Here is a 144,179-nt window from a genome sequence, read left to right as displayed (position 1 = left end):
TCCTTGTTTTAGCAAAGTCTTTAGACATGTTATTTTGAGCTCTTTAGTAGTCATTTAATGAGACACTGTAGTCTCTGGTCTCCAATTTCTGTTGCAAGAACTTTTTCTAGATCTTAATCATGTGTTCTGAGATTTTCTATGCCAGTATCTGAGAAAGAGGGTAGGGAAAAAAGTGTTGCTATCGTCATGCTGGAAAAAAAAAAAAAAAAAGAAAAGTTTTGGAGCAGATATTCCAAATTTGCCACTGTATCAAGAATGTGCATCCTGACATCCCTGTGAGGAAAAAAAATAACTGCATTGGCCAAGTTGTAAGCTTTTTCAAAATCTCAGTCTGCCCATACCCAGAAGAGACTTGTCACAGTTTAACAATTGTTTGGGAACCTAAACAATTCTATGTGCATTGAGCATTGGTGCTATGACCAATAAACACATTAACCATCCAACTGATAGTCTGACAGTTCTCCCTACCCCCACAAATAAAAGTAAGTCAGAATCTGTGCTGAAGTAAATTTTAACATTTTTAACATCTCCATTGACTTGAGGAGAGCTAGGGCAGTTTATAGAGAAGTTGTTCAGGGAATATTAAGGGGCATTTCTGGCACAGCTGTAAAATACAGCAAACATTTGGAAATGGCACTGTACAGCACATTCATCACCAGCTTTGTGTTGGCAGGTAAGAATACTCTAAAATAGTGAGTCCCAACAGACAGCCCCCACACCACTCCTAGCCTCCCATACCTACCAAAATTATTAACCCTGGATATCAAACTATAGTTCTTCCTACAGCAACTAAGGATTGTTATTTTTCTAGGAAATAAAATCTCAGATGAAGGTGCAACTTGATAGCATTGTCACAATGGAGCATAAACTAGACATCTCTTTCATATGCCCAAAAAGGATTTTTTTTTTTTTATTGGAAAATAACACCAGCTATATGCTGCCGATAATATGCCATCTTGTTAATGATCCATCCCATCTTACCTAAAATTGTGTTAGAAAATAAAAGAACAGCTGGATTAAAAAAAAAAAACAAAACAAACAAAAAACAGGCATATTCTAAAAGCCCTACAAAGATACTGTTATTCACCATTGTGTTGTTAGTCTTATGAGGAGCGGCTGAGGGAACTGGGATTATTTACTGTGGAGAAAAGGAGGCTGAGGGGAGACCTTATTGCTCTCTACAACTACCTGAAAGGAGGCTGGAGCGAGGTGGGGGTCGGTCTCTTCTCCCCAGTAACAAGTGACAGGACGAGAGGAAGCGGCCTCAAGTTCTGCCAGGGGAGGTTTAGGTTGGATATTAGGAAAAACTTCTTCACTGAAAGGGTAGTCAAGCACTGGCACAGGCTGCCCAGGGAAGTGGTTGAGTCTCCATCCCTGGAGGTATTTAAAAGATGGGTAGATGTGGTGCTTAGGGACATGGTTTAGTGGTGGACTTGGCAGTGTTGGGTTAACGGTTGGACTTGATCTTAAAAGTCTTTTCCAACCTAAGTGTCCTGGTTTCAGCTGGGATAGAGTTAATTTTCTTCTTAGTAGCTGGTATAGTGCTGTGTTTTGGATTTAGGATGAGAATAATGTTGATGATAACACACTGATATTTTGGTTCTTGCTAAGTAGTGCTAAGTAGTGCTAAGTTGTTGCTAAGTAGTTGCTAAATAGTGGTTACACTAGTCAAGGACTTTTCAGCTTCCCATGCTCTGCCAGGTGCACAAGAAGCTGGGAGAGGGCACAGCCAGGACAGCTGGCCCAGACTGGCCAAGGGGCTATGCCATACCGTATGGCGTCATGCCCGGTATATAAAGCTGGGGGAAGAAGAAGGAAGGGGGGACGTTCAGAGTGATGGCATTTGTCTTCCCAAGTAACCGTTACGTGTGATGGAGCCCTGCTTCCCTGGGGATGGCTGAACACCTGCCTGCCGATGGGAAGTAGTGAATGAATTCCTTGCTTTGCTTTGCTTGTGTGCACGGCTTTTGCTTTGCCTATTTAACTGTTCTATTTTATTTTTCTTCAATTATTAAACTGTTCTTATCTCAACCCATGAGTTTTCTCCCTTTTACCCTTCTGATTCTCTCCCCCATCCCACGGGGGGGCAGTGAGCGAGCGGCTGTGTGGTGCTTAGTTGCTAGCTGGGGTTAAACCACGACACTAAGCGATTCTATGATTCTACGATTCTAACTAGCTATGTTAGAAGAGGAGCTCAACAGGCAGTGCAGTATCCAGTAATGTGAGCAGGAGATCAATACATGGTATTGTGCACTGGCCCAGGCTGAGCAACAGCCCTGCCTTAAGGCTGTGCAAGGGGAAGGTAAGCCTGAATTCAACCTCAAGCTGACTGACACAAGTAACTCATGAGATGAAGGAGACTGGACCTTTGTCTCTGATCGGGGCAGAAGGAAGAACCTTCCCCCTTCCTCTGAAGTGCCCCTACATAATAGAAACAATGCACTGGGGTTGGAGAACGAAGAGCATGTGAGTAATGGACAGGATCCAGGAAAAGCTGACCAAGCAAAGTTGATCCAACCACCCAACCGCATTAGAACCAGTGCCACCATAAAAGCACGTAAAGTATTAGTAAATGGAGATTCCTTACTGAGAGGCACCAAAGCACACATTTGCCGTCCAGACAATTTCTCTAAAGAAATTTGCTGCCTACCAGGAGCTTGCATTCATGACATGACTGAGAGGCTGCCGAGCCTGGTGAACCCTACAGATTATCATCCGCTCCTACTATTCCACGTAGGGTCCAATGATACTGCGATGAGGCAACTTAGAACCATCAAAAGAGACTATACGCCCCTCAGAGAAACATTAAAAGGATCAGGAGCACGGGTGGTGTTTTCCTCTATCCTCCCAGTCAGAGGAAGTTCAGGAAGGAGGAGACAAACTGAACAGGTGAAAGCCTGGCTGCATGGCTGGTGCCATACTCAAGGTTTTGGCTTCTATGATCATGGATCTACCTTTGAGAAGCCAGGTCTGTTGGGAGCTGATGGGATTCACCTGACCAAGTGAGGCAAGAGGGTCTTCACCAACAAGCTGACAAGGCTCAGCAGGGGAAGGGGATGGAGTTTTGAGCAACAGAGAAGAGCCAGGGGCTGCTGATGTATTAGGAACCAACAAGGAAACACCTGTGAAATGCCTCAAAGGAATTAGGGTGTGTTCCTCTAAAAAGGTGACAAGGCTGATAGCACAACTGAAGTGTCTCTATACCAATGCATGCAGCAGGGGTAACAAACAGGAGGAGCTAGAAGACACTGTGCAGCTGCTAATCTATGATCTAATTGCTATCACAGAAACTTGGTGGGACAAATCACACAACTGGAGCACTGCAATCAATGGCTATAAACTGTTCAGAAGGGACAGGCAAGGAAGGAGGGGCAGGGGGGTTGCCCTCTATGGAAAAAAAATGGATTGACTGCACAGAGCTGTCTTTGAAAAACAGTGATGAACAGGTTGAGACAATATGGGTGAAAATTAGGGGCCAAGCCAACAAAGGAAACCTCATGGTTGGTGTTTACTACAGGACCCCCGATCAAGGGGAGCCTGTAGAGGAAGCCTTCTTACTTCAACTACAGGAAGCATCACACTCACAGGCACTGATCCTGCTGGGGGACTTCAGTCTCCCTGACATCTGTTAGAAACAGCACAGCAAGCTGTAAGAAGTCCAATACACTCTTGGAGTGCATCAAGAATAATTTCTTAATCCAGGTGATAGACAGCTCAGCCAGAGGAGAAACATTACTAGACCTGTTGCTCACCAACACAGATGAACTAATTAGAGAGGTCAAGATTGGTGGCAGCCTGGACTGCAGTGATCATGCCCTGGTGTGATTCACAATTTTGAGGGATATGGGCCAGGTGAAGAGTAGAGTCAGGACCCTGAATTTAAGGAGAGCAAAAGTTCAGTTCTTTAAGGAATTAGTACATGGGACCCCCTGGGAAAATGCCCTCAGGGATAAGGGAGCAGAACAGAGCTGGCAGCTCTTTAAGGACATTTTTCTAAAACAGCAAGAGCTCTTGATTCCCATGTGCAGGAAATTGGGCAAGGAATGCAGGAGACCAGCATGGCTGAGTGAGGATCTCCTGGTCAACTGAAGTGTAAGAAGGAAATGCAAAGGCAATGGAACCAGGATCATGTGTCCTGGGAAGAATATAAGGACGCTGCTTGACTATGTAGGGATGGTATCAGGAAAAAAAACTAAGGCACAGGTGGAGCTGAATTTGGCAAGGGATGCAAAGAATAATAAGAAGGGCTCCTACAAGTACATTGGTCAGAAAAGGAAGACTAAAGAAAATGTAGGCACCCCCCTGATAAATAAGACAGGAGAACTAGTGACAACCTACATGGAGAAGGCTGAGGTACTCAACAATTTTTTTGCATCAGTTTTCACTGGCAATCCATCTTCCCACATCTCTCAAGCCCCTGAACCTCAAAGCAGGGACTGGGGGAATGAAGTCCCTCCCATTGTAGGAGAATCATAGAATCATAGAATCATTTAGGTTGGAAAAAACCTTTAAGATCATCAAGTCCAACCATTAACCTAGCACTGTGTTGTGGTTTAACCCCAGCCAGCAACTATGCACCACACAGCCGCTTACTCACTCCCCCCCGGTGGGATGGGGGAGAGAATCAGAAGAGTAAAAGTGAGAAAACTCATGGATTGAGATAAAGACAGTTTAGTAGGTAAAGCAAAAGCTGTGCGCACAAGCAAAGCAAAGCAAGGAATTCATTCACTACTTCCCATCGGCAGGCAGGTGTTCAGCCATCCTCAGGAAAGCAGGGCTCCATCACACGTAACGGTTACTTGGGAAGACAAACGCCATCACGCCCAATGTCCCCCCCCTTCCTTCTTCTTCCCCCAGCTTATATACTGGGCATGATGTCATATGGCATGGAATAGCCCTTTGGCCAGTCTGGGTCAGCTGTCCTAGCTATGCTCCCTCCCAGCTTCTTGTGCACCTGGCAGAGCACGAGAAGCTGAAAAGTCCTTAACTAGTGTAAATGCTCAGCAAGAACCAAAACATCAGTGTGTTATCAACATTATTCTCATCCTAAATCCCAAACACAGCACTCTACCAGCTACTAAGAAGAAAGCTAACTCTATCCCAGCTGAAACCAGGACACACTGCCAAGTCCACCACTAAACCACGTCCTCAAACACCACATCTACCCGTCTTTTGAATACCTCCAGGGATGGAGACTCAACCACTTCCCTGGGCAGCCTGTTCCAGTGCCTGACTACCCTTTCGGTGAAGAAGTTTTTCCCAATATCCAACCTAAACCTCCCCTGGCGCAGCTTGAGGCCGTTTCCTCTTGTCCTATCGCTTGCTACTTTGGAGAAGAGAGCAACCCCCACCTTGCTCCAACCTCCTTTCAGGTAGTTGTAGAGAGCAATAAGGTCTCCCCTCAGCCTCCTCTTCTCCAGGCTAAACAACCTCAGCTCCCTCAGCTGCTCCTCATAAGACTTGTGCTCCAGACCCTTCACCAACTTCATTGCCCTTCTTTGGACACACTCCAGCACCTCAATGTCCTTCTTATAGTGAAGAGCCCAAAACTGAACATAGGATGTGAGGTGCGGCCTCACCAGTGCTGAGTACAGGGGGACGATCGCTTCCCTAGTCCTGCTGGCCATGCTATTTCTGATACAAGCCAGGATGCCATTGGCCTTCTTGGCCACCTGACCACACTGCTGGCTCATATTCAGGCGGCTGTTGACCAGCACTCCCAGGTCCTTTTCCATCAAGCAGCTTTCCATCCACTCTTCCCCAAGCCTGTAGCGTTGCCTGGGGTTGTTGTGACCCAAGTGCAGGAGCCGGCACTGAGCCTTGTTGAATCTCATACAGTTGGCCTCAGCCCATCGATCCAGCCTGTCCAGGTAGGGCCTTCCTACCCTCCAGCAGATCGACACTTCCATCCAGTTTGGTGTCATCTGCAAAGTTGCTGAGGGTGCACTCAATCCCCTCGTCCAGATCATTGATAAAGATATTAAACAGGACCGGCCCCAATACTGAGCCCTGGGGAACACCACTTGTCACTGGCCACCAACTGAAGATCAGGTTCGAGACCATCTGAGGAACCTGAACATACACAAGGCCATGGGACCTGATGAGATGAATCCCAGGGTCCTGAGGGAGTTGGCTGAGGTAGTTGCCAAGCCATTCTCAATCATATTTTAAAAGTCATGGCAGTCAGGCAAATTCCCAGTGACTGGAAAAAGGGAAACATTGCACACATTTTTAAAAAGGGTAAAAAGGAGGACCCTGGGAACTACCAACCAGGCAGCCTCCCCTCTCCTGAGGGGAACAGAAGGCCCAATATGCAAACCGGACCCACTTCTTAGGGAAGTCTGCTGCCTCCCTGGGGCCCAGGCTAAAGATATGAAGAGAAAGCTTCCTACCCTGGTACGGCCCTCAGATTACTACCCATTCTTGATTTTTCAGGTAGGCAGTGAGGAAGTTGCAACAAGAAGTCCAAGGGCAATCAAGAGAGACTTCAGGGCCTTGGGATGACTGGTTCAGGGATCAGGAGCACAAATAGTGTTCTCCTCTATCCTTCCAGTTGCAGGGAATGATGAGGGAAGACACAGGAAGAGCCAGCAGATCAATACGTGGTTCCGAGCCTGGTGTCACCGACAAGATTTGGGGTTTTTTGATTGTGGGTCGGTTTACAAGTCACCAGGCCTGCTGACGACAGACGAGGTACGCCTGTCTCGAAGGGGGAAAAGGATCCTTGCACAGGAGTTAGCAGGGCTCATTGGAAGAGCTTTAAACTAGATTGGAAGGGGGAAAGGGGTAAAACCAGGATTGCTAGAGATAAGCCTGGGGGCAGCACACCAGTATTTGAGGGACGGTGTGCTAGTGAGGTCCTTTGGTCTGCCGTCTCAGTGGAGGTAGGGGATGGAGAGCCATGCACCAGTAAAGCCGCAAGGGCTATGGATGTGTTGGAAACCACGGAAGCGCCTGAGAATGGTCACGTAGAAACTAGGGCTTCTCCCCCCAAAAAGGTGGCAGGATCAATAGCCCAACTGAAGTGCATCTACGCCAATGCACGCAGCATGGGCAACAAACAGGAGGAGCTGGAAGCCATTGTGCAGCAGGAAAACTATGACATAGTTGCCATCACGGAAACATGGTGGGATGACTCGCACAACTGGAGTGCTGCAATGGATGGCTCTAAGCTCTTCAGAAGGGATAGGCAAGGAAGGAGAGGCAGTGGGGTAGCATTGAGGAGCGGCTGAGGGAACTGGGGTTGTTTAGTTTGGAGAAGAGGAGGCTGAGGGGAGACCTTATTGCTCTGTACAACTACCTGAAAGGAGGCTGTAGTGAGGTAGGTGGGGATTGGTCTCTTCTCCCAAGTAGCAAGCGATAGGATGAGAGGAAATGGCCTCAAGTTGCACCAGGGGAGGTTTAGATTGGATATTCGGAAAATTATTTAGATTGGATATTAGGAAAATTGGGTATTATTGGATATTTGGAAAAATTGGATATTGGATATTAGGATTCACTGAAAGGGTAGTCAGGCACTGGAACAGGCTGCCCAGGGAAGTGGTTGAGTCCCCATCCCTGGAGGTATTTAAAAGACGGGTAGATGTGGTGCTTAGGGACATGGTTTAGTGGTGGACTTGGAAGTGTTGGGTTAACGGTTGGACATGATGATCTTAAAGGTTTTTTCCAACCTAAATGATTCTATGATTCTATGACTCTATGATTCTTGTGTCCTGGTTCTTTTGTTTCCATGATAATTTATCCTTTTCCTTAAAAATATAAACAGATGTGATGCTGATGATTTTGATCAGGTTACAGTGAGGAAGAAAATTAAAAATTTGTTATTTTCTGTCTCTTACAGAAGATGAACTTGACTTTAGAGTAAGGTGAGGGGAATTAAAAATGGAATCATTCATTTACTCCCCCTCTATTCATATTCTGCATTTTCTTTTTATGAGCTTGTTCATCATCAAATATTTCTGGCAGATGTGATCGTTTAAGAGATCAAGACTAGGATTTAAGCATGCATGGTCCACAAAAATAGATCATCATACAGATGTGACTTTGTCTCCATATTTTACATATTAATAATGGGGGAGTCTGTGTTTTCTCTTAGCAGGCATAAATCTTTTGTGCTTTGTAGGCCTGATTTAGAGGATGTTGCCTGAAACTCAAAGTTCGAGGAGCTGCGTGCTAGTGAGATTCCTCAGGCTGCTCCATGAGGCAACGGGCACAATGAACCACACTTGAAGTGTTTTTACACAAATGCACGCAGCCTGAGGAACAAGCAAGAGGAGCTAGATGCCTTGGCCCAGTCCCTGAGATATGACATCATAGTTATACGCAAAACCTGGTGGGATGAGTCCTGTGACTGGTGTGCCATGATGGATGGTTACAGGCTCTTCAGGAGGGACAGGCAGGGCAGGCGAGGTGGGGGGGGTGGCAGCGTATGTAGTGGAGGGGCTGGAATGCATGGAGCTAGCAGTTGGCGATGGCACAGCTGAGATCCTCTGGGTAAGGATTAAGGGACAGACAAATAAAGCGGATGTCGTTGTGGGAGTCTACTATAGGCCACCCAGCCAGGATGACGACACGGATGAGTTATTCTTTAAGGAACTAAGGGATGCTTCCAAGTCATCTGCCCTTGCCCTTATGGGGGACTTCAACTTGCCAGATGTCAACTGGGAATACCACACAGCTGGTACAAGCAGGTCCAGAAGATTCTTAAAGCATCTGGATGATACCTTCTTGGTCCAAGTACTAAGAGAACCGACCAGGAAAGGTGCCTTCCTCGACTTGCTGCTTATTAACAGAGAGGGTCTTGTGGGTGACGTGGCGATTGGTGGCTGCCTTGGCCACAGCGACCACGAAGCAGTGAAGTTTAAAATCTGTGGTAACAGGAGGAAAACTGCCAGCAGGACCTCAACTCTGGATATGAGGAGAGCTGACTTCAGGCTGCTCAGGGAACTACTTAGTAAGGTCCTGTAGGAAAAAGCTTTTGAAGGTGCTGGGGTCCATCAGTGCTGGTCACTTTTTAAGTACCACCTCCTAAGAGCACAGGAACAGGCAATTCCAGAATGTCGGAAGTCAAGCAGGCGAGGTAGAAGGCCGGCTTGGCTGAGTAGGGATCTTATGCTAGAACTAAGACAAAAAAAGAAAATGTATGAGCAGTGGAAGCAAGGTCAGGCGACATGGGAGGACTACAGGGACACCATTCGCCACTGTAGGGAGGAAATACGCATGGCCAAAGCTCAACTGGAGCTGAAGCTGGCCAGTACTGTGAAGGACAATAAAAAGGGCTTTTTTAAATATGTTAATAGCAAAAGGCAGGCGAGAAATAACATTGGCCCATTACTTGATGAGCATGGTCACCTCATAAACAGGGACATAGACAAAGACGTTTAATGCTTTCTTCGCCTTGGTCTTAAACACCGATGATGGGCTCTGGGACCCCCAGAGCCCTGGGCTAGAGAACCATGACTGCGAGAACGACAAACTCCCAACCAACCCCGAACTTGTGCGGGATTTGCTGCTCCAGCTGGATCCTTATAAGTCAATGGGGCCCGATGGGATTCATCCGAGGGTACTGAAAGAGCTGGCTGATGTCATAGCGAGACCTCTCTCAATGATTTTTCAATGCCCTTGGGAATCTGGGGAGGTCCCAGTTGACTGGAAGCTGGCAAACGTTGTCCCAATCTTCAAGAAGGGCAACAGGGATGACCCTGGTAACTACAGGCCTGTCAGTCTCACCTCTGTGCCTGGCAAAATTATGGAGAAGATTATTCTGGGAGTTACTGAAAAACACCTGAAAGACAATGCAGTCATTGGCCCCAGCCAGCACGGGTTCACGAGGGGAAAGTCCTGCTTGACCAACTTGATTTCCTTCTATGACAAGGTTACCCACCTAGTTGACCAAGGGAAGCCAGTCGATGTAATCTTTTTGGACTTCAGTAAAGCCTTCGATACTGTCTCTCGCAGTATCCTCCTGGACAAAATGTCCAGCATACAGCTGGATAAACACATAATGCAATGGGCGTGCAATTGGCTGACGGGTTGGGCTCAAAGGGTTATAGTAAATGGGGTTACATCGGGCTGGCGACCAGTCACTAGCGGGATTCTGCAGGGATCCATCTTGGGGCCAGTGCTCTTCAATACCTTCATAAACGACTTGGATGCAGGACTGGATGGTTTGTTATCAAAGTTTGCTGATGACACAAAATTAGGAGGAGCCGTTGACACTCTTGAGGGCAGAGAGGCCCTGCAGAGAGATCTGGACAAATCAGAGAGCTGCGCAATCACCAACCGTATGAAGTTTAACAAGGGCAAGTGCCGGATTTTGCACCTGGGACAGGGCAACCCTGGATGTACATACAGACTGGGGAATGAGAGGCTGGAGAGCAGCCCCGCGGAGAGGGATCTGGGGGTTCTGGTCGACGGCAAGTTGAACATGAGCCAACAGTGTGCCCTGGCAGCCAGGAGGGCCAACCGTGTCCTGGGGTGCATCAAGCACTGTATGGCCAGCCGGTCGAGGGAGGGGATTGTCCCGCTCTACTCTGCACTGGTGCGGCCTCACCTTGAGCTCTGTGTGCAGTTTTGGGCCCCACAGTACAAAAAGGGTACAAAGCTACTAGAGAGTGTCCAGAGGAGAGCCACGAAGATGGTGAAGGGTTTAGAGGGGAAGCCGGACGAGGAGCAGCTGAAGTCACTTGGTCTGTTCAGCCTGGAGAAGAGGGGACTGAGGGGAGACCTCGTTGCGGTCTACAGCTTCCTCACAAGGGAAGGAGGAGGGGCAGGCGCTGATCTCTTCTCCCTGATGACCAATGATAGGACCCAAGGGAACGGCAGGAAGATCTGCCGGGGGAGGTTTAGGCTGGACATTAGGAAAAGGTTCTTCACCCAGAGGGTGGTGGAGCACTGGAACAGCCTCCCCCGGGAGGCAGTCATGGTGCCAAGCCTGACAACATTCAAGAAGCATTTGGACAATGCCCTCAGACATATGGTGTGAATTTTGGGGTTGTCCTATGCAGGGACAGGAGTTGGACTCGATGATCCTTGTGGGTCCCTTCCAACTCAGGACATTCTATCATTCTATCATTCTATGATTCTATGATTCTATGACGTCATATGGTATGGCCTATCCCTTTGGTCAGTTGGGGTCAGCTGTCCCGGCTGTGCCCCCTCCCAACTTCTTGTGCACCCCCAGCCTGCTCGCTGGTGGGGTGGGGTGAGAAGCAGAAAAGGCCTTGACGCTGTGTAAGCACTGCTCAGCAATAACGAAAACATTCCTGTATTATCAACACTGTTTTCAGCACAAATCCAAAACATATCCCCATGCTAGCTACTATAAAGAAAATTAACTCTATCATCCCAGCCAAAATCAGCACACTGTTCAAAGATTAAAGTTTCACACTGTTCTTCTATATCCAGTGACAGGCTGCTGCTTCTAATATTGGGAGCTCATTGCTCCCAATTACTTTTTGTTTGTCTTTTTTTTCCTTTTTTAAAGTTAAATAACCCCTGGTCCTGCTGAATGTGTCCATGATCTGTATGTTCTGCTGCCAGTAGTTCCCAGGGATTGTGCTTGGCCCAGAAGAGAGAGACCAAGAATGTCTCTAGCAGTGGCACTGGATGACTTCTTTGCAAAGCTCATCCAGCTGTTGTCAGAAAAAGGAAGGTCATTGAAAAGTAAGGGCATGAAGGAGGGAGGGTGATAAGGAGGATGCCCTGAAACATGAGCTACGGTCTCTGTAACTTCTCTGCTCGTGGCTATGGATTGCTTCCCAAGGGCAGGTATAAGCCTAGCCCCTTAAAGCAATTTTCCTTCTCAACACCTCCCCGAATGCCCACCTCTACACCAGCATGCACATAGTCTCTGACAAAGACCTGTCTTACTCATACTGCTCTGCAGAAATGAACAGATAGGAGAGGAATGACTGATGGGAACAAGGTGTATCAGATCCCACTGCCCTGGTGGGGTCTTGGTCACTGAAGCGCAGTACGGGTTCCCTCAGCAGCATCCTGCCTAGGATGAGTCCCTCTGCTGAGCACCCACAGCTCTCCCCCAGAAAGGGCAGTGGTATTGGCACTTCAATCTCTGTATGGATGACCCAGTAAAGAGGCTTTTGACCAGGGAGGAGTCCTCTGAACTTCCCACTGTATAATTGTCCAAAGAAGATAAGCAGGAGAAAGCAGGGTGCTTTGAGCAGTTTAATAAAGTCAATGGCACCATATTAATTGTATTAATGGTACTCATGTTGACCTAATTTAGCATGTCATTGCAGATGCATGGAAGTTCCTTGCCAATCAACACAATTTGCATACATATTTTTACACAAAATGGAAGGTAGTTGAATAACTCAAAACAATAGGTTTCTGTAAATAAATCCTGGTCCACTGTCCTCCCCCATCTCCCTCCATTAAACATAACTTTTCAAACTACACAAGAGTGTCCTTTGAGAGACATCTTTGCAAATCCTGTCCCACTGTCATTCCTAAAACAGGGGATAATTTCCACCTGAAAGATCCTTACATGAGAAAATACAGGCTAGGCACTGCTTCTGACCTAGGAAAAGCATGGGCAGTTCAGCGCACTTTTGTCCTGGTTTAATCACAGCCAGCAACTAAGCACCACACAGCCACTTGCTCACCCCCCCACCCCCACCGGGCATTTGCCACCATCCATGAGTCAGTACAGAGATAGAGCACTGGCCACTTTTCTCCTTCAGCAATATCCAAAGCCAGCTGGATGGCTTTCACCTCTGCAAACTGACTCGATTCACCTTCTCCTTCAGCAGTTTCTGCGACTTGTCGTATAGGGCTCCACACAGCAGCCTTCCACCTCCGATGCTTCCCCACAAGGCGACAGGACCCATCAGTGAACAGGGCATATTGCTTCTCATTTTCTGGTAGTTTATTATACGGTGGGGCCTCCTCAGCATGCGTCACCTCCTCCTCTGGCGATAATCCAAAATCTTTGCCTTCTGGCCAGTCCATGATCACTTCCAAGATTCCTGGGCAACTGGGGTTTCGTATCCGAGCTCATTGCAACCCACTTACTCCACGTAGCATCAGTTGCATGATGTGTACAGGGGACCCTCCCTTTGAACATCCAGGCCAGCACCAGCAGTCGGGGTGCCAGGAGGAGCTGTGCTTCAGTACCAACCACTTCCAAAGCAGCTCGAACCCCTTCATATGCTGCCAATAGCTCTTTTTCAGTTGGAGTATAGCCAGCCTCGGATCCTCTGTATCCCTGAGTCCAAAACCCTAAAGGTCGACCTCGAGTCTCCCCTGGTGCTTTCTGCCAGAGGCTCCAGGTAGGGCCGTTCTCCCCAGCTGCGGTGTAGAGCACATTCTTTACATCTTGTCCTGCTCGGAGTGGCCCAAGGGCTACTGCACGAACTGTCTCCCGTTTAATTTGTTCAAAGGCTTGCTGCTGCTCGGGGCCCCATTTGAAATCATTCTTCTTCCGGGTCATTGATAGAGAGGGCTTAGCATCAGACTGTAATTTGGAATATGCATTCTCCAAGAACCCACAGTGCCCAAGGAAGCTTGTGTTTCCTTTTTGCTGGTTGGTGGGGACACGGCTGTTATTTTGTTGATCACATCCGTTGGGATCTGACGACGTCCATCTTGCCATTTTATTCCTAAGAACTGGATCTCCTGTGCAGGTCCCTTGACCTTACTTGGTTTTATGGCAAAGCCGGCCTCCAGAAGGATTTGGACTATTTGCTTCCCTTTCTCAAAAACCTCTTCTGCTGTGTTGCCCCACACGATGACGTCATCAATGTATTGCAGGTGTTCCGGAGCCCCACCCTGTTCCAGTGCAGCCTGGATCAGTCCATGGCAAATGGTGGGGCTGTGTTTCCGCCCCTGGGGCAGTCGATTCCAGGTGTACTGGATGCCCCTCCAAGTGAAAGCAAACTGTGGCCTGCACTCTGCTGCCAAAGGGATTGAGAAAAATGCATTAGCGATATCGATTGTGGCACACCACTTGGCTGCCTTTGACTCCAATTCGTATTTGTCCTGGTTTCAGCTGGGATAGAGTTAATTTTCATCTTGGTAGCCGGTATGGGGCTGTGTTTTGGGTTTAGGATGAGAACAATGTCGAGGATACACTGACGTTTTGTTCTTGCTAAGTAGTTGCTAAGTGGCGCTCACAGTGGTAAAGGACTTTTCAACTGCCCATGCTCTGCCGGGTGCACAAGAAGCTGGGAGGGGGCACAGCCAGGACAGCTGACCCAGATTGGCCCAAGGGCTATTCCATACCATATGACATCATGCTCAGTATATAAGCTGGGGGAAGAAGAAGGAAGGGGGGGACATTGGGCATGATGGCGTTTGTCTTCCCAAGTAACCGTTACGCGTGATGGAGCCCTGCTTTCCTGGGGATGGCTGAGCACCTGCCTGCCCATGGGAAGTAGTGAATGAATTCCTTGTTCTGTTTTGTTTGCGTGCACGGTTTTTGGTTTGCCTATTTAACTGTTCTAATTTATTTTACTTCAATTATTAAACTGTTCTTATCTCAACCCACCGAGTTTTCTCCCTTTTACCCTTCTGATTCTCTCCCCCACCCCACCGGGGGGCAGTGAGCGAGCGGCTGCGTGGTGCTGAGTTGATGGCTGGGGTTAAACCACGACAGTCCTTTTTGGCGCCCAACGTGGGGCTCGAAGGGTTCGAGATAACAACAGATTTAATTGGAATGCGCTAGATCGAATTTATAGCTGTTATTGCTGTTTAGCTGTTAATCGGCAGGCTTCTGTGCTTGCCATGGGGCTTGCTTGCCTTACTGTATGTTAGAGTCATCTTACTGTGTTGTGCCTGGGAACATTTTGATAACAGCAATGGCCACGTACCCGGGCTGGCAGATGGCCAGGGCATCGCTGTTTTTCTGTGCTGCTTTACTGGACAGGCTGGAACTCCAGTGTCAACTCGAGTCGAAGGGACTGTGACCTGTGGACGAGTTCCTGCGGGAGCACGACACCCCAAAGTGTCTGTGGACGTGGATAATCCCGTGTCAGAGCAGCCCATGGAAATTAAGAGTGGAGCAGAGATCCACCTGCAGCCCATGGAGGACCCCATGCTGGAGCAGGTGGATGCCCGAAGGAGGCTGTGACCCCATGGGAAGCCTGTGCTAGAGCAGGCTCCTGGAAGGACCTGTGGACCCGTGGAGAGAAGAGCCCACGCTGGAGCAGGTTTGCTGGCAGGACTTGTGACCCTGTGGGGGACCCACGCTGGAGCAGTTAGTGAAGAACTGCAGCCCGTGGGAAGGACTCACATTAGAGAAGTTCATGGACTGTGCTGTCGGAGGGACCCCACGCCGGAGCAGGGGCAAGGGGAGGACTCCATTGCAGTGTTAAACCCTATAACCTGGCCCAAAGGGGCCAGGGGTGGAGACTGTAATGGAAATACCTTTAAATTGTTGTGACCCGGGATTTGAGTTGCATGTTATGGGAATTACTATAGCAGGAACCCCTTGTTGCTAGCCAGGCTAGGAGTAAGGGGAGGAGTTCATTGCAATGTTAAACCTGGCCCAAAGGGGCCAGGGGTGGAGATTGTGATGGAAATACCTTTAAATTGTTGTAACCCATGATCTGAGTTGCATGTTATAGGAACTACCATAGCAGGAACCACCTGAACCAATGGAGGAGAAGCCTTACAAGAAGCAGTGCAAGTGCAGCAGTGACCCGACCTGAGCTGGCTTTGGTGCCCAGTAACTCCACACAGCACACCACCTCTCCTGTCCTGAGTGACCACTATCACAGATGGAGCCCAAAGCCATGGACTAAATGAGCTCAATGGACATTTTTGGGACAACAGGGGTGGTGGTTAAAAAGGATGTATTGGATAATGTGGGACCTGAGCGTGATGTAAATGGTATGGAATAAGGGGTGGATACTGTCCTGGTTTCAGCTGGGATAGAGTTAATTTTCATCTTGGTAGCCGGTATGGGGCTGTGTTTTGGGTTTAGGATGAGAACAATGTCGAGGATACACTGACGTTTTGTTCTTGCTAAGTAGTTGCTAAGTGGCGCTCACAGTGGTAAAGGACTTTTCAACTGCCCATGCTCTGCCGGGTGCACAAGAAGCTGGGAGGGGGCACAGCCAGGACAGCTGACCCAGATTGGCCCAAGGGCTATTCCATACCATATGACATCATGCTCAGTATATATAAGCTGGGGGAAGAAGAAGGAAGGGGGGGACATTGGGCATGATGGCGTTTGTCTTCCCAAGTAACCATTACGCGTGATGGAGCCCTGCTTTCCTGGGGATGGCTGAACACCTGCCTGCTGATGGGAAGTAGTGAATGAATTCCTTGTTCTGTTTTGTTTGCGTGCACGGTTTTTGGTTTGCCTATTTAACTGTTGTAATTTATTTTACTTCAATTATTAAACTGTTCTTATCTCAACCCACCGAGTTTTCTCCCTTTTACCCTTCTGATTCTCTCCCCCACCCCACCGGGGGGGAGTGAGCGAGCGGCTGCGTGGTGCTGAGTTGATGGCTGGGGTTAAACCACGACAGTATTGAAGTTCTAGCATGTCTGGTACAGCAGCAGTCAGCAGCGGTTCACATCGTTCAGGCCCCGATAGTCTACTGTTAGTCTCCACTCTCCATTAGACTTCCGCACTGGCCATATGGGACTGTTAAAAGGTGAGGGAGTCTTGCTGATCACTCCTTGGCTCTGCAGTCGACGAATCAACTTATGGATGGGAATCAGGGAGTCTCTGTTGGTGCGATATTGCTGCCGGTGCACTGTTGTGGTAGCGATTGGCACCTGCTGTTCTTCGACCCTCAGCAACCCCACAATAGACGGGTCCTTTGAGAGACCAACCAGGGTAGACAGCTGTTTAATTTCCTCCGTCTCCAAGGCAGCTATGCCAAAAACCCACCGGTACCCTCTTGGGTCCTTGAAATACCCTCTCCTGAGGTGGTCTATGCCAAGGATGCACGGGGCCTCTGGGCCACTCACAATGGGGTGCTTCTGCCACTCCTTCCCAGTTAGGCTCACTTCAGCCTCCAACACAGTCAGCTGTTGGGATCCCCCTGTCACTCCAGAAATATGGATGGGTTCTGCCCCTTCATAGCTTGATGGCATGAGGGTACACTGTGCATCAGTGTCCACTAGAGCTTTATACTCCTGTGGGTCTGATGTGCCAGGCCATCGAATCCACACAGTCCAGTACACCCGGTTGTCCCTTTCCTCCACCTGGCTGGAGGCAGGGCCCCTCTAGTCCTGGTCATAGCATTCGTTACTTGCTTCTTGTAGATATGAGTCAGGAGTCCCTTCATTAAGATCGAAAGTAGGATCAGCCCTTCTACTCTGTCTGGGGAACTGCTCACTGGAAACTGGAGCAGCAATTTTCCTGGAAGAATCCCCTTGTGTGATTGTTTTACCTTGCAACTCACATACCCATGGCTCCAGGGCTGAGGTCAGTTTTTCCATCCCACTTCCTCATGTCCTCTTCGTGGTCACGCAGGTAAAACCACAGGGCGGCCCGTGGTGTGTATCCACTATATCCTCTCTCTTGACGCTTACTCCTAATAATAGCTGAGATACTGGTCCATACAGGTGAGGAGTAGGGCATATCCTCTTTGAGTTGCTGGAACTCCTGGGACAGGTTTTCCACAGCTGAGATGCAGGCCCATAGGGAGGAAGAGACTTTCTTCGTATTGCCAGAGTTGACGAACCAATTCATCCACCGTCTGTTCCTCTCCATCTTTCCAGGTCATTACTACCAGTGAGTTTGCATGCCACATGGGTTGTGTGCACCAAACTTCATCTGGATCTTTGGATAACTGCTCGTTGTCCAGGTCATTATGAATCACCTCCAGCATGGCTAATTCCCTCAGGTACTGGATACCTCTCTCCATGGTGGTCCACTTGCCTGGGTGACATATAACATCTTCCTTGAAGGGCTACCTTTCCTTCACGCCTGACAGGAGTCGCCTCCAGAGGCTGAGGGCTTTTGCCCCTTTTCCAATCACTTTGTCAATGCCCCCTTCCCTAGAAAGGGATCCCAGCTGCTTGGCTTCCCTACCCTCTAATTCCAGGCTACTGGCCCCATTATCCCAGCATCGGAGCAGCCAGGTGACGATGTGCTCGCCTGGACGACAACTAAAATCTTTTCACATATCTTGCAGCTCACTCAGGGACAGGGCTCGGGTGGTTACCATCTCATTTGTGGGTTCTGCCTCTTCCTCCTCCTGTTCTCTTGATGGCCCTGGTTCATCATCAGCCCTTACTAAACGAGCTGATTTTCTTGTGTATTTTTTCTTCTGTATAGGGGCGACTGATACTGGCACGGGTTGGTTCTCTGGCGTAGCCACAGCGCCTGTCGTTTTGTCGTCCGATCCAAAGACCTTCTCTTCCCCTTGAGGGTTCTGAATAGTGTTTAATAGGGCTCGGTAGGCATGGGCCAGGCCCCAGCACATTGCGGTGATTTGTGTCTCCCTAGAATTGCCAGGGTGACAGCATACTTTTTCCAAATGTTCTACTAATTTTTCAGGATTCTGCACTTGTTCAGGGGTGAAGTTCCAAAATACTGGAGGGGCCCACCGTCCTAGGCATTTGCCCATGCTCTCCCACACACCCTGCCACTCATAACTATCCAGCCTTGGGGCAGATCTCTGGATGATATTCTTAAATTGCTTATTAACCTTAGACAAAACAATATCCCCAAGAACTAGCAATAGATATATCTTAACTACCCAAGGATGTTCAAGATATACAGAAAAGTTGTTGTAATGAAGGAGGAAACATCATAGAAGGTGGCAGCGAAGGTGCCATTCTGTATTCCCTCCATAAAAAACCTCTCAGAGGAAGAGGTATAATTGCTAATTGTCTCCATGAGGTGGTACCCGAAGTACAGTAATGGCTTCACTACAGAACCCAAATGCCAGATAATGCTCAAGGTCAGTGTTTTAATAACAAATCTCCCAGGCAAAACGTCACCAATCACTGCAGAGCACAGCAAACTGCAAAACCCAACAGCAATCTTTAACAGCAAAAACAAGAGCATGGTGCAGATCAAGTAGACTAATACCGAGAACAGATGAATCAATATTGTGACCAGCAACTGTTAACAGATACAAATTCCTTAATACACTCTGGTTAATCTGTTATTATCTCAAACCCTTTGTGCCCTACGTTGGGCGCCAAAAAGGACTGTTGTGGTTTAACCCCAGCCAGCAACTAAGCACCACACGGCCGCTCGCTCACTCCCCCCCAGTGGGATGGGGGAGAGAATCGGAAGAGTAAAAGTGAGAAAACTCGTGGGTTGAGATAAGAACAGTTTAATAATTGAAATAAAATAAAGTAAAATAATAGTAATAGTAGTAGTAGTAGTAGAAATAATAATAATAATAATAATAATAATAATAATAATAATAATAATAATAAAAAAATACAAAGCAAGTGATACACTCTACAATTGCTCACCACCTGCAGACCGATGCCCAGCCCATCCCCGAGCAGCGATCGCTGCTCCCTGGCCAACTCCCCCAGCTTATATACTGAGCATGACGCCATACGGTATGGCATAGCCCCTTGGCCAGTCTGGGTCAGCTGTCCTGGCTGTGCCCCCTCCCAGCTGCTTGTGCACCCGGCAGAGCAGGGGAAGCTGAAAAGTCCTTGACTGGTGTAAGCACTGCTTAGCAACTACTTAGCAACAACTTAGCTCTACTTAGCACTACTTAGCAACAACTAAAACATCAGTGTATCATCAACATTATTCTCATCCTAAATCCAAAACACAGCACTATACCAGCTACTAAGAAGAAAATTAACTCTGTCCCAGCTGAAACCAGGACACCCACAACTGCTGGGGCTCTGCATTGCCTAGTCACTTAATGGTCTCAACTATCTCTCTCTCTCTCTGACCCTCGGCAGCTCCAAAATCAGAAATGTCCAGTAATTTCTCCGACACCAAAGATGCCAGGACAGAAAACTTTTGCTGGTCCTCACCTTCCCTTGGCAGCCCTTTCACAGCCCCACAAACACTGGGGCTCTGCACTTCCCTAGCCACTTAACTGTCCCAAAACACTCTCTCTCTCCCTCTGATTCTCAGCAGAGCCAAGCTTAGAAATCGGAAACGCCCAGCGATTTCTCCCACACCAAAGGTGCCAGGAATGAAAGCTGTTGCTGGTCCTCATCTTACCTTGGCAGCCCTTTCAAAGACCTACAAAAACTGGGGCTCTGCCCTTGCCTAGACACTTAATGGTCTCAGCACTCTCTCTCTCTCTTGGCAGTGTACGGCTCTGAAATCAGAACTCTGCAGCGATTTCTCCCACACCGAAAGTGCCAGGCCTGAAACCTGTTGCTAGTCCTCATCTTCCCTTGGTAGCCCTATCACAGCCCCACAAACACTGGGGCTCTGCGCTTGCTAAGGCACAAAACTGTCTCAACACTCTCTCTCTCCCTCTGACTCTTGACAGTGTCCTACTCTGAAATCAGAACTCTCCAGAGATTTCTCCCACACCAAAGGTGCCAGGCCTGAAAGCTGTTCCTGTTCCTCACCTTCCCATGGCAGACCTTTCACAGCCTTGCAAACACTGGGGTTCTGCGCTTGCTAAGGCACCAAACCCTCCCAACAGACTCTCTGTCACTGTCAGAGCCTGGCTCTGAAATCAGAACTGTGTGTGACTAAGATTCGCAAATCCTCTCAGTGTGGATTAAGGTGGGCCAACACTCAACATCCATACACAAACACCAGCTTTAATAGAAAGCTCCTATAGAGACAAATACCGAGTACATATATTTGATACCCAATATCGAGTACAAATATTCGATACCCACCTGCTCTCTTGATACCTGCGAATATAGATACAAGCTCCTGAGTACTCCCCTTTACCAAACAAAAAGCAAATCTTTGTGAATAGTTAAGCCACTTGTAAGATAAGAAGCTCCTGAATACTCCCCTTTAGACAGCTAGGCCTTGGGAGAGCAGATATGCGGAGCCATGAGGATAAGAAAGTTGCAAGATGACCATTAGACCAGAACAAACCGACCTTGAAGGACACAGTATACGTGATCCCGGAACTGAGTTTGCGCAGAAGTAAAGGTCAGTCAGCGAACACAGTGAAGAAGACTATGAGCCTTCATCTGAAGACCCCCAAAGACCACCTGAAGACCACCACGGAAGATGATTGCGCATGCGGATCGGACATTTGCATATGTTAATAAGTTCCAGGAAATCTCATGTTTATGTAGACGACTTCTCGGAAATCCTATGAATATGTATATTTTCATAGTATATAATTACCGAAAGTCTATCAAGCCTTCGGAGCACTTATGGTGGAATTATCCCCAGTGCTGCCCGGCACTGCAATAAAGAATGCCTGCTTTCTAAAACTCCAAAATTAAGTTTTAGACAGTGAATTAGTTTGCCGCTTTCCGGTAACAACTAAATGAATCTATTCAAGAGCTCACAATTCCAGCAGCTACTGCTATAGCCTCAAAATCACATTTGGCTATTAGCCCTCTTAGGACAAAGACTTGGCATTTTTTTATTCATTCTTCAAACATTCATATGTCCTTTTCAAAGGAGAAATGTTTCAGACCTAATCCACTTTGTGTCTGTGTCCTGGTTTCAGCTGGGATAGAGTTAATTTTCTTCCTAGTAGCTGGCATAGTGCTGTGTTTTGGATTTAGGATGAGAATAATGTTGATAACACACTGATGTTTTAGTTGTTGCTAAGTTGTTACTAAGTAGTGGTTACACTGGTCAAGGACTTTTCAGCTTCCCATGCTCTGCCCGGTGCACAAGCAGCTGGGAGGGGGCACAGCCAGGACAGCTGGCCCAGCCTGGCCAAAGGGCTATGCCATACCATATGACATCATGCCCAGTATATAAACTGGGGGAAGAAGGAGGAAGGGGGGGACGTTCGGAGTGATGGCGTTTGTCTTCCCAAGTAACCGTTACGCGTGATGGAGCCCTGCTTTCCTGGGGATGGCTGAGCACCTGCCTGCCCATGGGAAGGAGTGAATGAATTCCTTGCTTTGCTTGTGCGCACGGCTTCTGCTTTACCTATTAAACTGTCTTTATCTCAACCCATGAGTTTTCTCACGCTTACTCTTCTGATTCTCTCCCCATCCCACCGGGGAGGGGGCAGTGAGCGAGCGGCTGTGTGGTGCTTAGTTGCTGGCTGGGGTTAAACCACGACAATCTGCCACATAGGATACTGGAGTTCAGCACAATCATCTTGACTGGAAGAGAGGTTTATAGCCCTGTTTCGCTAAGTTTTACAACTATTCTAGACATTGTTATTGCTTTTCTTAATAAGCAGGCTGAGGAACTCCTCTATGATTGAACACACAATAACAAACAGCATGTTCACAGGACATGCCCCACTTGAAATACAATGCAATTTTTAACAGTGGTTTGGCTTGGGCAGAGACATATTTGTAGGTTTATATATCCTTTACAGCTAGATATTGAGAAGTACATTAGCACCCAAAACGTGATGTACTTGGAATCTAGGTCTCTGAATCCAAAGTTGCAGCCTGGAATTCCCAAAGGCATGGTTGCTCTGCAGCTCTTGGGAAGGGGGCACCTAAACTCCATCCACACCACAACATTTTGATCTTAAAATTCCAGATGTCTCTGAAGGTTCCTCTTTGGCATGTGCACCAAAATGAGTCATTTTCAGCTGGACTCAAAGAGCTCTGGGCTGGTTAATTTGACCTGGAGTAACAACATTTCCTTTACCTACTTTCCTGAAAGAGGCCAACAAAACAGGCACTTTTGAAACATGCTCAAACTTAAACTAACAGAATCAGATTACTCACTGTAGGGCTCTAGAAGACTTTGTCACGGTAACCCAGGATAGTTCACTTCCCCCCATCTGCATATACCCCTGCACGTGGTGGCCAGCTGCGGATCTCGGATCTCTGAATTTGGACAGCAGGACCTGCATTACATCAGCAAGTTCACTAATGAGCAAAACAAGACATTGCATATGTATGATATGTTAATCAGCACAAGTTTTATTATCCACCCCTGCGGTGCTTTCCCTTGAGCCTCACTCAGAGCAGAGCTCCGCTCCGTCGGGTTTCCCCATTTTTACTAGCGTCGGTGCCTGGGTCTCCCTCCGTAGTAACGCCACGCTTTCAGTAAAGCCAAAGCTTTCACTTGCTGAGTGTCGTGCCTCGTCCCTGAGGGATCCGCACCTGCTTTTCATGTGTTACACTCATAGATAATGTCAGATTGCTTTCCGGTAACACTCTCACAGTTATATCTACCCCAGGTATCCGGCTTTATGGAAAGTCAAGGTAGGCCGTGCAGTACTTGACTACAATTTAACAACTTTAACTACTTAATCACCTTAGGAAAAGTGAAAGTGAGAGAGAGAAGGAAAAGGGAATCACCAGTCCTGGATCCAGCGTTGGTCCTGCCAACAACAGGGGTATTTGGTGGGGAAAAAGGAGAAGAGCGAGGAGGAGCAGTGAAGGTTCTTATAGAGTTGTTGATTCTGCGCAGGGTGCTCGGTGATACTTCCACAAATCAAGCACGCACCGTCATACAAGCTACAGCACATTTATCAGGCTACATGATTAGTATAGACCTGCCTAAATTTACACTTATTGGTTAGTGATTAACATTTCATACACTATTGGTTTACTGTATTTAAATTAGCCTCGCTTGGTATGTAAATTCCATCTTTCCATCATTTATCAGCAGTCCTGGTCAACCGGGGAGGTCCCAGATGACTGGAAGTTAGCAAATATGATGCCCCTCTACAAGAAGAGTCGGAAGGAGGATCTGGGGAACTACAGGCCTGTCAGCCTGACCTCGGTGCTAGGGAAGGTCATGGAGCAGATCATCTTGAGTGCCATCACGCGGCACGTGCGGGAAAACCGGGGGATCAGGCTCAGCCAGCATGGGTTTATGAAAGGGAGTTCCTGCTTGACCAACCTGGTCTCCTTCTATGACAAGGTGACCCGCTTAGTGGATGAGGGGAAGGCTGTGGATGTTGTCTACTTGGACTTTAGTAAGGCCTTTGACACCATTTCCCACAGCATTCTCCTGGAGAAGCTGGCTGCTCACGGCTTGGATGTGTGTACTCTGCGCTGGGTTAAAAACTGGCTGGACGGCCGAGCCCAGAGAGTGGTGGTGAATGGAGTCAAATCCAGTTGGCGGCTGGTCACGAGTGGTGTTCCCCAGGGCTCAGTGTTGGGACCGATCCTGTTCAACATTGTCATTGATGATCTGGATGAGGGGATCGAGTGCACCCTCAGTAAGTTTGCAGATGACACCAAGTTGGGTGGAAGTGTTGATCTGCTGGAGGGTAGGAAGGCCCTACAGAGGGATCTGGACAGGCTGGATCGATGGGCCAGGGCCAACTGCATGAGATTCAACAAGGCTCAGTGCCGAGTCCTGCACTTCGGTCACAACAACCCCAGGCAATGCCACAGGCTGGGGGAAGAGTGGCTGGAGAGCTGCCTGGTGGAAAAGGACCTGGGGGTATTGGTTGACAGCTGGCTGAACATGAGCCAGCCATGTGCTCAGGTGGCCAAGAAGGCCAATGGCATCCTGGCTCGTATCAGAAACAGTGTGGCCAGCAGGACCAGGGAGGTGACAGTGCCCCTGTACTGGGCACTGGTGAGGCTGCACCTCAAGTCCTGTGTTCAGTTTTGGGCCCCTCACTACAAGAAGGACATCGAGGTACTAGAGTGTGTCCAAAGAAGGGCAATGAAGTTGGTGAAGGGTCTGGAGCACAAGTCTTATGAGGAGCGGCTGAGGGAGCTGGGGCTGTTTGGTCTGGAGAAGAGGAGGCTGAGGGGAGACCTTATTGCTCTCTACAGCTACCTGAAAGGACGCTGTAGCGAGGTGGGGGTCGGTCTCTTCTCCCAAGTAACAAGTGATAGGACGAGAGGAAACGGCCTCAAGCTGCGCCAGGGGAGGTTTAGGTTGGATATTAGGAAAAACTTCTTCACCGCAAGGGCTGTCAGGCACTGGCACAGGCTGCCCAGGGCAGTGGTTGAGTCTCCATCCCTGGAGGTATTTAAAAGACGGGTAGATGTGGTGTTTGAGGACATGGTTTAGTGATGGACTTGGCAGTGCTAGGTTAACGGTTGGACTCGATGATCTTGAGGGTCTTTTCCAACCTTAACGATTCTATGATTCTATGATTCTAAATTAGCACACTTACTCCTTTCAGATGGAGGGGGCAAATCTTTTCGGTCCTGCATTGAGTCGGTGGTCATGATCTCCCCTCGATGCATTTACCTTTCACCCAGTTTCTGCTTCTCTGGCCACCGTCCAGTCTTTGGTGCCAAGATGTTCCCTTTTATCGGCTTGTTAGCTCTTCTTCAAGGCTAGAGCCGACAGTTTTCCACAGTTCATTACCTTTTAGCTCCCTCCCAGATTCCTTTCCCAAGGCGCAAGTGGTTAGTACTACTAACCACCAAGAGAAATAATACCAGGACTGTCCCCCATGCAGTAGGGGTGGGGGGGAATAAGGTGCTTCAGAGACCACGGGGAATGGGGCCCAGGCAAGGTCCTGTCTCCACAGGGCTCCCTCCCTCACCCTCACTCCAGGGTACTGTCTGGTCCCGGGTCCTAGCGACCGTCGCTCTGCATTGTGGTTTTAGCACCCAGGCTGCTTGAGACATCTTGTTGTTTTGCACTAGCAGTTCTCTACACTAGGCCTGAAAGCTGTTGCTGGTCCTCACCTTCCCTTAGCAGCCCTTTCACAGCCCCTGGGCTGTGCACTGGGCTCTGCACTTGCCTAGCCTCTTAATGGTCTCAACACTCTCTCTCGGCAGTGCACGACTCTGAAATCAGAACTCTCCAGCGATTTTTGCCACACCAAAAGTGCCAGGCCTGAAAGCTGTTGCTTGTCCTCATCTTCCCTTGGCAGTCCTTTCACAGCCCCACAAACACTGGGGCTCTGCGCTTGCCTAGTCATTTAATGGTCTCAACTTACTCTCTCTCTCTGATTGTCAGCAGAGTTCAGCTCCGAAATTAGAAACATCCAGCTTGCCTAGCTACTTAACTGCCCAAAAACTCACACTTTCGCTTTTTAGAGCCCAGCTCTGAAATCGGAAATGTCCACCGATTTCTCCCACACCAAAGGTGCCAGGCCTGGAAGGTGTTGCTGCTCCTTACCTTCCCTTGGCAGCCCAACAAACACTGGGGCTCTGCTCTTGCATAGCCACAAAACTGTCTCAACAATCTCTCTCTCTCTCTGACTCTCTGCAAAGCCCAGCTCCGAAACTGGGGCTCTGCCCTTGCCTCGCCACCTTATGCTGCAACACCCTCTCTCTCTCTCATGGCAGAGCCCAGCTCCGAAATCGGAAACATCCAACAATTTCTCCCACACCAAATGTGCCAAATGGCCATGAAGTTTGTGAGGTTTCTCTGATACTGATCCACTGAAGTGTTAACTTACTCTAGCGAGAGGCTTTCTGGCTGAATTTCCCTTGATGTAACATATGGATGCTGCACATCTTTCCAGTTCATTGACTGATTCCTTTCTTAAGGGCTTCCTGCTTGTCTGTCAAGTGTTATAAAATACCCTTCATACAGGTTTGGAGCTGGCATAATGCAAAAACCCCTGTGCTTGCTGCCTAGCATTCAATTCTAAAAAAAAAAATTTTTAAGACCGTGCATGACTCCAGACACTCAATTTCTAAGAGAACTGCTGCAGTTCTGGCCAATTCTGATGTCTTGAAAGTTTTGTGTTGTGATGTTCTGTAGAGACTGGGAGGAAAAACTTGCAAGGAACAGCAATTCATTTCTGGTTTCTCCATCACCAAAACATTTCTAGTTCAGTTCACTAAGACAATCTCCCACATCATGCTGAACAAAAGGAGGCAAATCCAGTTATATAGCTCTTTTCATTTAAAAGAAAATGTAGCTTTCACAACTAATTTTTAAGGTGCGTTTTTACTGTGGTAGAATAAGAACACCCTGCGGGAAGCAATCGATCAATCAACCTCAGCTGATACGAGCAAAGGAACACTGTTCCAGGCTCTGACAGGTGGATTATTTAGCATGATTTTTGTATGTATTTCAAGGTAATACTGCTTGGTTAGTGTTAACAGTAGGAAATCAGCATGGTCTTTTTTTATTATCCTGAGTATTGGTTTTGTAAGGAAGTTCATCTGCAGGAAAGCATACGGTGAGATATTACTGATTCTTTACCTGATTAACTGAATTAATGAACAGATTTTTTTTTTTTTTCATTTAACTGCTCCTCCTTTCTCACCTTCATCTCATTGCTAAAATAAGTCACTATTTGAGCCCCAGCATGTTGGAGCACTGTGAAGATAAGGTTCAGCAACAGTGTGCCCCCAGCTACTGGGAACGTTAATATTATTATTATTCTCCTGAGCAAAGCAGGCTCAAGTATTAGGTATTCGGCATGAGGGACATTTTTTTTCCTCTCAGAGTCTGCTAAACCAACAGTCAAATAAGCAACAAAAGGAGCAAAGCTCCCTATACACACTCACAAAACCACACACATACTTTCTAAACTCAAATCTCTCCTGCATCATTGTTCGTTGCATGGGATTTTCCACTCAATGAGACAAGAACTTAAATTAGTCAGCAGTTAGTCTCCTACTCGAGGTACCTCAGACTTACACTCTATTGCCTAGAAACAGAGTTAGGCACGTAAAAATAAGTGATGTGACTACTTCCTCCACCTTCCCATGCTGTATTAAGTTTAGAGGAAAGTTTCATTGCGAAACCCAGCACACGAGACTGGTTCCTCTGACGTTTAGTCACAGGAATTCTGTGTATTGTTTGTGCATGGAAAATGTTGGAGGGGAAAATCATTTTGGTTTTGGTCCATTCTTCAGTATATAAAGAACATCGTGCCCCATCTTTCTGCCAAAAAGCAGCATGCACTGGCACTCTGATGCCAGCCAGCGTGGGAAAATCTGTGCATGTTCACTGGGGCCTGGTTTCAAGGTAAGAGAGCAGCCCAAGAAATTCACACCTTCACAGGCTTGAGTTTTGAAGCTCAAAGGGAACAAGAATTTTCTAACACATGGATATGATTAGGAACACGTCTGCCTTTGTAGCAGTTTTCCTGGTTTACATTGGTCACTAGGGAGAACCAATTCAACTTGAACAGGTATAAAGACACTTGATACTTTCGTCGTCTTTCCAAGAACAATCTAGAGCAGTCCCCTAAGTCAAAGTCCAGTCCTGTGTGAACACTAACAACCATGTGTCAGCTCAGAAAGGACTGCAGAACATCTTTACAAATCACTTTGCCACAGGCCAAAACCAGTTCCACACTCTACACTAAAACTCAGAAACCACTTTATTAAAAAAATTTCTAAAGACTATGATAAATACAATATGCCATGGGGAGAGGGTAAAAGATAGCAAGGGAATTGTTAGAGTCTTATGTCTCTGAAATAAGATGGCATTTATTAGGCGATAACAACCATGTAATGCTAAGAACCGGTGTTTTCAGTAACAATAAATTTTTACTATCTCAAAACACAGTCAACATAAGTGTCAGGTGGAGAACTAAGAACAGAACCCAGGAGACAATTCCTAAGGCTGACTCTCCATTGCTAAGCATCTGAATGTGATTATACAGCATCACTGTGGGAGCAGCACTGCTCTTTCACATCATTTACAGGACACCAGTAGGCCCAAGTGCACAAAGCAAATCAGAATCCTGTTCTGTTGCCCCAACCACAAAACATTCCATACCTCTAGATAATAACCTATCCATACAAGTGGAATAGTCTCTGATTCCTTTCACATTCTTAATTGGTATTTAATATGTAACCAGATTATTCCCTGGAAAGCATCAGCGAGAAAAATACATATTTTTTTGTAGTTGCACTCTTAGTTTCTTGGAAAACCTACTGCTTGCAGTATACTTGGGTCTGGAGAACAATCAACAGCACAACACATCATTTCTTCTCTGTAAAATACCTTTACAGTGTAATAAACAACCCATTTCTTTTTATTCTGCTTTCACCCAAATACTTTGTCATTTCTCGTTTTAGTTATTTACTAATTTCTGCTACAGTGAAAGATGCCAGAAATAAGTCTCTGCTCTTTTGAACTTTAGTTCATCAGAATGGAAAAAATAGTTGGGGAACTTTTGCCATAGCCAGCTTTACAAACAGGTACTCAAGGAGGCTCGAACAACGTGTAACGAATTAGGAGCAAGTTCTTCAATTCCTGCTCCATCACCTTCTTCATGTAAGACTATTCCTTGCATGGACATTGAAGAGCTTCTGAGACTAATTCAATAATTTGTCCTGGCTATTTCTAACTCACTTTCTAATCTATATGATGTTAAAAACAGACATAGAGAACCTTGCAAATCATGCATTCTGATTCATATTTTGTTACATGATTGCTGATCAGGTATCATCTAGAAATTCTCACTAAAAGCTCAAATTTCTGCTAAATGAGCCTAAGGCAATTTTGCTACTATCCTCCTACATTAAAAATGAACATTGAGTCACAAAAAAAAAAAGGATTTTAAGAATATAAATATTTTCATTTATGATTTTTCATTCCCTGCCCCCATTGAGTAACCGTGAATATTTTAACAAACACTAAGCAAAGCTAGGTTTGATCAAAAGTTCAGCCACATAGGCATCTGGGGTTTTTGCTCTCTCCAGTGTTAAGATGGAGAATTTTTGCTGGCAGCTTTATATCTGGGCGCAAAAGGTTTGATTTAAACCCACTTTTAGGGAAGTGGGGGAAGTCTAATCGGAAATAATTTCTTTCCTTCTTCTGGACACTAGGGTGCTCCTTTGTAATGTAACTATTTGAGAGTTTCCTCTTTGAAAACGTCCAAGGCACAGAAACAGCCTCTGTGCTTTGCCATCAGGAGGGTTGCAGATGCATGGAAAGGGATTTAGGATGCTTCTGATCTTCCAGTGAGCAGGGGCGGTCATCTACAAGCTGATGTTCCACCATCACAGCTGTCTGTGGCTGCCCTCAAAGTTACTCCAAGGCCTCATTCCTCACCTGCCTCATCTCCAGGGGTCTGGAGGGCAATAAACAGCACAAATGCATCTTTCCTTCCCCTACAGGCTTAGGCCATATAATAGGAAAGACATTTCTACTTCACGTACGAGTCTTCCAGGGGCTGACTCTGAGCATAAATAAAATGTACAGTATTGATGAATTAAAGTCCTTAATATGTAAAAACATTTTGCTTTGCAAATCTAATTACCATTCCTGCCTGTTGGTGTTTAAGTTAAGTTTTAAAATGGCAGGCACTTGGGAGGGTTTGTTTGGGGTTTTGGGCTTTGTGTTGTTTCTTTGTTTTTCATGAGATGTTAATTTGTGGTAATTGTGTTATGTAGTTGTAAGAGGCTGGCTCAGAGGAAGGGAATTATTGGTGTGTGTATTTTAGTAATAACAATTAGAGAGCCAGGAAAGAAAAAAAAAAAAAAGAAAAGAGAGACAGCAGAAAGAACATATTACTAAAATGCTCATGTACTTCGGAAGAAAGCTACAGCTTGTTGCTTTAAAGGAATAAAAATCTGTCATCTCTCAAACACCTATGACTACTGGCATGCCATTGAGATACAGACTGTATACATTTCTACAGACAGAATTAATTTGAGGCAATTAATGGAAAGAAAAGAAGAAATGGGCAGCGATTTTTGTTGTAGTACTACGAGCATGGAAGCTATTAACTCCTTTTGTGATTTGAGGTTCTTAAGAGAAAGATCCGTCAGGAGACAAAAAATAAAGCACAGTTCTTGTTTGTTGGCATTATAGCAATACCTTGATATTTTAATTAGGTATAGCAATACCTTGATATCTTAATTAGGAACACAGCATGCTCTGATCAGGCCTGAACTAAGGCAGTTCCAACCCCATGTTGCTTAAGACATAACAGCGGATGGGTAAAGGAGCAAAGAGCTGCATCAGGAGAAGGGAATGAGTTTAGCCCAGGCAAAAGAAGACGTGGCTCACCATCTGCCTGGCCAAAATCATCAGCTAAGGAGGTAGGCTGGCAGAGCAACAGGTTGGCTTGGAAAAGGTTAAAGTAGTGGCTACAGTGATCTTGCATAGGTATGATGATTGTCTCATCATCTGTAGATGACAAATGTCTCTTCCTCTGGAACATCCTGTGCTGGCCACTATATGACAGGCTCTGCTCTGAAATTAGACAAAGTATTGATTTATATTGACATGGCAGTTTCTGTCCCTAAGAGAAAGGGCCCAGTAACCTCAGCAGACAAGTTTCTGGAACTCCAGCTATTAACTTTGACTTCAGGGGACTTTGGATCTCATCTCTGCCCATGCTGGTGCTGCCATCAGAAAACTGCTCCCTGTAACACACTGCCAAAAGCACTCACTGTTGCGACATTTCTTTTAAAGCTGCTGACTTCTGCTGTCACCAGCTTGGGCTCCTTCCATTTCAAGGAAATCTCAGCCAAGACGCGGTGTCAGCAAATAATGGGTAAATGCATGTCTATGAAAAGACCAATACATCGCTAGCATCATATATCCTTTCCCTAAACAATTTTCTCTCACCTTGCTAGCAAACAATTGCTGCCTGGAGATGGCAGTAAGTGACATGAGCTTTGCATTTGCAGTCCCAAAGTACCACAGGATCCTTGTAGATGAGAGTGTCCATATATGAAATGTAACTTACTGTTATGCTCTGAGCTGCTTAGAAGATTACTTGGACAAAAGCTGCTGTTTGAGCACAGAAGGGAGGTGGAGGCTTAGCAGAGATGGCAGAATTATATACAAAGTCACATTGCAAGAGAAATCTAGCACGGCCATGCAAGATGCCCTAAGCTTGGACAATCAGCCAATACAAGGGGACAAATAAAACTCACAGTGACTTCCAGCGCCCCTGGAATAAGAGAACGTTTCTGAATAAAGACAGAACTTCTTCCCCAGGATTTTTCAGAGCCACGCTTCTCTAAAGTAGTCAAGGAATTTGCTGTACTGTGTGCTTCGGATGGAAAAGCAAGCTTGCAGCCATGTAGTGAATGCTGAGGCACAAGACCAGACCTAAATCTAGCTCAGATTTAGGAAAGATAATGCAGCACACTGGTTATATTTCTGTCGCAGTGATGTTATATGGATTGCAATCAGGACTGTTGTACCAAGAGCTGGATATGCCACACTGGATGCATAGTCAGAGCCCTGGCCCTAAGGAGAGTCCTGCTTTGCCAGACAAAAGTTGGAAGGAGAAAAGGAGATGCTTTGGGGAGAAAAATCAAGTCAGTAGCATGAAGGCAGATGTTTCAGTGCATTGAATCTCATTGCTTCTCACATGTGGGCAGGCAGCAGATAGATAAAAACCTGAATGAAGTATTTAAACAAGACAGTCCAAGATAGGTATGATTTAGACACACCTTCAATTCCCCCAAACTATTTTACATATTAAAGATTATTAAAGCAGAGAAAAGTGGCATAAACTCTCACTAGAGGGAAGCAGCAGTAACATCAAGGGAAAGGACTCAGCTAGACACAGGAGGTAAACAAGAAAGAAGCAGGAGGGATGAAAACTGAAGTAGGCACTCATCTCTGGATAGATTTGTTTCAGCAGCAGGTAAAAATCAATCTTCCTGAGGCTCCAAATAGCACTGTCCTCTGTATGTGGTTAGGCTTGATCAGATCATCCAGGTAATAAATCAAACCAGAAAATTCTTCATGAGTTACATAGAAATAAACATTTAACAGCTTCTCTATGTAATTAGGCAGCCTTCAGACCTGCAGCTGTACACAAAATCCAGTGACCCAAATCTTCATCTGTTATGAATTAACAAAGTACCCTTAACTTGAATGAAGCTGCCTTGATTTATGCAAAAGCATGGATCTTGTTTACCCAGCGTTAGCCTATGCTTCAGTGATTTAGGAACATGATGAAAAAGTCCTTATGAATCCCAAGATGGAAAATTTTGGATACTTCTAATACTTGGACATCTCACTATTAAAGTGAGTATGAAATCAACAGGCAGACCTATCTTGTTTGAAAATTTCAGCCCTTTTTGCCCAACACTTTTTTTAACCCACAGTTTGAGTGCTCACTTTGAGTTCTCCAAACGACTTCGATAATTTTCATCTTTACTTCATTTATCTAATACATATAGCACTTCCCATTAATATGTGACCCCTAGCTTTAAACATCGTTGTACTTGCAAATGAGGCTGTTCAGGAAAAGTAAATCATCGGTACTGAACACATACTGCTGTCTTCGAAGTCTCAGACCACATGTAGCAGTATCCTCCAAGGTCCCTATTCTCAATGCAGCTGATTGATTGTCTTCAATGTACGAGCAGCTGCAGCCCAACAGCAACTATGCTGGGTTGATTTTTTTCTCTTCTTTGCTTTTTAAATACTCAGAACTTTTCAATTTATGTTCAGCTCAGCTGTGCTATAAGCTTTGGGCTCTCCAAATCTTAAAAGACAGAGGAATGAGCCTACTTCCAGCTTCAAGTTTAATAGACATTTAATATCACTTGCCTTTGGGGGGGGTTTCTTTCTTACCCAAGCAGACGCTAAGCCCTTACTAAACCCTGAGTCATGATTTCTCAAAGCAATACTTTTCACTAATTTCTGAAAAGGTGAATAACTAATCATGTCAAAGCCTATAGCACCTCAGAGAAGTTATTCCACTCCTGGTCTCAGACACAGGTTGCCTGCACGGTCTGGCACTAAGCCAAGCAGATTAATGATGTCACTTTGTTAAATGGCATTGGACACAGAAGCAATGGGATGCTGGGCCTTTGTATGACATGTAATGAAAAGACAATGCTGGCCAAAAGCCAGGATTTAAGGTCCTGATTTTAACAGAGCTAGAAAATAAGAAAGGGCCAGAGGCTTAGAAACAGCTGAGCAGCTGCATATTGCCTGGAGCCCTCCCTTGGGGACCCTCTCATGCTAACAAGTATAATTTATAATGCAGAAAGCATAAGATCTTGTTTGTGTTGAGTGCTATCTAGACAGAGTAGATACAACCCCTACTCCAGAAGGAATACAGTCCAAGCAACCAAGAGAAGGGAGAGAAAAACAGTTTCCTCTACTTCCTTATCCCTACAGATAGGGAAGATAAGCTTAGAAATAGACTTGCCAAAGATCACCAAAGAAGGTTGCAGTAGAAACAAGGACCACGTCCAGGACTCTTGTTCATTCCGCTGCCTGAACTCAGACACCTGCCTTTCTCTGCAGATCTTAACTGTAGAAAAACATGTTGGGTGGGATCCTACAAGACATTTAGTCCTCTCTCAATAGAGAATGAAAGCTAAGTAAAAAACTGTGACAGACCTTTGCCTAATCTGTTCTTAAAAACTTTCAGTGATGGATACTCATAACCTGTACAGGCAGTCTTTCACCTGTCTTCAGGGATGCAAAGTTTGAGATGAAACAACTCCCCCTCTCCCAGCCTCACACATCATGTTTTCTAGGCTTGTATCGTTCTCACTGCTTTCTCCTGAACTCTTTCTGATCAGTCCAAAACTTTTGAAATGGACATGTGCAACACCAGCCTATGTCTTGCCAAAGCTAAGTACAAAGATTGCTTCATAAAACTTAGATGTGACAGTAAACCTGCCTTGTCCATCTTCACCTGATAACATACATCAGCTGTACTTTGTTCAGTGACCCTCCTGACGTTGGTCTGTTAGTGGTCTCTGGGTGTAGGAGTTCTTCGCTGCGATGCATTTATTTTTCTCTGAGGATTTTAGGGCAAAACCCCTACTGTCTGGCACTTCCTTCTGCTTCCCTCCACTCCAGAAAGATGTCCTCTAGCAAGGGTATTACTCATAGATGAGCTGATACTTTGAGTAGAGTATTAATAACTGAAGCTATTAATATAAATTTATTTCCATTGTGCATTTAAGAGCTTGGAACAAGCCACCAGTATGGAGAGGTCATATGTATCAGTAGAAACAAAACCCTGGGCAGGTTTCATCTCTCTTCCCTCCCCTGAATCATTTAGACTCATTTTCCAATTGATCGAGTGAAACAGAGTTGCCTCATCCTAAGATAGGCATCTAAAATAGGTCTGCTGAATCATGGTCTTTAAGGGTCTTTAGTAACTCAAGCTTTCCTTTATTCATTTAGACTTCACTTTCTCCCAACATCCTTTGTTACTCAGGGAAGGACTGCTACCTGCAAGTAGCACTGGTGCCAAGAAAACTGTGGCGAAATGGAAGCTGAGCATTTACAAATCGCCTCTTGTTTTTGCAGTTTGCAAGGTTCTCAAAATCAATTTGAATGCTCATCTCCTCCCCCGTCCCCCCTTGCGATTTCCTCTCATGGGGTCTTTTGTTCTAAAAGAAAGACTGCAAATGATACAGTAGCTGGAACTGTCATAAAGTAAGAATGAGTACACTTTCCCAAACTATTTGCCAAATCTACACAAATAGCACATTGCTGTTAGCTGTTTTTATATTATTCCTTCAAGTAGTAATGGCTATCCAAGAAGAAAGCAGAGAGTCCAAAGCTGTTAGAACACTGATCAGGGCTACCAACAAGTCCAGCTCTGCATTTGATGCTCTCCTGGGGGAATCTGAACATCACTTTTAAATTTGCCTCCAGTCAGGAAACACATGAATCCAACAAACAAACTTTCGCTCTCAAAGTTACTGCCCAGGAGGAGGAGCTGGTGGAGTCTGGCCTGCAAGAACAGGCACATGGTTCAGCTGCTTCCCTGTGGCTACAGAAACTGCTTTCCCTCGGCTTTAAAATCCCTATCTGTGTTCTGCTCTCCCTCCCTTTCACTTCAGGACACCATCTTTGTATTCATCTGTTCATCATCAGTGACTTGGGACACTTTTAAAAAAAATGTGGTTGAAAGAACCATGTGAAAAATCAACCTCACCTCAATGGCACATTCTGCTCAAGGCATTTCATACTTAAACCCCCATCCCCAGGTTAGCTGTGCTGCCTGCCCCAGTACTTTGTCCCACAATGCAGATTACATGGTCAGTGTATCTGTCTCTCCTTGTTATTTAATTCATGCTCAGTTTGCCTGGCAGGCAATTCTCTTTTTATATCACCAGAATTACTTGTTAGCCTATAAACAGGAGCTTATTAGCTGGCTTCCACTTTCTGATCTCTGCAGGAACTGGTAGTTTGCATGGAAAAAAAAAATATTTAAAACACCACTTGTCACCAGATTAAGTGCTCTTTCTTTCTGAGCAATACGGGAATGGCAGGGGATTACGGTAATGGCAAGGGTACTGCCTGCTACATCAGCAGAGCAGTAAAGTTACTGCTGCTCCTTGACAGTGTGGAGCTGAGCACTGCAACCGGAGAGGGATCCCTTGAGGGATGCTGGAGTCAAGCTCCTCACAAGCATTGGGAAACAGGGAATCAGCGCAACTGGGAGCCGTCAAAATACTGGTGGGGAAATAAAGGGAGAAAAACAGTGGATTTTCAGGCATGGAGTCCCATCCCTGCATGAAGAGAGGAGCCTGCCGTGTTGTGCTGTGAATCTCCTTTCCAGATGCTCAGAGAAGCTGTGCTGCCTTCTAAAGACTAAAGAGGTGAGCGTGGATTGGGGCAGGCACGAGGGTCTAGTATATGCTCTTCCCCAAACCACCTCTCTCTGCAGGTTGAGTATTATCTGGCTGTTTTTGAGCATTAATGTCTCTGTCAGTCCTTTTTGTTTCATCTCCTTGACTTACTGGCAAGTTTTGCTTCATGTGCTTAAAAATCAAGTTTGATAATTTCTTAATTTTCTAGTCTGCCGTCAACCCTATAATGACCGCAGTTATAATGGTTAGAGATGCTGGATGCTACAGTCACTTTTCATTGATGTGCTTAGTAAAATTTGTCTTTTTCTTTCTTGGAATTATTCTTCAATTTGTTCCCTCTTTCAGCAAAGAAAATACAAAAATCCAATTTCATTTCAGTGCACGGAAGGCAAATTCCCACAGTGCAATACCTTTTCATCTCCCGTCCCCCATCCTCCCTGCTTGTAAACTGGGAATTTCAAGGGTTCGGAGTTTTAAATGCCTTTGCCTGCAGGAAAATTCAGTTTTGAGATTCAGCTATGTGACAGTTGTTGCTGCTCAGTGTTTGCATAAAGTGCGATCTGAGGAACTCATCTGAAAGACCTAATATTAGGACACTTACAGTGCCTTCCCTTATCTCAAATTTAACAGGAGTAGTCTTAGTGGTGGGTTTTCACATGTCTGATCAATATTTTGGATGGGAACATTATATCCACATGTAAGCGTTGTGAAAGGCTTTTCAGCCCACACTTGTAGCTTTCCCCTTCGTGTCCCCCGCGTCTCAGTTCCCAGGCTTATCCTCACTTTTCCATCTGATGTACCTTTTCTCCATATTTAGTCAGCTAAGGCTGAGCTTGGTTTCCAGATATTCTGAAACGTTGTGTCACTCAGTAGGAAACTTGTTCCTTGCAACATCTTCTGCTTGGCAGGAATTGCTTTTCCCCATAGATCTCTAAAATGGGCAGTTTAGCTGGACTAATGAGCAGTTCAGTTGGTAAAGGAGTCACTTAATAAAGAAATCTCAGACTAAATTCTGGGCTTATAAATCTACTTCACAGTTTGTAGTCCTGAATTGTGTCCCACAGGTTTCTATCTCTCCTAGAACTGGTCTCTGCATGTGAACTGATAATTAGGATTGATTGCTTTCCCTGAAGGAGAATAGACTGCTGCCGAGAACGTGGCAAGAAAATTCAGGCAACGAAATCCACGTTGGTCTCTTTGTTGTTGTTAAACAATACTGGGCTGAAAAAGGTTGGTTCCACTGACTGGAGCCAGCCTGAGGAAGGCTCCCTAAAATAGCCTCCTGCTCTATTCTTATATGGGAACCATAGCAGTAATGAACGTCGCTTCTGGGAATCATTGTCTGTGTCTTTGTCTCCTTCAGGGGAGTGATGATCTGCAAAGAGCACAACAGCATCATTGACAAAGCAAACTTCATGCTTCCCTTCAGAGCAAGCCAGAAGCTGATGTAAATGAACTTTAATTCGCAGTCCAGAAACTCAAGTGACAACTGCTCTGCAGCATGGAGAAGCCTTGATTGACACTTCAGACCCTGAAGATGGGTGGTGGCAGGTATCTCAAATGACATTATTGAGCAGACACAGCAGCAGCCTCCACCCTGTCAGGTTTCTAAGCCAGTTGTAAGGCAGAATTAGGACTAACACAAGGTAATTAAAAGCATCAGTGATTTCCTCTTGGGAGAAACCTAAATTTGAGACCCTTTGGAATATTTATGTTACTTAAATATTGAATCTTCCCAAAAAGGCAGAAATTATTTTTAACCTGCAATTCCAATATTTCTCATAATGAAATCCTGGAAAGTAGGATAAATAGCCTCTGTTTTGTGTAGCCTCACTTCTGCACCCCAAGAAAAATGCAAAAGGAGTTAAATTTGTCTTGGAAATAGTGGCTATTGACTGTGCTAAAATGGTAAAAACTTAGGGAGAAAGGTAGATTTTCTAATATGTTTCTGGATCCTTCTCACTGTTCCTGGTGCTGTACTTCTAAGACATTCTTAAAAACTCTTTTCCCCAGCAAAGCCAGGCAAATGTTGCCTGTAGAACCTTCCAAGAACTGATCTTATCACTCTTCCCACCTGAAAAGGGAATGAACTACAACAGCCTCGCATGAACTTTATCAGCCACTCACCATGGCTTTCCTCCCTGGAAACTCCTCCGACTGCTCCAACTGCACTCACTCTGTGGGGCCTGTGAACATTTCAAAGGCCATTTTACTTGGTGTTATCCTAGGGGGGTTGATTGTTTTTGGGGTTTTGGGTAATATTCTGGTTATCCTCTCTGTAGCCTGCCACAGGCATCTTCAGAGTGTTACGCACTATTATATAATTAACCTGGCTGTAGCTGACCTCCTCTTGACTTCCACTGTCCTGCCCTTCTCAGCTACTATGGAGATTTTGGGGTACTGGGCCTTTGGGAGAATCTTCTGCAACATCTGGGCAGCTGTTGATGTCCTTTGCTGCACTGCTTCCATTATGAGCCTCTGTATCATCTCGATAGACAGATACATCGGGGTGAGCTACCCATTGAGATACCCAACTATAGTGACAAAGAAGAGAGGCCTCCTGGCATTACTGTGCGTTTGGGCATTGTCTCTGGTGATATCAATTGGACCTCTTTTCGGCTGGAAGGAACCAGCACCAGAAGATGAGACCATCTGTCAAATCACCGAGGAACCTGGCTACGTGTTGTTCTCTGCTCTAGGCTCCTTCTACCTCCCCCTGACTATTATCTTGGTGATGTATTGCCGAGTGTATGTAGTGGCCAAAAGGGAAAACAAAGGTCTGACATCTGGTCTGAAGACAGAGAGATCTCGTTCTGAAGAAGTGACCCTACGGATCCATCGTAAAAATGCTCCTGAAGCGAGTGGATCGGCATCCAACCCCAAGAGCAAGCATCATTTCTCCGTGCGTCTCCTCAAGTTCTCCAGGGAAAAGAAAGCTGCCAAGACCCTGGGAATAGTTGTGGGATGCTTCGTTCTCTGCTGGCTTCCATTTTTTGTAGTAATGCCTCTTGGTAAGTAAAGCAAAACCCTCTACCTTTTACAACACCTTCCCTGGAGGGAGGGCCATGTTTGTGCCTGTGTACAACAATGCTGACCAGAAAACCTCTGAGAGAATAATTTTCTATCGGAAAGCTGTCAAAATCAAAACATTCACCATCACAAAGCAGTGAGCATAAGAAATGATAGTCTCGAATGAAACAAATCATCTCTGGTTCAAAGAGAAGCATAAAATTCTGAAAATAATGGAAAGGACTTAGTACTCTCTTTCCATACAGAAAATACTCTTTCAGAACTAGGACTGTTATTTGTGACCAACTATGCTATAGGAATAATACCTTTGGGGGGGGGGGGTGTGTTTATATCTATGTTTGCAACCAGTTCTTCAGGTGATATAAATACGTAAAAGGTCAAGATAGAAATGCATTCAGGGTCAAAGCAGCTGTTTACAGACTTGGGGCCAGATCTCTTGGAGTGCTCAGCACCTAGTAATTCCCACTATAAGGAAAAAAATCAGCTTCCTATCAGGAAGTTCACACTATGAGATACCACACTCCAAATGAAATGAATGTATTTTTTAATTTATCATAAGACCAGTCAGAAGACAGCAATGAGGATCCTTCAAACTAATTTTATACTTCTCTGACTTGCATCTATTGTGGAAACCCACCGAGACCACTGCCCAAACACTGGCTTCAACCGTCACACTGAATATGAATATTTATTCACCAGTTGTAATTCTAAAGGGGAGCAAAGTCAGGGATTTGTTCTGCTTTGCTATCACTGAAATATAAAGAAGTAATTAGAATTTTAATTAAAACCTGCTCAGTCAGCTTTGATGTGATTTCAGGGTTTAAAAGCAGAATACTAATTTCATACCTATATCTGAGTGTGATGTATGTGGCACATCACACTGAAGTTTGCTCTGCAACAGCTGTACTAAATATTGGTTTTTGAAACACGGAACCTTAAATCTGCGAGTTACTCAATTTCAGTAGCTTTTCTTATGGAAAGGGCTTATGCTGAGTAAGAAAAATAAAGTAAGATTGTGTGGAATTTTTAGCTAGTACCAGAACAATATGTACAATTAAGAAAAAGAAATATCAGCCTTACCTAAGCATGCAAAGAAAGATTTGGGGATTTTCTTTTAATTTTTTTTAAAACCTTATAAAAAACTGTTGTTTTTCAATTAACCTCTGGTGGATTTACCAAGATTACCAGATTGCTTTACAAAAACCTGTCACTAATGCTGCCATGTGAAAAAGCCAAAACTACAGAATCTTTTCTATTGGTCAATACTGGGAAGTGCCGGAGTAAGAGCTGTAGATATTTCATGAGGAGGAGCCCTGAGAGGCCTGGCTCGTGCTGTCCAGGATGTCAGCATGTTGGAATGCTGGTTGCCAAGATGTCTGAAACATACCCAAAAAGGGTTTGCAAGAACGCATTAAACACACTTCTTTTCGTCTGCAAATGTGGTTGCCCACACAGAGCTGTTGTTAATTAATTTGCTTAATATTTAAGAAATTTGCTGGACTCAAGAGTGTCTTTGCATCTTTCTTTGATCCCTTATAAGGAAACTTTCTTGAGGTTAGTTTCCCTATCTTGGTGGGGTTACTATGTTATTTTTAAAGCGTATAATAAGTCTTTCAAAACCTATTTGCTACTTTTGTTTAAAGTCAAAAAAATATTAAAGAGACAAGTGGCACAAAACCCCACAACTTCAAAGAAACCAAGGCAACACATCTGGAGGCAGACTGTCCCACTCAGAGCCAGAGACTCACCCAGAGATGATTGCATATGGCATCCTACACGTATACAATGCAGAACGCTTTCCAAAAGCGTTCCATTGTCCGGTAACCATTGTCAGACCTATTCTGCAGGCAGGTGAAGGCAGGCGTAGGGAGGCAAAGTGATCCAGCCAGGATCACGCAGCAGGTTAGTGGCAGAGGTCAGACATTTCGGCTATACAAAGCACTCTTGTCGAAACCAATGGCAGTTGTGGAGTTTGCAACACAATTGGCTGGGCAACAAGAACTTTGGTCGGTCTATAAATGGTCCCATCAGCCATCGGCTGCTGCAGGTCACTTCAGTCATTTGTAGGAGTTGCAGCCTTTTAGAAGCAGACCCTCAATGAAGGTTGCCCATGAGACAGACGTTCTTAAATTGTGCTACACAAGCCACTTCAGATAGCTGGCAAGTGCTTGCCACTCTATGCAGCAGAAGTTCCCAAAACTTAAGTTTATTTTACTGTGAACTACAGCATCTTCAAGATCGCCATGTCTATTAACATCAATTCTACCAGTCAAGAACCAATGTGAAACAAGAAACAACAGGCTTGTTAAAGTGTATAACAAATGGGGATAGAAACTTTCAGGCTGTAGGTATGGGAAGGGCAAGAGTGATAGAAGAATATCAAGAGGGGGATAAAGGCATGAAACCCATATCAGTAGATGTTGCTGCAAATAACTGGAGAAACAGTTTGAGTATCACTGCCATAAGACAATATCTTAATTGAAATCAGTGTGTAAAGTTGCCAGTTACTATTTGTGTAAGTAATGTCTTTCTTACCTCCTTAGATTCATTAGTTTCATTCCAGACAAAGGCTTTCAGTCCAATAGTCCAATACACCTTCTTCTCACTTGGCTTTGACTTTTGTGGAGTAAGCCAGGGAATGATAATCCTGTTGCATGAAAAGAACTGAGGTTAAGAGTTGTTTTTTTGCTGAATGCTGGAGTGCACACCCACCCTTCACAAAACCTCTGTAAAATAAAAGAGTGTCAAAACAACTGATTTCCCCTGGAAGAAGGCAGGTTTTCATTTCTGCAGGCACTTCCTCTCCCTCTTTAGAGGTGACCCAGTGGATCCACTCCTAGTCTTAAAGCTTTCCTGTAAAAGCTTCTTTGAACTCACCATATCTTCACATATTGTTTAACAAAACCTTCCAAGTCGAAGCTCAAGTGTGTCCCAACAAGATCCACAGTCTTTGTATTCCCCTAATTAAATCTCAGTTCCTCTATAGACACGTAGCCTTCCTAGTGCAATGAAAGGTCCTTTTCCGTGATAGTTTAGGGAAGGCTTAGACCAACTGAAATGCAGAGTAAAAGGTAGCGATAGGCACCTAAACAGGAGTTTAAACAGAGCCAGCAAAAGCTGTGAGGTCCTTTGCCTAGGTCCATTAACCTCTATATATGACAGCCGTTCTCAGTGAGTTCAAATTCTGTCTCTGCTCCACAGCAGTGGAAGTCTGATAGTGTAAAGTGCTTTTTATTCTGCTGATCTTCCTTTGAATTGCTATTACACAAAATAAGCTGTAAACCCACTGCTGAATTAACTTTATTGGGGGAATTCTGCACAGACTCTTCCTATAAATGTCATTGCCTAAGAGCAATCATGTCCAACACTGTAGCCCTAGTATTAGGTTGTAAAGAAAGACTGATGTCCATGTACATCTACAGCTCTCTTCAATTGCTTCCCAAGCAGAAGATTTTCAGATATGTCCATGAAACTTTCCTCATTCTACACTAGGCATCCACCTTCCTATAAGGATAAGTATACAAGAGATATATTCAACAGAAGGAAATGTTAATCTTCTGAATAGATTACTCGCCTGTTTAGGAGCTCTACATACTTTCACTGGCTGCCACTTGTTTAATGCAGGCTGATGTTTGCTCCAAGCAGACTATGAGAGCATCCTGCCCCATCCAAGTAGTCTATTATTCAGCCCTTCAGGGAAGGTAGCTGGAAAGGATGTTTCCCTGTCCACTTTAGGGCTATTGCTCTCACATAGCATCTTCTACACCTGTTGCATCCTTTTCTTAACCTCTTATTTCTTTTTCTGCAACACTTAATCACCATATTCCCAACTGCTAGCCACTTAGGAATCCCTTGAGCGTCCCCATTTAACATCCCCTCATGTTAATTTACGTGGTGAGAATAGCTTTAAAAGCTTTTTAGTGCTGACCTTCACACTTTGGTTACCCCATGCTTGGCTCCTTTCTCAAAACATAACTGCATTAAAGCACTCCATTGAAATAGCTAGGAGGAGCGCAAGCCAGGTGTCATGAACAGGGATTATGCCCCATGCACTCCTTTACATGAACAAGAATACACTGCTTTACTGAAGGGAATTAAGATCTATGATCTAGCTAGGAGGACTAGCAGGTGATAGAGCTGCATTTTTGTTTCATACACTAGTCAAAACCTTCTTATCATCAAGTTTCTTTTTTCCAAGTAACCTATAAAGTGACTCCCTGCTTCTCTGCTCAAAGTTCTTTAAGATCTTGTTTAACACGTTGCTAAAGTTCTTTAAGATCCTGGAGCAAAAAAGATGCCCTAAAGTAAGCAATATTGCTTTTCAAATTGGAGCAACCATATTCTCTCAGGCACCAGCAAATAGAGACTACTTGAAGCTGAACTAGAAACTTGAGAACAGGCTCCTAGAGAAACTTGAACGTCAAGGAGCAGCAAGAGCAGGGCTACTCCAGGAGGGAGAACAACCCAGGAACAGAGGGTGACAACAGCGCAGGTAGGACCCGTGCCCTCCACAAAAGCGTACAGTCACCGTACCTCAGCAGAAGCAGGCAGAGGTGGCATCTATGACAGGTTCAGCTGACACCACAGGTCCAGTAAACACCACACAAACACAAAATAACAAAACAGAGCGAGCAAAGAACAAGCTGGAGCTTGCCTACATCACTCAAAGAGGGGTAAGGAGAACAGCCTGACCTTACATGCAGCTCCTAGGGCAGAGGGCTTGTGAGTAGAGGCCAAAGATGAGGCTCATCTGGGCAATTAAGGCTTGTTGGGCCCTGGCACTCTGCAATAATAGCCTGTCGCAACAGCATGTTTCTTCCATTTCTGTTTTTTGTTTTCCTCTTGCAATTGCTAGAAAGGGATATAGACAGACATAGAAAGAAATACTCAGAGCTAGAAGAGTCCAGAAATTCAGTGCATGCCTGTAGTGATGGCACCAGTTTTCAAGGTGATGTTGAGGATGATGTCATAACTGACAGAGAAGACCTTTTCCTGTAGCTGGAAGACACTTATGGGTTGCTCTGGGAATTTTTCACGTTTATTTTCAACAACATAGATGACAGTGCTTGGAGGTTGTTTGGAGGTGAAACATGCACAGAACTGATGGAAAAAAGAAAAAGGGTTGGGATATTACAAAAATGGTCCTAAATTGGGATTGATGGTTCGTCTTAACAAACCCTCACAAGCAAACTCACAAAGTTTTGTTTGTTGTCCACTCTCTGTGGCAAGCTATCTTAAATCTATCTGGTTGTAGCTGTTGTGTTCAGTAGCAGAAAGAAGAAAAAAGGGCAAGTCTGAGCCAGGATGTCACAGGGGAAAAAAACAATACAGACTACTAAGCTGGGCAAGGGAGAGGAAGACTTTTAGCATTTGTCAATCATTCTCATGATGAAGAGAGCAGAAAAGAGGATACGCTGGAGGGTATTTATATTTGCAGTAGAGTAGTAAATTAGTCTTGTGAACTGACACAAACGCTGTCAAGGGAATCCTCTAATCCTGTCTATGTGCCCATCTGCAGCTCATTTCTAATTACTATTTTGTGGCAGTTTTTTAACTGGAATCAAAGAGAAAGACTCCCTACTTTCACTAGAGGTAAACCAGAAAAATAAAGTGCATTTTTCTATCTCTGCCATTGATGCAATGTCTCAGGAGGTCACAAGGTAAGGAGTAGGAACACGCACCAACATCTGGAGGTTGGTGGATTTATCCCTGTGTTTTCCTGCGAGGTTTGCATTTGTCGTATATACCATCACTTGTTATATGTTTTAATAAGGTGGCTGACTTAACTATAGCACCTTGCTTGGGCTCCAGAGGCATGAGTTCATACCTAGTCCACTCAGCTGTAAATGGGAAACTTATTTTTGGAAGTCAAAGGTGGCCAGATATGACAGAAAAACTGTGGTTGTTTGTATGCTGTCAGATACAGAAGTTCATTTACCTTAATCACGTTGCTAAGGCATGATTGACGGGTCTTTCTCTGTGTTGCAGTGCTGGGACGACACAAAGCTTTTGTTTTGTCTATTAGGGTACAGTATTTCCCAAAGGCTGTTCTTCAAGGGCCCATCTGATGTTTGGTACCACTGAAAAACATGTCAGGTATAGCTTTATGGCCTCTTACTCTTTTCAAGATCATCTGAGTCTCAATTCAGTGTTTTCCTGCCAGAACATGTTCAGATCAACTCCCATGGTTTCTGGATAAGCCATCCTGCGTCCTGCCCACTTACTGTCAAAGTAACCGGGCTTTGGACCATGTTCCTTTGTCATTGTGAACCAGAATATGACAGAGTTGGGTCAGGGAAGTAAAGCCAGGGTCTCTGCTTCGCCCATATCTTATCACAGCAGGAGTTCAAATACCTGCTACTGCCTAGAAGTTTGTACTCTGCAATTCACTCTGTTCCATGCCTACTGACTCCTGCAGACAGCAGTGTTTTAATGAGCAAAATCTGGGAACATCATTTCAGGGTAACACACAGGCTGCAACCGGTGTGAGATTCTGAGAACCGCTTAAATCTGTTTTTTAGGGACTTTTTGGGGCACAAAAAGGCAGTGCTTGTGATTCATCCATCCCCCCTAGTTTAAGGAGCCGTATAATGGGAACTGCCACGGTGTGAGATTCAGCAGTGAGCTGAGATCCCTCAGTAACAAGCTAACTGTAGGTGCTGAACAGAAAGTCACCATTTTCCTGTAGAATCGAAATAATTTTGATTGATGAAACTGAAGCAATGGATAGTATTGTTTTATCCTGTTATAGAGAAGGTGTTTATATGTTGGGAGGGTAAATAAGTTTGCCGGTGGGGAAAATAAGAAAGAGAGAGCAAAAGTTTTCCTGGGGAGAACTGTGTAGAATTGCACCAACATTCCAGGGAATCACAGTGGAAAATATGGGACTACAATACACTATCCTGGCATTTCTCCATACAGAAGGTAAATAGCTTCATTTCTTTTTATGAATCACCTCTTTTCTTCTTTAGAATTGGATAGATGGTCTCATAGTAGTAAATAGAAGCACGGGATCCTCCTGTACCTCCCACCTCTTTACTTGGAGGGCACAGAGTAAGGCAAGCAGCCCGTGCACTCCCTTGACATTGTCATGGCTGGGTCGTTCAGATATTCAGAGAAGCAAGGATCTGAATCCCCTTTCTTTTCGTTGTTCAGCTGATAATAACACAATAAAATAAATTTAATAAAAGCTGTGACAACCTAACCCTCAATACAGTTTTCATATCAGAAAATGCTGAACTCCAGCCATGGAGGAAATATTCAGAGCTAGATTCCCCACATTAGCATTTCAGTGTGCTCCCTCAGCGACAAAAAGAAAAAAAGAAGTAAAGGGGAAAACAAACAAACAAATAAACAGAATAAAGCCCCAGCTCATTCTCTGGAGCACAGGTCAGGGAGAAGAAGGGTGTTTACACTCCTTGAGTCACGAAGCACAAGTGTGTGTGTGTGTTAAGCCATTGAATGGGGAGAAAATAAGCCGTGAAGATAAACAGCCAAGATATTTCCTTGGCAAGTTTTGGTTTTTTTTTTTGCTAATCACAAGGGGCGTTTTTCATAAACACAGACTGGAAAGGCTTTGTTGGTCTAGGTTGATAACTCAGCTACACTGAAGCCAATGGCAAAGCTCCTGCTGACATCCCTGTAGCCAGCATTTCTCCACTGTTACAGAGTCCTGAAACGTTGTGTCCTACTGACTCATAACCCAGCAAAGCAGCGGAAGGAATTGGCGATATTAATAGCCATTTAAACTGAAAACAAGGGAGAGAAAGTGGACTTAGTGGTGTTATGTTTCATGATTCACGTCTACGGCTCTCCTGCATGCACTGCCTGTCAGAGAAGGCTTGTCCTTGTCTTCCAAATGTTCCTACTTTGTGTAGTCACCACTGTCAAGTCCCTGGAGTAAATGAACCAGGAATGTAATTTTTCACTCACTCTCAGACATCGTGGTGCAATTTAGGATTTGTTAGTGATTGAAAGGCAATGAGTGATTCTCCCACCCCACCCAGCAAATGTCAGGATTTGTCTTCAATTTCGATACGTGAGGGATAGATACTCAGCTTTTGCTGAAGAATATAATTCCTGTATTGCTAACCCCAAGGATTCCAAAATCACGACCGACAACCACGTAGTGACAAACTCGTGAGACAGGCTGAGACAGACTCATCTTTTCAAACTACTCTCCGAACCACCTGCTTGTTTTTTTTAATTTTTAAAGGAAAGCTAAGTTTTTGCTGCAAGTGCATGACTCTGAGAGCAAGGGCTTCGGATGAATATCAAATATCTTAAAAATGTGAGCAACAAGATCCAGAATCATTCCACTGCAGTAACAGCATGGGAGCTGGAATTTCAACAACAACAAAATTGATTTGTAAAACAATGTGATTATTTGGGTTTACATGGGTAACAAAACCTCAGTTTACCTTCCCATGTTTTTTTATCGGCTTTCTAAATCTGCAACTGCCCACAGTGAATCTGGAAATAGTTGCTTGCTGAGATGTTTGCTCTTTGCCAGAAATATCATCCATCGTAAGTGGGTACAATATGAAACAGAGCATAAATTAGGTCTGAAAAAATGCAAATAATCAGAGCACCGTTCCCAGACTGACCCATTCCTGTTGCCTGTCCTTTCCACCTCTCACCTGTGCCCAAACACCCACACCCTCCTGAATTCTTTTGTGAAGAGAAACAAACTCTCACTCTTTCTACAGCTGTTTATTATGGGTCAGGGATATCTAGGCACAAAGTCACTCTTATTTCCCCCCTGAATCAGCCACAATATTCCATGCCCTGGGACAGGCACAAGTGTAAATGTACAAGACTTGCTAGATGCAGGCTTTTACCCTTCCTCATGTCTACAAACCACTGTTCTGTATTTGTTATGTTAATTTGATTGTACAAAACCCAGAAGGGTTTCTGACCATTCAAGGGGTTTTTGATCCCATTTTTTGTTCCCACAGAAAATACTTTCCATAAGGGAGCAGCAGGGTGAGACGTGCTGGGAGAGCATATATGTACAGAGCGCAGCTGTTGCATGTCTGCAGCAATACATATATATATAAATATACTTTCCAAGAGGTGGTTTGTGTTTGACCCGAGATGCAGTATAAAGTGCCAGTCTTATGGAATAAAGTTCAGTGCTAACATTGAGCTTGGGAACACAAGATGTAACACATTTATCAACGTTTGTAGAGCAGACTGCCTCGTGAGAGATCTAGGGTGCCCTGGTACACAGTTAATCTGTGTGGGGACATCAGTGCTCCTCTGTGCTTTATCCTCTGGGTCTTTAGGGCAATTGCTTTGGAATAGCTGCTGCCCTCTAGCTTGACCCCTTTAGGGCAGATCCCAGGACCTGAGTTTTAAGCTTTGCCTTCCTGTAAACCAGACCACTATCCCCATTCCCAGTTCGCTGTGATTCCAGAGGCGTGTTTCCTATACGTCAGAGGCAAGAGATGCTAGGATTTTTGTTTGACTTCTGTGCAAGGTTTAAAATAGGTACTTCTCCTGATTCCCTAGGACACTTCAAGCCTTGATAACATAACACTAACAAATACTCTTTGGTTCTGTGCTCACAAGGTTCACAGGCACTGCTGTCATCTCCTGAGCGGAATCTGGAGCTGCTGACTCTAGGTACTGCAGGCAGCTTCTCATTGCAAGCTCTGAATACAAGGGCATGACTATTTTGCAGGTTATTGCTGGTCTCTCATCACATGCGGGTGCAGACCTGATCTCACCCACGCACTAACGTAGCCACACACCCCTGCGTGCCTTTTCCTGTGCTCTGCCTCAGTCACCGGATTTGTGCCATACAGCATTAAAGGGGGAAAATAGTAGTGAATCCAAACAGAGCTGCAAGATTTAGTAGCAGAGATGGATTTTAACACCACTATGGGACAAAAATGTATAGGATCTTATTCCCATAGTGCTGACGAAGACGATACAGAGTAAACAAATAACCCAAGTTTCTATAGTCTGGCAGCTTCTAAATCCCTCTTTGCTGTCCATCAGTGAAACGACGCATGACATCAGTACTGGTTTTTAAACAACCTATAATCAAGCAGCTCTGTAACTTCTGACAAATGACAAAGTCAAATTACATCTTTGTGACTGAATTGGCACTTACTCACCAGGAGGTACATGGAAAACTTCTCTCTCAGATCTGAAGAAACTTCTAGTCGACAAACAGGCAAATAAATGGTGAGGGAGGGGAATGAAATCCTGACATTTTCAGGGGTGAGTGATGGAATACTTAATGGCAAAGGATCTCAGGAGGCTAATAGTACATTTTATTTAATTTTCATATAATAGGCAATTGAATTGTGCTACTGACACTTGAGAGTCCTCAACCTTTTGAAAATAAAGCAAATTCAAGCATCATTTAGTCAATCTACAATTCAAAGGCATTAAAAGATCAGTTGAAGTTTTCTTTACTGTTCCTCCAGCACAGACTGCAGGGAGATAATGTATGATGAAGCCTCTAAACTGTAATCAGTTTTGCCACTATTTATCATTTTATTCCTGACAGTGTACCAGGGAAGACATTAAGGCCTGTGAATTGCATAGAGAATTAGTTTTAAGAAAGAGAACTTTTCACTTCTCAGCTGCTGCTCACTATCCAACTCTATTGGAGGATACCTGGATGGCAGCGCTTTATTTATCTATGATTACACCTAGCCTAGAGTGAGAGAATTGGAAAAGCTTGCTCTGGAGAATTAGGTGCTATAATAATTCTGCTTTCTCAGTCCTGACTGCTAGTAGGCAAGTGTCCAAACCCAAGTGGACACTAATTGGCAGCTGCCAAGTGGTCAAGGATTGAATGGACACGGACACTGAACTGCTCACCCCAGTTTCACCAAGTTTCTTTTGTTTTGCCTACTGCTACATAGGAAACAGTCTTATACCATAAAGCCTAAAGAAGAGACATTTCACCACTCTGCTTGGTTGTTTAATCTCATGGTTAATTACAGTCATTGTTTAAAAAAAACCAAAACACAAAGCCTATGTTTTATTCTTACTTTGAACTCATCTGACTTGAGCTGCCAGCCACTGCCCAGTTCGATGTTTCAGCACACTGAACAACACACTTTATCACCAGGCTTAGCAGCACTGTTTGAAAATGACTCCCACTTCCTACCAGATACATCAACCACTGATATTAATCATCACAGCAATGTCACTGAATATTAAAGGCCTGGAAGAAAAGAATACATTCTTAGTATTCTGATTCCTCAAGGACTTGGAGAATACAATATTTTTCCCCTTTTGCCAGATACTCAGGTAGCCAACAGAAAATATTAGGTAAAGTTTCTGAACTACAGAGGTAACCAGGTGTCTGCAATAGAAGGGCATTTCTTTCTGTGGCCCTTGGAATAGGACATCACACTTCTACAGAGGCACTAAGCAAATGCTAATGTGTCAAGAGTACCTCACAGCAGTCCTGCATCATACAGAAGGATTTTGCTCATTTTACAGAGAAGATGCATGAGGTGAAATATTTTTTGCACCCTACACAGTATTTCAGTGGCTCAAGGTTTAGACCTGCTGATCTTGAGATATATTGCTCTGGAAGTTGTCAGCATAAGAAGAGGGTCCAAATTATTTCTACTTTGATTTTACACCTAGCTCTGTTACATATTGGGTCCATTGACTACCAATTCTAGCCTCAGCCCTTTCAAGATGCTACTGACAATATTTCTTCCTATTGAAATTAGTACTGTTTCATTCACAGGACAACACACAGTTATAATGAAGCCTGGAGACAGAGCTTTAGCTGGTCTAAACTTACGAAACATCACTGACTAGCACAACCAAGTGCACAGCAGAGAAAAACTACTGTCCCAAACCCCAGGTTGTATCCACCACTGGAAAGAAAGAGTTAAAGACAGTGTGTGATGGGGTCTACAGACAGCAAAGCTTGTATGTCGTTAAAGCTACTTTGTTTTCTTTTCACTGTGTGTTGTTCCAAGGCAACAAGTCTCTACACTGATGAACCAAAAAAGGTTACGTTAATAAATTAGCATGCAGATCCCCACCCCAAAAAAAGAGCAAGAGACAGACTCTGACACTGGCTATTTTCTATTTTTATCAGCCTTTGGCAAGGCATTAGCATTCCATTTAAAGTGAGACAGAAGTTGCAGCAAACAGGAATTGTTATTGTTTACCCATTTTTACACTCAGCCTCACACAGCTGATTCCCTAAACTGAGATTTGTTTCACCTTTTGTCTTAACACAAAATGGGAAAGCAGTAGATATGCTGCAATTAAATGAAGAAATAAAGAAAAAAATAAGCATGATTTGGGCATTTAGAAGCCTTTCGTTATTTTTCATCTGCCAATGACTCCAGCCAGAAAATTCTTTGAGAAGGTTATTTAGTTGTTTTTCACCAAAGGAAAGCAGCATTAATTTGCTGAGAAAAATTCTAGGTTGTGGGTATGCCTGCTCACTCATGCTTAACTGCAAAACAGCATTTGCTTTCTCTAGCACAACATTTTTGGTCTTAAAAAGTAGTTGATGTTGAAACTGATAGTGAAACTGCTCTGTCTAGCTAGCTTGGAGCAACACAGAAGCAGACACGGCGGCAGCAAGGCTCGTGCTTGATGCCTAGGTTGTAACTGGGGTTAGCATCAGAGGTTCAGCGGCTCCCATACAAAGACCAAGCTCCTGTGGCATGTTCCGCACTGCCTTTGGGTATTCTGACTCAGTCTCACTTCTCTGCTGCTCCAACACACACCAGATGGGCTGGGTCTTAGGGGACCTCTCCCAGGTCAGAGATAACTGGAAGGCTTTGGACCCCACCACATCTCCTATTTCTTCCCGGACAGCAGCGTGTCCTCTGGGCGCATCAGCTCCTGTCAGAGGGTAGGAGCTGGTACCACGGCAAGAAGACAATGCTTTGCATTTCATGCTGGAGACCATGTTCAGCAGAATGAGCAAGTCCTTAATCACATTTGTCTCTCTGGTTCAGACGATATTTTGATACATTCTCACACAGGCAAAAACACCCTGAGAATTCCTTTCTGGCTTCTGCCGCTTGAAAGCATTTGCTGCACTTGCTGTAGCTTTGTTTGACAAAGATGGGAAGAAAAAGATTCAAACCGAACTTCAGCAGCTCTCCGAATTAAATTAGAACACTCTCTGATGGCATTATTAGCTTTTCCTAAGTCAGGGGAGGTCCAACGAACAGATCGATCCCTGTAAAGCTTAGGAGCTGATTACAGACGTAGTTAAACTGCAGAGGATGACAAATGTATCGATGCCTAAATCTTGCACAGTAGTTCTTTCAACACATACATGCTTACGATTTTTCAGGGGGGAAGCAGGAAGACAAGCATTTGTCAGTACCAGAAGTCCTGTTTCTTATAAACTTGACTATAAAGTCCAAAATGAGACAATTATGTTTTCTGGGAAATTATTTTTCTTCCTGTGCCCAAACTAATTACGGACACTGGTATGATAGAACCACTTTTTTTTTTTTTTCTCTTTCTTTTAAAGGAGGCAAGAAACAGCCTTTCCTCTTGACAACATATGGCAAATATTTTTCCTCTTTCTCTGATTCTAGATTCATTTTGCAAAACTGGTCTTAGAAGTGCTGTTGTCACTTATTCCCACCCCGGCATCACACTGAATTTAGTTTTCTGGTTCATTCACATTCAGACAATATTGTTTTTATTTCTAAGCAAAGAGAAGTACCAAATAAGAGAATTACAGGATCTTGTTACAATGGCCACTTTCTAATGTCATTCAAGAAAAGCAACAAATTTCTAAACAATTCTCCGTAAGCAGCAGTGTTGACTCTTTGATATCTTAAATATGTCTCTGTAGCTTTATAATAACATCTCTCCATGAGTAAATCTCTTAAGCATTCACTGGCATCCTATTTAAATCATTTAAAGTTAAAAACTTGCTTATACAAGCAGTAAGGAGCTCAAGTAAGGAGCTCAAGTTGTAGTTAAACAAAAACCCAAAAGTTTGGCATTAGGGAAAATGTTCCCAAGATTTTTAAATCAGCAGATAACTCATAATTAAATCCTATGTATCATATATCATAATCAATTTTTTAAAAAGGATATTAGTAATGCTATTTAATTTTCAATTCACATGGTCACTTGTAGTTGACTGTTGTTGTGCCAAGACAGTGCGGACTAATGAATGCACAGTTTATGGCTCTGTCACTGATATGCTGAATAAGCTGTGTCAAACAATTTCTAATTTTTTGAACATTATCCTGTCTTCTATGGAATAAAAAGCCCCACAGTACTTTCCTTACTAAGGAGCCATCTAAGTTCTTGCTGTTTTAATCATCTCTGGGCATGTATATATCAGTTTCCAGGAGTGGCTCCTGTGTTCACTGACATAAAAAGGAACCTTTCCTTAACTTCTCTGAATTTTAGATGCATTCTATGAGACTGAAAAATGTGGAAAGTTAGATTTTCTAAAGGTTTCAAGGGAAAATGAGTACCCAATACTTTATTATTTTTAAGACTTCTAGCTGGAATGCAGTCAACTCAGTAATCCTATTTTTCTCCTACTCTGACTTCTGAAGTGGTGTCATTTTCTTGCCATTTGAAGTCCTTTTTGATGACCTCCTAGATATGACTGTTATTTGGCTAACTAATCTTGAATTAGAAGTCCCGGAGGAAGTATTTTTCTCTATCACTTGATACCAGTCCTCTTGCTTCCCTCTCTAGCTGTAAATGGGTAAACAAAGCTTGGATAATAAAGTAGATGTCTTGAATCGATCTCTGATAGAACATCCACGTAATGGCACAACACCGTACCTTCTGAAAGACTTGTCCCCGCAGGAACTGGGCTTCAAGTCATAAATTTTCCAAGACAGAACAGAATCTTATTTATTATTTCCAGTGTTTAAGTTTCTTTGGTTACCTGCAATTTCTCACTGCCTCTGCCTTAACGCTCTGTGTATTTTCCATTTTAGGTTCTTTCTTTCCTGCAATCAAACCCCCGGACACACTTTTTAAAATAACATTTTGGCTTGGATATTTAAACAGCTGCATCAACCCCATAATCTATCCGTGCTCAAGTCAAGAGTTTAAGAAAGCGTTCCAAAACGTCCTGAGAGCACAGTGCCTCCCAAGGAAGCAAGCAGCAAAGAAGCAATCCCCAAGTTTCAACCTCAACCATCCCACTAGCCAAAGCATGGAGAGCGGCAAAGGTGTGGTCCGTATCCCTGTTGGCTCGGGAGAAACCTTCTATAAGATTTCCAAGTCGGATGGGGTCTGCGAATGGAAGATATTCTCTGCTGTGCAAAGCATGCCTGCAAAAAATGCAGTTTCTAAAGACTGTACTGCTGCCAAAGCAAAAAGTAAAGGTTTCCTTCAGGAATGCTGCTGTGCAGGCACTTCAGGGAACCTTGTCCATGAAAATTGTAAAGTGCCAACCATTAAAATACACACCATGTCCCTCAGTGAAAACGGGGAGGACGTCTAGAGGACTGAATGTGCCAAACTCCTGGCTCTGCTAATGGGATGTTGCTCCTTTTATTGGGAAGTAGAAGTAGATGCTACAACAGTTGAAAGGATCCAGGTGAAACAAATAGCATACTGTAAAACAGGGCCAAAGCTTTTGAGGAGTGATGTCTTTGAGTGCTGGTAGCCTGAACGAAGCCCCTTAAAGACAGTGAATGGCTTCAGTGGACCGTGAGCCACGGTCTTCTGAGAGACTTACCTCTGCAAGTCATTTGCCTGACATTTAAAGGCTTTATTTTTCACTGTATTCCCCTATTTCAAAGTTCCTACTGCTCTGATTTATGTGCGACGGGGGAAAAAGAGCGAACTACAAAGACCCCATGCTGATTTTGGCATGGATACTTTCAGACAGCTCCACATTTAGAGCCATTTTGTGATTCTGTCCGTCCCCCGTCCCCCCCCCCCCCCCCAAGCTAAACCTCAATTCAACAGCCAGGAGAGCTGAGGTTGGGAAGCTCAGGTCTTGCAACAGTGTTTACAGGTCTCTGCTTACTTTTCATTAAGGGACTGTGGACAAGAACGTTTTGCTACTGCGTCTTGCTTCTTTTGTTCATGTCCAGGTCCTGCCTTGGTGAGGTCCTGCATGCCTTGTTGAAGAGAATGGGCAGCTCTTTGGACTTGCATCTTCAGCTGGGCAGCCTCATTGGTCCTCAGGCCTGAGCTGCACCAGGTGGGGATTTGGTCTTCTGTAATGCCCACAAGGCTGCTTGTCCTCAGCCTGTCTGGAAAAGCAGTCACTTCAGCTCACAGGGCATAGCAAAAACATGATCTTGGCTCTTGCCCTGCTTGGAGTCACTCTAAGTTTCCCTTTGTGCTGTGGATTTCAGTAAACTCCATTGCCAAGGGAAACTTGATCCAAGTGGCTGCACTCCACCTAGCTTCAGAGACCAACCAGAACTTTTCTTTTTTGTACAACCAACCTCCTAAATCTCCAAACAAAACCACATGAAAAATTGCATGCATCCTAGGTTTGTTTGGAAGGTCTCTGCGCTTTGATGCGAGTCTAATAAAATTCAAAATTAGGTAAGTCATCATCAAATAAGGCTCAAAGAGGTTACTTTCACTCATCCATTTGTTTTCCTTGTTCTGAGTCCAGCAGGGACCTGCTTAAAACCTCAATAACTCCTTGCTCAGGAGCTTGCTAGTCAGATCAGTGCCACAGTCACTGGAAAAGCTACAGACATTTTGCTGTCTCCCTGCCCAATGTTACGGTACATTCCTTTTCTGACTCCTTCAATACCAAGTGCTCTAAGTTCTCTATGAGATCTGGGTACGCCAAAGTCAGGAACTTTACCCTCGTTCTGAGCAGTGGGAGTTAAGCACGTTAAATGACTTAAGGACATACATCCCCATGAGAAAGGGCCGTCCTTTGGGAATTTGGGAGAAAAGCATTTGGAAGCATGTTATATTTTAATATAGCTAATCCAAATAAATAAATAAATGACCTGTTCAGCATCTGGAAGAAATAGTGGGAGGAATTCTCTGTACAGTATTAGAAATAAGCAGCTCTTGACATAACTCCTCCTGAGCCTGCCAAGTAAGAATGCAGCTTCTTGAAACAACACATAAGCCTTTACTCATGTCTCAGTGTCAGCTCCTGTGGTGAATATCTACTGGCTTGAAAAGGGAAAGGGCTTAAAATAAGGTTAGCTTTTGCAGGATAGGGCCTTGAAAGGACACCTTGATATTATTGACAGGGAATCATTGTTTATTCACGTCTCATTCAGTATTAAGCCCCCAATGTCAAGAGAATTTCAGTCTTCTGTGTCTTTTATTTGTGCATGAATGAGATTTCCTTCCTCCTGCAAACACATATTTGCAGCTAGAACATTATCGGACAATTTGCGAAAGTAAAATCTGATCCTTGGAGTTCTTGCAATACTGTTGTTTTGCACACTCCTGGAAGCAGAAAGCAACCCCAGAGTGTAAATGAACTTCACATCTATACACGGCCAGGATGCTAATCAAGCGCTGCCACTGTAAATAAACGTTGAGCTCAAAGTGAAAGAGAGTGGATGGACCTAAGCCTGTGTTTTGTGTAGACAGTTCACAGGGGCAGAAGAAGGCAGCTAATTTTCCCCCTACATTTGGCCCTGTTCTCAATGCATTAAAATTATTTCATAATATCAGTACACCTAAGAAACCTATTACAGAGTGCCCGTTTACAGATCTCACTCATCTTGCAGGATCAAAAGTAAAATCCGTAAACGTAAGAATCATGTCTTTGGGCAGATTCACTAGTATTTACTCAGACACCACCAGCCTGATGAAGCTATGTCAGAGAACAAGAAAGGTGTAAAAGACCTGGCAAAGTTGGCATCTTTTTTCTGGTGTAATAACCAAGAACAGTTCAGGTCCCACATGTGCTCATAAACTTTCCTTGCAGCACTTGCTGCCTCAGAGATACATCTTATAGGTGTTTTGAGGTGTTAATAAGTCACATCAAGCAGAGGCTTGCTCCCAGCCTTCAAATAAATGAGTATGCAGTGAGTGATAGGGAAAATGAAGCTAACAGTTCTCAACCCAGCCTGCGGTGGTCCTGAAGACATTGACAAGACACTTGAATTTGGAAGCACAGTATTTTTGAGGCCATTAAGCTTTTGTTGTGTTTAGTGGGCTACCTCTTATACTTGGAAAATGAAATATCTGGCTTAGCTGATTCGCTGAAGCAAATAGTTCTTTGTTCTCCCACATGAATGCTCCATAAGAAAGATACAGAATGTCCCAAACAGGTTAAAATTAGAGAAAAATTCAAATCAAATCCCTGGACCCAAACCCTTATTTATTTCCAAAAGCGTGCACTCACAGACAGCAAATCTGTATCATTATCCCATTTTTAGTTTAAATAAGAAACCCACCCCACCCCTTAAATCTTTTCTTAGTGTTTTTCAATAAAGTCTAGAATTTGAAACTAGAAGTGTTGAAATACCATGAAAAAAATATTCTCATGGTATTTCAAGCCAAGACCAGAAGCAGAAAAGCTGGAAATCTCATAAGAAAGTCACATGAGACTTGTGGCTGAGGTTTTCAGTCTCACGGGGTTCAAATACGTGGGACGTTTATTTGAACAAAACCTGAACTTTGAAACATTTTGAAAAATACCCATTAAATTGAGCAAGACTAGCAAGGTTTAAAATCTTCACTGCACATACTTGCTGCCCAACCCTAGCTGTATACTTATTTTATAACTTGAACCAATAAGGTCATTTGTGCCATCTCTCCTTTGGAGCTGGGAGATTTACACAGGGTCTCTCCAGTAATTTTAGATTTCTTGAGGTTTCATGGTGTCAGGCAAGGGGTTGCTGTGGAGCTACACATAGGCTGACACAAATGGATTAGTCATTTAATTCCAGAGCAGTTCTGAAGTAGCAATATAATATGAATCTGTAAGATGAGGATAAATAAGTCACCGTGCTGGTGGCAATGTCTGGATAGACGGGCATGGAGAGTCACCTTTGTGGCACAGGACTCTTGCTTGTGAGAGACAGAGGTCAGAACAATGAAGTCCTGGTCTCATTGTCATCCTTTTTTTCTGTCATCAAACAGATGATAAAGGACCTCTCTCTGTCCAGTGCCTCTGAAAAGCACTCAGACCTCAGCATCAGGCAAGCCTGGTCCCAGCCACACCTCTGCTGCTGTCACATTTGCCAGCAAAAACAAACACATAATTTGTTTGGCTCCCTCAGAGAATTTCTGCGTGAAAACTGCCCTGTTCCCTTGTTGCGAGCAGGGTCATAGGCACTTGTCATCTTGATGGACATTTGGACTGACAAGTCTCAAAAACCATAGAAGGAGCTCTAGGAAGAAAAAAAAAAAGAGAAAAAAGGGAAAAAAAAAAAAAAAACAAACAAAAAAGAGTGTAGATTTAAGCAGACCATATTTTTCTGTTATTTAAAGTGAACTTGGCACTGGTAAAAGAGCTGCAGCCACAGAGGCTGAATGTATCTGTCTACCTAAAAAGCACTAGCAGAACATGAGATTTCCCAGTGGCTTGCCGTCTATCATCACATGTAAAATCTTTCTACAGTCAGGACTCTGTCGTGTGAAATACTGTAGGAGCACAGAACAGAGAGCAGAAGGCGGTCAGATGGGAAGTAAGAACACAGTGGAGTGCCATGATTTTCCCCTCAAAGCCACATCCACTGGACCACGCTGACCTGTCGATTGATGTGTCCTGACTGAAATCTTTGAGGGACGTGTCTGACATGCCACCGTCCTCTCTGTTCAGTATTTTCTGTTGAGAGCGACAGCCAAGATTTCCATCTTGAGTGGAGCACATAGTCTCTGCTGCAAAGACTTGAGAGCTGGAGCATCGTATAGATGACTTTTAATTTACGCAGGTTGAGGCTAAGCAGATCAGCAATCTCTCTTCCTCACAGGGCAGAGAAAGTTCAGTATTCCAGTTTCCACAGTTAATGTTCATTCAGATTTACTGTCTTATGTTTTTGAGTCTTCATGTACTCTGTAAGATTATTCAAATCCCAAATACTTAAGTTCTGCCCACTATCCAAATAAGTGTCTCCTAATTTTTTTTTTAAATTTGCTCTGCCAAGTCCAAGGATAAATTATGTATTGTGTAAAAGAATATTTTCCTTTGCCAGGCTTTAATGTCTTCAAAATCCATGGCATTGAAAAGAGGAAAGATTAAGCTAGGAATACTTCTTGATTTTCTACTCATCAGAGTCAGTAAATGGATTTCACAAAGCTTCTTCAGTCTTACTTGCAAAATTTCCCTGCCCGACTTTTTCAATTTTCTGAAACGTAACAATGACAGACTGGAATATCGTATACCAATTGAAGTCAGTTAAAAAAGATCTTATTGCTTTACTGAAGTGGAAGTTGCTTAGTTCTAGGTATGCCTGTTGGCCTCGTGTTAAGTAATGCTCATGTTTGAATGGGTTTTTATTAGGAACTCCATTTTAAGATAAAGCTACTGAGGCACAGAGTGAGTCAGTGGTTCGCTCAAGGAAGATTTCAGCTGTCCCATTTTGAAGCCATGCTTGGTAATAAACTCTGTATCCTACTCAGAGATACCTTTGTCCTCTTTCCTGTCTTAATATTGTTTGGATAAGGAAGACAACGCTGAAAACCCACTCAACAGGACAGGCTGTTGACACCAAATATTTCTGGATGATTGCTTCCAACAACAGAGCCAAAGAGAAAAGTCAGTCGGTCTTCAGGATGTTGTCCTAAGCTCAAGGCATATCTGGGACCTGCACCACGCAGTGTCATCGTTTGCCAGAAGGAAAAGTTATCTAATAGCTCATGAAAGAACTGTTATAATGAGGCAGCTTTGTGTATCTGCTCTCTATCTGCTTGCTGCATTCCTTATACCTGCTTCCAGTCACCCTTCTGCACAGAGCCTTTAAGACTCACTAGCATATCAGCCTTTAGGTTGTTTCCCAGAAGCCCAAGAGTCAACTAGCACTTTCTGTGAACGAATCTATCTAATATTTATTCCGTTTCTTGTCCAATTATAATGAGACTCACAGGGAGAAGGTTAGACTGTCTGGATAGACTAATCCTGTCTTTTCCTATCACTGCACATAAGTAAACTAAACCTTCTCCATCTGTAAAAGATGCTAATCCATAAGCATAATCAAGTACTTTTTGAAGGTATTCCCAAGCAGGTTGTTTAATATATGACAGTATTATGAAAATCCAAAATGCTACAAGATAGCTTGTGGTGCATTAAAATAAAGATCTTCTACCCAGCTTGATAAATGCAATTGAATCACTTGTTTCCCAGGAGGAGATTAAGCATTTGTATTAGGGATTTGAGTAAAATGTCATGCCTTCTATGCAGAGCATGCTGCATATTTCTCATACTGACAGAGAAGGAGAAAAATAGCAAGCGTGAGCTAAGGGGAAATGAATTGCTAAAGAGGAGAGCTATGTATTCCAAGCAACTATCACGTAAGAAATAACACATCTTTTAGTTCCACAACATGCTCAAAGATCTAGTTAATGCAGATTACTGTCTGTTATACCAAGCTCAAACCCAGGCTGAGAAATATCCTCTCCTTTAGCATCACGATAACTTTAAGATCTTTATCAGAGTCAAAAATGTCCAGGTGTTAATACTGAAAAGCAAAAATTATTTTCCAGTACTCATTGTCTCGGACTGAATGACAAGACCTTCTGGTATTGATCCAAATTTCTTCTATGATTTGCAAAAACTAGGTCCTTGTAAACCATTTTCTGAAGTAAAAAAACACAAACCCAGCCAGCATTTCAGCAGTTTTCCACTTAAAAAGCAATTCCACTCAGCTCACGATCACAGCATCGTTGTTTCATGATACAAAACCTTTGCTGAATATCGCTGAATACTCAGCTCTACTTACTGACGTTACTACTGTGGGAATTGTATGCAAGCTGGTTTGGGCTTTTTTTGCTTTGCCAGTCTTTGGTTGCAAAAATGTTTTCTTTTTCTTCTGTCTGCCGCAGCATTTTGCCTGCATGTTGTACAAGTTTGGCTGCCAGTGGTTTTTAAAGATGTTTCTTGAAATGGGCACTGCATTTTCTGAACATGGTATTCTGATGCCATTAAATTTTCTATGTGCTGTTTTTAAAGGCCTATTGGTTATCATGAGACATTTTTGAACAGTCATGCTGGTCGTTTTCTTGAACAAAACTGAATGTATATGAAATATTGCTAGGTGAACAAATAAATTATTGGGGGAAATGTGCACTTTGTGACATGTGAGCTACAAGTCTCTTTGCTTGTTTGTTTTTTTTCCCCCAGAAGTATTTATACAAATGTGACCACTCTCTTACAATAAACATTTCAGGCAGAGGATCAGGTACAGATTCCTACTAATAGTGCTGAGCTCAGTGGGTTTTAGTGGGAGTAAGGTACAAGGAGAATGAAGGAATCAAACTTGTGTTTCTACTGTAAAAAGTTAAAGTTAAGTTCTTAAAAAATTTTGAAAGGAGATTGAAAAGTTCATTTGGGCCCCAGATCCTTACCATGCTTATTCACTTTGCTTACAGTAAAACATCATGTCCCAGATGAAATCCAGCCCATTTTGCTGTATTCCTTATAAACAAACACTAAGAGAACAATCCCTGTCAACCCAAGAATGTAAATCCTCTTTGGGAAAGACAGTGCTGAATTATTATTTTCCATGATTTATAAAGGGAGAACTGAGACACAGAGAAGGAAAGACAGATTTCCGAAACAGCTGATACACTAGGAACCTAGAAAGCCCTGGCTGTAGCTGTGACTGGTGAAACCCTTGAAAGACTCATCCTAGGTCTCAGAGAAGCTCTGGAGAAAAACTGTAATTGAAAAAAAAACCAGTTGCCCTTCTGCTTCTTTTACAGGTCTGTTCTTCCTCTGGCTTACAATGTGCATTTACCCTGTATTACTTGGTATTGCAGTAGAGCCTGGGAGCTTCAGCTAAGGACCAAGATTTGGTCCTTAACTGACACAGACCTTGCTCTAAGGAATACCCTTCTCAACTTACAGACGGACATGAAAAATGTTGCAACTATAAGTAATAACTTACAGTGTCAGAATGCCTTTGTGATCACTAGATTTACTGTCAGATAAAAGAAGTAGAGTTATTTTTAATCAATGGTAGGAAAGCTGTGCAGGAAATGCGCATTTTTGCTTGGCTTTATAAAATAAATCCTGTTAAGATTACGTAGGACTACATCAGTCTGTCTTAGTAATGTGGCTATAGGTCCTTCCTCTCATACAGCACACACTCCCTTGCTGTGAACCTGCCAGGTGAGGAGAGGAAGGAGTTACATTTTCTGACATATTGGATGAGGATTTAATTTTCCTAACCGGGTCATGATTCTCTGACCTTAGGCAAGTCAATACATTTACACTGTGGCTAAACTCACCTCTGCGCAATCAATGTGATATATCCCAACTGTCCCAGGAATGTGAAGCCTCATAAAATACCATCAATGATTTTGAAAAGCTGACATATGACAAGACAAAAATAAATCCTGTTGGTGCATTTGTTTCATTTCATTACAAGTACATGAATTTGGCAAATTCTGCCTGTGCTTTTTCTGGGATAAACTTCCTACCCCCTTCCAGCTTCTCAGATGTCTTTGCTAGTTTCTCAGCAGCTTCTGTCCACTCAGTCTCTTCAATAAACTGCCCCCACCATATCCTTTTTTTTGTAATGTCAAAGGTTCCTACCAGAGTTTCTGCTGGTCTGCTAATGGCACTGTGAAGAAGAGCCACAAGGTTGCTATTTTTGCCTGTCTTAAATGTGAAAGCAAAAGGTACAGCTTTCACTCATACCCTGACCATGGGCTGGCATAGCTAAGTACTCCACTGCCACGAAGATCTGCTCAGGGCCATTTCTGAGGCTACTAGGGATTATTTCCCTGACTTGAGCCATCAGGGTGAAATAACACATGCAGGATGCTCCAGGAGGTCCTTGATTTCCTCCAAAATTACATAATCAAGAGAAAAAGCAACATTTCCATTTTCCCTACATCAGTTCCACACATTAATTTCAACAATAATGTCTGTGTTCAGCATTACAAATAAGGTTTAAACAAATAAAGTAAAACAATTCTGTTTCCTATGAGATCCACCAACAAATCCCAGGACAGCTCTGGATTTTCTTACGACTACAAGATATAGTGTTATAGATGCCACAGTAGTTAAAATACCCTATTAAATACTATTCGTGCAGTGCACTTCAGTCAAGTATCTTCAAGTGCTTTTAGAAGCATTTCTTAATTAAGCCTTTCCAATATGGAAACTGCATATACGTATCCCCTTAAAGGTTCTCAAGCTGTTTCATAAACTTTAACTTAATGTAACTTTAAACTAGCTATATGAAAAGGCAAAGTCATCCTCCACTCTGGTGTGAAAGGAAACAGCTAGTTTAGTATCTACATTAGCATCACACTACAGCTTTGATAAGGAAACAGCTATTTCCTTCACCAGTGAGAACTTCAAGGGAAATGCAAGTGGCAGAATATTACTGACTAAATATGACTTTGGCCAAAGCAACACAGTCAACACAACTGCATTTTTCTGTCTGAATGCAGTATTTGGTAACTCATGGACGGGTGATGTTAAGGGGGCTGCTTCATCTCCTAGAGAAATTCTGCTAACGCTCTCAAGAGCTATTGAGGTTTTTTCATAAAGATTCAGGCCCTGTGAGAAATTTTATGACAGTTTTAATCATGGTCCCCTGCAGGATAAAAACCTTAGTGCTGCGGCTTTTGTTTTGTTAATCTAGCTGCAGGCTAAGGTCAAAGCAGTCAGGAGCTTTATTGAGGTTCAACCACTTTTACAATGGTAAGTGACACTCTGCCGGCAATTACAGGAGAAGCGAGAGCCAGAAAACATCCAGTTTTTCTTTCAGCTTGTTATTGGCCTAATGTTACCATAGTTGTTACAGTAAACTTCTGCTGTTCATTAAAGTGGTAAAGGAGCCAAGAAGGTATTTGTTTAAATCCACTAGTTCACATAATGCAATTACGGGCCGCTGATCTTTATCAGAAAGCTGCAGAATTGACTGAATGACTTTGGGGAAATGGCTTTTTTCTGTCCAATATCAAGCTTAACGCCATTCTCCAGATTTGGCCTGGGTGCGCAGTTGACCTTATCTTTTGTATGAAGCAAATAGATTTGGAGCAGCTATATGGACAGGCTACCAGTGATCCGTCACTGCTGGCTTAGTTAATCACTGTAATGATTAGCTCCATAAGGGCCGGATTTCCAGACGTAATTAGAAGTGGTCCTGTTAATAAAATAGTCTATCTCCCAAAGCAAGGAGAACCTGCACAAAGTGTATCAGAGAGATGAGTAAGAAATTCTGCATAAACATTTCTAAGAGTTTAACTGAAGTCATGGCTTGGGCTTGTACACAACAGAAGAGATGTAACAAATAAGGAGTGGGATTGAATTTCAGCTGAGGATCATACCCAAACACACTTCCACACCAGAGCACATCTTTTAGCTTTTACAGTTCGTTATAATTCAAGTGCTCTGTTTTGTTTTCAAGAAAACACAGTACATGATGGATAGAAGCTTTCTGGGTATGTTTTCTTTTTCTTTTGCATTTTCTTCCTGACATATTTTGGCAGAAAAGAGGGGGAAAAAAAAGAAACAAACCAAAAACAGAAAAAAATGAATGCCTCCCATATCCAAAAAAATGAAGGGCTTATCCTGTTTCCCCTCAACCCAATTAAAAATATATATTGAAGCAAATCCAGCATTCCTTACCCATCCTGAGCAGTCAGTCGCCAGGGAATCCCAATAGCTCCGGCAGGACAGCTCACCGGTGGGTTACCTTTGGCTCCTTAACCTAGAGCAGAAGTATGCCAGGTTAATGCAAACCAACTCTCACAAAAGCGATTACCAGCACATTAGTATCACAGACTGAAAGTTGTTCATTCACTCTCCTAAGCACTCCCTGCAGGTAAAGGAGTAGCAATACTAGTTTTTAGAAGGATGAGCAAGAAATACTTGAGATCCAAGAGTACTGAGAGTCAAACTGACAGTCTTCACATGTCTCCCCCCGCACTATGAGGGGAAAAAGCCCTTTCGTGTAATACTGAGTTGAGGATTACTTATCTGTTACTTCTCAGTATAAACTCACCCCTTTCTTCATATGGGGTGTAACACCACCTTCTAGACAAAGCCCTGAGATCTTCACTTCACTGGGACTCCACTGGATGTAAAACTGAGCACAATTTGATCTAACAATTAGCACAAGCAAATGACTCTCCAGGCCTCCATGTTTTATTCCCCACTTGGCTGATGTGCCACACAGAAATAAAGGCCTGTGATGTTACTGGTAGAGGCAAGAGAGCATTTAAGTTCCCTTTGCACAGTAATATGTTGGGATATCAGTTAAGTTCCCATCCATAGATCTGCCGACTAAAGGGAGCACACCTCCTTTTCAGCCTGGGTATTCAGACTAACACGGTTGCTTTGCACCTCCAGAGAGAAGAAAACTATACCATTTCATTGGTACAGCGGACGGACAGAAACCAACTCAGTATCACATTATCATATGTGTATATATACGTATTTGTGTGTATATGTGTGCACATGCAGACCCTGTCTAACCTTAGCCCAGAGCCCAGAGCACCCTATTCAACATCTGTAGGCATTTTCACAGTTGAGATGATTGATTGAAAAAAAATGGAGGAGGGAAATATAGTCTGCAAGAAGTAGAAATCTATCATCAGCTCATCTAAAGATTTTTTTTAGAAACCTGAGCTCTGTATGAGATTTATTTTCAAAAAAAAAAACCTACCCTGAACTTGTTGACCAAGAGTAAGAGCACACACTTGATTTTGCAGATTCCTAACTTGTTTCTTCACTCCTTCATGTATCTATTGAAAAGGGAAGAAAGTGTTAGAGGGCTTCATTAAATAGCTCATTTGTTGCTTGTTTCCTCACTATGGACAGCCATACACTCACACTTGCACAATTCTGCATTTTTCCCTCCCTCACCCCAACACACACCTGATTTTCCTTTCAGCAGCTGATCCCTACTGATGGAGCTGGCCAAGGCTGTGGAAAACAGGGCTTTTTGCAGCTGCATCCTGCTTCCTTACTGAGTGACAAGTCCTCTACTGACTAATGCTGAGGAGACAGCATTTACACATTTCTTTTTTCCTCATCAGTCACACATGCTTAAGCTCACAGAAAACAGGATTTGCCAGGAGACCATCTAGGCCTAAGCAGGCTTAGTTATATACAACATATATAGTATTATTCCTAACCTATACGGTGGAAAAGGGAGTTGACAGCTGGGACGTAACAACTCATGCTGATGAATGCTGAATTCAGCTCCTGTCCAGTTTTCATGTTAACATACCCAGGAGCAATAACTTAGAGGACTGAAGTGTATATGAACACAGTAACACATTCTCTGGCTTATGCAATATTTCCCTCCCCTCAAGTATCTCTCAAATACTCCTGAGTTTTTAACCATAACATATCAGCTCCTCAGGGGTGAAAACCGGAGAAATTCCTCTTGCACTCAATGAAATCCATGGCAGTATTTCAGCCCAGCTAAAGCTCTGCTATACTAGAGGTTTTTGTTTTACTGGTTGGGGTTTTTTTAACCATTAAATAGTATTTTTTATTAAAATTCACAACTGCGATTGTTTGGTGTTGACATAAAGCTGAAGAGCTGCTGCTCGTTCCTTTACTGGTCTTTTTTTTCTCATTATAGCTGCTGAGATGGAGGCAGCTGGCAGCAAATGAAGCCTTCATGGCAAGTTAGTTTTTTGCTAACACTACCTACCGTCAGTTGTGATGCTTCTTTATCACCAAGTTGCTGCTGGAAATCACACTGAGCTGCTTCGAGATGAAACATTCACTATTTATTAGTGAACCAAGTAACAGTATAGATGTTTATTGGCCCCATGCCTCTTAAACCAAATATCCCATATGTTGGCAGCTCCCATGATTTATCCTTGAGAGAGACTGTGCTATCTGAACTCCAGCTCAGGGACTCCAAAATGCTACTTCAGTTTCAGGAATGTTCTGCATTTCCCTTGAGAGTCATAAAAATCTCAAACTAATGGTGCTATATCCGGAGATGTAGTGGAGGAGGGGGCATGCAGGAAGAGTATTACCAGGCAGCCTTAGGTTTTAAAAGCATTTCTTTCCTTGAGCACTTGTAAAAGGGATGACGAGCCAAATCTGTTGATTACAGGCAGTATTGTTAAACCCAGGCGTCACTAAGCACCCCCCAAAAGTAAAAGACACCAAATCCCCCCTAACATTTTATTTATTTAGTTTTAATCCTAAGAATTAGAGAAAATCAGCTATTTTGGAAATGGGAAGAACCTTTTTCAGTGGCTTTTATAGCCTGAGGATTCCCAGTCTGGCAATATCCCACAGCTGAACTCCAAAGGGATAATGTAAAGGTGATCTCATGGAGAGGTGCTTCCCCTTCTGAAAACTGGCATTTCTGAAAGACATGTTCTGGCATTCAGGGAGAAGACAGCCAACACTACAAAGAGCAACCTTTTCCCAAAACACACATAACCCCTGCAGCTTTTTTTTGTATTCAAGCTTTTAAGTCCTCACACCCATTGTGGATTTAACATATTGTGGATTTTTTACAGAAACCAGCCTTTTCATCACATATTACGTTATCCAGTGTGTCAACTGACCTCTAAGAAATAAGGTTTTCTCAAAAATCCTGAGAGAGATCCATTTCAGAGATGGATGGGGTTTATTTGGTTTGGGGATATTATTATTATTATTATTATTATTATTATTATTATTATTATTATTATTATTATTATTATTCCATTGGCCTTACATTTTTCTACACTCTTAGAAAACTGATTCTCTTTTCCAGTGTCAATATTCCTCATTCAGAATCCCGTCACAGCATAATCGCAGGGAAAAAGATCTCTTCAGTCTGTTTTTCTTAGTACTTAGTTCAGGTACTACTGCATGGTGGCGTATACTGAGACAGTTGCGTTTAATCACCAGACTCTGTGTGTTTCTGCCATTCTGCCTGTCTTTCCTCCACTCCAGACTCAACCCTATTACTTACCTACTTCAAGAAAGGCATTTTGTTGTTACCGAGTATCACAAAACATGGAGGCAACAAACTAAAATTGCTGTTGGCTTTAACTCGCTGCTGCTCCCGTTAATGAAAATAATATTTAGAGCAGGTTCGGCAAAACAAGCAGCTTGTTTGCTCTCAGGATGTTAAAACAGAAAAGGCTTTGCAGGGAAACTTCGAATAACCAGCCCAGGAGGAATTTCGTTGCAAGGTTAACAGAGAACTTGTGTCAGGCAGTTCAAATGGGATAAATTCATGTCCCCAAAAAAAGCCTGTGCATTCCCATCTACTGTCTGAATAGTTATATGAGAATTTATAAAGTGCATGGTGAATCTGAAAAGCCAAAAACGTGCCAATGCAAAGAAAAAGGAACATGTACTTATTTATGAGCACTGAGTCCAGACCCATAAATTGCCTCCTCTTTTTGCCAAAAGAATAGGTTCCATGTGGTTGTTAGCAAGCTATTTTAAGACACTTTTATGCCTTTCACAATGTTGTTATATCCAAAGAACATTTGATTGGGAATTCAGTTGTCTAATTCTGAATGCATGACACATACCCAAAAAGAGGCAGTTAAATTAAATTACAAGGCTTGGTTGGGTGGTTGTTTCATTTGTAAAATGCCTGGAGTGTCTGCTGGCTTCACCGGGAAATATCTGAATATAAATCTCATCTCAAGCTATATTTACATATGGATCTGGGCATATTGAAAGGCTCCAGAGGACTCATAAGAATCATACGCCCCCTTCCTGGTGCTGCAAAAGGATCATGCCTAAACACTCCAGAACCCAGTGTTCACATCACTGGGGACATTTGTTTTGCTGGAAGCTATGTATAAAAATACAATTCAGTATCTATCGAAGCAGGTGGCAAACAGCAAATTGGCCAATAAACACCCGTTGTGTCCGCAGTAGCTGTTCTGGGCATGGTCTGTACAGCCTTGCCATCTTGTGGTCTACTCAGGTCTGCAAGTTTGAGAGGAAAGTTGGGGTAAGAAGAGGATCTGACAGCACAGCTGGAAAGAGAAAGTGATGCTACACTAACCCATGAAGATGGAAAAAAAGTAAGGGGAGACAGGGAATTGCCCCCAATCTGTTTGTCCACCCATTTTACACCAGTATATTGCTCCACTATCTGCACTGAGGCAACGGATTTACACTGGCTGTTCAGAGCCATGAACTTTGCCGCCAGATTTTATTTCTGATCCCACTGGCAGTAATGGCAATGTACCGGGAGGAAAAAATCTACCTTGCAACTGCTTGAGGCATGTATAGGCTAATATAGGCATGTATAGGCTCATCCTGAATAAGAACATGCGATGGGCGACTCTGCAAAGGTGTTGCAGCAGGCTAGGGAGATGCCGGAGCCAGCCAGGCAGATGTCCGTAGGGAGGTAGGTTTGGAGAATGCCAGCCTCAGAAACATCAGCAGAAAATGCTTGCGAATAACTGAGAAGACCAAGGAAATGTTAAGATTGACATGGCAAAATTAACCCTTCACATGAAACTTTTTGATCACCATAGCGAGCTATGTAGCATTCTTACCCTTTTTTTATACAGCCAAGGTTCCCCAGTTCCTTTTGGGTAAATTTTGCTTACTCCAACAGAGGAAACCCTGCTTCTAAGGTTTTTTGGGGAAGAGCAGGTTGTGAGCAACTTGTCAGTGGGGTACAGGTTCAGCTGCTGTAGACGGGTTAATTCTAGAGATGTGAGAGCTGGTAAAGCAATACGCAGCTGGAGGAGTTATGCTGCTTTGCAGTTGCTGATCTTCTGCCTTCTTCTCCCATGAACTCTGAGAGCTTTAGAAACATGTTAGCCTAATTGGTGTCATTAATCTAACTAGAATCATATCATCCTAATTTGTATTGAGGTTAATTTTTGTTTAGGAAAAAAATGGCTAGACCTGTGTTTAATGTAGCTATGTATGCCTTTCAAACCAGCTATTTTATGCTAAATGATGAATTAGAGGTATAATTTCCTTTCAGGTTTTGAAAATTAACATCTAATTATTCTTAACCTAAGGGATATTAGCACTTCTTATGAAAGCAAGTAACACTAATCTAAATTTAGAAGAGAGAACTTCTCAGTAAATGGCAAGGCTGGAATTATTCAAAGACAAAAGAATCAAGCCACAGAAAAAAAATTAACACTTAAAAAAAATGAGAAGTCATTTTTTAAGGCAACCAAAGAAAAAGAAATCTGCCTCTTTCAGATCTGCATTGGTAATATTATCCAACAGCTTCCAACCCTGCAGCTTGAGAATAAGCAGCATGATATAGAAATGGGATTTCTGTTCTCTTTGGGACCACTAAGATCTCTTTGAAGAAAGTGAGACTATTTTTCTCTTTTTGCTTCATTTAGAAAAGTTGGGGTCTGGGGAAAAAAAAAAAAACAGAAATTGGTTGCATTTTTTTATTTTTATTAGTGAGAGAAAATCACCATCAATACATTACTAAGCAACATGACAAATTCTCCATCTCTAAAAGACTTTTAATAAGTCTAAATGAGTGTCTAAAGAACGTGATAGTTCAGCCTCAAACTCTTGGGCCTGATCTTGGAACAAATCAAGGAATTAACCAAAGAATCATCGTTTAAAAAAAGACTTAATATTTAGGAATCTAAACATCTTTGACAACTACAAAACTGCAAATGCTTGTCTTCTTTCTAAGCGCACAAAGGCACAGATCATTTTTCTGGCAGAAATTTCATTATTTCAGACTTTCTCTTCTAATGAGAAGAAGCATTTTATTTTTCTCTTTATTCTTAAACCACAGATTGTTACAGAGGGAACCACAGCAACCAGAAATAGGACTGGATGTAGCCTGACAACTCATTACTTGTACCTAATGAATTAAATCTCTTTGGAGAAGGAAGGCAGTACGAGAAGAGCACTTTCCTGGTAGGATCTCCTTATGCCTTCAGACCGGCACTTCTGTCCTCACTGTCTCTATTGAAGGTTCCCCAGTGAAATGTCCTTGGTCTCTACCACATTAGCTCATTAACTCTCATGTTCAAGCCAGAAAGGAAGCGCTTGCCTTCCTCCCTCTGGGCTTTAGATTATTTTCTCTGCAAGTCATTCTTGCATCCTTCCATCGTGAGTGCTTGTCACTGGGAACATTTTCATGCAACACAAAGGCAGTGGGTGAATAATTTCTGGCCCAGATCTATGACTATGGCATCTGCAATTTGCCTTATTTCTAAATTGAACTCATAGGGCAGGCCTGATGCCAAGAGGTTTGTCTCAAAATAGGAGTTTCCACTCTCCCCTGATATTGGGTAGCAAACTGCACTTCCAAACTGGGAGACGTGCTAATATTATCTTCTCAGATGTTCCTGAGCTTTCTCCTAAGCTCTTTTGGTGCTCAAATGAAGTGGGTTTAGTGTCAGTGTAAGTTTTGGCAGCCCTGAAGCCTGAAATAATCTCAACACAAAACAGAGGGTGGCCAGGGTAACCAACGTGTTTCCAACTCTTTCCCTTTGGTGACCACCATACGTATGTCGGCCAGGGGGATCAGGCAGCAGGGAGGCCGTCTGGGCTCTCAGAAGAACCTCGTTCAAGCAATGACTTTGACACAGATCTTTGTGTGAGAGTTTGGGCACATTCCTCATTCCTGCTTTCTTGATAAACTGGCAGCAATTCCTCCTCCACCCCCGGACTCCTCCTCACCTCTGCTACAGCTTGGAGATGATGACTTTCCCTGTGGAAGTGAGGTCTTGGTGGACCCCAGGGCTTTTTTGAACTGTTTTTGCACCCTGCTGTAGCATCCTTAAGAACCAGGGTGTGAGGAAAGATGTTTTAAAGTCAGTCTAATCTTCCCATGTACGCTTCAGGTCCAATTTTTCTGTGAGCAGTAGTGCTGAAGAAGGTAGTTTGTCTTTTCAGCACAGCCACGCTAACGGAAAGGATAATTACAGAAGTTTATCTTTTCCCTCCACGCAATATTATTCAAAAGGGCAACATATTTGCCTAGAAACAGTGCAGTAGGTGGGAGGGAAAACTTCCAGCAAACACTATGCACTTCAATAGCATCTTTCATCAGAGAACGTGAAAGGGCTTTATAAACTTTATTGGGGAGACTTTTTTCCTAAGTATTTTGCATTGGCCAAAGCTCTTCTCCCACTGAAGGCAACATACAATTCCTGCTGTCCTTCCCTGGGGCAACCCCGGGGAGCTAGGCAGCTTTTGAGATGCTGTCTAAGCCTTATTAAAGGTATTTAATGTCCATTTCTTCAGCTGTAAAATTAGAAAATGTGACTTTGCCCTGAATCATACAATGGGTCAGCGAGGGATTTAGTGTGTTGAACCCAGGAGGTCTTTATATTCACGCTTCTGGAAAATATAGGTTCAGATGTACTCAGACAGAAGAGAGAAAATTTCATAGAATCATAGAATCATAGAATCGTCAAGGTTGGAAAAGACCCTTAAGATCATCGAGTCCAACCGTCAACCTACCATCACTGCCAAGTCCATCTATACCATGTCTTCGAGCACCGTATCTATCCGTTCTTTAAATACCTCCAGGGATGGAGACTCAACCACTGCCCTGGGCAGCCTGTTCCAGTGCCTGACCACCCTTTTGGTGAAGAAGTTTTTCCCAGTATCCAACCTAAACCTCCCCTGGCGCAGCTTGAGGCCGTTTCCTCTCATCCTATCACTTGTTACTTGGGAGAAGAGACCGACCCCCACCTCGCTACAGCCTCCTTTCAGGCAGTTGTAGAGAGCCATAAGGTCTCCCCTCAGCCTCCTCTTCTCCAAACTAAACAACCCCAGCTCCCTCAGCCGCTCCTCACCAGCCTTGTGCTCCAGACCCTTCACCAGCTTCGTTGCCCTTCTCTGGCCATCCAGCACCTCCAGCACCTCCATGTCCTTCTTGTAATCAGGGGACCAAACCTGAACGCAGCACTCGAGGTGCGGCCTCACCAGTGCCCAGTACAGGGGCACTGTCACCTCCCTGGTCCTGCTGGCCACACTATTCCTGATACAGGCCAGGATGCCATTGGCCTTCTTGGCCACCTGAGCACACTGCTGGCTCATGTTCAGGTGGCTGTCAACCAACACCCCCAGGTCCTCTTCAGCCAGGCAGCTCTCCAGCCACTCCTCCCCCAGCCTGTGGCGTTGCCTGGGGTTGTTGTGACCCACGTGCAGGACCCGGCACTGAGCCTTGTTGAATCTCATGCAGTTGGCCCTGGCCCATCAGTCCAGCCTGTAAATTTAAAATTTAAAATGTAATCCAGTTCTCCTCATGTTCCTCCCCAGCTGCGAATTGTGTGGCTGGGGTTATGTCCATCGCTCCTTTCTGCATGTCTTTTTGTCACTGGTTACCGGAGCACTGCAGACAGCACCTGGGCTGGGGTCTGGGATTAGAACTGTGGATTTTCCTCTGGGAGGCAAAGTAGGATTTCAAACCTCAGGCTTCATCAATTCCCATTGCAGTCAATGAGCTGGTACCATGCCTATAGCCAAGCACATGCCAACATACTCTGCTAAATTATGGCCTAAAACTGTCTTATAGGCACTTAGATTTGAGTGTGAGTATTAGTGAGCACTGCTAGACCCATTACAACACCAGACAGGCACAGCTTTTCAAAGAGGATTTAAAAGAAAAGTTGCAGGGTTTTGGATTACCTCCCCTCTGTTGCTGTGGCTTGTTCATAACATGAGTATTTAAAAAATAAACTTATTATAAATAAAAAGAACCATTTAACATCCAAGTGACAAGTTACAGTGAAACCCAAAGTGTATAAATGCCAGGGGCTTTTTTTCAGTTTATAAAACCTTGTTTCTAAGTTTATATAAAACATCTTGCTGGTTTTGTTGGGGTTTTTTTAATACTAAAAGAACTCTAGGACCCAATCCAAAGACCACTGAAGTGGATGGAAATATTCTCATTGATTTAAGTGAGTTTGGATCAGCCTGTTTTTAATATGGGATGGCTGCACTGGGAGAGATTTCTCTAGCCCAGATGGGGGACTCTTGCCCTCTGGTGGCTGTTGCTTATCTAGAAATAAACTACCAGGAAAAACTGATTTAGAGCTGGATTAGAAAATAAAAAACACCAGCCAGTCTCACTGTGCTGGGAAGGGTGAAGTCTGCAGTAACAGAGAATGAATGTTTGTTAACACTAGAGTAGCCCACAAGAGCAAAAAGGACAAAAACTGTTTTCTATTTTTTTTCCTCTCTGATGTTTCCAGATTTTGATCTGTTCAGCTGCACGAAGGGGGATTGAAGAAGGATTTTTCAGAGCTGTGCTAATGAGTTCTCCGTTGTTCACCAGATCAAAAGGCATTGCCCAATAAAACTCAGCACCATCCACATGCGCGCATTTAATAAAGACTGATTACCAGTAAACCACAAAGATGGTTGCCCAAAAGACCGTAGGGCCCCCATTGCAGCTGGGTGCCTCCCACTGCAGCCCTAGGATTTGGTCAGAGATGCTCTGAGGGTTTGCTAGGCCTTGTCAGGGTTAAGGGAACTCTGCTCTACTCCGTGATTTTTTTTTAGGTTGGTGAAAGGCAGCGCAGTTCGGTCGCGAAGGACACGGTCTTTGTTGTTGAAATCAACACTAGACTGTCAGAAGAGAAAGGAAAATGAATCTGAGCTGAAAAATTTTGAGCCCAAGGGGGTTTTTTGCTTCTGAGAATGTGATTTATTGCTCTGGCACAAGAATAAACCTAACCATATTTAGTTTAATAATATAGTTTCTATGTGACGGCGTTTATTGGGACAACTCCAAGCTGCTTATAAAGGTGGTCAGAATTGTATTTCTGTTTTACAGAAGGTAAACTGAGGCACGAAGCCAGCCCCAAAACCAGAAGCAGACATCAGCATGGCACCAATTTCAAGCATCTTCGTTGCAGGCATCCCCCACTGAGTTGGAAGAGTAGAGACTCTTGCTACTCAGTACTGGGAAGGAAGCACTCTTAGACTTATTGTAGCTTGTCCAGGGGGAGAAACCTTTCCCCCTTGCCCGATCTGTGGGGGAAAAGGCTTTAAATCACAGTTGAACATTCAGAATCACAAAGCGGCACTGGGGTTGTATTTGAGCTCTAAGTAGCACCTTTGGGGCTGTTTTCCTTATTCTTTCTATTGAGGCAACAAGATGCTGGCTAAGTTGTTTGTACAATAATGTGAATGTCAAAATATATTCTTTCCACTCTGACAAATGGAACCTAAAGTGGTCCTACGGGCACTTTAAAATCAGTGCGTGTAAAGCAGTGCAGAATAAAGAAATGGTCCAAAGCCAGATGCGTGGCTGCAGTGTGGGGTGAACTGAAAAGCATCTCCTGCAAGAACTACCAGAGGCACCTTTGCCATGGCACATTGTTTTCCCTCTTGATTTTGTAGCCACAGCCTGGCACGTTTCTAAAAGCACCTACACTGATGCTAATAATAGCTCACCTCCCATTTGGATCCAGTCCTCAGGAAGGCACAATGTTCCCTCTGTATCAACTACTGCTTCATCTTCTGACCCGCGGGGCTGCCACGCTGCGAGGAACACGTACTCCCTTGCCTGGCTGAGTCATTGCTGTCCACTAAAGCAGGTAATGTTCTGGGCACTAATGTGGAGATGAGTGAAATCTGGAGGAGCGAAAGTGATGATTTTAGCAGGGAAAAGATCCATAATTTTTCATAGGGATGTCTCTCTCTCTGTCTGCATTGTCTAATTGAAAAAACAAACTGTTCAGAATTATTTTGAGCTGATTTGTTCTAGCTGAAGTTCCCAGCACAATTGTTTAGCCAGAGCTGGAGAGAGGGAGGGAGGGAAGAGATGCTATAAGCCAGAATCTGATCTTAATTACCAGCCTATCAAGCTCATTCTAACTCTTTCCATGCCAAGGATGATTTGTATGTCCTAACCTCTGCTCCAAACCCAGTATGGATATGCAGGAACGTTGTGAAAACAGTAAGAGTCACAACAATAAAACTAGGATCAAAATCTGATATGACTTCAGAGTAGCTCTGCTAAAATAAAATAGAAAGATTTATACAGATTAAATAGATCTGAATATATCCCTTTTGGGACAAAGCTTGTTACAATACAAAATCTTTCACATCTAAGCAGTTGGTCAAATCCATAGATCACACAGTCTGTGCTGGTGCAATCTAGTGATGGTAAGCAAATGCCTTAATGACATCCCAAGGACCGGAGAATCTGTTACTGGTACTGTATTTACATTTAAAGAAGGGAAGATAAGCCTGCTTTGGGCTTGTCAGCAAGGGTGCTTCCTGAACTATTGATTCTAGCACTTTGGGGAGCAGTGAAGTGATACATCATGTCTTGCGAACACAAGAATCAATCTAGAGTCAAACCTGTGCTTTCTCTGAAGACACCTGATGGAGGTGGGATAGGCTTCTCCAGTAAGGGTCAGGCCCCCCAAGGCTGAACCCTGAGCACAGGGTCAACGTTACCAAGCCACAAGTGTCAGAGCACTGCACTGGGAAGGGGCAGGTCAGAATAAAGTTTATGCTTATAATTAATTTTATAGGACAGTTTCCAGCACAGGTGTTTTTATAGTCCCAGAATGCAGCCTCGGCATGGTGTCTCCTAGAAAACACTGATGGTCTGTTATCTATACCTACTACCTTCACTGAATGGTAAAGAGACTCAGTATTTCTGCAATATCATTCATGCTAACCTGAATTACCCCACTGAGATCCATGGTTGCCCTGTAGTGGCTAGGGCATGGCCTATTGCATTATCTGCAAATTAATAGAGCTGGACCTTTAATTTGTGTGTTGATCCAGGTGTCTCTGAGCTCAAACCCTGCTCCAGACCTATGCCTGAGCAATAAGATGACAAGGAAGCTAGCAAGGCAGTCCTCCAGGGACAGCACTCCTGACCTCAGGAGGCTGTGCACTGCTAGAGGATGATAATGATAGCACAACGCTGGTAGCATATGCTGCTTTCAAGCACAGGGAACCGACTTGTGCTGAGACCAGGCAGATAATTCAATATTTACACAGGATTTCAACAGTAAAAGAACGTTGTTTTACCTTAAAAGCTTTTGGAGGATGAGATCCAAGATGGCACAGCAGGGCCATGGAACAGCTCCAAATTCTATTTCTTTGTGGTGAACTTGTCAAAACGAGGTGTTGACTCTGTAAATTGCTCAGTGAGCAGATGTTGCCCCATTCAAAATGCCAAAGCTCCCAGTAGCCCTCCAACCTCAGGCTGTCGAGTGTGCCTTTGACCTTGTGGTTCAGTGAGGCTCCAGGAGACGAGGCTAAGGAGCCAGGATTAGGCTGAGGAGTCAGCCCTCAATGTTGTAGCAGCCACTTTACCTGTACTGTGCAGCCCAGTGCTGGGCTGGGATCAGCAGATTAACTCATCTCCTGGTTCTGCCACAGTGTTCCTGCATAACTCGGGATGACTCACGTCAGCTCTCTGGGCCTCTGTTCTCCAGCTTTAAAATGGAGAGCATCCTAAGCAATAACACACCTCCTTTATCCATCTTTCGTATTAATGCTCTGCACAGTCGTGTTTGCCTCAGACAATGCAGAGCCCCAATTTTGGCTGAATGCTCCTCTACTACCACTGTGTCATAGTCACAATAGCATGAATTTATAATAACCAAGTTATGGTTCTTTTCCTACACATACTGCAGGAGCCCCTTTCTTTATTCCAATTTTTGAAGCCAGAGGCAGTTACACAAAATCTGCGTTAGAAAATGATGTATGACAGACCTTTGAAATCTGCCATTAAGCTGCTATTGTTCTTGCAAATGTGTTTACAGACTTAAAGAGACAAAAACTACTGAAGGATTTTAATCAGCAGCCAAAACCACGGGAAGCAACGCAGCAGCCAGGAAACCCCATCTCTTTACCTGCCTCTGCAAGGGAGAGGGTTGGTGATGTCCGGGGCAAAGCACCTTGCCTTTGTGTTTGCCATTCCTATGGGTACTCCAAGTGCAAGTTCCTCATGGCAGGGACTCTTTCTTAATCTAGACTTCATGCTGGGCAAATGGGACAGTGGCTCTCATCCTAAATTGCCATCATAAGAGTAACTAAGCCCAGCACCCTCTTTCTCTCTGAGAAGCTGAACAGGTACGTTGCAGCCTCCCTCCTCTCCATGCTGCTTGGCTCATCAGCTGTGTTTGTCCCCTGGCTTTTCTTTCCCCATCCCTCTCCACTTGAATTTTAATCAGAAGCAGCAGCTGAACAGAAGGTGCCATTTCCATAGCTACGGAAGAGGCATCGACAGCGAGAGGTGATGGAGAGGCTTTTACCCAGATGCAGTCATCATTAACATTCACCATAATAACCTCGCCTGCAAGCACAGCCCTACTATGGCAATAAGACGCTTGGGCTGTAAATCCTTGGCCAGGCTCGTCTTTCATCACAGAGAACAATACCTTTTGGGGTCACATTTCTAATCTGCCAATTAATCATTTTTATACGTGGCAATGTTTACATATAAGCAGAGACCACTTTAAACCACATACGGCTACGCCAGTGGTTACCTTGGCTTAGGCACGGGTGGACAATAATTGCCCTTTCTAAGGTATTACGCATACACACATGCACACAGATGTACACAGCATCTACCATCTGTGTCTTGCTCCTCCCATTGGACTGGTTTATGCCTCTTGAAACAACCCTGTTTAATGAAGACAGTCTCTCTGTATTTCTGGCTGTCCCACTGAGTTATTTTGGGATGCTGGGTAGGACCTTTCCACTCCATTGTCACTGTTTAACTTGTGTTTTGCATGTCTTAAACCTTCTTTCTGTCCTCCTCAAAAGCCTAAACCAGAAATACTCCCTCCCTCCAGGATCTTCACAAAACCAGTACATTGTTCAGGGGGGAAAAAACCTTGTCACGCCATGGGTTTTCTCTGTGGAGCGTGACTCAGGCCCATTATGGTTTGTATTTCATTTCAGGTACAAAACTTAGTCTGTGGGTGAACCAAGACACTATGCAGGGTGTATGGCATCTTTGGGGAATATATGACAAGGGGACCGGCTCTGGCATTAGGTTGGAAGTCTCTCTGCAGGACTGGCTTGTGCCTGTTACAGTGGAAACCTCCCCTGCAGAGCTCCAGCCTTGTCCATTTAGAGATTTCTACCCAAGCTTCCCACACAGCAGCGCAGGGTGAGGAACCGGATGAATAAAATTGAATTTGAACGTGATGGAGGGAATGCAAGTAGGAGAAAATAAACCCTTGACTAATTTATGAGGCACGTTTATAGCTATTATTTATAGATCTCCATGGGGGATTCACATTGTTCTCTACCATCTGACATTATTTGGCAGTTTAGTGGTGCCTGCAAAAAAAATACCCAAAACCCCAAAAAAACCCTCCTCTGATACCACATTTTTGATTAATAATCTTTAAAGCTCAGGGTGTCAGCAAGTCCTCAGAAAGACTGTCCCTGCTCTCCTCTAATAACTTATGGCTTAAAGGTACAAGGACTTGATTAAAACTCTCATCACAGTAAATCAATGGTAGCTCAGGGAAAAAAGAGGTCCTTCCCCCCCCCCCCCCCCCCCCCTTTTCAGATAAAGTTTACTCACTTGTGCTTTTCTGGCATTTGATTTTGCATGCATGCAAAAATACTAAATCAAAGCCATCAGGAAAGCGCTCACTGGGGGTGTCTAGTTCTGTCCATGGCAAGCTGAAAATATGCTTTTTTATGCATGTGTCTTCAACGTTATTTTTGGAGAGATTAATGAATTCAGGTGCAGTAAAAATAGTCTACTGCAAACAAACAAATTCCTCCTTAGCATTCTGGAAGGATAAAAAATGTCATCTGCATGAGCACAACCTCAGTGATACCCATGAGCGAGGCAAAGCAATTGTACCATTGCTGTGGCTGTTTGGGGCAGTGGATGTCTTCAATGACCTTGCCTGTTAGGAGCTGTTAATCCTAACATTTGCCTCAGCTGAGGCAGGAGACACATCTGGAGATGAGCAGAAGAAACCTTCCAGCCCCAGTTATGTCTCTACGTGGGCACAATATGTGGATCTAATTATAGGACTGAGGTTCACAGGAGGCTGGAAAATTAATGCTGATTCCTCCAAGCCTCCATGCTAGCAGAGTCAGGAAGGGCTCATTTCCATGCCTACCCTGATATCCTATGAAAGGGAGAGTTTTTTCCCTGTGTATCTTAAAATATAAAATCTCAGGAGACTTCAAACTGACTGCTAAGCCCTGGTCACAGTGGAGCCCCCTTAGCCTCTGCACGGCCTTTCCTGCACTCAGCAGTGCGGCTGCTGCAAGCTTGTTAGAGGAAAGGCCAAAATACAACTGGCTTTAAGCAAAAATGTGGGATGGTAGTTCATTACAGAATTGGCCCAGAGCCCGGGAAATCTTGGTCCTATCACCAGACAAGCTTTAGAGAGGGTAGGAGAGCAAAGGGGAGCAAACCACAGGGTCTTCTGTAGAGCTTCGGTCAATCTTCAGATAATTTGGGTCTCAGCCTTGAAATGTCCAGCTGGCCTGAGTCTTCTGGGACTTCACGTTTCTCTCTGACCAAGAGGTAATATGAAATGGCCCGGAAAGGAAGGCCACATTAAATCTCATGATGTGCCTGCTCTTTAAAGTATCACACAAAGCAAGCCATTCGTGGGAATTGTCCAGCATTTGGAGCCAGAAGCCTGAGCGTAGCTGATGAGCTGTGACATTTGAATGTCATCTAGTCCCAGTCCAACCCCCAATTGCTGTTTGACTTGGCAACAGACTTCCCCTCCCTATCCCAGAAATGCAACGCTCCACCAAGGTGACATCCGCCTCCAAGCCTCTCTACCTCTCCCATGCTACATTCGTCTTTGCCCTATAGGAGAAAAAAGCTGCAAAGAGATGCATAAATAAACCAGGACATTTTCCTACTTAGTTGATGTCATTAAGGGAGAGAGGTGCAGCAGTTTTCATCATACGTTGACTGACTTGTAACAGAAATGAAGAATCTGTAGAAGAAGCCTGTGGGGTGACTCTGATGGCACTCGCAGGAAATCACTAGTAAAACTATAGCTTTTCTGCAGAATTGTGTGCATGAATTAAAAAATGCAATGAAAACCAGATTATTCCCTATTACACTTACAGCCAATTTTGATTTAAAAAAAAAAAAAAAAAAAAGAGATTATTTCAGTTGTGTATGAACCACCTATCTACTCTAGAACAAAGTAAAATATGACAGGTTTTGGTATTGAAAAGCATAATAGATATATAAATGCCAAGGCTTTGTGTACTTTGAATTTAAGTAGGTCCATATCGGTTGTGGAGTAAGTAATCTTATTAGGAGGGAGAACTAGCCTCATGAAACGAATAGAAATGCAGCTTAAACACGTGTATCTGGTGCCCTCCGGTGGAAAGGAGCCACTTCGGAGGACAGGCACAAAGAGCCGGTGGGTTTAATGAGCAGAAAAGTCTCTGGGGTAAGGATTACTTTTTGGACTTAGAATAAGACTAAGAATGAGAGAAACTAGAGCTCAGTTAGCAATTTAACTAATCATTTTCCGAAAAAAACCCTACTATGTGATTTTGGGGGCTAACAACTGAGATAGTTCTACATATTATTTGAGTAGTTGTAATAATCACACCCCATTCCCGTATCACCTAACCGTTCGTTAACAACAGTTTGTATTGGAACACTGTGCTCTGCTTGCTCCTATTTCAGGGACTGGCAGAGGACGAGATGTGGCTGTTGCACAAATGAAATTGAAATTTCAGTGTGTGAGCTTAAGTAAAGTTTCTGAACACTTGGCTCTGAAATCTGAATGAAACAAAGCAGAAAAAAAGGGTAGTAATCATCATGTTTGGGCATTGAAATTCAGAAAGCAGAACAAGCTACCATCTGACAAAACTGTCTAGGTAACACTGATCTGTGACCTACTTTATTTATTCTTGCATTTGTGATACTTTTTAATCTTAGGAATGTTTTGCATGACAGACATTAAATATAAATGCCCTCAATTGTTGTATGGGGTCTGGCTTGCATGGATTTCTTATCATCCTCTACATTCCAATCCTAACAATTCGACACTATTGGTTAAACGTGATTACTCTTGTACTCACAGTTTACATGGGAAAAACGAGCAATTTAAGACATTTTTGACCAATAAGCATTACTACTTTTAAAGTGCACTTAGCAGAAGCAAATATTGGCCTTATTTGCAACTTAAAAAAAAGGACTGCTGCAAAAAGAGGTTCTTCATTTTCTGTATGCACTTACATATACCGGCAACAGGAATCCACATCCATAGCCGAAACCTGCAGAATGCAGGCTCGTCGGGTCAGATCTTCCCGCAGTTTTAGATGGTGTTATGAATCCTCTCTAGTAATGTAGTCTTTCATCAGTTGAGGCTAGCTGGACAGTAACTCAGATGAATAGCAAAGGGTCAGCGAGGGGAAGGCATCACAGCCTTCATCAGCACACATTAGCTGGCTAAGCTTATAAATATTCAGCGTGATGTTGGTTGCGGATCCATTGCTCTCATCAGTCCACGAGACACGCTGCATCTCGGCAGCAGGACGTGGCGGGATGTGGGGTGGAAGACAGCCAGAGCCGTGCGTGTGGCTCAGCAGCTGAGCCACCCCGTTTCAAACAGTGCTACCACCCCAGAGACAGTCCCACACGGGATTTTTCCTCTACTGTGGGAAGGCATAACAAGAAGCACTGGCGAGAAATGAAAGGCAGGCCAATTCGAATCAGAAGCAGGGGAAAAAATTAACGAGGAAGATGATTAATCCATGGAATAAATAACCAAGGGATTTTCTGCCATTTGAGGCTTCGCAAGTCAGCACTGAAAGACTCACTATAACGCATCTGCCAAGTTGTATTGGTTAATAGCTGAAGAAAACGCTTGTGGAAAGAACAACACGCTCAAGTACATAGTGGTAAATCCACAGTGAGAGTGCCAAGGCTCTAAGTCAGTCACAACTTACCGGAGTCAGGAGAGGGCAACTTCTCTGGCCTGTGTTATATGGGAGAAAAAATAGATAATCTCTTCTTATTGTAGAGCAGTCAGCTGGCAAAGTTTGCAGTTTTACAAGAAGAAAGAGGAATAGGAGGAGCAGTAGCAAAGAGGGAAATGATTCTCCTGAAGATATTAGCCAGCAGCTAGCTCTTGGAAAGAGATGGTGGCACAGCTATAATGCTGAACAGAATTAGTTTTTATTATTTGCAAGAAAGAAAATGATTTGGTTTTCTCTGAGTGGGGTTTTTTTTTAAGGGAAAACTTTTCCTGCTACTGGTAAAAACAACACAGAGAAAAAAATCTGCATATTTTCCAGGTTAGAGAGGAAGAATCATTAGGGGGTTTCTGTAGTTCTATTTTTTACTATTTTCTCAATGAGAAATGAGTGGAACAACTAATATGATAAACCAAATAATTGTTCATTCTTTCCCTCTTCTCCCCCCCTCCACCAGTAGCTTCTTAAGCAGGGAACGGCTGCACTAAGCCAAAAGCCAAAAAATTTGTTAACCACAGAAGAGGGGAAGGAAATGGCAGGGAAGAAACAGAACCAGTTCAGAGGAAGGAAACCCCCACCATTTCTTCAAATCTACCTTACCTCTGCTCTTGGACACCATATCTCCGTGAAGAAAAGCCAAAATCTGTTTAAAAAAAAGAATGTTTGGGTTTGGTTTTTTTTTTCCCTGTAACTGAATTGATAGATGAAGTTTATGGCTTGCTCTGTATTTTATTATAGGACGGTGTCTTGTTTGGCTTAAACTATAACAGAATACACTCAGTTGATTCATATCTTTTTAACATTGAAATACTATCCAATATATTCTTATAATAGAGAGGATATATGTGTATGTCATCTCTCTGTCACAGTAATCATAAGCCCTGTGCATGGTCTACATTTATTACATCCTACATCCTTCTTAAGATGATCCATGTGCCTCAAGGGAGTTTGTCATTTCCATTTCTGCATGTCCTGCTGCCACCTAATGGCGGTGAGCTCAACCTCCACCTTTTGTGCTAAAAAAGGGGAGAAAACCGGTTCTGAAGCTTCCATCCGCGTAGAGCAAGCAGCTAAAAGTACTCAATGCTTTAACTTTTAGAGTCATAAAAATTTGGGGAAATTTAAGTTAATTAAACTTAGTATTAATTAATAGGATTTTTGTCCTGCACAAGCTATCTAGAGTCATATATATTACCTTAGTTAGGGGCGTGATACCATGTTTCCAGCCCATGTGAAGGTGTTGGTCCTGGTAACCCACACTAAGGGTTACCCAACAGTGGGTTTTTTTGAAGTGCAAAGCAACTAGGTCCATATTGCCGAGGGACCCAGGCACTCAGACACCCTCAAATGACTGCGGTGGAAGGTATGAAGCTGCAGAAACACTGGTTTTAACCTGCAGGAAATGCAAACCGGTGCAAATTAACTTTGCTGCAAAACCGGCTGGGTTGGAGAGAGGTACATATATATGCTTCTATATGTGTATACAGAATATGCATATAGCTGCAGATATGAGTCCTAGGTCACAGAAGCCTTGCCTTTGAAAATCCTGTGCGAGGTCTCGACACATGCTGAAGCAGGACAGCTGAGACGGAAGGACTTGTGACAATTATTGCTCCCAGCACCCTGCCACTAAGGAATAAATCATGCCATGTTGTCCTCAGCCCTGACAACCTACCTCTCCTCAGGAGCTGACAGCTAGTGTTCCAGGTCACTGAGTCAAATTCATTGTCTGCTTTCTTTCTTCTCCTTTTAACCACTAATTCTGTATCAATGTTAAGATCAGATTAGATCTATATTGGGTCTTACGTGCGTGGCCACAGACCAGTCAATGGGAGGCCTGCAGAGAACCAAATCAGTGCATCCGTAACAAGGCATGAGCTGGGCCTCATTGCTGCTAGCATATGGAATTACCTGGATTAACGGGTTGACAAATACAGCTATTCTTGTGCTCTTCTGTAGCAGCAAACCAGCACTGCCCCACTGACCTGAATATCTTCCTGAGATTTCTCCCTCGCTTGGTTCCTCGGTACACGTCAGGTTTAGATCTGGCTGTTGATGACTTCTTCCTGACCTCAAAAACTTCCGTACGCTTCAGTTGATATTTTTTGGCCCGTTCCAACATGGACCAGGTTCACTGAGCCCCTGGAATTGATTTCCTGGGGAAGAAGTTTCTTTCTTTCCAATTTAGACGCCAGAGGAAGAAATAATGATAGAATAAAAACAAATGGAGGCTCTGCAGATGTGTATTAACTAAACACCAGTGCTTTAGGCTGAATGTGTCTTTCACTGGGATATTACTGTTGGGACAAGCTAATAAATCTTACACACAACTACCCACCAACCCTGTTCTATGGGATTTGATTGCATATACGCTAATAGCTAATTTAAGCTGCCAACAGCCAAATAACTGCACATCATTGGTGAAAGAGCCAGGATCCCCACATTAAGCAGAAGTCTGTTTATTAGTGGATGACCATTGTCCCTTCTCAACAGATAAAAAGGAAACTCCCTTAAAACCTCCCACTGGATAGGGGTGCTGGGTTTAAAGCTGTGTGGAGAAAGCTAATTGCATTTCACAGAGTGCTTCAACATTTGGTTTTGTTCAGATGAGGAACAAGAGCGAAACATCATTGCAAAGCCAGTTGCAAACTCCAGCTGTGCTCGGATTTGGGGGAAGACCACCGAGAGGGTTCATCTGGTGGATGTAGGGATGCAGCAACCAACAGTCCGAGTGGCTGACAGCGATGCTGGCTCTTTCTGAGCCCTTCCCACGGTCCGGTGCAATCTCACCCACAGCATCTCTGCGACACAGTAAAACCCAACCACCACCACTGAAAGTTTCACTGGCGTTTTTCCAGCCAGCTCTAACACTCCCCATTCAGTTATCTGTGTGTGGCTTCTACTTATGGCTGTACTTTCTCTCCCCTCCTCCATCGCTGTTACGAGGGTCCAAGTAGAAACACATTGGAGGGCTATGCCAATAGTTTTAGCTTCTTTTGCTCGCATTTCATCAGTGATCTCTGCAATGCGGAGCCAGGAGTTTTCAGGCAAATCTCTCTGCTTTGCCAAATATTGCCTTAAACAGACAACTGCCCTGAGAAGGGGCTTGCTTTTCTCTAAGGAAATGACACTGTGGACCATTGATTCCTCTTTACCATCACCATCTTCCAAGGAACCACGGCTACTGTACATCTCACTCCTGCACAGGACTACCATCAGCCCACATTAGCACCGATTGCGGGGCTCAGTCAGTTTTTCTCTGTTGAAGGCACCAGCCAAGGTACCCAGTTACACAGAACACGTATCGCCTTGAGACACAGATGCACCTAGTGAAACAACAACATTTTGTCTTTATTAGGAGTTCCCATGGTAATATAACACAGAGTTCTTAAGGAATAAAACACAAGACTTGGGGATGGGGTGGGGTTTTTTGCCATTGAGACAATGGTCAAATATCAGTACTTCTTTTTGTCTACACACATGATCAGCTTTAGCACTTACAGCTCCTCCACTCATGGTTCACAATCACAAATCCAAGGGTTAAATCCAGCTAGTATTAAATCCTACTTTTTTTTTATTTTTAGAGCTTCAAGTCACTGCGGTTAATTAATTAATTAAGTCATCGTCTTTTTTTTTCTTTAAGCATTTACATATGACATTCATTAAACAGACACAAAGCGGACGAGCTCTCACAGGAAAAAACATGCTTACATAGCCTGCAAAAATCTTTTTTTGTGATTTTTTTTTCCTTTTGAAGAACAAATTAAAACTAAAAAGTCATCATGAGTCAGTGAAGGAAAAAAAAAAAGGAAGACTTAAGTGAATACTGAAGAGCCGCAAGTGTTTCGTAGAATTGAAACGGATCTGCAATTCTTTTTTTTTTTCTCCCCAACTCGTTCAAATTGTTTTTAACATATAGGTGAAAAAAAATGAAAATAGCTGCAATATATATTAAGTTCACGGATTACTTAACAAACAAAGTGCAAACTCTTTTATGCAAAACTAAAAGACTCGAGAGTTAAACCTAAATGCAAAATGCGTGGATGAATATGGCAATGTTTTTCTTAACTTTTGTGTTCAAAGAGGCCTAAAGGAATTAGGTGCTGAAGCTGGGAGGGTTTGGGTACCTACATAGCTTCCAGATCCTTTGCAAATCCCAGCATTGTTGATACTTCATAACAACAGATTTGGTATTTGTTTCTTAAAAGCCTTCATATATATAGTTTTTTCCCTAAAAGAACCTGTAAACACCATTTAAGAAAATACTCACAAATATGGAAAAACAACGTCAATGTACGTGGCAACGTACAAATAGAAGAGAAAGCAGAAGATGCAGCCAAGTGCCAGGGCATACAGATAGTGGAGGTAATGCTGTGTTAACTGCGGGTAGAAAAGCTCTCTGTGCTAAGAGACAGGCCAAGTCCTTGGGACCGCCAAGCCCTCCAGCTAAGTGTAAGTGGGAATCTAATGGTGCAGATTTATCCTCCATGTCCTGAAGATAATGAGCCTCTAATACTAGGGCTAAAAGACCTTCAATCCCAGAAGATACATAAATGCCCAGATCCCGCTGACTGCCACAGAAGCTGGGGCTCCTAAATTCATTCAAGGACCACGCATGGCCTCCGGTTTCTCAAATCTGAGGCAGCAGGCATCTGAGGAAGGGTGGGGAACCAACAGGCTTTCTCAGGAACATTTGCACAAAGGCAGATTCCTGAAGGAATGAGTGACTGTGAAATTCGCGCCGTGTACGAGAGATTCTCAGCTGCTGTTGACCCATTGAGCTGCTCTGAGGCTCCCAGTTACAACAGCTGGGCATCTGGACTCGAACTGGAATTGCCACAGGTGCTCAGGCACACACTCAACTGACTGGCCTTTCGATGAGAGCTAAAGATAAGCTCTCATAAAGCTTTAAATAACCACTCATTGATGGCCAGGAAGGGGGAACGTGGCTGCTACAGAAATCTTTCAAGCAACATGTTGCTCTTTGCCCATGGCCCCTTGCTTATCGGTTTCCACCTCCAGGAACACAAGAAAAACTAACTACTAAAAACTTCTCAAGATACTCTGTCCCAGCTCCTCAGCTGGTATCCAGCCCCTTTGTCTGCACCAGCTCAAGACCTAGCACACTGAAGTGAAGATCATAGCTTATGAACCTGCTCTGCGACCTCCTATTGCAGCTAAGTGGCAAGCGTTGGCTGGAATGATGCAACGCAGGAACACCTGAAGTATCAGGGTGGCAGTGGCAGTGACTCTGGCGGGAGCCTGTAACTTGAATGAGGTTCGGGAAGGAAGAACAGGGAGATCCCCAGTTCTCAGATAAGGCTTCGTAAACACAATGATACAAACATATTAAAAACACACACACAAACATAAAAAAAAAGTTTCCTCAAGGACCTAATTTGCAGCAAAATCCAGAAGGAAAAAAAAAAAACCAAAACAAACCCAAACAAACAGAACCAAAGTCCCCAATGATTCTAGCTCACCCGATGGCTGGGTGCGATGCGCTTTGTCAATTCCTAGTGCTGGGTCCTGTTTCTCTCTCTTGGCAGCAGACAACTATTCAGTGACCTCAAAGGCGGTGGTGGGGAATGGTTACAGACAGGCTGGGATTCTGTCCCTCCATGCTTGCCTAGCTTTTCTGCTGGAACACAGAACCCTACAGAATATCCAGTTTCAAACCCTTGAACTACTCTTCTGCTCGACATTTAAAAAAAAAAAAAGCGCTATTTTTTACATTTATTATTTATTTATTCCTTTTTTGTGTGTGTCTTAAAGGCAGCTCCAGGGAAATTCACTTTGTCCTTCCTTTATTAAAAGAAAGATGCTGAATGGGACAGAGGCCACATATCTCAAACACCCTCTTTACATTTACTTTTGCATGTCAGAGGTGTCAAAACAGGGTTTATTTCTTTAAATGTGTAGGGGCTGAGGGGGGAAGTGAGAGGGGTTGGTGAAGATGAGGAGGGAATCTGAGGGGACTGAAAGAGGTGCCTTACTTCAGCCCCCCCTCACTGGTTGCCCGCAGTAACTGTCACAGGCTCTAAAAGAATCGAAAAGGGTCTCCAGGTGCCCCTGTCCCCTGGTCCGCTAGGCGGGCACAGAAGGGGTCGGTCCTTAGCCCAAGCTGGTGATGTTGGCACGTCCGCCGGGCGGTGCCACAATGCGCTGAGTCGTGCGGCGTGGGATGTTGTCATCGATCTGTGCCCCTGTGGGAGAGAGAAGCAATGTCAGGTCCCCTGGGCCAGCGAGAGTTTGAGAAGAGCGAGCTGTGGGACAAGGGAGTTGGGAGAGCACAGCTGCATTGAAACCCATCAACTCCTTTTAAGCCAGGCTCCAACTGTGTGCACCAAAATGCATCACCTTCGGAGGAAAAGCCCTTACTGGCCTCCTATGCCTTAATTCTGCTGAAATCTGTTCTGCATTAATATCTCCGCACAAAACAGCTGAGCCACCCAGCCCTGCACAGGTAAGAGCTGGCTAAATGGTTTTCCCTTAGCGAGCCTTTTCACTCCTTTTTATAGTTTTCCCTTATTGCACTGAAACAGCACACTGAGAAATCAAATCTGCCACATACCAGATCCACAGCTGGTCTCAGCTGGCAATGCTCCACCATCTGCCCTCTTCAGACACCCGGCTGAGGACCAAGCCCAGAACGCAATGGAGTACTCATCATTCATGCCACGGCATGAAAATAAACAGGACTTTATGATAGCTCCTATACTGCTCTTCCTCCTTTCTAAAAGGATAACCTCCAAGCTAAAAACACATCACAGTCTTTCTCATTGCCTTCCAATTTCAGCAGAATTAATTCAGAGTATGGGAGCGTAAACAAGCCGTAATTTCAAAGCAATTTAGCCCCGTAGAAGTATGTACCAGACAAGCTGAATCCAGACTGGTGCAGGTTCCTCACGGGTGGGGCCTGCTGTTTGGCAGGAGACGTCTTAGCTGAAGATGCTGGTGTGACGGTCTTCGGTGTCACTGACACTTCGCAGACGGGTCCGTCGTAGAGGCCTCGAGGCACGCCCCGCAGCTCAGCCAGCTGCAAAACACAGAAGCAGGCAGCCTTCAGGGTCAAAACAGCCTTCAAAACAGAACTAAACAGCCCGCCAGATGTTGCTAAGCCAAAGACACACATTTCAAGATTTGTCTTTGGTAAGAGGATTTGAAAGCGTACATCATCTCCTCAGTGCTGATCCTCGGGTGGCAGCTGCTCCCTGAAGCAGCATGGATAAAATGAAACACGCTCTGCACTGCTGTGGCTCCAGTTAGTTGCTACCTGGTGTGAGCAGGCTACAGAAGACAGCCAGTCTGTCCCCTGCACCGCAGGGTCTGTCCTTTAATGATCTCAACCTACCTGCTGTTGTATTAAAGGCTCCCGACAACTCTCAAATGAAACTTATTACTCATCCCCAAAAAGCAAAGCAACACTGAGACAAGAGGCAGGTCTGCAAAAAGAGGAGCCAGGCTAGCTTCACATCGCCGCCTTGGGAGCTTTAGATTGGGTCAAACGCAATTATTCCAGTTGAGATGCTGCCCAATTGGATTCATAGGTCAGACACGTATTTCTGTGGGAGACCAGACCACCACAGAAACCAAACAGAAGCACTCTGCGGTGCTAAATTATTTGAGGTTGTAATTTTGATAACTTGCAATTTCTTCAAAAGAACAATTAAGGAAAGATCATTTGCAAGGAATGTGAAGATTACCTATGGTCAGCAGAACTAACACAGCTCTGGTTTTGTCCAGGAGAGGGCAACACTTCAAATATCAAAATACTTTTCTCCTCAGAAATCTGACTTCATCTAGAAATAAACTTCTTAAATCCTCAGCAGCTAAGTTGCAGCTGAGTTCAGTGTCATCTTCTCTGTCAGTTTTTACCAACTAAAGGCATATCAAAAGGCAGTTTCTGTTTTGAATGGGTGTATTTTACAAAAACACTTTTCCAACAAATTTAGCCTCTTAAAAATAGAAAATTCTCACTTTTAAAGAGTCAGTAGGCTGTGCCTGTGACTCACCAGTCACCAGACAAGAGCATCTGATCAGATCTGACAGAAGGGAAAGCAGCATAATGTATCTATAACAATAAACTAGAATTCCAAATTGTTGCTGAAAAGTTTGATATATGAATGCCATCAATAACTTGGTACTTCTGTGACAGGAGAAGCCTGCCAGGTTATTTGCAGATTGACTCCTGTCCAAACCGGACAGTTCCTGGACACACGGTCTGTCTAGGTGTCCCAAGACAGAGAAGAATTAAAGAGCAGAAAAATAAAATTTGCAGAAAATCCAAGCTCAAGCCAAAGCATAGTCCTGTAATGACTCAAGTGAATAGCAAAAATGAAAGAGGAATGAGATAAATATGGCTCCTATCCAGGGAACATTTTCTGTTGCAGAAGTGTGTGTCTGCAAGCCAGGGGATAGCATCTGTTTTCCACCCACTTTAACTCAGGAGTTCCAGTGAGAGAACAAATGTGCATCCAACCATTTACACTCACCCTGCTCCTTGCTTTGATGCGCTTGTAAACAAAGTCAGGGAATGGTTTCCTGGGGATATACCGTCCAGATCCCTCGGTGACATGGAGGTTCCCATCCTCCAGCACGATCTTCCCCTGGCTGATAACCACCAGGGGAGACCCACGGCACTCCATGCCTTCAAAGATATTGTACTCCAGAGACTAGAACAAACAACAAGACAACATGAGGCAAACATTCATCCCGGCAGAGCGTGCTGTGCTTTAATTAGCAATCACCAGTCATGCTAATTGCCAAAATTTTAAGGACAGATGGAAGCAAACTCAACAGCATTTACCTGAGTTGTCTATGCTGCTGTTTAATACAAAGGCTGGTCTTTATTATCTGTCTAAATTTATTAAGGATTTACTCATGCAAAATTTTCATTGCAACAAGATTCTTAAAGAGGAAATACAGTTTCAAATGGGAATATCTCAAAGCCTAGCTGTTTACATACGTTTAGGCTCCTATCTCTTCTGAATTGTGGGGGATTTAGGAGCCAAATAAAGTTTTATCTGAGTTTCATACTAAAAATAATGGTAATTTTGAAAAGCTGTATTTTAAACTAGTGTTGATGGGTCAGGGACCAGGACAATCTTGTTTTACTCTAATGGGATTGCTCATCCTTAATTAACAGGATTGGAAACATTACCCCACGGAAAAAAAGACAAGTTTTAAAGGAATCGCTGGTAAATGTCCCACCCATGAAGCATCCTGGAATGAGATGCACTACAACCATGTTATTTGGGGACTGTTACTCTAGTGACCATCTCTGAGACAAATCCAGGTCTTTTTTACTGAGTTAATAACAGAGTTTGCTCTTGAAGTGTGTTATAAGTATGGGTAGGCTTGACTGAAGATTTACAATTAGCTAGAATGGCGGTTAAACCGACACTGAACCGGGTCCACCCTGAAAAAAAGTTGTGGTGGCAAAGGAGGAGGCTCGGTTAGAAGCTTATGAATTAGGCTGGTTCCAAGAACAACACTATCTCCCGCTCTAGCTCCTAATGTTTCCTTGCCAGACAGTGGCAAGAGCAGTGTGAATTCTTGGAAAATATCCGTATGTTGCTCTAGCTTTTAAAAAAGTAATAATCATCTGATGCCACATAATCACTACATCTCCCTGTGTCACAGCAACTGCTCTGCCTGATTTTCAAAGGGGCTTTTGTTTTATACTTGACCAAACTAGGATGCCTTGAGCCTAAAGGTATCCCTCGCATCCATTTCTCCTCTAACGCAAGGCACACATGCAGTGTGAGACTCAAAAAAATACCCCAACAGGTGTAATGCCAGGTATAACAGGCGATGCAACGACAGGGGAAGAGGTTAGAGCTGGACATGTAAGAAAAACAGCTGCAATTTCTTAGACAGCCCTTCAAGCTTTAAACAAACCACTTGAAAAAGAGAGCCCTTCATCCTCCATAGTCTTGGCACAACCTAAAGATGCAGACTTTGGTAATAGCTGATCATTCAGTGCTGAGGCCTCTTACACGGTGCAAGAGTTTCAGGGGCATCTGCAATCCTTAGCATATAAAGTATTTCTGAATGGTCGCTTCATGGCAGATCTGGTTCTCCTTCAGCCTAGCCCAGATCTATGGCAAAATCATGGAGCCAGTCCTGATGTGAAGGGTCTGGAGCACAAGTCTTATGAGGAGCGGCTGAGGGAGCTGGGGTTGTTTAGTCTGGAGAAGAGGAGGCTGAGGGGAGACCTTATTGCTCTCTGCAACTGCCTGAAAGGAGGCTGTAGTGAGGTGGGGGTCGGTCTCTTCTCCCCAGTAACAAGCGATGGGATGAGAGGAAACGGCCTCAAGCTGCAGCAGGGGAGGTTTAGGTTGGATATTGGGAAAAACTTCTTCACCGAAAGGGTGGTCAGGCATTGGAACAGGCTGCCCAGGGAAGTGGTTGAGTCTCCATCCCTGGAGGGATTTAAAAGAAGGGTAGATGTGGTGCTTGAGGACATGGTTTAGTGGTGGACTTGGCAGTGGTAGGTTAACGGTTGGACTCGATGATCTTAAGGGTCTTTTCCAACCTTGACAATTCTATGATTCTATGATTGTACTGGAGCCTATCCACAAAAGATAAAGTCTCTGAATTTTGTGTTAGGAAATTCAAAGAGTCCAATTCATTTCCTAAAGACAACAGCCATTAAATGGCAATGACTTTCAAATCCTCCATCCAGCAAGCTACCTCCAGCTCTCTGAGCCATTGATAAGCACAAACCCAGGTTCAGACCACTGAATTTGGCACCTAATCGCGGTATGTCCCTGGGCTCCCTTCTCTAAGTCATTCCTCTCCAGACTGAAGGTGTGATGAGTCTGGAAGCACCTCTAAGGTGATTGAAGCGACCAGACTTCTGAGTCGGGATGCCTCTGTTAGAAGTCTAAGCACAGGCAGGATGAATCCAGGCCATCTGTGACCAATTCTGACACAGAGTTAAGTCACAGGGAAGTTAACCAAACCTTTAAAAAAAATTTCTTTGTGAATGTGCCCAGGGATCCAAGTGTGGAAGAAAATTTTGCTCCTACAGCTCCAGAGTGAATGAAAGCATTCACGGAAAAAAGAACAAGGAGTTTTTTTCCAGGGAAACATTCCATAGGTTCATCGCCAGCAGTGAAACAAGTCGTCAACAAATGCAAACAGTGGTTGCTTTCTCTGAGACAGTGCTCGAATGTCACAGGGAGACTCCAACCAGCCCTTTGCACTGGGACCATTCTGCAGTCTCCCACAGGGCAGGACAGCTTCTTCACTGTAGGAGACAGGTATAAGACATGGGACACAGCTGCAGCCCACAAGCAAACAGTGCCTCTAACAATGCCACCACAAAGCCACAGAAGAAAGAAGGGGAAGGTCTGGTTAGTCTGGGTGCGTTCTTGTGCTTCCCTGGGCCAACTAACATTGGGATGATCACCAGTAAAATCATGTCTAAGTATGACTCCACACACCTATGCCAGATCAGAATGTGGTGTAAATCCACTCAGACTCATTGATCTGGATCAGATCTCCAGCGAAGATGTCCACGAGCTGATAAGCTTCACTGACCCCAACTAGAAAACGGGCAGTTCACACTCCCACTGCTAGCAAGCCAGACGGTCATAAATGCCACATTGTGATAAGAGGCCTTTTGATATTTTAGAAGATTTAAAGAGCTTTCTGTGTGCTCAGATCCAAGCATTCAACACTCAGAAAGAGCAGACAATCTCTTTGCTCCAAGGGGAATCTCTGGGTATTCATGTGATTTCAGATTTGGACTCAATCATCTTGCCTTCTGCTCACACAACTGAGCTGTACCGGGTGTAAGACCAGAGAGGGCTTGGGGCATCGAGAAAACAAAGCCCTGAGTTCTCATGAGCAGCACAGTCTGGCACTGAAGGAAGAGAGGAGGAAATGAGCAGCAGAGCTCACACCGTGGAAAATACCCTTACTATGTTATGAGTCTTGGCGGAGATTGTCTTGACACTGTCAGGATCCCAGATAACCAGATCAGCATCCGAGCCCACTGCAATACGGCCCTTCCGTGGGTACAGGTTAAAGATTTTAGCTGCATTTGTGCTGGTCACAGCGACAAACTGGTTCTCATCCATCTTGCCAGTCACCTGGGGAAAGACAAAAGGAGTCACTGCATTAGCCAGGTGGGGACCACTCTGAAAAGCAAATAGCTGACAGCACAGCCGATTTCCAATGATCTCTATAGGAGCAAAAACCTAAAGTGGAAGGACCAAAACAAGCAGCTGGGGGGGAGATAATAACACACTGCTGCAGCTCTTTCAGCTCTGAATGTCTAGTTGCAGCCTAAGCCTATGACACGTGGGACATACCACAGCCTTATCCCAGATGATGGACATCCTCTCTTCAGTCCCATTGGTTCCTTCAGGGATCAGGGTAAAGTTGTCCTTCCCAACAGCTTTCTGAGCAGTGTTGAAGGTGCAGTGGGCACTGCCAGTAACTTGGAGGTCGCCACTGGAAAAGACAACGATAGGTATTTAAGATATTTTATTGTCACAGGTTTACTCTTACAGATAAAACAGCCTTTCGCTTGCTGGCAACAACAGCTATTATTTTTATCACCCACTTGTCTCATGATGAACCACATGCTGTATGAACACAAAGAACTCTACTCACCAGGACAGTAGTGAGTTGAGAAAATCAGGAGTGGTTGGGTCGGGACTCAGTGGTGGGGAAGTAACAAAAGCTGCCGCCTTAGCCCAATTCTTGCTCCAGTAATGAGATCCATCGGTACCCAGGCTGGCTGTGATGGGCTCTCCATACACCACAGTGCCTATAGGACAGGAATACAGGGAAATCCACTGTGAGCACCATGCAACATGCATCTCCAGCCTGGCTTCCAGGCATAAAGCATCCTTCTGAAATAGGACGAGTTGAGTAAGTTATGCCCGCGTCGCACGCATTCTTGGTTTCTTGGTACTTCCTCTTAAGTATGTGATCACAGAGACACAACATTGGACTGAATTCACCGGCCTGCATAACCAGATGATCAGACACGATTCAACTCCTGGCCTGTTCAATGCTCCTCTGAAATTATATCATGTTAGTAAGGACATGTTTTCACAAGCAAGCTCTTAATTTTGTATGCCTATCTAAGGAACACTGAGCATTCTCCAAAAATCAGTCCCTCGGAATAAGTATCCAAACCTCTAAATATCTGAGTTAATAATAAAGATACTGTTGCTGATAAGAGCATGGAGCAGCAAAACGTGCACAATGCCATTACACAATTGCTGAGGTCAGTGCTGATTAATTGTGCTTGAAAGGGTTACTGTAAGGATTCACTGTATGATATCCAGGGCCAAGAACCCTATGAAAGAGGCTGAGGGGAACTCTAAGGGCGTGAGGAGATCCAGTCCGATCCAGAAGGGATGTGGAAGAAAAAGAATGAAAAAAATAGTGCCTGCAATATTTTTATAAATGTGTATGTATTAAAGGTCTAACAAGGCTGGGTTTATTGGAGCAGGCTCTGTGCATAGATCGGATAAGAGAAAACCCCTATCAGGAAAGTTTCCTGCCTACAGAGAAAGCACATCACAGAGGAAGTATCGGTGTTTCTGGTTCACAAATGCAGCTCAGGGAAACCAAGTGACTCCCCAGGGGTACACAGTAAATCTGTGGCAGAACTAGGAAATTAAATTGGATCTTCTGACTCTTTGTCCAGTGCACTAACCACCAGTGCATCCTTCCTCTTCATTAACATTTTTGGAACCACTTGAAGGAACAGCGGATCCTTAAGGCCACGATACTTTGCAAGCTGGAATGCACCAGCAACATCTGCACACCAAGCAGATGCAAGATGCTGCAACTTCAAAAGCAGTGCAAGCTGGTAGCCCCACAGATCTGCTCACCAAATGCAACCTTCCCGAAATCTCCGTAAAGCGCCTATCCATCTGGCTTCTGAGCCCAGACACTTCATGTATTTGTATCTGCCTGCAAAAGACGTGGGTCGTTAAAATACTAAATACTTCAGTTGGAAAAGACTGGCAAAGGCAACCCCAGAACTGGTCAGCAGGGTCTTACACACCCCACCATGCAGAGTAAAAAACCATGACCTTTCTTTCACCATATTGTCTGAGCTACTGTTACGTCTACAGGCTCTCAAGCTAGCTGGGAAAGAGTGCATTAGCTGAGGCAGAACGATGCATTAACTGGCTTCATGCTGCTTCCAGGACCACACTGAAACAGGAGGTGTAGGAACAGCCTTTGTCAGAGGGGATCCACCAGCAGAGGAAGAGGCCGTCTGACATCACTTGCCACAAATAGGGTTATGAAATCAGAACAAGGCAAAACACACGCTGGCTATTAATGGGAGGCCTGTTGTAGGCCAATACATTGGGAGGATTGTTCTGCAGGGAGCGATGTTTTGAGCTCCCAGATCTGCCAACGACAGAGTCTGCAGGGAATCTCCTCATACAAATGCCACTGGGAACATCTGGCTTTAAATAACATGCGTTCTTTTCCATTTAGCAAATCAATTCTGTTTTGTTTTTGCCTTGGATAGTCTTCAGTTATGTTTCCTCTGTTGCTTGGGAGGGCAAGGCTAGTGTGTGTGGCCCTCCTGGGTTAGCCAGTTGGGTAACTGCACAGCATTTAAATTGAATTATTTAAATAAAGGAACAGAGAATGGTGTGCCATTTATACCCCAAATTCTCCTTATAAGGAGAAAATGCAATCTGAATGAAAACTGCGTACGCTAGTTCACTCAGGAGGCTCAGTAAAGTGAGTTCTGTGGATCATTCATCTGGGATAACCCAGCACCTTTCACAGGCAGGGTAACATCCACCCAAGTCAGGCTGTGTTTTATGGCTTCTGCAATGCAAGTGTACAGTCCCTCATCCCAATACTCCTATCTACTTGCCAGCTAGTGATCACAGGGGACAGCGAGCATAACAAGAGGGAGTTTTTGTTGATGCTGCACCTCTGTGGTGCATGTGTCTCCAGTACTTTACCTAGAAAAAGGAAGGGATGCTTCCCTGGCTTATAGGATTGAGTTGTGCAGCCACATCAAGTTGTTTTCTGGGGTAATGCAACATGCAGCCACTTTTGCATGTCAACACATCTTCCCATTTCAGCATGATCTCCACTAATGGAGCTAGGAGAGGAAGGTTTATCCCAAACAGTTTGAGCTGCTTCCATGCCACAAACAGAAAGAGATGTCTTGGAAATCAGTCCTCTTCACCAACTCTGAATTCATTTAACAGGAATCATGAGACCAAAATACTTCTGAGCCAATACACAAACACAAATCTGTTTGCTGCGGTAGGAAATTAGCTCTTCTCACACCAAACACCCAGATGGAAAGTGATGTCATTTGTATATCCATTCAGGCTTATTTAGACGGCGTAAAATTAAATCCAACTCTTCTGAGGAAAGAAGGGGGAAAATCATCCCTCCTGCTTACTCACCCACCCAGAGCCGCTTTAAATAGAAATGAAGGGTTTAGTCACAGAATAAAGCAGGGAGACAGGCACTCACTGTGCTTTGTAACCCTTGCTCCTTGGTGGCAAGACAGCAGGGTCAGGACTCAGGAGAAGCTACTGCATCACTCAGAGCAGCTCAGCTCCCTCACAGACCTCGGTTAGAGAGAGGAGACACAGGGCAGCAGCATCCACCACAGGTCTGAGTCTTGCTTCTTGCAGCACCCTCAGGCAGAGTTATCAGAGGCGATTGCAATTCCCCGCCTAACCCAGACTATCGATCCCAATTCCTGTTTGGATGCCACGCTGTGAGTTACAGCACATGAGGAGGAGTATCTATGTCCCAAACAAGGAGCACAGTGGATAGCTGGAATCGGTAACCTCTTTGGCTACTCCAACTAAATCCAACAGGGCTCATGAGTTAGAGACCTCCGTCAGGACCCTTGGAATCACTTCTGACCCCAGGAAGCAGCTCAGCAGAAAGCACCAAGGAAAGACGAAAGCAGCTGGAAGGAGGACACAGCTTGCAGTCTCCAGGGGGATTCATTAAATGGAGACAGCATGAAATAACTCTGCAAAAACATGAAGGCGCATGCCTCAATGTGGTAGGACGAGTGTGAAGAGAGAGGCTCCAGGCTGAACAGAAGAAACAACTCCTGGCACTGATACGATCACTGAATACTTGTCTGTGGGAGATGAGACAGAAGCAGTTGCTTGGGACCTTTTAAAAAAGAGTCTGGACAATAACACTGGAAAAAGAAACCTCTCCTGGAGGGATGAAGCCTATGTTGGCAAGGAGTTGAACTGTATGAGCTAATAGGGTGCTTCCATCCAAGGGAAATAACTTACCCTTTTTCCTGGCTTGAGCAATGACATCAGCGGCACTTTTGCTCATCACCTTGGTGATATAAAGGGGGCAGTTGGTTTGGTTGGCAATGGTTATTGCCCGGTTCACAGCCTCCGCCTCCACCTGAGAAACAAAGTTAGCAGCCAGTTAGTGGCATCCCCACATGTTAGCATATCCCATTCACCTTCAGAGGGTCACAGCCTCTGCTTTCACGGGAAAAGAGTGTGCGGGGCCGAGACGAGAGACTTTCCACCTCTCCGATTCCGAGCCAGAAAAATGTACTGTGTAATCACGATAATTAAAATGACATCAAGCTGTAGTCCCCTCTCATTACTACCTTTTAACCCAGGCTGCTTCAAAGTTTCTCTGCAAGCAGGCTAAGTCCTAAAATAACACTCCAGGTGCTCAAGGTCAGAATGATTAGAGCCCCTTCTTTAACCTAGACAAAAATAAGCAACTAAATGTTGACTCAACAAAACTATTCATGTTCCAGCCCACGCGGAAGAGAGATGCTGTAGCCACATACTCTGGTAAGCCACGTTTGCAAACAAGGCTCCTAAATTGTACCCTCCACTACAATATCTGGCTCGGGATCTGACAGAGTGTGAACCACCCCATAAATCAACTACTTTTTCTTGCGTGTGTAGAGAGATAACCTCAGCAAGACTGAGGGTCACTTTATAACTACAGTCTTAGAATGAACATAATCACTCTGCAGACTTTTACAGATCACACATCCTAATCAAAGCAGTCCAGATGACAGATTTAACAACGGGGTAATGCTCATAGTGCCTGCTACCATGGAGAACTGAGCCTGCAATACCACAGACATTTTCCAAGCAAACAACAGAGGAAACTGAAACCCAGAGCACTCAGCCACCTGATTCCCAAATGCAAGAGGCTACCAGCACCTCCTGTGGACTCCAGTGGGATTGGCACATCCTCAGCACTTTTGAAAATCTGCTCTACAGTGACTTATCACAGACCAAGCACTGTAAATCATCATCAGTCCCAAAATCGGAATGCATTGACTGCTGGCTCCTAGCACCGCACTTGGCCCACGGAAAGAAGTACTTGAAATCAAGGACCCACCAGCTTAGGAAACGGTGTGTTCGCCACACTGATGTCCAAGTGCCCAGAACAGCTCTGACAAAGCCACCACCTGTAACACTGCTCTGTCTGCAGCTGGACTGCTCAAGAAAAACAACACGACAACAGCTGGGAGTTTTTAAAAGAAAACCAGCCCCCCAGAGCGAGCAGGTTGGTCTCTAGTGCCAAAAGGGTTAAAGCCCTAGGCTGTCACCACGCCAGGGCTTGTGACTAACCCTCCCCAGGCAGGGTGATGTACAGAAGGGGACATTTTCTGGCCCAGCTGCCCCACGCAAATGGAAAAGGCTGCAAGGAAGGGTGTTTATTCCAGAACATTTGACTCGAGTATGCCACAGCCAGCAGCACTTGCAAGGAAGATGGAGGCTGAAAGGAAGAGCCAAGAAAAGCATATTTGTCCCTCCTGAGAGACAAGGAGAGAACTCAGACAGGCCAATGCTTCCAGGCAATGGCATCGGTTTGCAAACCGCCCGTTTAAAGCAGGCCTGCGCACCGCTCTGTCACTGCAGCACTCGGAAGTCACGTTTCCACAGTGTGCCTTAGTTTCCCCACTTGCAAAGCAGGGATAAAATGACACGCATCTCCAGACTTTTGACCAAAAGACATTTGAGCAACTGCTAAGCAGGAGGAGAATATTTTCTGCACAGAAGAGAACAAGGCTGCTGAATTCATGCCTTGTGCCCAGATGCTATGGTGACAGGCACATAACAATAACCCAACGACTAGTCCAAAGGGGAATGTTTGCAATTACCAGTATGCATTAGAAGCCCTAGCACAGCAGTTCTCTTGGAAAAAAAGACAGACATTTCCTGGAGCACTTGGACTGCTCGTGCTTTCAGCGTTTTTGTGGCTAAAACAAAAACAAAAAATGATGGATGGCTCCGAAAAGTCATCACAGAATGATCTGAGCTATGAGGGGGAGAGTTTTCCAGAAAGTGATGGGTGATGCTGACTTGGGACGGTGATGTCTTAATTAAGGCTCCCTTTGCTGGTTGGAACAACATGCTGAATACCGTCACCTTGGCTCAACCCAGGTTACTGAGGTGAGCAAGCTAAACGCGTGAGTCAGCAGTGAAACTTAGGCCTTAATTCATGCCTTCTGCTCAACCTGGGAATTCAGAAGATGTGTATGCTCCAAGTAAGACACAAATGCACATGGCCAGACCCTGAATGCTTCACTGTGATGAAGCCTCTCACTGAACTGAGTGGGAGTTTTGATTTAATAAATATTTTAGACTTGTTCAACAACTCCTGCTAGTTTGCTGTACATGGAGGTCTGAATTAAGCAGCTCTTCAGTAAGATGACAACCATCATAAAGTCCTTAGGACGGGCTTTACACTCCATAAGGGGTGGCATGAAAAGCCAATTCTAGCCTTAACAGCACCCCAGAGGGATACCAAGAAACATCCACTCCTGAAGTCAACAGGAGTTATGGATCTGCTGCCACCCTCAGAACCTGGCCTTTGTCATCAGCCAGCTTAAAGGCAGTTGTATGTTTTTAAAAACACGAATTTAGTCCCGTGTTGGAGAAGAGGAGGGGAGGGAACCAGATGACATTGTTTCCTGCTCTGTTTCCTATGACATTCAAGGAGGAGAATTTTGGACCAATTGCTTCCACTCTGGGCAGACAGCACAGCTGAGTGCAGCTGCACAGAGGCTGCCCAGGGACACTGGGAAGAGGCTCTACTGATCCTCATTTGAGGCAGCCACGTGTCCTCAGGAAGCCTTCCTTGCAATACTCAGAAAGAACACATTTCTGCAAAGTGCAGGAGACAGATGTAACAAATCAACCAAGCCAGGGAGCCACACAGTTCACACTTTAAAGTTCCTGCTCCACTAAGGATGAGCTTTGAAGTAGCCAGACAAAACTTGGCTAGTTTGACAGCCAGATCTTTTAAGGTAAGGAGCAGCCTTCCTTTGAAGTCAACAAAAGTTTAGGGGTGCTCCACAAATGAGCCCCAAGTGTTATGTCAGCATCTGTTCCTGCTCTCCTGATGCAAGCCAAAAAATATGTAAAAAAAGAAATGCAGGGGTGGCTGGGTGGAAGGCTCAGTGCAAATGTTTGCTCACAACTTCCAGGAAGCAAAAAATCCAAGCTCCCAGAGCCAAACACAAATTCTGTGAGGATTCACATACTGCCCAAGTCAAGCATTTTTTTACCCTTCTGCATGAAGCAACTGAATGATTTATATTCCTACTGAAATGTCTCTGGATGCTGCTTGTCTGAAGCAAGGGGAGGAAATAGAGAGGGAGCATGAGGGGCACGTGTGGATGATCTCACACACCCAGCTTCCAGCTGCCACATCTGGCAGTCAGCAAAGCCCCAATATCTTGGAGGAACAAAAAGAACTGCTTGTACATAACAGATGGACTTCACAAACCCAGAATGCCACGGTGAGATGTCTAGCTTAGAGATACCGAAAGACTGGAAACGAAGAATGCAATGGGAACCAACCTGAAAAGCAAAGTGTTAAGATTCTTTCTTACTCTTGAGATTTATTTTAAAGACTTAGAGAGAGTGAGAGGGATTGGAGTGCTTGATCATAGAGAAATCAGTGGAGAAGTATGGAGGTTAACTATATAAAATGCTGGGCTAGGATTTGAGAATTAGCTCCCCTCTCTGGTACATATTTTCTGTGCCTTCAGCAAACCACTTAGTCCCTTGGTGTAAAAAATCCATCATCAGTAAAATGTTCATCAAATGATCAAATATTATGGCATGGAAGCTATGCAAGTGCCTATGACAGAATGTCAGGATTTAGGCATGCATTAAAAATTTCTGCTGATTCAGTGGAAGTCTTGATAAAATAAGGACTGAGAAAGAAGCCCAAGAAATGGGATCTAGAAAAGCCAGTGGCAGAATCCTGCCTACATAAAGCCAAATTCTGAAGTCTACTCATGCAAAACTTGACTGAAAGTGATGGGAAACTACAAGAACTTCAGGGTCAAGCTCCATGAAGACCAACATCATCATAACATGTAATTCTTCGGGGACTCCATCTTAAAGTCTTCCTGTGCAGCGGCTGAATCAAGGAATTGGTGATTCAGGTAAGGCTGTGCTCTACCTGTGCTTCAGGTTCAACATTTTCTACATCTCCTAATGTAGGATTCCGGTTTGGGCTATGAAAGGGCTGAACTGAAGATGTGCTAAGTACCAACTCTGTGTCCTGAGTGCTTATTAGGAACTCTGTGGTTCAAACACATCTCACCTCACTTTAAATACCTGATGTGTGACCAGAGTCTTTATAGACTATCTCTGATAATCAACAGAAAGAGATGAGCTTTTCCAGAGGGTGAATCAAATCTTAGGCTGGATGAATTAGTCCCTGGAGATGTCCCCTTCTCCAGTACAGCAGCTGAGGGGGCTCCTCAATTCCTCATAAGTACCCACAGCAGTTAGTCTCCAGAAGTGACTAGTTACTAGTTAGTCCCTAGAACTGTCTTAGCCTCTTCCCTTACCCCAGGAAGCAATAAGGTTTACAGCCAGGATGAAATCCATGTTTTCGGCACATTCATCCCAATATGAAGTACTTGATGGCAATGCAGAAATGTCATAAATTGGGGGAATAAATGCAAAGGCAGTAAAGTCCTCACCTCTTCAGGTCTGCTCAACACATGCCCTTCAGGGCCTGTGATCCCCAGTTCCAGGATCCTTTGCTGCTCCTATGGCAGAGAGAAAAAAGAGCAGGAAAAAAGATTTAAAGCAACATGCATTTTTTCTTGCAGCAAACACAGCTGTTTGAAAGAGGTACAAGTGAGATCCTAGGCATCTGTGCTACCTAATAATCACATGGTGCTTTACATAAGGGCCTTACAACCAGAGTCCTGTCCAACTTCCCTTGTTGAGAATAACCAGAGCTAACAAAACCCCTTGCTGATTTGTTCACAGGAGGTCAGGGAAACCTTTTATTTTGATTTGCTTCACACTGGGTTCATAGGCCCTCAACTTTCACCACTCATTTGCGTCTATAAAATAATCTCTAAGATGTGGTAAAACAGTATCTCATGAAAAAATCATCCTGCAACTGCAGGTGACTGGGCTCAAGGACTCAGGTGGGCTCTTCCCCAGTCAGACAATGCAGAAATCCTCTGCAACACCAAGTTTTGCATGCTTGAGACATAATGTATAAAATGAGCTGGAGATCAGATTAAATCCAAATACATTATTAACATTTCTTCTTTGTTGCTGTTTAAAGGATGAACAGATCCCAAACATCAGCATCCCAGGTACTGTATGAAGCTATTTCCCTTCCCGCTCCCCCTGGTCTTAGTTACCACAGAACATTTTATTGTACGCAGTAACAGTCACACTCAGACACAGTCTTTCACTTATGGGGAGAAAGGCAGAGATGGCCGATATCCACCACAAACTGAAAACTGCCATGAAAACTTGCTTTAGCAGTGACCACGAAGGGGATGAGATTTGACGCACAGCTCTGCTTGCATCCTTGATGCAGCTATGCCATGCTTTTAAAAGCCTTGGTGATTTTCTGTTTGCAAAGAAGGATTTAGAATTTAAATCCCTCCCAGCAGTTTGAAGTTAATAATTCACAGAATAAACATAACATACCTCAGCAATGATGTCACCGTTCTCAGCATGCACTTGAGCTGTCGCACCAATATCCCGGATTACACTCAGGACCTCATATATCTGGAAGACAGAAAACACACAGTGCAATATATATACCCCGAGTACACACTCAGGTATGCACCTATTATATAGTATACGCTCCAGACTCCTTCAGCATACAGAATTTTGCAGAATGCAAAAAAGAAAGAGAAGCATTAAGAAATATAAGATGTGGTCTGCTGGGTACATATGATCCATTTTCCTGCCTACAACTACATTTCCCAATCTGTATAGTCAGATGCTACTGATATGGCAAAGAAGCACTATTCAAAAGCCAGGTTTGGGTATATTTACCACACTGGAGAAAGAAACATCAACTGTGCAGGCTTACATCTGGAGTGATTTTAAGGAGCACACAGAGTTGTACCTGTTTTATGCCTTCATTTACTGTTGCCTGGCATGAAAAAAAAAAACCCTATGTTTGATTTTCATGGAGAACCTGCACCCACTTCTCCCACTGCCTGGGATAGGAGCAGTGTGATTTCCCACTCCAGCAACCAGTTTGAGAGGGCTCAGGTTGAGTAACCCACAACTGACGCCAGCTCCATCAATGGTCACTCATTAAAATGCTTACCAGAGACCTTAGAGATAACTATCATACACCACTGCCTCCTACACTGTTCCAAACGACTCCCAGGCATTCCTCTCCTCCCACCACATTTAGAAATATAAACTGCCCATCTCAACAATTAAATGTACCCAAACGTATCCACTAGAACAGCAAACAGGAGGGCAATTCCTTTTTAAGGTCCCAGCGATTCCAATGCTAAAGCCAGAAACCCACTTCTGGACTAGGATCACTTTCAGCTTATAAACACACAGTTATGCCAGAGATCTCACTGTCCTGCTCTGCACCTAGGCACAAAGCAGCACTTTATAAAACTGCCACTGCTTCCACACCAAAGGAGCTGGAATAAAACCTTAGATCTCTCAAAATGAGGGTTTTGTCGTTGCTTGCCCCAGCCAAGTCTTTCAGGGTTTGTTGTTGGGTTTTTTTATTTAAAAAAATCATCTTCAAACCAGAGCTCTGGGTACTGTCGCAAATCTTGGGTACTGTTACACATACAAAGATTGAAACCAAAAGAGAATATCAGATCCAAGTGTATTGAAATTAAACCCCTGTAAGAGACTAATGCACAGCTTGCAGTGACAGAAGCATGTGAACATTAAGCCTTCCTACCTGAGAATCAGTTAGCTGAAAGCGATCTTTGAAAGCCATGTAAACCAAGAAGGAGTTCACACCTGGTAGAAAGAGAGCAAAGGAATTACCTTTGACATACAAATTGAAGGCACAGACAAAGCTACGAAACACACTGTTCCTCATAGAGAGAAGATGTCGCCCTCAATCAGCCGCCCCGCAAGCAGTAATGATGGGTACACAAATAAATTACTTTAATCTGCTGTGAAATGCGTACACACATGTGCGTGCACACAGGCACACGCACTCTCCACAGATCACAGTGTAAAGCCAGGATCTCCTCAGCCATGTGGCTTCTATTAACACAACTGATGAGAACGGAGGAGCCTGCGCTCCAGCCGTGGGGACAGCTAAACCCCTAGGCTTCCACTTAACACTGAAATAAGAATAATTCTGTGGATTCAGCACTGTAGGAGGCTGAGTAAAAAAATAAGCAAAATGCATCACACGCAAAAGCAGAGACTGGGCCTGGCTGCCTGATCCCCCACTCCCTCCTGCGAGAGCGATGGGGAATCCGTGTCCGTAAGCATGCCCTCCTCCACTGTGTTCATACTGACCAAGACACAGGGAGTGCTCCTAAGCTGGCTTTCCCTCTCCTGCCTTCTGAACCAGCAAAAGCTCTTACCCAGCATGTGTGGGAAAGCACTCATTAGGATGTAAAAGGTTGTTTTTTTAAACTACAAACAGGATGGAAAATTACTCTAGCCTAAGGATGAAACGTCAAGGAAATTAAAGAGGGGAAAAACCTATGAGGTCATTTTATTCAGCTCTTCTCCACTTTTAGCAAGCAGTGCTGGATTGTTCCTTCTGGGCCTGATTTTTCCCTTGTTTACAACAGTTCAATGGCTGAACCTATCACCTACCTGCAGTAACGAAAATCAAAGGACCTTCATGGAACAAAGGTGCTCCTCTGCATGGCAGCAGCGAGAGATTCACCTCTTCAAAATCAACGCTCACCCACCTAACACATTGCAGCAACACCAGTGTGTACCATCCCCCTGAGCCCTCTACAACACTGACTGCCCAAACCTCCACAAGAAGCCAGAATGGGGCAAGTTAATGTCAAGGCCCAGAACAGCTTTATTGAGACGTAAGAATAAAGTATTTTACAGGAGCCAGTCCTAAAGAACAGGGAAGCCAGTCCTAAAAAATAAAGAGGGAAAAGGCTCCTCTGAGCTTTCAGTAGCGGAACTTACCATGATCTTTAACCAGAGCTTCCATCTCCTCCTGGACACCTTTATGCCACTCGGTGATATCCACATGCAGAGAGTAGTCACAGCAGGATTTGCTGTCTGCCCATTCTCGCCACTGGTCAAACGCAGTCAGCAAACTGGTCCCTGGCTCAGGAACCACATGATCAACTGGGAAAGACAACCAAAGCATCGGTAAACGGCTGGTGCAGTAGTTTTCCTGGATGTCCAAGATAAAAAGCATGCTTTGCAGAGGCTGCTGCAAAAACAAGACATCCCCTTCCCCTTAAAATACTTGAGTTTGAAAGACCTGGTTTCTAAAGCCCCACATCTGAGAATGCAGCCAGGAAGCTGATTACGGAGCCAAAGCCGAAGGAAATAGTCCAATTACTACAGCTTGTTTACTGCAATTGTTCGTGAATGGAGCAAATGAAATTCTTAGGGCAGCAAACACAAACCACTGCAGAGAGCTCTATAAACACCGCTCCCCTGTTTGGTGACAAATAAACAATGACACAGGCAAGATCCCCTGTGAGCATCAGTCAGCAACTTTCAGTACGCAGCACCTCATGTTCAAGCAGTGACTTTGTGCCTCTGGACATGCTAGAAAAGGTGTCCAAAGAGTGCAAAGATGTATTGCTGCTGGCGCGTACACGGTGACAACCAAGGACTCCACACGTGAATCAGGGATGCTTTGTGCTACACATCCCAGATGAGGGCACCTTCCAGAGACAGTGTACGCGTGAGGACTGGAAGAAGCAGGACCAACAGCCTGTCATGGCTGGAGAGACACCTCCTGACAACAAGATGGTCCTGCTTGCCTCTGGCATCTGCTCAGTCTGATCCTTGTTCTAGCCTAACACATTAGGTCCAGCAGCAACTGGGTTCATAGGCAGCTACAGGATACTCCACCAGTGCTACAGATGCAGAACAGCCTCAAAGGGTAACCAAAGAGATTTGGATCTGAAAGTTTAGTGTTCCTCCCAGTAATCTGAATAGCATTCAAATTTTTATTTGAACACAGGGGATCTCTAAGACCTTCACTGGACACTGAAATAAAAGAAGCAAGCCAGCATCTCAGAACTTGAACTGCTGCTGAGAGAGTAGGAAAAGCCTGCGGGACTTCAGGGGTCACAAACTGGGCAGGCACTGTTGAGGAGGAGGAGGAGGAGAGAGCCCTGTCTTGATTTTACATCAAATCACATGAAAAAATAAAAAGTTGCTTCAATTATCAGCACAGAAATTCAAGCAGTTTATTTTTAACTTTACTGGTGAGTATCTGGGCTGCCATCAGCTCAGCAGTTAGCTCTAAATCACAACTGGGATAAGAGACAAAGTCCTTGGGCCCTCCTCGCTCTCAGTGAAGTACAAAGCTTTGCTTCGCCCCCATGCAGACGTGTCAGCCTAGATTTACTGGTTTTGCACTGCCTTAAGAACTGGATTTACACCGGGAGCTCTCGACCTGCCGCAAAAGCAGTACTGCTCTCCTGAACGACCCACGAGCTTCAGCCACCCGAGCTGGTAATGACATCCGCAATGTTGGAGGTGTGCACACACTGTAGAAAGCTGAGAGGATTACCCAAAACAACCATCCCTTCCTCCAAGCTCTGCCCACCCTCTCTCCCTTTTGCAAAGGTGGCTACGTGATGGATAGCAAAGCGGCAGTTAAAATATTTGTGTTTTTCCAAAAGGCTTGTGTTTGTCCCTCGAAGTATCACACTAGCCTGCAAAGGGAAGGATGTGATGTACAGTTCTTTGCTGATACATCGGCAGTACAGCAGTGGCTTAGGGGTTCAGGAGTGGCTGGTGGCCTTCGTCTGCTCAGACAGCAGTGTCCTGCCCATTAGAGAAAACTACGCTATGAGTGAAAGCTCTGAAACGTGCCTGGTGGCTGGCATCAGATCAAGGATGTGCTTTTCACCACCCTTGGGAAAAGCAACCCAAATTTAACCAGCTGATCAACTGTCCTGTTTTTAAAAAAAATAATCCAATTTCTGTTCCACCAGGTCCTCCTCCCCAATGGTCAGAAACCTTCCGCTAACTTGCAGACTGAATTGTTTCTTGGCCAGTACGTAGCCTCTTGTCACTCTGCCAAAGTTAATCTTTAGCTTAAGTAGTATGAACAACAAGGAGAAAAATAACATTCTCTCTGCATTACCAATGGGACAGAGAGAAGAGCCGAGTTTTCGCAAATGGCCAGTGCCTTAACACAAGAGCTGTCTTCCTCAGCCCACTGACTAATTAAAAAGCCAAAAAAGCCCATTTGATCTCTAAACACACCACAGTAATAAATCCATCTCTACTTAGATGAAAGGCGCCCTAAGAGCTCTGTCAACCCTGAGATGATACATGGCGTATGGGCATTAAGAAATTCTTCCTGGAGGCACCAAGGGGTTAACACAGTGGAGTCTTCACAGCCCAGCACGGAGCCCCTAGGAATGATTCTGGTGTCTCAGATCAGAGCTTTATCACCATCTTATTTCATACACTGCCCAAGTATGACTAATGGGAGTTTGTGGAGGGAGTAGGAGAGGGGGTAAGGGAGCTCTATCAGATCTTTGACAAAGTCAAACCACAGCTGGTTGCAATAAGGATAAGGGATGGAGGTAGTGGTGCATATGTGCATGAAAGTCAGCTCTGGGGATTAGGGATATCTCATATGGAAGCTGTGCTGCCGACGCATCTCATAGCAGCTCCCTTGAGCTCACCGATAGCCAAATCGCCCATCATCCCCATCAAAACAGAATACAGTTTGTTTCCATAGCAGCTCTCTGCCAGGCAAATATTACTGATCAACCACTTTGTTATATTCACGTGGAAGAAGTCAGCACGAAGGAAGCCTGAATGTGCAAGGTAAGCCAACAGCCTTCAAAACCCTGTGATTTAACTAGTCCAACGAGACTCGGCCAAGGAGCAACATGGTAGAGCATACCATGGGATGCCCGACACACGGCATCCTGGAGCAGGAAGGAAGCTGTGCTGCCGCAGGCGAGGCGGCAGAAGCAGTAGATGCTGCATGTAAGACATGAGGAAGGTGGATGTAACCCTAAGTGCTAGTGTAGAGATAGTTCAGACACAAATGCAAATATCTCCTCAATTTTACCATCCCTTGTTACAATGGAAGGCACCAACTACATTGCAAGATCACGGCCTACATCCCTACATGCTAAGATTGGAGTTTTGGGGGGGCCAAAATAAGTAAGAATGAGCCTAGACCCTTTAAAGGAGAAGAGTCAAGATTGAGTCTTCGCCTGCTGTTAAAAGAATGGAGCATCGCAACTACTTCTGCCTATCGGTATGGACAGAAATCGCCCACATGCAGCTCAGAGGAAGTTCTCCTTCTAGTCCTCAGGCACAGCTCAAGAGCTCCGAGTAAAACAAAAAGCTTTTTCTTTAAGGTCCCTGTGCTTCGGAGCAGTACAAAGCAGCTGATGAAGGCTCCATCCGCTGCATTCCCACAGCCCTAGGTTCCCAAGATGACCCTTGGGTATGATCTGCTGCAGAACCACGGACACAAGGTCTTCTGACCCACCAGAGCACGCAGCAAACCCTGCCGTGGAGATTACCCTGGAGGCTTCCCATGTGAAAACCAGTGTGCTGTCCTGACCTCACTGAACCACTTCTCTCTAGGGAACCCAACAGCTTACTGTCCCATCTTTCGTTCCTTCATCTCGGAAACCAGGAATGTTCAATTCCTGCAGCCGCTGGAGTGGCCTCACGTCTGCAAGACACAGTCAAGACAAACTGTTGCAATACAGACTGTTGTCACCCCTTTATTCTCTAGAGCACTACAGCCTTGATCTCTTCGTGCTTCCAAGCCCAGATGTTTTCTTCCTGTTGTTGATTACTGCTGTACAAATGATGTCAGCCGCTGAGGTCTGAAAAGGAAGTTGCCAGCTCAATTTAAGCTCAAAGCTTGCTCCAAAACCAGAAACAAAACGAAGAAAAAGAGAGAAAAGGAAAAGATCGTTTAAGTATCACTTCATCAGTACTGAGACCTTCAAAGGAGGAATTAAATAGCTTGTGGTCCTTGTAGCGGCTCCCTGAATCAGAGTGAATTTCAGGCCTAATCCTAATGTTTCTCTTTATTTAACATGCACTCTCAGCAAGTTACATGGCAAAGCCAAGGTTAGGATTACAGTGGTTTCTCAGCTATGAACAGAATATTTATTCTGTAGACTTATCTTTTAACCTTCCAAGATGAAGAATCCAAAATGCAACAGCCTATGGCTTAGACGCAAGCAAACCCGTTTACATCAGCAAAGTAACTGCTTTAAAAAAAAAAAAAATTAAAAAGGATTTTGTATTTTACAAATCATCTATTTTTTCCCTTGGTAAAATACTGACAAGATTCCAAAATTACTGGCTGGTCTGTTTGTCTTTATCCCAGACAAACCAAGCGTTCACCTCCCTTTGGAAGACAGTGGGATTTGGGCACCTGTGAACCCGACATGCCATGACTGTTCCAGCCACAATCACTAAGACTCTTAATTACCTCTCCCATGCGCCTGGTTTTGCTCTCCCGTCATTACGTAGTTTCACATCGCTTACAAGGTGCATCTGCTCTTACTTCCAAGTATTTCAGCTCCCCCCCACCCATCATCCACGGCTGGTTTTCTGCCTGTCTCGCTCATGATCCTTCGCTCGTCCTTGGACAGATTAATCGGCTCAAGATTTACGGAAGACAATAAGCCAAAGTGAGACAACAACACGAACCACTGTTAGCTTATCTGCGTGGCTTTAATATACCAGAGCTGGCATTCAGCCACACTGAGATGTTATGCATCCTATGAGCCGAAATGGTTGAAGCCTGTGGGGGAGAGATAACAGCCACCAGTGCATCAGGCACTCGGTGTGAAATGAAAGGGGAAGGCAAAAACTTAGAGGAATTGATTTAAAGGGAACTTTCCAAGTATGGGGAAAACAAAGTAGTATTGTTTTTAACGTAAGCACAAAAAAAATCTAAGTAGGGTAGGAGGAGTGACAGCATCAGTTTATAAAGCACTAGCATTTACTAATCACATTACTGGTCAGTGCGCTTATTAACGGTTGGCTTTAAAGATATTTTTGCTCTTTATTCAGCTGCTGTACCTTCTCACTTACTTTAAAACCACATCAACCCTCTAGCTGCACAGCACACTTAAAATGGTGCCGATCTCAGCTTTAAACAGTGGCTTTAGAAAGTGTTGCATCACATCTTGGCTTCCTTTTACAAACTCGGATACACTGTGGCTTTCTGGTCCTTAAGAGCTTTTCTGAAGCAGGGGGATATCTGCGGCTCTCGCTCAGGCCCTGAACAAGTGCCCGGTTTGAGAAGGGAGGTAGCTATTCTGCATGGGCAAGGGGGATCACACACAGAAGACTGGGGAATTTAACCAACAGCCTGCAGGATGCTTTGAGACTGAGGCCATAAAAAATCCCATATAATCTCCCTCTGGCACTTTGAAGCTCTCAAAAAAACGCAGTTTAAGAGCCATGCCTTTATATTTTTGACCCCTCGCTAAGCTCAAGAGAAATTATTGCTTCAGTGGGAGAGCCGAATTCAGCTATTAGCCTTGCCTTGAAAACAAAACTTTACTTTTTGGATGGATGTCCTCATGGGTGGGGATTAATGGGTTTTATAGCTTCCTGGTATTGTGGCATGTTCAATTTTTTTCTTTTTTGCATCCTGCTTCGTTTGAGCAGGCCTTGGCTTGCTAACAGCCCCTTCCTGCAGTTTCTATTAATAGCCCTTGGTTCCAGCTTTCCCCGTAAAGGTTTTTTTCAGCTGGTTTAATTACGTGTCATCTAAAGCATGCACGAAGTTTTTCTTGATCTTCAGCTAACGAACACCCCTACCAGGAAAGAGAAAAGCTATTTGATATGGACAATATAAACATGAATTAGGGTCAGATGTTACAAAACTTGTGTATGTAATAAAACCATGTATGCGGGGCTCCAGTTGCTATTATAAACTGCAGTTTTACACATTATTTCCTGCTCCTAGTAGCATTAAATGTGCCTATTGTTTAAGAGGAGTTTATAAGGTGAAAATCCTTAACATTTAAGCTTAACTGTTAGCAGGCAGATTTCCCCTACCCAAAACTTTAAATAGCAGCTTGATCACTATAAACACATCTGCCTTTTTAATACTACTTAATCTTCACAGCAACTGCATGTGATGAAATCTGGTGAATTTATTGAGTTGTACATTCTGTCACAAGCCATTTTATTGAGAGGTTGTAATTAAATTCAGCCCTGGTAATTGCACAGCTCCCTGCTTAGAAGTCTGGAGTTGTTGCTAGTCTATGGCTGCAGTAGTATTCTCCTGGCCCTGGTGTGAACTGGGAGTAATACTATGAAAGCGAGTGGCATAAAAGCAATATACGTGAACTGAAAGTCAGGGCCTTGACCGACCCAAGAAGCTTCACACAAGATTATCCCATAATCACAGACCTTATTTCATCCAGAGACTTCAAACTCTCAGCTAGTAAAATACTGCAATCCCTTCTACTGTTGGTTATATACCATTATGACCCTTTTACATGTCAAGAAATTGAGCTACCAAAAGCTGCCTTGTCCAGTAACAAAGTTGTTCGAAAGTCAAGCCTCCCAGCAACAAGACCTCTGCTTGAAGTATTGAAACACAGCTGCCAGCTCAGCGGCTCTGCTTCAATTTAGGCTAGAGAGAGACCTCAGCATTTCTTCTGAGCTCAAAAATCCCAAATCAAGTAACCTAAAAGAGCCTCACATCTCATATGTTCTGATTTCATACCCAGTTCTTCCTCTAAACCACACTCCAGGTCATGTTTTTGATCTAGGACAAGAAAGGATAGCTACAAGATTGCTTTTAAGGTTACCATTTCATGTATCTGACGTACCTAAGCTGGTACACTTGAAGGTAATGAAAAGTCAAATGAAGAATTTTCTTAACATCCTGGATCCAGGAATCAGATTTCAGCTTTGTATATTTCTGGGGATTTATTCCCACATTATTTTACTGTTGTTGGGCTTTTTTCCCCAAGAAAAGATACTGAAATATAGATATTGTTCTGAAGAGTAACAACGCTCTGCACAAAATAGCATTTACCATGCTAACACAACTACACAAGGACTGTTTGCTTGTATGTGTCTGCCAAACTAATAGAAGAAAAGGCAGGCTAAAGGACATCGCACGTTGTCCTCTGTCAGTTTAGATCCAGTTTATTAGACTCCAAGCAGAGAATCAGAAGCTGGACCAGGCTCAGAAGAATTAGACATATCCGTGCTACACTGATTACATTTTCAGACTGCAGTGTTCTGTTATTCCCTCACTGATGTCATATAGATATTTCACTTGTCTTTTCCACCGATTAGATCCAAAATCTGATTAATAATTTAATGCCAGCTGGACATAAATGTAAAGAATAGGGGTCTGTATGTCCAAACAGTAATTAATAACCCTCTTCAACAGCTGAAACGGCTATATATTTAGATCAGATCAAATAAGGCTCCATTTCTTTACAGTCCAGGTTTATTGTACATCCAAGCTATGCCTGTACCTCAGGAGGTCACCATGACAGAGGAGGTGGGGAGCCAAGTTCAAAAGAGATATTTAAGTGATTCCAAGATTTATTCTTTCTTTTAGGCATATTCCACACTTGAAGCCCACGAAAAAAAGTACACAGGACTTCAAAGACTTCCATATAAATTGGCCTGTAAACCTTGAGGGAATGGGATTGAGAAAACGTCTGTTTGTAGCCATGGATTTCAAGTCAAGGCAAAACACAACTATAACAACACATCCAAGGGGCAAAAGTTTGATCAGAAACAAGAGGACAAAAGATCAAGTGCTGTAAGCCAGTTCTGTCCCTCTCAGGTCAGCGGAGATATATGCTGCCCGTCAGGCTTTTTCCACTAGCCGGGAAGCTGCAACAATTCTGGATCTGCATCGTCACCGAGACCAGATTCTGGCTTCTCAGCTTCATTTTATTGGCCATGGTTGTCTCAGGGGGGCGTTGGAGATGAAGAGGAACACAACTGCAGGACGGGAGTTTTTACACCAGAAGTTTGTGATGGTTCTGAGAGGGCTTTATGTTTTCAGGACTAGAAAGATGAATTTTTTCCCCAACAAAATAAACTAAATGCAAAGAGTTCCGATTCTACAGAATCACTTTTTTTAACAACTTGTGAGGGAAATGGGCAGGGGGTGGGGCGGGGAAGATCTGCTTGGCGAACCTGTCCTTTCCCTCTGTGTACTTGCCGTATAAACATCTCCCGTCGCTGGACAAGGACCAGACATTTCCTCTTCTCGTGGCTGTGATGAAGTGACATCACGCTTTGAGGAAGAGGTTTTCGTCAATCACCATCATGCCACTGCCACTGCTGGGAAGACACTGAGAGTCCCCATTCTGTTCTCAGTTAAACCACTGAGTTTGATGACTGTCAAACAGAACTATAGACAAGGAAGCAAGGACTGAATCAGACCCAAATGTCCATGTGTCCGCAGAGAAAATTAGTAGGATTTGATGCGGAGGTGCAGCAGAACCTATTTTCTAACAAACCTGTTGTAGGACAGAGATCAAGCAGCACATTCACCTGTCAATTTTCTGACTACACCTAGCCATCTGCTAGTTTTCTATCAACTTTGTAAGGCTAATATTGCCTGCAAAAATAGCTATGGAAATTGCTGTAATAATAACCTGTAGGAGGCCCTAACTAGATCATCCTTAGTTTAAATAGGAATTCTGTGACACAGTCCCCAGCTGCCGAATTTCCTTCCTCCCGGTCTGAAATAGCCCTGTCCGGCCTCTGCAGCAGTCTGGTATCTTCCCAGGCCCATGAAACCCCCCCTTGTTTGGGGGCACAAAGCCCCATGTTTGCAGTAGAAAAGGATGCACTCCTGGGCATCACCTGATCTGCCCAACCCAAAGGTGGACACTAAGCCTGTGGCTCTTCCAATCCAGGACCCCTACAGCAAACTGGTTAGGAAAACTCATACATACAAGACGCCGCCTTTTCTTTTTTCCATGCGCTATGCTTTTACAGGCAACTCTTACATTCTAGAGCTCAACTTAATTTCCTGTCTCAAACACGAAAGCCAGACTGATCAACAGCCTGAAGTGCCCCTGGATCCATGCTGTGGGCCAGCTCGGTGTGAGTCATTTCCATACAGCTGCCATTTTCCCCTCTTATAGAGCGTTTGCATAGCAAAAGAACAAACTGCTTCACAAAGCAGCAGAAGCAAACTCTGGTCTTGGTAGCATGGCCTAATTCGACTTCACGTACCAACATCCTGCACATGTACAGCTACCGTTGTGCTACAAAGACTTTACAAAACTTTTTCAATTCACAGGGGATAAAGAGTCCCTGCACATCAGTCTGAAAAGTACTTTGTTACCCCATTAGCAGCTGAACTCTTCTCTTTGGACACTAATACAAATCCTGAGAAATCTTAGCTGAAATAAAGAAAAGTCTGTTGGGAAGTATCATTAACTGGCATGCATTTCTGGAATGAGATTTTTGAAGCAATATTGGGTTACACTATCTCTTGTTGTGCTATGCTTTGGGAACTTGCCCCCTTCTCCTTTGCACAAAAGCAGTGCTGTGTAATAATACAGGATGGTTCTCAAGGAACTCCTTTACCAGCTCACTTTGCCCGTAGGCTGTGCCAGGGAATTTCATTCATATGTAAAACACCACAAAGTCCCCCAGATTCCAAAAATATACACACTGCACATATGTAACTGCTTTCAGGAACAAAGCAATCTGGTGAAAATATGCCCTAGAAGTGGTCAGGAAGGGGAACTTCCAAAAGCACGGCCCTTTTTCATGGGCTTTGAAAATTCCCAAGAGATTTCCCAGTTAACATTTGCATGTTAAAGCCTAACTGTTCCTCCTATTACTTAAAATAGGCTTTCAGGACCCAGGAAGCCAAAAGATCCTTACACACACAGGGCTCAGCTAGGTCTCTCCCTCACACAGGGTTTTTCCTTTTATTCGTATCGTGACAGTAACCAGAGGTGGGCATCACGAGCTGCAGGGACTGGGTGTCTGCATCTGCATGGATCCCAGCTGGGAGGGACAGGGACTATCTCATTGCTCAGTGGCATTCAGTGTTTCACGTGTCAGGCTCTCAGGCAGCTCTACATAAAAATAATCACTTTGTACTTATTATATGAGGGTCTCGGTGCACTTAACTCGTTTGAATTAAAGCTTACAACCCCTCAGCAACAAAGCCAGCTCCCATTATGGACAGCTAGCAACTAGCATGGAGAAATTAAATGACACAGCCATTGTCACAGAGGTAGTCCTAACACTAGCTGTAGCGTATCAAGGAAAGAAAAGAGTGTTTTCCCAGAAGCCGTAACTCTGAAGTGCCCATCGCCGCATTCCTTTTAAGCGCGCATGGCTTCCATGGGAGTTAGGGTTGTGCAAAGATGCAGGCACAGCCCCAAGTTGGTAACAACTGGCAATTTATAAGCATGATTAAAGTATGCTAGACAGGAGGAGCTAATTTGTATTCCTTAAACATTTCTCCCTCTTACCAGAAAGATTAAAACAAATCCAGTTTCTGAGAAACAGATGGAATCTATGAACTGAAGGCATAGTGACTGAAGGAAAGATGGAAAGAGACTCTGCTGATCCAAGATGTCAAATTTCACTCTACAGACAGCGCTTGCCCAAATCCACTCCAAGTGAGAAATATCGCATTTAGTTTTAGCCATCACTTCTTTCAGGCATCACTCGCTGCCTTCCCCTGACACGCAAGGCTAATTCCCCATGTGGAAAGTTAAAAGTTCCTGTCTGACAAGGATGGTTTCTGCTGAGTCAAGCTCAGGGGAAGGTAAAAGAAGCCAAGCGATTGAACACTGGTAGGAAGGCAAAAATACGTGCCCAGAAAAACGAGGTAAGAAAAGAGCTGGAGGCACCATTTCCTGCAGTTTCTTTTAAGACCTTGTCTCAACTTGAAGGTGATTAAGACAGGTTATCTAGCAAGATTTAACACACATGCCCTGAAAACCTATCACAGACAGCTAATGATGTTACATTAATGGAGGTGGATAATTGTATTTTATTTTTTTAAGATTGCTTTTCCATCTACCGTAGACAGGCTTTAGCTGGAGGACCCAACTTTTACACCTGCACCCTTCAAAGTATCACATGCATTTTCCATTGGTGTAAGGAGCTATATAAGACACACCACATTGGTGATATCTGTTAGCTCTTTACTTCTCCTGTGTGTCATCCATAAGGCATGGGACTTGGGGATGAGGGCATTGGACACGTGAAAGCAAGAAAAGCATTTAAAAACGGCATTTCAAATGAAAGAACATGAACTCTTCTCCATGCAGGGGGAAAGCAGCACTACTGATCCCAACCACTGTATGGAATAAGAGGTATTAAGTGCTATTGCATAAACAGACAACACTGGTTATTTCTCCTGAGTGGGTGCCAAATCCCTCTTTTTGGATGCATGGAAAAATCTAGGTCAGTCACATCTGCAGGAAGACGACCACACTTGTCAGTGGTGTTGCCATTTCAACCTTCATTTGTTCATCACTAAACCAGAGTCTCCAGCACGTGTGGAACAGTCTCCATTCACTCCTTCCTCTGCAGTGACAGGGGTGGAGCGGGTCCAGAGCAGAACGGGGCAAAACAGAAATGGAGCAAGTGCCCCACTCACCTGCTGTTGAAAAAAATCAGCGTTGCCGAAGAGACAGAAGGCTGGGAGAGGAGCAAGGGCCAGGATCCACAGCAGCTCCGGGGAAGGCAGAAGATGGGAAAACAGGAAAAAGTCTACTGATTGACTTACACACAAGCCACACTGGACTGCCGTGGTTTCACAGGACTCCAGTCCAAAACCAGACGCTGCTGATTTCACCTTTCAGCACTAAGAAGGAAAGATGGCCCAGCTGGTAGGCAGTCATCAGCCTGAATATCCGACAGCCAGGGTTAAAGACACTATCGCACCACAGGCCTCCTGCATAACCTCAGGCAAAGCTACACAGCTCCTAAAGTCCTCCTTTATTCCTCACAGGAGCCTATTCTCTCAGCAGCAAAGAGATGACAAACAATAGCTGCAGCCCAAAGGAAAAAAAAAAAAATAAAATGCACACAATAACACACAACGTATGTTCAGGACTGAACAGCTGTTTCCTTCTGTGCTAACTGGCAAGAGACATCAAGGGCTTGGCAGCCTCGGTTCGTTCACTTCCAACGAGACCCCTTTGGAAACTCCATCAGAACAATAGAGGAGATCCCATCCAGCAGAAAGGCAGCATCGCAGGGATGGCTGGAAGCAGAGCCGGCCCCAGCAAGGCAGGCCGTCGTCCGTACAGTAGCTGCACACACTACTGCAGGCAGAGATGCCTAATGGACTTAGAGGGGTTTAAAAGCTTGAGACGAGTAGCTCGCAACGGGGGAGTGCCCATCTCTGTTTACGGACTGACTTTCTCATTAATGATTTTAAGCCCGCTCTGAATGAAAGCAACAAACACATCAGCAGGAAGCTGGGAGTCAGCGAAGCGAACAAGATTTAGCGTGAATCAGTGCAGAGGCTGAAGAGTGGGGGGGTAATAAAAGGCACCGAGGGGAGCTGGGGAGAGGAGAGAAAGGGCCGGAGGGACTCTGCACTCCTGTGTGGTAATGTCGTTCTCTTAATAACAGAGTTCAAGGAAGCCTCTACCCATATAAATCACCAATAATCTTTTATACAAGCAAGTGGACATTTTCATCATATTTCTAGAGAATTAAACATTTCTTTGGTGCAGAAGAAGCACCGCCAGCTGCTAGAAAGTGAAACACGCCATGCACCCCAATGCAGCCCATCTGAAGTGCCAGCCCCTAGCCACACAGTTCCTCTTTTATCTCTGCTACTGGGTGCAAAAAGAAACAAAATTCAGGCTGGTGTCTGCGGAATAATGCAGGGCTGTGTACACACAGCCACAGAGACTTGGTGAGACACTGCAGCTCTGTGGTCACTGCCCTTGGACTCAAAACGCTTGGGTTTATACTTCCAGCTCGGCCGCAAGTTACTGCACAACCACTGCTGTGCCACCTCCTTATGCGTCTCTGTTTCCATCCTCCTCCTTTGCCCACCATTTAGACTCTTGCTGTCTTTCAGGATAGGGCTAACCCTGATAATATAAAAGAGCAGCACCCAGTAGGGTAGAATATGATCCAGTCTTCACTAGTGGGTCTAAATACCACCCCATGCCAAGTTGCCCTTGCCCCAGAACACTGCCTAGCCCTTTTCTAAACTCTAATCTAAGCTCATGTTGCAGTTTAGACTCTGATCTCCTTTAGGGCACCTCCATTCTCTCAAGTCATGCTCAGTTCAAAAACTGAGAGGCGAGGAAGAACACTAGATTGGAAACATTTCCTTCTAGCAAGGTGGTGATCTTCAGGATGACCTGGGAGACCTGGTGTCAACTCACCACAAATTTGATCGGCGCTAAGCAGCTAACACACTCCTGAAAACCCCTGCCACCCTGCACACGAGCTCTCTCTTTAACAGCAGGGTAAAGCATTAGGAAGCAGACTGCAGCCCATTCGAAGTTCCCCTTCATTTTCTGAACCTCCCAAGACACAAAGGCTCATATCCCTACCATACATTCTCCATGTTATTAGGATAACTGCTAGTCAAGTTCAAAAGGCAGCTGGCTTCCAAGTCACCAAGCCAGAAAGAGCTATAATTTCTCTCACTGTAATTTCTCGCTATGATTATAACAGTGGTTGACTGAGTCAACACAGGCAATGTCAGCAAGCGATTTCACCCCAGGACAGCAGATACCCAGGAAGAAGCACAGTCTTCGGGGGGGGGGGGGGGGGGGGGGCTGAAATGTGTGTGGGAGCTGGCCTGAATAGATGCAGTTCTCAGGACATTAAACAGGCTATAGAATCAGAGAGCCAGTAAATATACACAGCTGAGCTTCATCCTTTCTGAAGGGTTAGGAGCAGAGAAAGGCAACCCTGCCTCGACTGAAATCAAGGGGAGTTTTACCATCGATTTTGACAGGGATTTCACCCATCACAGTTAATAAGCAACCAAACCATCACAAGACTTGGAAAGACCACCTTGTTCTTAGCAGTGATATCTTCCTTCTCTAACAGCGCCAGGGACTGTTTTATATCCTAGGGCATCAACCTATCTCAAGCTGGGACAATAAGGGCTCAAAAATGCCATCTTTAGCTCAACAAAACCATGGCTCCATGGGCTCCATGGATGAGAAAGAGCCTCTTGTAAAGGACAACTTCAGACGGAGTCCTTTTCCAAAACTCCAGAAGGACTGTTCTCTTTCCATGGAATACAGGGGAGCTTAGGGAAGCTACCCTGAACAAGCTGGAGCCTATCTAGTACTCCTCTCTCCTCCAAAGTCTTCTGCAGATCATCCTGGAATCCTCCCTTCAACTTAACACCCAAACGCTGCATTCTGACATTTTAAAAGGGCGAATATCCGAGTTTTTTCCAGCGTAATGTTATGTTATCCTATACCATGCGCAGTGCTGTTCACCCTCGGCTGACATACCCACACTGATACTGTTTGAAGGTAGAGACGGAGAAAGGATCACGAAAATTGCTGTTTCAGAAAAACAATCATATCACAATATGTCATTTCACCTTTCAGCTCTGCACAGCAAGACCAACTGTATTTTTTCATACGTTAGCAGAGTCAGCTGGAGTCTTGCCTTTGGCACTGAAGAGGGTAGAGACAGAAGGATCATAGCCGGAATTCCTGTTCAGATGGCCGCCGTGGAACGAGTAGCTAGAAAAAGAAATCAGCCCTAACTCCTGAGTGAAGCAACCTAGAGGAGGGCTCAGGAAAGCAAGGACTGGAGAGCCCTATGGGAACAGAGCTGATGTAGAGCAGAAAAGAGCTACTTCAGATCATCGCCGCCAGCCACTCTCCCTCATTCCAGCTGACCAGTGGATGAGTTGAGAAGCACAGGATTGGAGCCACATCTGCTTCCCACCAGGATAAATCTCCATTGGTTCTGCACAGAAAATGGGGCTACTCCCTTTGATACCAGTGGAGAGTCGGATTCTCCTATCTCTGATGCTGTAGTAGTGAATTTACTTTAAAGGGGAACGGAAGTAAATGAGAACAGGGCTTGGAAACAATAGGTTACATTCTTGAACTCCTGTGTGCTTCCCTTGGATGTGTTTGCCATGAGAATTAAAGGAACAACATTGAATTTGATCTGAGCTGAAAATGAAGTTCATTGAAACCAAACCAGACATACAGGGTGAATTCCTGGCACTGCTGAGGTCAATGACAAAACTCTCCGTTACTTTGCCAAAGCCAGGATTTCACCCACAGTTTTTATAAAACCAACAATCAATAGAAACCTCTCCAAGATTCTTGTTTTAATTTCACTGAAAAATGTACATAAAACAAGTATTTCCCTACAATGACTGTAAAGTAAACAGCCTTAAAGTGCCCTCCTGCATGAAAATGTGAAACAAGTTGAGGCATGAAGCCGACTAATCAGTTTTCTTGCCCAAAACGAGGGCTATGTACAAAAAAGAAAAACGGATGGAGTAAACGTATTTGTAAATAAATAATACAAAGTTTGCTTAAAGCACAAATGAAGAAACATGGGTGTTTTTTTCCACAAAGCTCACATCCATGATGCTAGCTTTTCCAAAAAAGCCTGAAGAAGGGAGGCACACAGCTAGACACATTTCCATGAGAGGAGGATATTCTCTTTTGAAAAGTCCCAGGCACGGTATTTAAAATATACAACGACATAAACATTAGCGTGTCATTTTCAGGCTGCAATTTGTCTGTGATATTATGAATCTAGCTCACTAAACATTGTCCTATTTATCATAAAAAGAAAAAATGCTGCAATCAACCACGACTCCCACCTGCTTTGGCAGAAACCAAAGGCCACCCACCAAGAGCATGTTCACGAGGGCAGTTCTGCATGCTTCCTTATGGAAAAACATTTTTGCAAATGGTATAATTTTGCTAAGAGGAGAACAGCTGAGCTGACACAGAGCAGAGTCACCAAAGCTTTGAAGTCTAGTTGGATTATTTATCCTGCTTTCCACTGTTCAGCTCCAGTTGCTGATGCCCACCCATCAGAAATGTCTCTCCATCATCCTAAGCAGCCCAATTACTGTCCTTGCTGCTACGCTTTAGGAAGATGGTTTTTGTTCAGAGATGATTGTGTATTTTGGTATCCTAATCCCAGACGCTCAGGAAGGCAGTAAGGTCAAGTTTAGCCACCGGCATCCTCTACATGGTTTGCCCACAGTCACAATCTACATTGTGCTGATTTTTCACAGCTGTAAAATGAGAAGTTATAAAACAGGGGACTCTCCTCCAATTTCCCTAACTCAAAGATGTGTTATGAACACCATTAGTGAGATATTCAGATACTACAGTCATAAAGGTGATATACATCTACACATACACGGAAAAGTCCAAGCACTTCTGAAGCATGAGGCCCTGCATAGGTAAAATTAGGCAGCCAAAGTAAAGGGCTACTTTAGAAAATTTTGCCTAAGCAATTTCTGCTTAAAATGTTTTAAAAAGTGCCATTGGGGGAAATAGTGCTGGTAAAAGCCCAGATGCAGATGACAGAGAATGTTACTTTGATCTAATTCAACTTAACAAGGAAGAACAAAATGGTAATTCAAGTGTGAACCAGGTGTACTAATAACAAGGGAACAACCAACGAAACAAAGTCAATGAACTAAAGCTGAAAAGCAAATACCATTTTGGTGTTATTAACTTGACAGCAAAGATTTGAAGAAAAACTGGATATTAGTATGCACACTGAGATCATCCACAGCTACACTCTCGCTTTACATTCTCTGTATGCGTGAGGTTATCTTCATACACAAACTTCATACTCTAAAGTGATAACATTATGAAAAATAATTTCCCAGCTTCTTTTATGGTTATTTATTTGAAGCATTAGACCAAGTTCATAGGCCAGACACACCTATTTGCAAGGTCCAGACCCAGAAAAAGATTTGTTTCTGAAACACAGACAGTCTAGCTGTGTTGGACCACTGGCTCCCACTCCCAACCTCCATGTCAATCAATCCGAGTCCACCCACCAGGCCAGGGATCAAAGATTGCTCATAACCATCTTCTAAGAGATGAGGATGTTCTACTCCATAAGGAGTACGTTTGAACTGAGGAGAGTTAGGCCGATTCCTGGCTGTGCCTAAGATCTCTTTATATTCCTGGATTGGACAATAGACGCTAGTACCTGCTCTGAACCATGCTCTTTTATTTCTCTGTACCTTAACTCCCCTCCTGTGAAATGGCAGCCCCTCAGAGTACATGAAAGAATGCAAGATGCTCAGATATTGTATCACTTTACACCTTTATCCTTGATTCCCATATGCAGCAACAGACTCCAGGGCGCCGTGTTACAGTTTACACGTGATCAGCTGCACTGCAACAGAGGTTTTTATTTTTTTCTCTAGCTCAAACAAGGTTAACAACAACGACTCACTTATGGAGTTTTGAGGTCCTGGCTCTGACAAGCCAAGCATCTGTAGCCAATGCAAGCGGGGACAGATAGCCTGGAAGTCATTGATGAGGCATTTTAGAGCCAGAGTGGAACACCATGGGTGTCTAATCCTGGTGTCAGCAGAACAGTCCGTCAGTCAGTCTGTCGGTTTATTTTGAGATATTTTCATTTCCCGATTTCTCTCTTTCTCCAAAAGAGGATATGAGCACAGAAGGAACAACGTTAACAAAAATCCTGTGCTAAAGCTGCGTACATAAGTGGACATGTGCAAATTCTTAAATAAGCGGCCCACTTTTCAAAGACACGTAGTACAATGGCATCAAGCTTCTGGGTGTGAACCATACGATGGACATCTATCCATCCCCAGACAACCCTGTATGAAGTACCTCTTCTTCCTCTCTCTGTACATGCAGCAAGTGCTGTTCCAGAAAGGTTGAACTCTATAGATGAAAGAGTACAAGCCTCTCGGAGTCACAGACATCACGGAGAAAGGGAACCGAGGCACAGGGATGTGGAGAATCTGCTGCTCATACTGGAACCAGAGGTCAAAGTGACACTGGTTTCACTAGGAGCAGACCCAAGAATCCGGCAAAGTCACACAAGTAGCAAGGTAAATCCTGCCAACATAGAAGACAAGACTGAAATGACGGACAGCTGCAAGTTTTGGAAATCCTGGGGTCTTGGATTTTCCACCCCCTTTCCCACCGCTACACAAGCTTTTCTCAGCAACCTGGACAGACATCAGAAATCCTCCACTGCCAATACCTGGTCCCAAATATCACGTGACTTACACAGCCCACAGTCTCTGTACTTATCTGAGAAAGAAAAAAAGTAAAGCTTTCTTGGTAGAGAAAAAACAGCCAGCTTACTGATCATGGTGGTGCCCCCAGCCAGTGCAGCCTTGGTCCCTTGGAAGAAGTCATCTGCAGATGTCATCCCCTGTTCCGGCATCTGGAAGCGGGTGTGAACGTCAATCCCTCCAGGAATCACCATCCTGCCATGGGCTTCAATAGTTTTCACTCCCCCTGGCACAATCAGATTCTCTCCTATTTGCCTGGGTAAAAGCATTTCAAACAGCAAGTCAGACACAAACATCAGACAAGGCAAACAGCCTGTAAACACACACCCTTGTGCTACTTAACCTGGCTAGTGTCTTCTTTTTCCTTATAAAGCCACATACAGGATCAGCATGCCAAGCTGATAATATTTTATGCTTCCCCTTGAAGCAGCTGCATAATTGGGAGCAAAGTGTGCAATTACTTCAGGACCTCGGGGCGATGTTAGGCTTAATAGGAAGGAAAAGAAGGAGCCATGCCGGCAGACAGCTGGAGAAGGGACCATGCCGATAATCAGATGATGGCTGCACCAAACACAGCAAGAGCCTTGCGAGCAGCTTTACTGGGACCGGACTGGGGTTGCCAAGTGGCAGTTCGACACTTGATTCTAGCTATCTAACAGCGATTTAGATGTTAGTATCGTTCTGGGAACACTGGAAGAATTTTTGCCTCTATATTATCTACTTTTCTTTCACGCATAAGTATTATGTAGTCCCTGCACAAATATAAACCCATGCAGATACCGGTTACCAAATTCCTGATGAGATCCCCAAAGCCCTCTCCAGTCTAGTTCTTCACAGACGTATTTTTAAAAATGCAATAGTGGATGACACATTGCAGTTAATTAGCTGTCTTTGCCTGGCCCCTTTAACTTTTAAGCTTGATTAACAAAGCACATGGGCTGACCGTTTAGCCAGAACAGGAAAATTCCTTGTTTGTAACCTCGGGCTCATCCATTTTTTCCTAAGAGTAATTTTCCAGAGAAATCTGTAATATATTTAATGTGCCAGAAACGCATGTTTCAGGACTGAAAACACAGAAGCATGCTGGAAAGAGATCTGAACCTCAATCCTTCAACTACAGGAGCATTATTAACTTTAAGGGGGTTTAGATTGATCCTGGTATCATAGAATGACAGAAGACATCGCTGCAAGAGACCTCAAGAGGTCACCTAAGTCCAGCCTCCTACCCTAAACCAGAATTTACTGTATTAGGATGCTGAACTCTGGATTCAAAGTATCTTAAGTCATAACTCAGTAAAATGTTACAACACAGATAACTTCAAACATACCTGTCATCTCAGCATGGGGCTATTCACATGGCTAAAATTAAGCACATGTAAGTACCTCCTTTGACCCACACTTTAATAACAGTGGGGGTTTGGCCCATTTGTTTATTTAATCCAACACCTTGTTTTTAAAGTTCCTCCGTCCAACACCGGGATATAGGTGAAACATTAATTTTTCATTGCAATTTAATACAGCGCACTGAGACTAAGTTATTCCTTGCTAATCTGCAATACATTTCTGTACATTTCCAATCGCAACACGGTATCGGGCTTCACTTACTTTATCAACCCATCTTCCATGTAAATGTCTGCATAAAAAGACTGGTCGTCATTAACTATTTTACCACCTTTGATCAAAAGACGATCGCTCTGCAACAAAGAAGCATAGAGGAATACATAATTATTCTGTGAGAAGGCTGACAGTCTGCAGTGTCACTTCAGAGATAAAAGAGACGGAAACAACCTCTGCATTATTCAAAAGTGCATGTCAAAACGCGAGTCAATTGCTGCACTTTCAACTGGAAAGATAAAATATTTTATTTCAGCTGCAAGTCCTTTCATCACACCAATGATCCAAAAAAAAAAAAAAAAATCAGAACGGAAAAGGAGTTGATTTCCAGCGGGCTTGTCTAGTTGGCAGCTTCCCTCATACCTGCAGTCTGCCACTGTCACCTACAGCAAAAGCATTAAATAATACTCCGAGGGATGCGTAAGAGCCGCATCTCTATTTTTTCTGCCTTGGTCGTATGCAAAATTTCCTATATGCACCCACAGACTGGAGTCACCCCTGGGCTAACTGTGAGTCACCGGCTGTCAGGGAAAGGGACCAAAAGTCTGTTGCCAGGGCTTACACAACACAAACAAACTCATTTTGTCCAACTTGGTGATGTTTCGATGCGGTGGATACTTTTACTGCCTTCCCGGAGCACTACTGCATAATCAGATGGAAATAAGCACACATTAGCAAATTAAGTTTAAGAGAAGGATTTAAAAAACGGTTATTAAAATTCCCTCCAATTAGAAGACAGTTTGGCAGGAACAGAAAGGTAATTGTAACGAGGCAGCTATCAAGCGATGTGCTTTTATCCCAGCCCAGGTTACATCTCGCTTTTGCGAGATTTTAGGTCAAAAACAAATTTCTCTTTTTTTTTGCAGTGGTCATAAACAAGAGTGAAACACATTCTACAGAGCTCTGGATGGGGAGGAAAGTTAAACGTGACCGCTACGTTCCCCTGGTTCCTTCATTCCCTACGTGACAGATGCATACATTTAAAGCAAAGCACGTACACGTTATCCAGCGTTCCGTTTAAACCACATACACCTTGGCCCTTACATCTTCACATGTACGTACTCTGATTCTCTTTCCTCCTCCCAAAAACGGCTTTGTAAGAGAACAAAGCTATACCAGAGCAGCATGGCCAGGCTGGTGAAGCCAAATGCTGATTCAAGAAGGGGTAGAAAGCCGGACTTTAACTTGGCGGTGCCTTGAACTTATAGCAAATACATATAGGACAGTGACAGTGATGCTCAGGGCCCTAATTTTGAGCTGGGACTCCGCTGGTCCATCAGAAGAATCAGGCATTTTCCTAAAGAGCTTGTAATAAAACTGAAGAGTTGGAGCACCCGATTCTCAACTGACACAAGCTGACGTGCCTCTTTTAATGCCAAAAGGGCTACGTGAATTGCATCAGCTACTGATTTACACCATTATATCCATCTTTTATATAACTGCTAAACATCTATGAGATGTTAAGTGTCTCTCCTTCGCCCTCCTTTTCTTCCTTCTCCTTCCTCCTACTGCTGCAATGGAAAGTTTCCCTGAATAATGCCACCAATTTAAAAAACAAAGAAAGAAAACCCCAAGATTTAAATTTAGGATCTGCTGTGAATGCCAATAAGCCTGAATGAATTAACTTGGGGCGTGAAAAACCCACTTGTCTTTCAATGCCAGCCTCTACTGCAAACTGTCCTACATGTTTACCATTTCCAGAAACACTGCAGTATTTATGCCCACCTCTAGTGCAGATTCCTTCTGCTATTAAAAAAGCCGGCTACTATTGAAATTGGTTAGTTTGGCCATCAATGTCACTGACAGCCCCTAATGCACGGGGCATCAATTAGGAAAGAAGAAAAAATATACGTATATATATAGTGAGCAACAAAAATGCAGCCTGGACCGTTTTAATGATGCTCTGAACGCTCCTGCTAGTAAACAGGTCTCCTGCTGCAGCCGAACGGCAGGCTCTGAGATCAGTGCGAATCCTTCTGCTCATTTCAACCACCTTGGAGACAAAAGCGCACGCAGTTTGCAACCGTGCGAGGGCCTGCCACGAAAGCTCTATCTATTTACCCTACTGAGGCAGTCAAAACAGGACAGCTAGACATTGATGATCCTCCTTCTTCAAGCCTTAGTCTCGGTAGATCAATTCTGCGTTTATACAACAGCAAATAAGACCAGAATCTGATTTTTTTCTATCCCTTATCTTTACAAGAGATGTGTGCATTGGGTGCACACACCATAAATCAGAGCGTTCAGTCGTAAGAAAAATGCGTCATACTACTTTTGGCCCATGACAGCAATTCAGCAGTAACCTTCATCGTTATTTAAACGTCGGCATCTTTTTAAACTCTCTACCATTGGACTCTTGGAGGGAAACTATTCCCCCCGCCCCCCCCCCCAAAAAAAAAAAGAGGATGCTGCATTTATCACATACCAATTTTGTGCATCCTCTGCATTTCCTAAGCATCATTTAAAACGTAACCGTACAGCCCAGCGGCTCCTGCAGAAATGTCACACCTCAAAGCTCTATTTCCGAGCTCACTTTTCTGCCTGCGAGGCTGAGGAAGGAGGACTAGGATGGGTGTGTCCGTGGGGCTGCGAGAAGGAGCCGCTGCCAGTAATGAAAAACTCAGTGTCAAAAAAAAAAAAAAAATAAATGGCTGTAACAGTCCGTTAGATGCGAATATCTTGCCTTATGTAATGAAAAGTTAATATCCTCGGATCTGCGATACCTGCCCTAAATCGGCTCCCACAATAAGGGAATGAAGGGAGGGGTTTATATAACGGCTCCTTCCCTTTTCCCCCAGGATTGCATCGAGGAGCGGACTGAAACGTGCGCGTTGCGAGAAGCTTCTTGGGGAAGGAGAGGAAACCCGGCTCCATCCCCAGCGCAGCCCGCCGGGGCGGGGGGCTCCGGCCGACCCCCCCCCGCCCGGAGCCGCCCTTTGCCGGGCTGGGGCAGGAGGGCGACGGGGGGGGCTCTACCCCCATCCACCCCCCCAGCCCGGGCACGCAGCCGGCAGCCAGGGCAGCCCCCCCCGCCCGGAGGTGCCGCTGTCCCCGCCGCCCTCCCGGGGCCGCTGACACCCGCCGGGCGACGCTGATGAAAGGCGGCCCCCGCTCCGCCGCCCACCGCCCGCTCCGCATCCCGCCGCTCCCGACCCCGCCTGCAGCGGCGGGCACCCCCGCGCCCCCCCGGCGCCCGGCCGCGCCGCAGCGCGGGAGGCGCTGCGCGGGAGCCTGATCCCGTCCCCGGCCGCAAACCCCTGCATCGCCCTCCGGCACACAAAGGGCTTCGTCCCCGCACCCCTCCCCCTCCCCCGCCTTTATTCCCGTGCGCTCAACTCACCGTGATCCGTGGGATATTTTTCTTCCCCTGATAAGACATCTTGGGAAATCACTCCCCAATTTATTTATTTAATGGTTTTTTTTTTTTTTTTTTTTTTTGGAGAAGCGGGGCGGCTGCTGTATCGCTATTGTCTCCCGTGCAGCAACTGCTCCCCGACCTCCCCTCCACCGGAAAAAAAAAAAAAAAAAAAAAAAAAAAAAAAAGAATAAAAATAAATCTCCCGAGCCCAAATCAATGCGATCACAAGGAAGGGGAGCGGGGGGTCCGCCGGGGAGGGCGCGGCGCGGCGGAGAGGCGAGCCCTGCTCTCCGCAATGGCAGGAAGGGGAGAAGCAGCCACCCCTGCGCGTCTCCCTTTCTTCCCTCTGCCCGGAGCCCAGCCCAGCCCAGCCTAGCCCGGCCCAGCCTAGCCCGGCCCGGCCCAGCCCAGCCCGGCCCAGCCCCGGCCGCGCAGGGAGGGGGCGAGCGCCGCCAGCAACAACAGCGGCGGCGGAGCGGCGGCGCATGCGCCGCGGGCCGCTCCCGTCCCTCTCCCCGGCGGGGGGGGAGGGGGGCGCAGCTCGGGGCGCCATTGGCTGAGCGCCTGGCGGGGATGCAAATGAGAGGCGGCCGCCGTGCAATGGGGAGAGGCGGCGGCGCTGATATGCAAAGCGGCGCAGGGGGGACGTCACTGCGGGCGCGGGGCCGCGCGCGCCGGGCGGCGGCGGCGGCCGCGGAGGCGGGGGGGAACCGGACGCCCCCCGCCGCCGCCGCCCGTTCCCCCGCGCGGCCGCGGGCCAGGCTGCTGCGAAGCGGCGGGGGAGAGGAGCTGCTGCGCGATGGGGGCGGGGGGGACGCGGGGCTGCTGCGAAACGCCCCCCCCCCCCCCCGGGGGTCTGCGGACAGCCGCCTCCGACCCCCGGCGGGGCTGCGAGCCCAGCGGGAGGAGAGGAGGCTGCCCGCGGAGCCGGTGCGCTGGGAAACGCGCTGCCCTCCATCTTCTTTGTCCCACCCCGCCCTTCCTGGCGCTAGCGGAGCAGCAAGCTGTTGGGAAGCATTAGCGAATTGCGGGGGGGGGGGAATAAGGTGGAAGCCACTGCCGGCCCTTTGATTTCCCAGCACGTCAGACACGCTTTCTAAATGCCTTCTCCCACACCTCCTCGTCCAGAAAATACAGCCCAGATTCAAGCCCCCGCTGCTGTGGTCACTAACCTGAAGCTTTAGTGCCAGGGAAACCTGGGGACAGAGCTACGCATGGAGGCCCTCTCCAGTCACTCTGGCCATTTCTGCCTCATCCAGTGCTGCAAACTCCACGTTCGGTGTTTCACCCACACTTGGAGTCCTAAATTTCTCAGTCCCTGAACTCCATCAGCTGGTACTTCAAGGAAAGAAATGCATTAAACGGCATAAATGTTTCCTCATTATTTACAGTGCACCTTGCCCCAGTGCAATGAAGAGAGATGGGATTCATGGCCAGTGTGTGGGATAACCACTCCAAATGCATCTGGTTACACCAGTTCCTCTTACCCCTTCCTCCAGAGCAACTGATGTAAGACACCTTTTGGAGAACTCATAGATAGCACAAATCCACTTCTGCCTGGAGGTTATAAGAGACAATTAATGACCGACAAAGACTTACCTTCTTCCCTTAATCGTGGGTGACTTTCACGTCACGCAAAACAAACCGCAGGCTTCTCCTGTCACAGAATGTAGTGATCTTTACATACCCAAATAGTTCCATGAAACGCACTGTGCACAGCCAGTAAGAAATTAAAACCTGCAGTATATTACTCCAGTAAATCATTATAAAGGCAACATCTGTTCAAACAGATGACTATCAAGACCTTTTATGTACATCAGTTCACAGGAGGCTATAAGGAAAAGAGTAAAAGAGCTTTTCCTGGGTATAGGTAGGGCATCAGGCAACATGTAAGTAGCTAATATGCCAATCAGTTAATATCCAATTAGTAGCAAATGAAAAAGTGGCTCATGACAGCAGCAAAATGATTGATTTGTTAGCCTGTAGGGGTTTATTTTGATTTAATGATTAGAATAGACACTACTAAATGAGTTATCCTGCCCCTCTCTGATCTGTGCTGGAAGAAGTTTTGAAACCTCAGCATATTTTTGCTCAGAACATGGAAGAAAGCATCTACATCAGATTTCTAAATTTAGACAGCACAACTGTTCCTTTTTTCTCTTTAATGCTAGCTTTCCTCCTCAGTTTTATATCTGAATGGTTTCTTGCCTTTGCCTGCCATGTGAAAGAGGGTCTTCAGCTATCAAAGAGGGAAGAAACGCGGCCTAAGGGTTTGAGAGATAGCATCAAGGCCCTCGGGCAGCTGATCGGAGATGTGCTAAGTCCAGCTACCGTTTCAAGATCCCGCCCTGGCAGCAGCAACATGATTACAGAGGAACGGCCACAAACACGGGCGCAGGAAAGCGTACATCGCCATCACTGCCTTGCTGACCTTGGGCAGGTCACTGCTCCATGTTACGCTAAAAGCTGTGGAACAGCAGCGCTGGTAGAAGAAATAGAAGCACCTTTAAGGGGATGATGTCATCAGCACACTAATATTTCTAAAGCTGTTCTCATCTGCTCAAAGATAGCTATTTAAAATACTTTTTTAAAAAAGCAATCCTTACTGCACATGGGCCTAGTTCAGAACAGCAGTTCTTGAACTTCAAATACATTCCATAACTTGAATCCAATAGTGACTAGGTTCAGAAAGTAATAACGCATCTTCAGATGACACTTAGCTTTTCCTTCCCATCACCATGTTGCAAGAACCTAAGTAGTACAGAATAAAATAAATGAAGAGATTAAAGGGCTGGAAAACATGGTCGTTCAATATTCAACATCTACACAGCACCAGATTTTAGAAACTTCCATATGATTTAGTGTGTACCCAAGGGACCAGAACTGAGCTCCCAGGTGTACCTTCTAGCTCCACTATACCAATTGCCAATACAGCCCAATTTTCTTTCCTTTTAGCAATGAGCTAAAAGGTTGTCAAAATAAATGATTAAAAAATTATTAATGTAGTTGCAAACCGGCTTATTTAGCCTTGCTAAACAAAGGCAAGGAAAGGATATTATCTGTTGTATAAACACACATGAGGGGAGGTGATCAGGAAGGAAGGAGGCGAGCTATTGAAGCTAAAGGACAATGTTGGGATGAGAACAAGTGGGGAAGAGAGTCAGAAAATACAGAGATGTATGCCTACGTTTCTTTTACAAAAGCTGGTTCATTCCCCTGGTAAAGCTATAGTTTATGTATAAATTGCCCTGTAAGTTAAATGAAGAAAGATAACTACTTATGAAATGTCAGGGGCAGGAGTCAGGTCCTAGGTTAAAAGAAGAGAGTTGAACTCACTTCTTAAATCCGTGCAGGTTTGTATTCAGGCCAGCTGTCATATGGTGGTGCCGTGACCGGCCAAGGTAGGTAGTGATGGGATTGCTAGATAACGTTGATGCACTTTGTCTTCCATAGGTCTGTTAATGCATACGGCAGGCTGAGCAGGCTAAAATTAGACGGTGCTACAGAGAACAAGCACTGCCGAATCTTCCTTGCCAAACGTTACTGAAGGCAAGTGATGAGGGATGGCTGGCCAGCCCAACCCAGCTGCCTGACTGCAGCCTCTACGGCAGGACCGGCAAGGTTGCTGCAGCCAAGTCACATCAGCGGTAGAGGAACAGCAAAAGGACAAAAATATCTTTCATTATGCTACATCAGCACTTCTGAGGACCTTGACATCATTCCCCAAATGGCAGGAGAGGGGAGGAAATGCACAAAACTGAGCATTGCACCCACATTTGCACTGCCAGCCTCTGGCCCAGCCGCATCCAGAGCTGTGCTCTGCGCTGGCCGAGTGTCTCTGGCCCCTCCTCAGGCTTCGGGTAGTTGGGGGGTGTATCGGCCAGTGGGTACACAAGATTGCTGCCAGCCATTTCTGCACAGATATCAGCTGCTGTAGGACATCTTGTGCAGGCTCTTTGCAGCAGAAACACATTTCATGGTAAAGGAATGTCTATGTCTAAATTTGTCTTCTGTAAAGGTCTAGAGGGAAAATGGCACAAGAATATGAGAATCTCTGTACAGTGATAATCTATGCTAAAATAAATCATCACAGGCATCAGTGAAAATCAATTTACATCAGCTCTGAATCTTAACTTTACAGATTCTGTGAACTACCATAATGCGCTTAGCAGCGAATTTTATTCCCGCTGTGGAGTTACTGGATGGTTGGGAAAATACTATCGAAAGACTCTCTTTCTCTGTGGAATTTTAGTGGAATTGCAACAAACCCCACAGAATTTCTGCAACACCCAATGACTTTTACTCCTACTCCTACTAAATTCTTAAAGGTTTATCCACAAGGACATTTTGCTATGAAATTAGAAAACCTGCAAGTGGAAATAAACATTTAAAAATGTAATGACAAGAGGGATCAGAGATGGATTGAAAGCATTCCTGGAAGTATCTGAAATTCTACCATAGAGTATCAGCAAGCTCTTCCCTTTAGGCTTGTTAATAATTGCTTGTTAATAATTGCTAATAATCCCCACTCCCTCTTAGGGAATCACCCCCTGCCAAAGTCAGCAAGGGTCTTGTTACTGCAATCAGAGGCAGCAGGACTGGGCCAAAAGAGCTTTCATGAGTTCACCGATCAGGCCCTAATTTTCTGTCGTGATTCTGCCCGTGCCAACTGCTGCATCAGCTCCGGGTCTCAATGACTCGAAAGGAGTTTCCCATGGATCCAGCAATCCCCTGCATCCTATGAAGCGTTGGGAAGATTAAATACAGACTGATACGTGGCAGAAGGAGTACATCTGTCCTTCCCAAAAGATGATGAAAGAACTGTCCATTATTAATCACTATAAATTAAATTACAGAGGGGAATTATACTTGCCAATGGGCATCTTTGGTTTGTTTTATTATCTTAGAGGAGAAAATGAAAATTAAGTGTCATGATACGGAAATGACCATAGAGGTCAAACGTGCTACTATGAGGAGGTGAAATCATACAACTTCTCAGAGAAATAGCCTGGTTTTTTTGAATACCGACTGAGATTGTGAGGGGGGAGATTCACTTTCTAGCCACACAAACAGGTCGATAAAAATGTACATTTGATCTGGAAATTAAAATTAACCTTCCAATTGATTTTGTTTCCTTTAAAATCCCAGGAAAACCTTGAGAAAGTTCAGAAATAACCTTCCAAGACAACTGTTACTGTTATAGTGTGTTTCTTAGAGGAACTGTCCTGAGCATTTCGGGTGCACTACAATCTTAATAGTCCTTAAACAAGCCCGAGCTGCTGCGCCGCAGTTAATTTACTATCACGCCATGTTATCAGGAAAGAGACAGCCCCCTTCAGGGTTCTAGACAGAGATTGCTCTGTCATGGGTAGTACAATACATGGCAAAAATGCGCTCTCCTCTCTAAACAGCTTGCAGCCTACAGTCATGCTGTGACCTTCACTATAGTTAAATACAGCATTTCTAGAACATGGGACGTTTGGGCATCCTTGTCATTGCTCCACCCTTTCATCCAGTGGAGGGAGTTTAGCAGCTCCGGGCCCATGGAAACCATGGGTAGGGTCTAAGAAATGGCTATTTTCACAGTGATTTGCATTGTTTCTTAACATTATAATCCCTTCTCCTTCCCCAAAAACCTACAGGGCACAGCTTCAGGCCCTCAGCAATTGCTGTCATTGCTTGTGTCAGCCAGCTTTGCCTACCTCTGATGTACAGGACAATCATTACTCCAGCCAATGAGAAAAGGAAATTCAGACCTCTATTCTCCCACCCTGAGATTCATTCCAGATCTCTGGGAGTTGACCAAAGAACAGGACATTACTGTAAGAATCACACAGAAGTGCAAAGAGGTTTGATTTTGGGTAGGTTTCCTACAGCTCTGCTCCCAGATGCCGTCCCTTTTTAGGGTAAGAGAGTTCATGCAGAACACACACATCAGCTTCACATGAGCTTTGCTGCCTACGTCATTTCCCAGCTTTGTAACAATACCACAGAAGATAGACTCAGATTTAATGTGCCATAAGGCAGACAAGTGATATGGGGAGTTAGACATAGTCCTGCAGGTAACAAATTGCAGGCAGACCTAAACAACTGCTCAGCACCTACTAAAAACAGATGGCTCACATCAAATGATGGCCATAGCACGGGCATAAGGGCGGCACGCAAAGCTGCCAGTCTCATTGTCCCAGATACTCTGCCTATCCCCCGGGATAAAGCCTGCATCGCAAGGTGCTGCTGAAAGACCAGACCTCTGAATTGGCTCAGTTCCAAACTGGGTGGGGAGATCTGGCCCCAGGTGTTTAAGTTTCCCCTGCAGTCTTTAGCCCAAATAATAAGTTGGCCCTTATCAAAGCCCCTTGCTCATTTCTGCATGAGAGAGTGGTATTGGTAAATTCCTGACATAACACTAGCAGACCACGCCACAAGATGCCCATGGGATGTATATCACATTTCTGCTATGCAGATTGATGGCTTTGAGAGGGATCTCAGAAGTTAAGAGGAATTTGGCGTTTGTGCTTATCACTGTTAGTTTCTCTATGGTTTTTTTTTCTTTTTCAGTAGTCAGACAAACTATTATGATCCATGAGAAGAACATGCAAGTCATCCTCCTGTATGATTATTTTGCAAGCAATGATCATCGAAACAAGGCTAGAAAAATTATAGGCATCATAACAAATTAAACTCAGAACTGCATTTCCAACTGTCTGGAACAGCTTCTTTGTTTTACACAACAGTTCCATTAATGTTCCAGAGCCTATGATTATTTGAGCTCTCAACAACGTCCTGCTACTCATTATTTCTCTCCAGGAATGAACCACCATGATCTTGAGAGCTTTGAGGTTTTAGCAAAAAGGCAAGTCATGTCAAAAGCTTCATGAAACTGTGTTTTGCAAGTGATTCCTCTCCTGTCAATTCTAAAATAAAAATATTTTCTTAGTCTCTGTTTATTCATTATTGTTACTTATCTTATTACAATAGGACATAGCTTTGTTGGTTTAGACCAGTAGTTTACACCCAGTACTCTGCACTTCCCAAAGGTCCATAAACTGTTTCTAAGGGATGCAAAAACGGCTTATAAAGGTGACTGTTTGTTGCGCAGGGGAACCACCTGAATCACTGGGGTAACGACAAGATGGCAATGGGAACTTTAGCCAGCAAGTGAAGAAGAGATCTGGGATCCCAGGGCTTGTACTTATGTTGAAGTGTCCTAGCACCTTCTCAGGCTCTCTATGCAAACTAGATCAAAGCAAGCCCCAGCTTGCTGATCCCTCTTGCAATCAAACCTTGCTTTTCCCTATAGACGTTCCCTAAAACACCATCTCTGTCCTGAAGAATCTCAACAGATGAGCAAGACAGAAGGAATGCCAATTATACACAGGGGAAATCTGGGAAATACAGAGAAATGACCCAGGTCAAGCAAGCAATGACCAAGGTTTTTCAAAACCCAGATGAATGCATGGATCTCAAGACTGTTCATTTAAGGAACAGAGGACTAATGCCCTGGGAAGCCATTTTATCAGTCCCCCTGCTCTGAGACAAGGAAGCTTGCAGCCTCTGTGCCGACTACTACAAAGCAGTGGTATGAGTAAGTTCCACAGGTGCCTGCCCGGATGCTCTCTGAATACCAAATCCCACTGTAGAAAATAGGCTTGCACGAGCATAGCAATTCATGAAAGCCAGGCCAAGTGTTTATTGTCTCATTCAAGAAATCCTGGTTTGAACATGGCATTCTTGTTGGACTGCAGTGGTGGCCCAGATGAGGTCAGGGCCTCAAAGCACTGAGCAGTGCTCAGACATTGAACAAGTAGCTCCAGGACCAGGCATGAACGGCCTAAACAGGGAAGATGACAAAGTTGAAGATGGGAAATAGAAGCACGGTTAATTCTCCAAGGCTGGACAGCTGGGAAGCAGCAGAGCTTGCCTCAGATCTGCTGAGTTGCAGACCTGTTGAATAGGTCACACTGCCTCCAGAGGCCTAACTGTAAAGAGCTGCTTAAACTAAGATAGAGAGCCTTCCTGGTGCCTCTAGAGATGATCTTAACCCTGAATTATGAGGCAGCACGGCCCAGAGGCAATAAAGCGAGGCCATGATAGATGCCTATAGAATACTCTAGACAGGACAGACACAAAGAGATTTGATTACCCTTATCTTTGCCTGCAGAACAATATATTGCAATTTGATGTGGAATAATTACATTCCTTTTTTTATCCTCTGGACACTTAAGACCTCAGAAAAATAAGAAATAGCTTTTCCATCTTGCTTGGTTAATTATTTCAGTGGAGATTAATACAAGATCTTTCTACACAGTGGCAGAAAGGATGATTGTGTTTTAAACCCACTGTGGATCCAGTCACTGGCTAAAATACTTCCACCTATCTCCATTGCTTCCAGCTGATCGGCACCCATTCCCATCAGCTCACGATATGTTCCTCTGGTTCCTGAAACAGAGCATGGACCGTCCTGTATGTTGACTGTTACATGAACCGATAAAAATTGCAACTATTGTCAGCCTCAAGCTAAAGAAAAAGCAGTAAGATTTCCAGCCTATTGTGAAATAATTTATGCAAGTTGTAAATTCAAGATCCTATAAATTAGCATATTTTTCCTTTCCATGATAATTTAGACTCCTATCACATGGAAATAGTGTACAGTCTATCCAGGGAGAACCTATTTCAGATGTGTTATTAAATGCTTAAGACAGAGGTTTGAAAATAATGGGCCAAATTCAGTTGCAAAACCTCAGAAGCGTTTTGACTCCTATCTCGAATTATTTTAATGCACTGTTTCCTTTAATGCCACTTCCTGCAACATTATTTTTCTTTACCTTTATTTTTGTAATACCTTGAGCTTTGATTATCATCATAAACGCATTTCTATTAACAACACTGAAGTAAAGCCAGTTTTACCTGCTGAGGATCTAACCATTGATTCAAGCTGTCGATGCAGTCAGCTGGAAAACCATCAAAGCTAAAACACTCCTGCAATAAAGTGCCAATCCATAGCAAGACATTTATAATAAGACTGCACTTACCCCAATGCGCACAACCCCTCTCAACACAATCCATTGGCAGCGGTGTTATGTAAAGGTAATGAGAAACAACTCAAATGTTTTGCGCTATCCCATTATTTCATACCCTCAGTTAACATTAATATGACAATCTTTAAAAACAGAACCAAAAAGCGCACTTTTTAAAAAAAGTGATTAATATTTTGTGTGGACTTCTGATTTTTCACCATATTGTGCTTACAGTTTATTGCACTGATACCCTTCAATCACAAAATAATTCAGCTTTTCAGAATGAACATATCACCTGTTTATACTTATGTCCTGCAGGACATCACTGCATCAAATTGTCCAAAATTAGTTCTGAAAATGTCCTGAATTGCAAAACCTTTGACTCACAAAGCTGAAAAGGTGTGTACCCTTTGCTCCTGAGATGCACTTTGGTTAGTCCAACAAGACTAATTAATCATGGAAAGTTAATCATGGCAAGTAGGCACTCCAACATGGTCAGATCAAACCACAGGCATTTGTAGTGGCAAACTTTTGTTTGGGTTTGGCAAATCAGGGTTGAAGCAGCATGGAGCATATCCCGCTCCTAATTAAAGGTTGGTGCGTAGCACTGCTGAAAATCGGGGCCTACCTTTGTCATCTCACCGTAACCAGCAGTTGTTCGCACATGTAAATATGGCTGGATGGAGCCCTTAGGTTACTGTAGTAGGAAAAAGCAGAGTAGGGTCTGATTTGGGGAGGAGGAGCCCCCAGTAATACTCCTAGTAGTATTTCCCATTTCTCAAAGCAGGAGAAAGTGGCGAACGAGCCCATATTATGAATTCCAGGCAGACTTCTGCCCTGTATATACAAATCCATACCACTAGTAAAAATCAGGAGGCGCATCCCAGAAACAGTTCCCAGAAGAAAGGACTGCTGTGTAAACCCGCTGGGGGACTACTCACAGAAACTCTTTCCCAGTATGCTAGGAGTTTATCAGTTTGCTGGTCGATGCTTCATTCATTTCTGCTGTTCCAGCCTATGCATAGGAGCCAGCATTGTCAGAGGAATGCGCAGCGTATTTTATGGCTCAGATCTGAATAAAGCTTGCTTAAATCTATTTATCGAGAAAAACAAATGTGCATGGTCAGCTAGACCTATGGGTTGAATGGGTTTTGCCTCAGGAAGAGGATAGGCTTTATTACACCCTGGCACATACAGAGAGCGAGAAAATAGCTTCAGGAGTCTTAAAGGACTGGGAGGAGTTCGGTGGGTTTCTAAGAGAACACCACATTCCTGTGAAAGTCCCAGATCTTCCCGAGGCAAAAATTCCCACTGTAGCCAAAGGCCTTGATCAAAATTGGTATTGAAATACAGCTCCCAGGGGTCACTGCTCTGTCCTCCCCTGGGAGGAGGGGGTAGGAGTTTCCCCTGGAAGAAGCCTGCAGGGATTTGATCCCTGTAGGTGGAGGCTCTTTGATGCTCTTTTGCTAACAATTGCATTTCTGTTCCCATGAGCTGCATTCACTAGCTGGGTGGGGCATTTTGCTACCGTTGTGCTGGGGGGAATCGCCTAAGAAACACAAAAGTCGGTCTCTATCACCAAATAGGAAGGCAGGGTGGGGAAAGGGAGTGTGTTTGTGGGTGTGAGGGCTCCTTTCTTCTTCTGCCCTCCTCCCTGTGCACATACACACACACCTGCAGAGAGCACACGGATAACATTAGAGGTCTGGCAAGAAGGCTCTCGGAGAGGTGCTGCTTCTTAGAGGAAGACATCGACTGCCACATACATGCAAGTGATATAAAAGCAAGAGACTGCAGGGTGGAAAGGATACATCCCTTCTGCAGCCTATCGCCTGTTCAGATTGCATCTCTCACACACACACACATATATATGTACCCACCTTGTCATTCAGGTTCTGCAGCGCCTCCTTCCCAGTGGCACTCCTGATCTCCACCTTTCTCCCGAAATCAACAGATGGTTCCCCTCCCTTCCCGCTCTGCCTGGAATAGACGGACTGAGCATCCGGACCCAGGTGGGCAACGTCCTTCTGCTTTGCCACCACTTTGTTAGATCCGCGGCCCACCGAGAGGGAGTCGAAGTCGATGGTCTTGTTCTCCAGAGAGCCTTCCACCGGGCAGAACATGCCACAGAATTTCTGCCGGGGCTTGGGACTGCCCGAGCCCAGGTTTTTGAAGAAGGCTGGCACTTCTTCTTCCTCGCCCTGCCGGCCAGACTGCTTCCTCTCAGCCATGGCTCGGGTGGTCTCCCTGCTAAGGGAAAATAATAACAGCGGTAACCAGGAGGATCCTTCACACACACGCACACACACGAAAAGAGAGGAAGGGGGAGAAAAAAGGGGGGGGGGGGGGAGAGAGAGAGCTCTGGGTCCTAGAGATACGGCAACATCAGCTGCAAAGGGCTGTGCCTGGCAGATCCCCTGCCCCCATCGGTACAATATAGCCTGTGGCTCGCTCTGTTTTCTTTGATGCAGTGCAAAGTTGAGGGAAGGTTGGGGCAGATCCTGCTGCAATCAAGGGAGGAGGTTTCAAGTTCCCAGCATCCAGATGGGGAGGGAGGGAAAAGGAGAGAGAGGGGAAAAAAAAAAAACCTCACTCTGCAGCAGAAACTGAGGACTGATCCGGAAGTGATGCGACCGGTGAATTGGCAAATGGACTCGATCAGGTTGGAGCAACAGCCCCCATCGCACACACCCTTTCCCCCCTCCCCTTCCCCGGCCTGCTGCCATTGCTACGAGTTGCACAGAGGCTGATGGGGACTGGGCACCCCACTCACCTCCGGCTGCTCCGGAGGCGTGTTCCCAAGGCAGGGGAGAAAGGATTTTCCTTCCTCCCACCACCCTTCCCCTTCCTCCCCTAGCCCCGAAATGGTGGAGTCAGGGAGTGCTCCGGGAATCCTATTGTTCCACACTTTTCTCAAAGCAGCGGAGCCGGAGGGCGGGGAGCAGATGAGATCGCGGTTGGGTTAGTGGGAGGCAAAATGCTGACTCATCTTTCTGGGTTTTGGGGCATCGCTGGTGCCGTGACTCGGGTAGACCCTCTGCAGGGGGGAAAAGGGTTGATTGATGGCACTGGAGAGAGAATGGGAAGGAGAGACAGATGGGAGAGGGGTGTGAGAACCGAGGGAGAGAGGAAAATGAGCCGTTAACCAGGACTTACCTCCAGGAGCCGAAATTAGTGACCTTGCTAGTCAATTAAGCCTCCGCAATGCCAGCAGCCCCCAGTCCCTCCCTGCGGGGGATCAGGGGAGGCAGCCGAAGGCGGCTCCGGCTGAATGCAGGTTTCTAGAGGAGGAGGCAGAGCAGCAGCCCCTTGCCTCCCCGCTCTCGCCCATGCTGACGGCGTCCCTGCGCTGGGAGACGGAGGCAAGGCGGCAGAGAGCGAGCGGGCGGGGGGCAGAGGGGCCGGGGAGCGGGGGCCGGCCGGGCCCCCCCGGGCCGCGCCGCGCCGCCGGCGCTGTCCCTTCAGCACCACCCGCCGCCCTGCCCGCCCCGCCGGCCGCCCGCGGGCTCGGAGCCGGCCCGGGGGGGTCAGAGCCGGCCCGGGGGGGGTCAGAGCCGGCCCGGGGGGCTCGGAGCCGGCCCCGGAGAGGGGTCAGAGCCGGCCCGGGGGGGTCAGAGCCGGCCCGGGGGGGGGGGCAGAGCCGGCCCCGGAGCGGGGGAAGAGCCGGCCCGGGGGGCTCGGAGCCGGCCCCGGAGAGGGGTCAGAGCCGGCCCGGGGGGGTCAGAGCCGGCCCCGGAGCGGGGTCAGAGCCGGCCCGGGGGGGTCAGAGCCGGCCCGGAGGGGGGCAGAGCCGGCCCGGGGGGCTCGGAGCCGGCCCCGGAGAGGGGTCAGAGCCGGCCCGGGGGGTCAGAGCCGGCCCGGGGAGGGGGGGTCAAAGCCGGCCCGGGGGGTCAGAGCCGGCCCGGGGTGCTCAGAACCGGCCCCGGAGCGGGAGGGTCAGAGCCGGCCCGGGGGGCTCGGAGCCAGCCCCGGGGGGGGTTCAGAGCCGGCCCCGGAGGGGGGTCAGAGCCGGCCCGGGGGGGTCAGAGCCGGCCCCGGGGTGGGGGGGGATCAGAGCCAGCCGCAGGCCCTCACACCCCACCCCAGCAGCGCCTTGCATGAGCTGCTGGGCTCTAACACACCCCCCTGCTCCCGGCGGCTGCTACAGCTGCATGTG

At 44.7% G+C, this 144,179-nt stretch overlaps 2 protein-coding genes across 3 annotated transcripts; one reads left to right on the top strand and one right to left on the bottom strand.

Moving 5' to 3' along the window:
* Nucleotides 1-38,548: 38,548 nt before the first annotated feature.
* On the top strand, nt 38,549-54,895 carry LOC309601646 (alpha-1A adrenergic receptor; the record flags this gene model as incomplete). The annotated part of the gene is made up of 2 exons (XM_082334805.1): nt 38,549-39,431; nt 54,384-54,895. The coding sequence occupies 2 exons, from the start codon at nt 38,549-38,551 to the stop codon at nt 54,893-54,895; spliced, it is 1,395 nt and encodes a 464-aa protein (XP_082190931.1).
* A 31,806-nt stretch (nt 54,896-86,701) lies between these two features.
* LOC309601629 (dihydropyrimidinase-related protein 2) lies at nt 86,702-142,866 on the bottom strand. Of its 2 annotated transcripts, XM_082334771.1 has the most exons (15): nt 142,797-142,866; nt 141,904-142,273; nt 127,640-127,728; nt 126,105-126,289; nt 107,785-107,949; nt 106,571-106,632; nt 105,331-105,411; nt 104,355-104,423; nt 99,655-99,775; nt 96,002-96,158; nt 95,698-95,839; nt 95,305-95,475; nt 91,867-92,046; nt 90,245-90,410; nt 86,702-89,577 (listed from the first exon to the last, which is right to left on the bottom strand). In XM_082334771.1, the coding sequence occupies exons 2-15, from the start codon at nt 142,252-142,254 to the stop codon at nt 89,486-89,488; spliced, it is 2,031 nt and encodes a 676-aa protein (XP_082190897.1). In that variant the 5' UTR covers nt 142,255-142,273; nt 142,797-142,866; the 3' UTR covers nt 86,702-89,485. The 2 variants fall into 2 exon arrangements, with proteins under 2 accessions (XP_082190897.1, XP_082190898.1); XM_082334772.1 differs by lacking the exons at nt 141,904-142,273; nt 142,797-142,866 and adding an exon at nt 130,989-131,117.
* Between the last annotated feature and the right edge of the window lie 1,313 nt (nt 142,867-144,179).

This window comes from Platalea leucorodia (genome assembly GCF_965183815.1).
Source record: "Platalea leucorodia genome assembly, chromosome: W".
NCBI lineage: Eukaryota > Metazoa > Chordata > Aves > Pelecaniformes > Threskiornithidae > Platalea > Platalea leucorodia.
This window is presented reverse-complemented; position numbering and strand designations above follow the sequence as displayed.

Coding starts and splice junctions, on each gene's coding strand:
- LOC309601629 (XM_082334771.1), bottom strand. CDS start 142,254: ATGGCTGAGAGGAAGCAGTCTGGCCGGCAGGGCGAGGAAGAAGAAGTG. Junction 105,412..106,570: donor TTCAGCTAACTGATTCTCAG/GTAGGAAGGCTT, acceptor TCTGTCTTCCAG/ATATATGAGGTCCTGAGTGT. Junction 89,578..90,244: donor GTCTGGATTCAGCTTGTCTG/GTACATACTTCT, acceptor TCTCTCCCACAG/GGGCACAGATCGATGACAAC.